The sequence below is a fragment of the Biomphalaria glabrata genome, chromosome 1 (genome assembly GCF_947242115.1).
Source record: "Biomphalaria glabrata chromosome 1, xgBioGlab47.1, whole genome shotgun sequence".
In the NCBI taxonomy this organism is placed as follows: domain Eukaryota; kingdom Metazoa; phylum Mollusca; class Gastropoda; family Planorbidae; genus Biomphalaria; species Biomphalaria glabrata.
The window spans coordinates 1,002,137-1,146,315 of NC_074711.1; the positions used below are offsets into that span (position 1 = coordinate 1,002,137).

At 36.9% G+C, this 144,179-nt stretch overlaps 4 protein-coding genes across 8 annotated transcripts; 2 read left to right on the top strand and 2 right to left on the bottom strand.

Moving 5' to 3' along the window:
• The first annotated feature begins 345 nt into the window (after positions 1 to 345).
• Positions 346 to 53,328, top strand: LOC106050763 (rho GTPase-activating protein 21-like). 2 transcript variants are annotated; one of them, XM_013205797.2, is made up of 24 exons: positions 346 to 391; positions 3,481 to 3,539; positions 34,794 to 34,937; positions 35,292 to 35,322; positions 36,000 to 36,186; positions 36,965 to 37,019; positions 37,107 to 37,189; positions 38,491 to 38,593; positions 39,995 to 40,909; positions 42,000 to 42,441; positions 43,908 to 44,147; positions 44,278 to 44,334; positions 44,688 to 44,826; positions 44,928 to 45,084; positions 45,650 to 45,760; positions 46,321 to 46,407; positions 47,391 to 47,594; positions 47,836 to 48,019; positions 48,632 to 48,798; positions 49,295 to 49,529; positions 49,914 to 50,077; positions 50,441 to 50,566; positions 50,667 to 50,775; positions 51,018 to 53,328. In XM_013205797.2, exons 2-24 carry the CDS (start codon positions 3,522 to 3,524, stop codon positions 52,886 to 52,888), a joined length of 5,829 nt encoding a protein of 1,942 aa, XP_013061251.2. In that variant the 5' UTR covers positions 346 to 391; positions 3,481 to 3,521; the 3' UTR covers positions 52,889 to 53,328. The 2 variants fall into 2 exon arrangements, with proteins under 2 accessions (XP_013061251.2, XP_013061267.2); XM_013205813.2 differs by having other exon boundaries at positions 356 to 391; positions 44,691 to 44,826.
• A 3,273-nt stretch (positions 53,329 to 56,601) lies between these two features.
• On the top strand, positions 56,602 to 82,171 carry LOC106050738 (sodium/nucleoside cotransporter 2-like). 4 transcript variants are annotated; one of them, XM_056041111.1, is made up of 13 exons: positions 56,602 to 57,278; positions 69,066 to 69,166; positions 69,742 to 69,935; positions 70,432 to 70,667; positions 71,336 to 71,477; positions 71,763 to 71,951; positions 73,617 to 73,778; positions 74,235 to 74,360; positions 76,611 to 76,741; positions 78,889 to 79,057; positions 79,425 to 79,604; positions 79,802 to 79,982; positions 81,306 to 82,171. In XM_056041111.1, exons 2-13 carry the CDS (start codon positions 69,073 to 69,075, stop codon positions 81,380 to 81,382), a joined length of 1,881 nt encoding a protein of 626 aa, XP_055897086.1. In that variant the 5' UTR covers positions 56,602 to 57,278; positions 69,066 to 69,072; the 3' UTR covers positions 81,383 to 82,171. The 4 variants fall into 4 exon arrangements, with proteins under 4 accessions (XP_055897086.1, XP_013061224.2, XP_013061233.2 ...); XM_013205770.2 differs by having other exon boundaries at positions 56,603 to 57,278; positions 69,063 to 69,166; XM_013205779.2 differs by lacking the exon at positions 56,602 to 57,278 and adding an exon at positions 68,097 to 68,391 and having other exon boundaries at positions 69,063 to 69,166.
• Positions 82,172 to 83,893: 1,722 nt separating this feature from the next.
• Positions 83,894 to 93,102, bottom strand: LOC106050752 (phosphorylated adapter RNA export protein-like). The gene is made up of 5 exons (XM_013205786.2): positions 92,972 to 93,102; positions 86,534 to 87,161; positions 85,796 to 85,887; positions 85,184 to 85,326; positions 83,894 to 84,594 (listed from the first exon to the last, which is right to left on the bottom strand). The coding sequence occupies exons 1-5, from the start codon at positions 93,086 to 93,088 to the stop codon at positions 84,264 to 84,266; spliced, it is 1,311 nt and encodes a 436-aa protein (XP_013061240.2). The 5' UTR covers positions 93,089 to 93,102; the 3' UTR covers positions 83,894 to 84,263.
• Positions 93,103 to 95,785: 2,683 nt separating this feature from the next.
• Positions 95,786 to 121,645, bottom strand: LOC106050949 (uncharacterized). Its single transcript, XM_013206044.2, has 5 exons — positions 121,448 to 121,645; positions 120,335 to 120,457; positions 112,089 to 113,531; positions 104,510 to 104,701; positions 95,786 to 100,966 (listed from the first exon to the last, which is right to left on the bottom strand). Exons 2-5 carry the CDS (start codon positions 120,359 to 120,361, stop codon positions 100,715 to 100,717), a joined length of 1,914 nt encoding a protein of 637 aa, XP_013061498.2. The 5' UTR covers positions 120,362 to 120,457; positions 121,448 to 121,645; the 3' UTR covers positions 95,786 to 100,714.
• Between the last annotated feature and the right edge of the window lie 22,534 nt (positions 121,646 to 144,179).

The window sequence follows — 144,179 nt, forward strand, 5'->3', positions numbered from 1 at the left end:
AAGGGACAGAAACAGTAAACAAAGTAACATACCTGATATAATAAAGTTATGTCCCTTTTAAACGAAGGGTGTGAATTTTTTTTTTTGTAAAGAAAAATGATAATCAGTAGACTTCTGTATAAATGGGTAATTACGTACAAATATATATCTTTTTATTTGATATTTTTTAACGTAGTAGAACCATTTGAATGCCAGACCATAGTGAAAAACAAATTCCATATTTAATATATCCAATGATGGCCTTTTTATCTTTGAATCCGTGACTTCATTATGAACCGGAAGTGCTAATCAATTTAATAAATCGTCAGTATCGGATTTGTTTATCTACAAAACAAATATAGACTCTACTAGACGTCTAGATCTAGACTGGATATCTATCTATATAGTCTAGGTATTACTAGAGTTACTAAAGTTAACTAGAGTCTTGATTACTCAGATCAAAATCTACATCTAGTTCTTAGCTCTGTATAATATCTTTCTTCACTATAAAAGTATAATTTTCTTCGTATTCGTAGGATTATAATTATTCATTTAATTCATCATACTAAAACTAACTAATCATAGTCAAGTCTTAGAATGATAGATGATTAGATTTAGATTATTAGAGTCCAGATCTAATCTAAACTAAAGTCTAAATAACCAGTAACTTGAGTAACCAGGTTTGAATTGTAAATTCACAAGTATAGAGGTAGAGTATAGAGATTATCATCTAGTAGTACTTGTAGTCATGGAGTACTCTCTCTACTATCCAGACTAACTTAACTAACTAATTGTATGCATAATGACAATGACTGTAACAATAACATACTTAGTGATGTTAGTCTATGACTGATAATGACTGATAGATCTAGATCTATTAACTTAGTCCGGCTTAGATCTAGAATCTAGATCTAGTTCATCTAGTAATATTAACTTGATATATATATTATTTTTTATTAGATCAAGATCTAAATAAATTATAAATATGTCACTTATACTTATGACTTAAAGTTAAATTTAAATGATTGATTATTATGATTAATGATGTGACTGTGACAATAATATTAACAAAGTAACATAACTACTCAAACCTCCTGCAGTGGCTGCAGCATGACAGCTAGGATGGCTGCTTGCAGGGTTCCTTCGACCATCATGATAACAGAATGGAGTGCTGCCTTTAGTTGTATGACTATAGTCTCAGATTTGACACTGCAAAGTACAATCTCTAAGATTTTAATTTGCAAATAACAAGTTTACAATAATATACAGTTAGATTTATATCATATAGTTAGGAATGTAAATTTATTGTATATTATATCTAGATTGGATTATCTAGTAGAAGCATTATATAGTATTATTACCAAGCCAACTCTAAATGCAATTTCTTTCTCCCTGTCTTTTTAAATGGTTCAACACTAGTTTCTAATCTTAAACTCTGTTTTATTAAGTCAATCTGGTCATGAAGCCAAAATCTACATCAGATTATAAAGTTATAAAGTTGTGATATAGACTTAGACATACATTTATTCTAGTCTAGCCCTAAGATATCTTCTAACATACATTTATTCTAGTCTAGCCCTAAGATATCTTAAAAGACTGATATCTACTAGTCCAAGAAAAGTTTGTGCCTTTAGGATTTCTAGTATCAGTATCAGGTACTACTGATCTTGATTGAATACTATGTGTGAACAAAATATATATGGATAGTAGCCTGGCGCTGCTGTATGTGTTTTGGATGACTACGACTCTCGTGACGCCCCTGAGCTCTGTTCACGTCGGCGATCCTTCCCGAACTCTCTTGTTGACACTCGTCTCGGCCGGTCGTCGTAACTCGTCACGGTTGACCGCTCGTCTAGCGCTGGCCTGGGGCGATTTGCGTCGGCTGACTACACACACACCACTACCCCCATCTGTGCCACCACCAGGTTTATAACAATATTTATATGTAAATTGATTTAAGCAGCACATTATCAACGAATATTACAGGATTTAATGTTGTCATATATTAGCTTCAAATTTTGTTATAACTGAACATAAATGAAGCATTTTTTATGCTAAGTAGGAGAGAGGGGTAATTAACATTTTTCTTTGTAGTCTGTATTGTTCTGCATCAGTGGCTTGGGGTCTCAAATGGAGTGCTTCTTTTCTCCACATAAAATATCACCTTTGTAAATATCTTTGATTTGTTTTTCATGGAGTATATTAGTATGTATTATTAATCTAAATTTTATTTAATAAGTCAATTGATAGACCAAACTAACAGTCTTCCTTCTGTTACTGAAAAATATAACCGAATAGGTGCAGTTTCTTGAGTACCACTATTTATAAGGCTAATACAACGAATACTTAGCCAAATTTCAATGCCATACTTTAAAAATAAATGTGTTTCTAAGTTAAGCACTAGTAAACATTAGGTAATCACAGTTTTTTTAAAGTATAATTTTGTTTGTCAAAACACATATTTTTTAATAGGTTTCAGTTACAAAGCTCTTGTAGATAAGATAGGGACATTTTCTTTTGTTATTTCCCTTGATTTCATTTTTTTTTTAAAATTTCTGAGATGATGTTTGTTACTGTTTTATTGTACTAAATGACAAACTGACTTAATTTTAGTGACATTTTTTTTGTAAACTGGCTTGATTTTGTTTTATTTAGCTTTTTTTTTGGCTGAATGTTTTTTTTTTCTTGTTTTTTTTTAAAATTATATAGCAGGCATATTTAGAATTTCTCCATTCAATCCAGTAGAAACAATACATTGATATTGTACTAATATAAATTACTAATAGGGCTGGTTTAGAATAATGCATAGCATCAGATAACTATAAAAAAATCAAACAGGGATTAGGGTTTATTAAAAGAAATTTCTATAAATCAAATAAGAACATAAAATTAAAATGTTATTTAACAATGGTTTGGCCAATAATGGAATATAATATGCATCCTCTGTTAGGGACCCCTCAACTCAAGAAAACATTAAGAAACTGGAACAGACACAAAATAAAGCAGTGAGATTCATAACAAACGAATATTCACATTTGACTAGAGTAACACCTTTAGTAAAATCACTAAATTTAGAAAGCCTTCAGGATAGAAAACTCAAAAGTAAAGTAGCAATTATACATAAAACACTGAACCATAACCTTCGAATAAAAAAACAAAATTTAATAAAATACTCAGAAAGACGCAAAGATAAAGGCACATTCCTCGTCCCATGTGCTAGGACAAATTTGTACAAATGCTCCTTCTTCCCTAGTGCTATTAGAGCATGGAATGAGTTGCCTGAGCTAGGCAGGAAAACCAGTGACTTAGCAGAATTTAGGTCATTGGTTAATATGCACGACGCGTAGAGGACGTAATCATATAATCATCTTCTTTTTTGAAGTAACGTCTGTATTATATAAGATAAGATAAATCTTCTAAGCTATTGATCATTTTTTAAATGTTTCTCCCAGTGTTACATTGCTAGCTAATGACATGTTTTTTTTTTCTTTTTTTGACTAGTCACATCACTATGACCTAACTAGTACTTTGAGTAACATGCCATGGAATCGAAGGTCAAGGTCAGTAGTTACTTTTATTCTGTTGAAAACACACAGACTAAATACCTAACATTCAATCAATGAGACTTTTAAAAATGTTTTGTTTGAAAACCACTGTTAGACTTTATATTTTCTGTCTTTGCTTTGTGAGATGTTGGGCAGACGAGTGAGCATATGTGGACAGCGATCATGTGTGGATCATATGTGGACAGCGGGAGTGATTCCCTTTCCACCATCCTATCAAACTATCAAACTTAGGTATATGTATTGCTGTAGAATTTAAAATATCTGCGAAGACATTTCAGGAGAAAAAAAAATCTTTTTGCATTCAGCACTCTTATTGTTGGGGTGCGGTGGCTGAGTGGTTAAATGCTTGACTTCTGAACCTGGGGTCCTGGGTTGAAATCTTGGTTTTGAATTTCATGATTTTTAGGTCACCCGTGAGTTCACCCAATTCTGATTACAGCTCCCGCCGATTTATTGGAGCTGTCATCTTTATGCAGTGGATGCACTTGCATTGTGGCGTTGGGGGCGATGAGGCGTCTGATGCTCTAGCACGAGATGGAGAGCTGGCAGTGTAAGACAGGGCATTGCCCTGTTGTAGCATATTTTGCCCATTTGCGGCCCAGTTTTGATGCCCGATGCCAACACTGTGGAGAGTCAGTAGAAACAGTGGCACACGTCTTGCAAGAGCTGCGGGGGAATGTGTCTGTAGAGTCACTTGGCCTGTATGTTAGCTATGAGGCACTACGCCCAACAGTAGAGTTTCTCGCCAAGGATCAGCCTTTGCTACCAATTGGAGTTCATCTCAGATGGGTACCTGACATTAGTTAGGGTTATACTAAAGCATTTGGTCATTGTGCTAGCCACATGACACCCTGCTTATTAACCGTTGGCCAAAGAAACAGATGACCTTAACATCATCATCATCACAAGGTCTGAAAGGGGGAACCTAACTTTACTTTTGTTGCGATTCATTCCAAAATGTGAACGATTCATTCTAAAATGTGAACGATTCATTCCAAAATGCGAACGATTCATTCCAAAATGTGAACGATTCATTCCAAAATGCGAACGATTCATTCCAAAATGTGAACGATTCATTCCAAAATGTGAACGAGTCTAAGACTGAGTCCAAGTAGACCGGTGCTTCCCAAACTTTGCTATGTGTATGTTTGTAGAGCTCACTCATTTCCTCTTCCGCTTTCATATAAAGTATGACGTTTTTGTGATCTGCGTTCTTTGGTGATGGTTAATCGCCTTGTATTGTATCACAAAATACCGACGGCCTCACGACCTCAAAGCAAGTATTTAGTGAGATCATATTCTCTGCATAGGAAGTCTAATTGGATTGCATGACGCTCAAGTCATCTAGTCCATGTCTATCAATGTTTTTTTTCTAATCGTATTCCACTTAACAAGGTAGGTTTATTTTTTATTGATAAGTCTCGAGCGCACGACGGAAGTGACGTGTTCGCACTCGATCTCGTGTGCTAGCGTCACAAGAGTCGAACGGAAATGGTTTCTTTGCGACAGTGCTTACTTCAGGGGTGAGATAGATGGCCAGCTGAGGTGGGGTCTCAAATTCAGTTCACCTAGGCCGAAGGTTCTATCACGGACGTGAGTTGTCTGTAACGCTATCACGAGACGAGGCCTAAGGATGATATGATGTCCCTTCAGCCGATCAGTGACTTCAACAGGACAAGACAATTTGACTTTATACCAATTGTGCCTGTCGGACTGTTGAAAAGGATTCAGGAAGGCTACACATACTTTACCCTGCGGACTGTTGGATTCAGGAAGGCTACACATACTTTACCCTGCGGACTGTTGGATTCAGGAAGGCTACACATACTTCACCCTGCGGACTGTGGGATTCAGGAAGGCTACACATACTTCACCCTACGGACTGTTGGATTCAGGAAGGCTACACATACTTCACCCTACGGACTGTTGGATTCAGGAAGGCTACACATACTTCACCCTACGGACTGTTGGATTCAGGAAGGCTACACATACTTCACCTTACGGACTGTTGGATTCAGGAAGGCTACACATACTTCACCCTACGGACTGTTGGATTCAGGAAGGCTACACATACTTCACCCTACGGACTGTTGGATTCAGGAAGGCTACACATACTTCAACATACGGACTGTTGGATTCAGGAAGGCTACACATACTTCACCCTACGGACTGTTGGATTCAGGAAGGCTACACATACTTCACCCTACGGACTGTTGGATTCAGGAAGGCTACACATACTTCACCCTACGGACTGTTGGATTCAGGAAGGCTACACATACTTCACCTTACGGACTGTTGGATTCAGGAAGGCTACACATACTTCACCCTACGGACTGTTGGATTCAGGAAGGCTACACATACTTCACCTTACGGACTGTTGGATTCAGGAAGGCTACACATACTTCACCCTACGGAAGTGTTGGATTCAGGAAGGCTACACATACTTCACCCTACGGACTGTTGGATTCAGGAAGGCTACACATACTTCACCCTACGGACTGTTGGATTCAGGAAGGCTACACATACTTCACCCTACGGACTGTTGGATTCAGGAAGGCTACACATACTTCACCCTACGGACTGTTGGATTCAGGAAGGCTACACATACTTCACCCTACGGACTGTTGGATTCAGGAAGGCTACACATACTTCACCCTGCGGACTGTTGGATTCAGGAAGGCTACACATACTTCACCCTACGGACTGTTGGATTCAGGAAGGCTACACATACTTCACCCTACGGACTGTTGGATTCAGGAAGGCTACACATACTTCACCCTACGGACTGTTGGATTCAGGAAGGCTACACATACTTCACCCTACGGACTGTTGGATTCAGGAAGGCTACACATACTTCACCCTACGGACTGTTGGATTCAGGAAGGCTACACATACTTCACCCTACGGACTGTTGGATTCAGGAAGGCTACACATACTTCACCCTACGGACTGTTGGATTCAGGAAGGCTACACATACTTCACCCTGCGGACTGTTGGATTCAGGAAGGCTACACATACTTCACCCTGCAGACTGTTGGATTCAGGAAGGCTACACATACTTCACCCTACGGACTGTTGGATTCAGGAAGGCTACACATACTTCACCCTGCGGACTGTCATCACGATGTTCCCGGGTTCGAACCCTGCCACCCCCTGACGTCCTTGAGGAGGTTTGGTGGTTTAGGACGTAATAATCTTCCTTTCTGGAGAAACGTCCGTAACACATAAAAAATAATCTGAACTATAAGATTCACCTGATTAAGGTTAAACCATTGATCAGTACAAGTGTTTCCTTATTTCGAATTTTCTGTTGTGCATAAACTTTCTGTTAGATGTCATGCTTAAATAATGTAATGACGTGCCCTGTCTCTCGATGCAGCACTTTACCCACTAGGATCACAGTACATGTGCATGCTTTCTTTTTGTAAAGGTTATTACATATCATAGATCATCTTAAATGAAATCAACTGCTAATTTCGTTTAAAAAAACATTATGTAAATATTTGAGAAGAGTCACTATTGTATGTGAACAATTTGCACTGAGCGACACTTACTAGTCAGAAGGCAATATGTCAACCGACAGCCATAGTGGTCTACTAACGTCTTGAACATGGCAGCGAAGATTGTTGTTTTTTTTTCACGTTATTTTTGGGAATGACCGGAAGTTGTTTTTCAATTATTGATCTAAACGTTATGACAAGACACCCTTTGGGAGATAAATCTTGCAGTATTGAGAGATGGCAGCAATTGTGCGTTTCATTAAATACAAAAAACCTTCTATAAGGGAAAGTATTTTTTTTTATATTTTGCTTGTTGTTTTTTTTTTAATCTGCAAATGTATGGGCTGAGTAGCACCCCTCCCCCCACATCAGTTATTAATAGGTTTGCCTGTTTAGAAGAGGTGTGATGTTTTTGAATAGTAACATGTTTTTCCTTATCAAATTCAGTATATTTATGTGATAGTTCATAAGAGATTGTATTTGTTCAATATGATAGCCTTTTTTTTTAATGTACAGGTTGCTATGAAATGTCTGGGTAAAAAAAATATTTTAATAAGTCTTTTTAAACGTGTATGTTAACTAATTAATAGTACAGGAATTCAGTTTATTCAAAAGGTTACTACAAACTCATACACATTTGAGATCATGGTGTAATAAAGGCAACCTAAAAAAGGGGGCGGAGTTTTCGAATCTAGATTTCATTTTCTCAATTCGGACGTTATTTCCTTTACAATTAAAATGAATTCAAAATACTTTGTTCTGTAATTAGAGGACACAATAAAATAGTTTTAAAAAATGCGAAAACAAAAGTGTCGCCTCATTGTGATGCACATTCCAGTTTGAAAGTAAGGACTAAGTACCCCCGCCGCCATATGTATTATCACCATACTCTTTATGGATCACGGCGGGAATGGTGCTGCGTGTGTGTGTTGAGGGGAGGGGGGGGCAGGTGTAATCGGTACAACACCTCCATTTTACATTTACATCTGAATCTTCAAATATTTTTGTCCACCCGCAGCAGACTTTTACATTGGTGAGACAGGACACACGATTTGGTTTAACTTAGAAATAAGCCGAATGTATATTTTACAATAAATAGTTATCACAAATTCTAACATTTCTCCACAAAAACACACCCGTTCACTTCTCCCCAGAACAGTTTGCCGGGCTATCGCCCATATCGCACCCCCCCGGGTATCCGCCTGTGCTCTACTCGAGTCTAAATGTCTTGATATAGTCAAAAGATTACAGAGGAATGATCTGGATGAATTTCTAAAGACCCAACCTTCCCGAGCAAGTGACTTCATGTGTTGATTCATTCGTCTCTGAAAGCGGCACGAAGGCGTTCAAATCCCTACATTGTATATTGACACCAACAATTTTATTTGGCTTCAACTTTTACTGCAGACGTCAGGTTTGGGTTATTTATAGATACACACACGGACCTAGAGAAATGTATACACCTCACAGCCTCGTCGCACGTGGGAGAAGAAAAAAAAAGTTCTTACAGTGTTGAGCCGTCCCACCTCTTCTATCAAACTACCTACACTATCACCCCCCAACAGCCAATTTCGGTTCCATCGTGCCCTCCGAAACTCAAGTAGAAGACAACGCGGTGCCAAGAGAGAAGGGAATCCTGGGATTGGATTTGAAAGGGGGGGAAGGGGTTGACGTGAATCACCTAACTGTGGACCAGCTGGTTATCAACTCTCTTACAAGTGCCTTAGTTGCTTGTTTTGATTTTGAATGTTTTGAAAAAAAAACTGGACGGGACAGAACACAAGTAGGTAAACGATTTTATTTTGATATTTAGTTGACAGAATTTTCACCGTTAGCTCTGCGTTGTTAAACATTGAATTAATAGAGTTGTTGCCCTTGAAACAATAATGAATTATGAGACGTTTGCCCTTCAATTTTCTTATCGGTACTCTGAATTGCACTGGCATTGCCCTTCAGTCTATTTATTAGTACATTGCCATTTCCAATACTTTGAATTAAAAACATATTTTACATTTCAGTCTTTTAATCGATAGTATATATGCAGGGTCGGATTTAGGAGTGCGGGGCAACATTTTTGTGGAAGCCCTACACTTTTTCGGATGCTTTAATAAAGATCCATTTATGAATGAAAAAACTTATTACATACATCTAAAAGATAGCTATATTTTAGAAGAAAGAAATAAAGAGTTTTTTTTTTTTTTTTGTAATTTAATCCCACTTTCCTTTTAAATAAAATATTTAATATGCATATTTTAGTTTTACAAAGTGTATATTTGTCAGTTTGTGGAAGGTAAGGCCCTTCGTAGACGCGCTGTCATAAATCCGAAGCTGTATTTCCATATTACGAGTATGCCACATGCGTAAACTTCTTAACCACAACCTTTTTTTTTTTTTGTCAGCCGTAAAAATGCGAAAATAAATGTAAAAAACAAACAAAACAAAAACCCACTAGAGTTTCTGTCCCGTCGAAATTCGGATATATTTTTTTAAAATCTCTTTTGTGGAGTCCCCGGGGCTGTAGCCCCACCTGCCCTCCCTTAAGTCCGGCCCTTTAAACATGTAAATTAAATTGCATTGATATTGCTTAATAGTTAGACGACATTTAGAATATATTGAAAATTGTCCTTCAGAATACTTGCATCTATTTCTTGATAATACATAGAATGATTATGCGCTCTGGACTGTCGTCTCCATGGTTCCTGGTTCGAACTTGCCCGCCTCTGTCCCCCGCCCTGCTGTGGGAGGCTTGGGGCTGGGTGTGTGTAATAGTATTCAAAGCTAAAGGGACATCCAAAATATGTTGTGTTACATTACAATGTGTAACACATAGAAGGCGTGGTCCTGGTTATGTTTTGTAGTAGATTGAATTACTTGAGCATTGCCACACGATGATCTCTTTGTAATGCGCCGAACGACACTGTTTTGTTTCAAATCTATTTCTCATACCCGTCTCAAGATTAAGCCGAAACCAGTGACTCTTTTGGGCGCATCCATTGCCTTTCGAGACAAAAGGAGCCATATATTTCTCATACTGGTAGAATGACAACTGAGTTGTTTCTTTATCGCGAATTCCGTGTGCTATACATTTAGGCGCTAGCCCACTGATGTTGTTGGCACAGAGAGTGTAGCCCTCATCACAAATATGTCGTCACCCTCCACCAGCATTTTGGATTTTCTTCTGTCTCATGTCGTCACCTGTCTTCTGTTGTAGTGAGACACTAGTGACATCAATTTTACCTTGTTTTCTGTTTTTTGCCTTTTTGGAATTTTTTGTCACTTTTTTTTCCCCTCCCATTTTCTTATTCTCGGATGAAATTGAAACTTTGCACATTATTCATTGTCAATGACAGCACATGAATCAATCAAAAAAATTAATCAATTATGTTAATTTATTAGCTTAGAAAAAGGGGCATACATCTTGCAGTATTGAGATATGAGTCAGCAATTTGAATAGTTATGCGAGCATTTTTTAAAAGGATTTTACTTTTTTTTTCTTTCTAAACTCTTCAGTTCTCTCATCTTTTCTTACAGTTCTATTAACTCGTTCAATATTTATAGGTCACACATTACAAGAGTTCGTCTGGTCTGAAATGTAAGATATTTGTCCAAAGGTGTGGTTGGAATCATTCAGCTAAATGTTGTTTGTTTACGATTGGTGAATGAGGTCCATGATGTTAATTTATTAGCTTAGAAAAAGGGGCATATATCTTGCAGTATTGAGATATGAGTCAGCAATTTGAATAGTTATACAAGCATTTTTTAAAAAAAGGCATTTTACTTTTTTTTCTTCTTCTAAGCTCTTCAGTTCTCCTCATCTTTATTAACTCGTTCAATATTTATAGGCCACATTTCATTACAAGAGTTCGTCTGGTCTGAAATGTAAGATATTTGTCCATAGGTGTGGTTGGAATCATTCAGCTGTAGCAATTTTGTTTTTTTTTTAAACTCAGGCTGCCAATTGGCACGTGTCGAGAGGTTTGACTTTTAAAAAATCGAGCATTACGTGACGTAATGATGTTGAACAAGGAAAAACGAGAACTCATTGCCACGCTTTAATTACATCATTAACTCTTTAGTTTAACTCATTGCCACGTTTGATTACATCATTAATTCTTTAGTTTAACTCATTGCCACGCTTTAATTACATCATTAACTCTTTAGTTTAACTCATTGCCACGCTTTAATTACATCATTAACTCTTTAGTTTAACTCATTGCCATGCTTTAATTACATCATTAACTCTTTAGTTTAACTCATTGCCACGCTTTAATTACATCTTTAACTCTTTAGTTTAACTCATTGCCATGCTTTAATTACATCATTAACTCTTTAGTTTAACTCATTGCCACACTTTAACTACATCATTAACTCTTTAGTTTAACTCATTGCCACGCTTTAATTACATCATTAACTCTTTAGTTTAACTCATTGCCATGCTTTAATTACATCATTAACTCTTTAGTTTAACTCATTGCCATGGTTTAATTACATCATTAACTCTTTAGTTTAACTCATTGCCACGCTTTAATTACATCAACTCTTTAGTTTAACTCATTGCCACGCTTTAATTACATCATTAACTCTTTAGTTTAACTCATTGCCACGCTTTAATTACATCATTAACTCTTTAGATTAACTCAATGCCACGCACCCAATGTACATTTAACCCTTTTATTAAAATCAAAGCCACGCACACTACGTACATTTAACCCTTTTATTAAAATCAAAGCCAGGCACACTATGTACATTTAACCCTATAATTTAACTCAATGCCACGCTCACCATGCATATTTAACCCTTTAGTTTAACTCAATGCCACGCACGCAATGTACATTTAACACTTTGGTTTAACTCCCTGCTAAGCACACGTTATGTACCATTACATTTAGACCATAAATCACGTTTATAAAACTGCTAAACTGTTATCTTTTAGTCAGTAAAGAAAAAGTGATTCAGTCATTTACCACGCAGCTGTGGCCACACATTTTGTCACATCTTACGTAAACAAATTTCCCCGCTCTGCGCATGTCTTCGGCGTTAGTTTTTCTTTCCGTGTCAAAGGTTTGTGCCGCGGTCTTTGCAAGAATCTCTCATCTATTTTGAGTACCATCATAAGTACCCTTCTCGAACGCGCAGTAAGCTACATCTGAAATTATGATGTCATAAAGTCTTTGAGTCTGACATGACTGAGTCTTGACATTGTCATTTACTAGACGAATGCCGAAGAGATTTAAAGAGGAGGGATGAATAAAACTGATCCTCCGTATAAATTTGAATGCGAGGGTTAACGTCTCATTCAGTAGTTGTGTCCTGTTATAGACAGATATACCAGCTCAATACAAAAGTGTATATCAGTACTAAAAGTTTATTCTAAACAAGTCTCATAGATCTTTATGATAGGATAAAAAAATATTGGTTATGAAAAACGAATAGTAATTTAACATTCCGTATGTGTCTTCAAGATAGCGTATAATGTGTCTTGAAGACAACGTATGATGTGTCTTGAAGACAACGTATAATGTGTCTTCAAGATAACTTATAATGTGTTTTCAGGGTAAGACTGACATGCGCCAAACAAGCATTAACTTCCCATCACAAATCTGTTGTGATGAATTAGGAAATGACTGTATGATTCAAATTGGTTGAAACCGCCATCTTTTGGTGTGTGTAAAGTTTCCATATGAAATATTGGATCGAGGTCAGCGCACTTACCAGCAGCAAACTTTTCATCGACTCATCTGTTGATGACAAAGAGTCACTGCTTCAAAAGCTGTACTGCTGAATGAATTATTGTCATGGCTAAATATAGATACCTCGATCTGGAAGAAAAGAACAAAGAGCTAACCCTAACTTGTTTTTATAATGTCAGGGCGTGTAAGGGAAAAAAAAACACTTTTTGTGTTGTGAAAAGATTTGGGATCTCCTACCGTTGATTGTCTTTCCCACTAAAAATGTGTAAGAATCCTTTATAAGCTGACTTAAGTTGTCACCACATGACAAACATGCCAGTTCACACAATAAGCAGCTGGACTTTATTATATCGCTCTGAGTTTCTATTCAAAGAAATCTTAGATTTGTTTACACAAGTGCAGTACAAGCTTGGTTAACCAGCCAGCATCTCATCTCTCTGGGGTCAACTAACTGTCCTGTTTTGACCAAATCTTCTCTACTTAGACTTGATCTACGACGTTTGTTTATGTAAAATGTTTCACATGTTTCGGATGTTCCTTCAGAGTTGAATATAGTTTACATCCAAGTCCATACCTCCCGCAGGACCACGGGGGATGGGAGCGGGCAGGATTTGAACTCTCGACCATCGATAAATCTGAACGACAGTCCAGCGCGCAAACCGCACGACCAGGCAGCCATCCTGTTGATTTGTATGGTGTATAAAGTAGTCGGGAACATACGATTTCTAATTGTTAGTGCATACAAATACAAAATTAAAAAAAAAATCAAAATTAAATTAGGACTAAATTAGGGCCTGGTGTTTAAGTCGTAGTTTATGCATTGAGTTCCAGTCTTTGCTGCTCGATAAAATTAGCGTCCCCAGAACCAGTTCAATATTTAGCGTGTACCAAAATATCAAAGTTTATGCCCGGATCTGTAGCTATCAACAGTTGAGTTCTTTTGACTTGGACACTTCAGACTGACTATATACACAAAGCAGTGATAGACAATAACATACAACAGCTATGTATAGACACATTTTATTTAGGGATAGACACTAACAAACAACTACTGTAGCTAGGTATAGACAATAACCAGACAACAGCTACTGTAGCTATGTATAGACACATTTTATGTAGGAATAGACAATATCAAACAGCTACTGTAGGTATGTATAGACACATTTTATTTAGGGATAGACACTAACAAACAACTACTGTAGCTAGGTATAGACAATAACCAGACAACAGCTACTGTAGCTATGTATACACACATTTTATGTAGGAATAGACACTATCAAACAGCTACTGTAGGTATGTATAGACACATTTTATGTAGGAATAGACAATATCAAACAGCTACTGTAGGTATGTATAGACACATTTTATGTAGGAATAGACAATATCAAACAGCTACTGTAGGTATGTATAGACACATTTTATGTAGGAATAGACAATATCAAACAGCTACTGTAGCTATGTATAGACACATTTTATGTACGAATAGACAATATCAAACAGCTATTGTAGCTATGTATAGACACATTTTATGTAGGAATAGACAATAACAAGCAGCTACTGTAGGTATGTATAGACACATTTTATGCAGAGATAGACAGTCCTAAATGATAACTTATTACAGACAATATCAAACAGCTACTGTAGGTATGTATAGACACATTTTATGCGGAGATAGACAGTCCAAAATGATAACTTATTACAGACAATATCAAACAGCTACTGTAGGTATGTATAGACACATTTTATGTAGGAATAGACAATAACAAACAGCTACTGTAGGTATGTATAGACACATTTTATGTGGAGATAGACAGTCCTAAATGATAACTTATTACAGACAATATCAAACAGCTACTGTAGGTATGTATAGACACATTTTGTGTAGGAATAGACAATAACAAACAGCTACTGTAGGTATGTATAGACACATTTTATGTGGAGATAGACAGTCCTAAATAACTTAGTACAGACAATATCAAACAGCTACTGTAGGTATGTATAGACACATTTTGTGTAGGAATAGACAATAACAAGCAGCTACTGTAGGTATGTATAGACACATTTTATGTGGAGATAGACAGTCCTAAATGATAACTTATTACAGACAATATCAAACAGCTACTGTAGGTATGTATAGACACATTTTGTGTAGGAATAGACAATAACAAACAGCTACTGTAGGTATGTATAGACACATTTTATGTGGAGATAGACAGTCCTAAATAACTTATTACAGACAATATCAAACAGCTACTGTAGGTATGTATAGACACATTTTGTGTAGGAATAGACAATAACAAGCAGCTACTGTAGGTATGTATAGACACATTTTATGTGGAGATAGACATTCCTAAATGATAACTTATTACAGACAATATCAAACAGCTACTGTAGGTATGTATAGACACATTTTGTGTAGGAATAGACAATAACAAACAGCTACTGTAGGTATGTATAGACACATTTTATGTGGAGATAGACAGTCCTAAATGATAACTTATTACAGACAATATCAAACAGCTACTGTAGGTATGTATAGACACATTTTGTGTAGGAATAGACAATAACAAACAGCTACTGTAGGTATGTATAGACACATTTTATGTGGAGATAGACAGTCCTGAATGATAACTTATTACAGATACTGCTGCTCTAGACAGCTGCGGTACAAGACAAAATCTCCCCCAGAAAAGTTCGAGACTGAGTAGACTAGGACTTGTAAAGGTTAAAAGGTGAACATTCCGTCTCCTGATGCTGTGATGTTTGGTCAGGCACGCTACACCATCTAGATATGCCGCTATCAGAACACAGGGGAGGGTCAGAAGGGGGTGGGGGCGCATATACAATTTCCATCTGTCTGCCATATTTGTGAGCATCAAGGTTTGAGTTGAACCCTGTGAGGTGTATAATGTAGAGAAGATGTCGTTAGGTATATAGACCATTTTGTTAGGTACATAGAACATTTTAATATGTTCATAGAACATTTTGTTAGGTATATAGAACATTTTTTTAGGTTCATAGAACATTTTGTTAGGTTCATAGAACATTTTGTTAGGTATATAGAACATAACATTTTGTTAGGTATATAGAACATTTTGTTAGGTTCATAGAACATTTTGTTAGGTTCATAGAACATTTTGTTAGGTACATAGAACATTTTGTTAGGTATATAGAACATTTTGTTAGGTTCATAGAACATTTTGTTAGGTTCATAGAACATTTTGTTAGGTTCATAGAACATGACATTTTGTTAGGTATATAGAACATTTTGTTAGGTATATAGAACATTTTGTTAGGTTCATAGAACATTTTGTAAGGTTCATAGAACATTTTGTAAGGTTCATAGAACATTTTGTTAGGTTCATAGAACATTTTGTTAGGTTCATAGAACATTTTGTTAGGTATATAGAACATTTTGTTAGGTTCATAGAACATTTTGTTAGGTTCATAGAACATTTTGTTAGGTTCATAGAACATGACATTTTGTTAGGTATATAGAACATTTTGTTAGGTATATAGAACATTTTGTTAGGTTCATAGAACATTTTGTTAGGTTCATAGAACATTTTGTAAGGTTCATAGAACATTTTGTTAGGTTCATAGAACATTTTGTTAGGTATATAGAACATTTTGTTAGGTTCATAGAACATTTTGTTAGGTTTATGCCAAGAAAACATTTTTCAGGTTCAACATATGTGGGATAATGCTCCACGCTGCTATACACAGATTGGTTCATTGACTTTCATTTCGTTTTGTATTTGAATCCCAACTCCAACTTTTTATTTTACTTCAGTGATTATATAAAATCGTTTTATTGGTCAACAAACGTGTGTCTTATGCTAAGAAAGCAGCAAACATTTCTGAAAAAAAAAAATGCGTGTACAGATAAAGGCGTATTCCACTGCTGCTCGTGGAACGTGATAAGCTGAGCAGTAAACTGGAACGTAGCTTATGATGTGCAGCACATTAGTGGAGTTGTCCTTCCTTGTACAAAGAAAAGTGAACCAAACGATAACATAAAAAAATGGGAAGCAAAATCGAGACAACAGAAGAATGGAAACTAAAAATAAAGTGAGCCGAAACGAAATAAACATCAAACGAGTCAAACAAATAAAAAATAATTGAGTCGAAACGAAATAAAAATAAAATGGCTCGGAACTAAATTTGAAAAAATCCATTTCTTGTTTGTTTGTTTTTAAAATCAGAAATATAAAAAAAGTGGATAGATACTAAACAAAAATGTGATGATAACAAAAATCAATGTAAAACTGATTGAATGGTATTGAAGTATATTAAAAACACAAAACGATAATGCGTGACTGCTTTTTTTTTTTTTTCAACCCTCTAATGGACCTCATTCACCAATCGTAAACAAACATTTAGTCATGTGATCTTATTGATAAAACAACGAAAAAAAACTGTCACGTGACAACCATCATGAATTAAACATTAGATCGTAAATTATATAGAAGAGATAGAGAACCACGTGGCTAAATGTTGTTTGTTTACGATTGGTGAATGAGGTCCATTGACAATTGATAGGTCATAGAGAGATTATGAATGACAAGTAGGCTGGACCTGGACAAATCCAGTTCTCACTTGTTCTGCTCTTGTTTTGTTTGTTTGACATGTTTCTGGATAATGTTTCAGACTTGAAGATTATTACATCCTAGCCCAAACTTCTCTTAGGACGGCGGGTGGGGATCGAACCCGGGGCTATCGAGACGACTATCCAGAGCTCATACCACACAACTTATGGCAGCCAGCCATGCTCTTTCTGTCTAAACAACATAAGGGCAACAATTCTTGGTAATCGTTTTTTTTTCTCTCTAAAGCATGATGCGCAATCTTTGGTTAAAAGGAAATGTTGTCAGCTAATTGAATGAATGTGAGAGAATGGTTGGTAAAGCTTAGATTAAGGCGACCTATGATTTGGTGTGGACCAACTTAGTGCACACTTCTTGGTTCGGGGATATGCCACGCATCATCTCAGCCTTCGGCGTGTCTGTGTATGTTTAGATCTATGTGTGTGTGTGTGCTAGATCAGCCTCATCAGCAGTAGAGAGTTTCGTCGGTCTAACTTTAGGGATCATCCGTTCATGACGTCCACACAATAACTTGGAAAGAAAGAGGCTTGGGATAAATACGATGGGTATGTGGCTGAGTGACGTAAACCGCTGGTTCTGTTAGAATATCTGATGTGGCTGAATGACTGGTTCTGTTAGAATATCTGATGTGGCTGAATGACTGGTTCTGTTAGAATATCTGATGTGGCTGAATGACTGGTTCTGTTAGAATATCTGATGTGGCTGAATGACTGGTTCTGTTAGAATATCTGATGTGGCTGAATGACTGGTTCTGTTAGAATATCTGATGTGGCTGAATGACTGGTTCTGTTAGAATATCTGATGTGGCTGAATGACTGGTTCTGTTAGAATATCTGATGTGGCTGAATGACTGGTTCTGTTAGAATATCTGATGTGGCTGAATGACTGGTTCTGTTAGAATATCTGATGTGGCTGAATGACTGGTTCTGTTAGAATATCTGATGTGGCTGAATGACTGGTTCTGTTAGAATATCTGATGTGGCTGAATGACTGGTTCTGTTAGAATATCTGATGTGGCTGAATGACTGGTTCTGTTAGAATATCTGATGTGGCTGAATGACTGGTTCTGTTAGAATATCTGATGTGGCTGAATGACTGGTTCTGTTAGAATATCAGATGTGGCTGAATGACTGGTTCTGTTAGAATATCAGATGTGGCTGAATGACTGGTTCTGTTAGAATATCTGATGTGGCTGAATGACTGGTTCTGTTAGAATATCTGATGTGGCTGAATGACTGGTTCTGTTAGAATATCTGATGTGGCTGAATGACTGGTTCTGTTAGAATATCTGATGTGGCTGAATGACTGGTTCTGTTAGAATATCTGATGTGGCTGAATGACTGGTTCTGTTAGAATATCTGATGTGGCTGAATGACTGGTTCTGTTAGAATATCAGATGTGGCTGAATGACTGGTTCTGTTAGAATATCAGATGTGGCTGAATGACTGGTTCTGTTAGAATATCTGATGTGGCTGAATGACTGGTTCTGTTAGAATATCTGATGTGGCTGAATGACTGGTTCTGTTAGAATATCTGATGTGGCTGAATGACTGGTTCTGTTAGAATATCTGATGTGGCTGAATGACTGGTTCTGTTAGAATATCTGATGTGGCTGAATGACTGGTTCTGTTAGAATATCTGATGTGGCTGAATGACTGGTTCTGTTAGAATATCTGATGTGGCTGAATGACTGGTTCTGTTAGAATATCTGATGTGGCTGAATGACTGGTTCTGTTAGAATATCTGATGTGGCTGAATGACTGGTTCTGTTAGAATATCTGATGTGGCTGAATGACTGGTTCTGTTAGAATATCTGATGTGGCTGAATGACTGGTTCTGTTAGAATATCAGATGTGGCTGAATGACTGGTTCTGTTAGAATATCAGATGTGGCTGAATGACTGGTTCTGTTAGAATATCTGATGTGGCTGAGTGACATACACCGCTGGTTATGTTAGAATATCTGATGTGGCTGAGTGACATAAACTGCTTGTTCTGTTAGAATATCTGATGTGGCTGAATGACATACACCGCTGGTTCTGTTAGAATATCTGATGTGGCTGAATGACATACACCGCTGGTTCTGTTAGAATATCTGATGTGGCTGAATGACATACACCGCTGGTTCTGTTAGAATATCTGATGTGGCTGAGTGACATAAACTGCTTGTTCTGTTAGAATATCTGATGTGGCTGAATGACTGGTTCTGTTAGAATATCTGATGTGGCTGAATGACATAAACTGCTGGTTCTGTTAGAATATCTAAAGTGGCTGAATGACGTAAACCGCTTGTTCTGTTAGAATATCTGATGTGGCTGAATGACATACACCGCTGGTTATGTTAGAATATCTGATGTGGCTGAGTGACATAAACTGCTTGTTCTGTTAGAATATCTGATGTGGCTGAATGACATACACCGCTGGTTCTGTTAGAATATCTGATGTGGCTGAATGACATACACCGCTGGTTCTGTTAGAATATCTGATGTGGCTGAATGACATACACCGCTGGTTCTGTTAGAATATCTGATGTGGCTGAGTGACATAAACTGCTTGTTCTGTTAGAATATCTGATGTGGCTGAATGACTGGTTCTGTTAGAATATCTGATGTGGCTGAATGACATAAACTGCTGGTTCTGTTAGAATATCTAAAGTGGCTGAATGACGTAAACCGCTTGTTCTGTTAGAATATCTGATGTGGCTGAATGACATAAACCGCTTGTTATGTTAGAATATCTGATGTGGCTGAGTGACATACACCGCTGGTTCTGTTAGAATATCTGATGTGGCTGAGTGACATACACCGCTTGTTTTGTTAGAATATCTGATGTGGTTGAGTGACATAAACTGCTGGTTCTGTTAGAATATCTAAAGTGGCTGAATGACGTAAACCGCTTGTTCTGTTAGAATATCTGATGTGGCTGAATGACATAAACCGCTTGTTATGTTAGAATATCTGATGTGGCTGAATGACATACACCGCTGGTTCTGTTAGAATATCTGATGTGGCTGAATGACATAAACAGCTTGTTCTGTTAGAATATCTGATGTGGCGGAGTGACATAAACAGCTTGTTCTGTTAGAATATCTGATGTGGCTGAATGAAGTAAACCACTGGTTCTGTTAGAATATCTGATGTGGTTGAGTGACATAAATCGCTGGTTCTGTTAGAATATCTGATGTGGCTGAATGACATACACCGCTGGTTCTGTTAGAATATCTGATGTGGCTGAATGACATACACCGCTGGTTCTGTTAGAATATCTGATGTGGCTGAGTGACATACACCGCTGGTTATGTTAGAATATCTGATGTGGCTGAGTGACATAAACTGCTTGTTCTGTTAGAATATCTGATGTGGCTGAATGACATACACCGCTGGTTCTGTTAGAATATCTGATGTGGCTGAGTGACATACACCGCTGGTTCTGTTAGAATATCTGATGTGGCTGAGTGACATACACCGCTGGTTATGTTAGAATATCTGATGTGGCTGAGTGACATAAACTGCTTGTTCTGTTAGAATATCTGATGTGGCTGAATGACATACACCGCTGGTTCTGTTAGAATATCTGATGTGGCTGAATGACATACACCGCTGGTTCTGTTAGAATATCTGATGTGGCTGAGTGACATACACCGCTGGTTCTGTTAGAATATCTGATGTGGCTGAATGACATACACCGCTGGTTATGTTAGAATATCTGATGTGGCTGAGTGACATAAACTGCTTGTTCTGTTAGAATATCTGATGTGGCTGAATGACATACACCGCTGGTTCTGTTAGAATATCTGATGTGGCTGAATGACATACACCGCTGGTTCTGTTAGAATATCTGATGTGGCTGAATGACATACACCGCTGGTTCTGTTAGAATATCTGATGTGGCTGAGTGACATAAACTGCTTGTTCTGTTAGAATATCTGATGTGGCTGAATGACTGGTTCTGTTAGAATATCTGATGTGGCTGAATGACATAAACTGCTGGTTCTGTTAGAATATCTAAAGTGGCTGAATGACGTAAACCGCTTGTTCTGTTAGAATATCTGATGTGGCTGAATGACATAAACCGCTTGTTATGTTAGAATATCTGATGTGGCTGAGTGACATACACCGCTGGTTCTGTTAGAATATCTGATGTGGCTGAGTGACATACACCGCTTGTTTTGTTAGAATATCTGATGTGGTTGAGTGACATAAACTGCTGGTTCTGTTAGAATATCTAAAGTGGCTGAATGACGTAAACCGCTTGTTCTGTTAGAATATCTGATGTGGCTGAATGACATAAACCGCTTGTTATGTTAGAATATCTGATGTGGCTGAATGACATACACCGCTGGTTCTGTTAGAATATCTGATGTGGCTGAATGACATAAACAGCTTGTTCTGTTAGAATATCTGATGTGGCGGAGTGACATAAACAGCTTGTTCTGTTAGAATATCTGATGTGGCTGAATGAAGTAAACCACTGGTTCTGTTAGAATATCTGATGTGGTTGAGTGACATAAATCGCTGGTTCTGTTAGAATATCTGATGTGGCTGAATGACATACACCGCTGGTTCTGTTAGAATATCTGATGTGGCTGAATGACATACACCGCTGGTTCTGTTAGAATATCTGATGTGGCTGAGTGACATACACCGCTGGTTATGTTAGAATATCTGATGTGGCTGAGTGACATAAACTGCTTGTTCTGTTAGAATATCTGATGTGGCTGAATGACATACACCGCTGGTTCTGTTAGAATATCTGATGTGGCTGAATGACATACACCGCTGGTTCTGTTAGAATATCTGATGTGGCTGAATGACATACACCGCTGGTTCTGTTAGAATATCTGATGTGGCTGAGTGACATAAACTGCTTGTTCTGTTAGAATATCTGATGTGGCTGAATGACTGGTTCTGTTAGAATATCTGATGTGGCTGAATGACATAAACTGCTGGTTCTGTTAGAATATCTAAAGTGGCTGAATGACATAAACCGCTTGTTCTGTTAGAATATCTGATGTGGCTGAATGACATAAACCGCTTGTTATGTTAGAATATCTGATGTGGCTGAGTGACATACACCGCTGGTTCTGTTAGAATATCTGATGTGGCTGAGTGACATACACCGCTTGTTTTGTTAGAATATCTGATGTGGTTGAGTGACATAAACTGCTGGTTCTGTTAGAATATCTAAAGTGGCTGAATGACGTAAACCGCTTGTTCTGTTAGAATATCTGATGTGGCTGAATGACATAAACCGCTTGTTATGTTAGAATATCTGATGTGGCTGAATGACATACACCGCTGGTTCTGTTAGAATATCTGATGTGGCTGAATGACATAAACAGCTTGTTCTGTTAGAATATCTGATGTGGCGGAGTGACATAAACAGCTTGTTCTGTTAGAATATCTGATGTGGCTGAATGAAGTAAACCACTGGTTCTGTTAGAATATCTGATGTGGTTGAGTGACATAAATCGCTGGTTCTGTTAGAATATCTGATGTGGCTGAATGACATACACCGCTGGTTCTGTTAGAATATCTGATGTGGCTGAATGACATACACCGCTGGTTCTGTTAGAATATCTGATGTGGCTGAGTGACATACACCGCTGGTTATGTTAGAATATCTGATGTGGCTGAGTGACATAAACTGCTTGTTCTGTTAGAATATCTGATGTGGCTGAATGACATACACCGCTGGTTCTGTTAGAATATCTGATGTGGCTGAATGACATACACCGCTGGTTCTGTTAGAATATCTGATGTGGCTGAATGACATACACCGCTGGTTCTGTTAGAATATCTGATGTGGCTGAGTGACATAAACTGCTTGTTCTGTTAGAATATCTGATGTGGCTGAATGACTGGTTCTGTTAGAATATCTGATGTGGCTGAATGACATAAACTGCTGGTTCTGTTAGAATATCTAAAGTGGCTGAATGACATAAACCGCTTGTTCTGTTAGAATATCTGATGTGGCTGAATGACATAAACCGCTTGTTATGTTAGAATATCTGATGTGGCTGAGTGACATACACCGCTGGTTCTGTTAGAATATCTGATGTGGCTGAGTGACATACACCGCTTGTTTTGTTAGAATATCTGATGTGGTTGAGTGACATAAACTGCTGGTTCTGTTAGAATATCTAAAGTGGCTGAATGACGTAAACCGCTTGTTCTGTTAGAATATCTGATGTGGCTGAATGACATAAACCGCTTGTTATGTTAGAATATCTGATGTGGCTGAATGACATACACCGCTGGTTCTGTTAGAATATCTGATGTGGCTGAATGACATAAACAGCTTGTTCTGTTAGAATATCTGATGTGGCGGAGTGACATAAACAGCTTGTTCTGTTAGAATATCTGATGTGGCTGAATGAAGTAAACCACTGGTTCTGTTAGAATATCTGATGTGGTTGAGTGACATAAATCGCTGGTTCTGTTAGAATATCTGATGTGGCTGAATGACATACACCGCTGGTTCTGTTAGAATATCTGATGTGGCTGAATGACATACACCGCTGGTTCTGTTAGAATATCTGATGTGGCTGAATGACATACACCGATGGTTCTGTTAGAATATCTGATGTGGCTGAATGACATAAACCGATGGTTCTGTTAGAATATCTGTTGTGGTTGAGTGACATAAATCGCTGGTTCTGTTAGAATATCTGATGTGGTTGACTGACATAAACCGCTGGTTCTGTTAGAATATCTGATGTGGTTGAGTGACATAAATCGCTGGTTCTGTTAGAATATCTGATGTGGCTGAATGACATACACCGATGGTTCTGTTAGAATATCTGATGTGGCTGAATGACATAAACCGCTGGTTCTGTTAGAATATCTGATGTGGCTGAATGACATAAACAGCTTGTTCTGTTAGAATATCTGATGTGGCGGAGTGACATAAACAGCTTGTTCTGTTAGAATATCTGATGTGGCTGAATGAAGTAAACCACTGGTTCTGTTAGAATATCTGATGTGGTTGAGTGACATAAATCGCTGGTTCTGTTAGAATATCTGATGTGGCTGAATGACATACACCGCTGGTTCTGTTAGAATATCTGATGTGGCTGAATGACATACACCGCTGGTTCTGTTAGAATATCTGATGTGGCTGAATGACATACACCGATGGTTCTGTTAGAATATCTGATGTGGCTGAATGACATAAACCGATGGTTCTGTTAGAATATCTGTTGTGGTTGAGTGACATAAATCGCTGGTTCTGTTAGAATATCTGATGTGGTTGACTGACATAAACCGCTGGTTCTGTTAGAATATCTGATGTGGTTGAGTGACATAAATCGCTGGTTCTGTTAGAATATCTGATGTGGCTGAATGACATACACCGATGGTTCTGTTAGAATATCTGATGTGGCTGAATGACATAAACCGATGGTTCTGTTAGAATATCTGATGTGGCTGAATGACATAAACCACTGGTTCTGTTAGAATATCTGATGTGGCTGAATGACATACACCGCTGGTTCTGTTAGAATATCTGATGTGGCTGAATGACATACACCGCTGGTTCTGTTAGAATATCTGATGTGGCTGAATGACATACACCGCTGGTTCTGTTAGAATATCTGATGTGGCTGAATGACATACACCGCTGGTTCTGTTAGAATATCTGATGTGGCTGAATGACATACACCGCTGGTTCTGTTAGAATATCTGATGTGGCTGAATGACATACACCGCTGGTTCTGTTAGAATATCTGATGTGGCTGAGTGACATACACCGCTGGTTCTGTTAGAATATCTGATGTGGCTGAATGACATACACCGCTGGTTCTGTTAGAATATCTGATGTGGCTGAATGACATACACCGCTGGTTCTGTTAGAATATCTGATGTGGCTGAGTGACATAAACTGCTGGTTCTGTTAGAATATCTGATGTGGCTGAATGACATACACCGCTTGTTATGTTAGAATATCTGATGTGGCTGAATGACGTAAGCCGCTGGTTCTGTTAGAATATCTGTTTGATATTGCGTCATTAGTTCATTTCAAAGTTCTGCATGAAGCACCTCGTTAAGTTTTTTTTTTTTTTTTTTATATGGTTTTATGTTACTAGTGTCTGATTACGTAACCAATTTATTTCTTGATAATTTTGTTGGTTTTAGATCTGATGCATGCAAACTTCATTTCATCTAAGAATTTCCCTTACGCCATTGGCGTGATAATCGTAATATATTTTCTCAGTTAAGTCTTTCTTAACTGCTAGTGTGGAGGTGGAGGTTTCGACTTTTGTGAATTGTAATCTCCTTTCAATGTCCTGGACCCCGAAATGAACACACTATTTAGACTTAATGTATGTTCCCGAAATGCCACCTACGCAACATCAATAGAGGTTTTGTTCCTTTGATCTAGCATTCCTGCATTTCCTACTTGCTATGAAGTAAAACTCTCACGCAATACAATTTTTTTTTTCAATATCAGAGATACGTCCTTGTGGGCCTTCTGTTTATATTATCTACAAACACATAAATCTCTTTTTTGAAGATTTGTAGCATTTGTAATCTCAACTTTTTTTTTTCTCTCTTTATAATGCACTGGTTGTAACCTTTATTATGTTTAGACACTTAGTGCAAAGGCTACCTACTTATTGGCCTTTATAAACATACATGTTAGTAGCATGTCTCTCCCTCCCTCCCTCCCTCCCTCTCTCTCTCTCTCTCTCTCTCTCTCTCTCTCAAACCTTGTTTGATTGAAGTTTGTTTTCAGGATCTCTATTACCGCCCCCTTGCCTCGTAACCCCCAGTGTTATCTTAATCTCTTGTGCTACACATTTCTCACACACTCTTGACACACGTATCAGCACATGACACGGCACATCATTCAGCTGGAGATGCATGATTTATAGGGAAACCATGTTTAGTCTTGGGAGCACGTAGGATCATTTCAGCGAAGGCAGAAACATATCAGACTAGGTACATTTTTGTTTTCAAAATACAAGATAGTTTGCGATACTGTGAGTTCACATTGAATTTTTTTTTACGGATACAGTTCTCTTTAAATAAGGATACATGCATGAATAGAAACCATGTTTAGTCTTGGGAGCCCGTAGGATCATTTCAGCGAAGGCAGAAACATATCAGACTAGGTACATTTTTTTCTTTTGAAAATACAAGATAGTTTGCGATACTGTGAGTTCACATTGGAATTTTTTTTTCAATGGATACAGTTCTCTTTAAATAAGGATACATGCATGAATAGAAACCATGTTTAGTCTTGGGAGCACGTAGGATCATTTCAGCGAAGGCAGAAACATATCAGACTAGGTACATTTTTTGTATTGAAAATACAAGATAGTTTGCGATACTGTGAGTTCACATTGAAATTTTTTTTAAGGATACAGTTCTCTTTAAATAAGGATACACGCATGAAGCGAGTTTCAGCAAGGATATTTTGGGATATAGCGATGACATATTTATACAATGGTATTGCTCGCTACGACTATAATGGTCGTTTCTCTTGTATATGATCAAAGGTCAAGTAGTTTATTTGTCTAACAGTTGGGTTGTGGTCGAAGGGTAAGCCACCTGGCCGCCAATCTATGTCGCGAGTTCGAATATGTCCGAGATGTTTGTTGAATTCATTCATCCTGGCTTAGACAGTGGCGTCGTTAGGAAGGATTCACCCGAATTCATTCAGTGGCGTCGTTAGGAAGGTTTCACCTGAATTCATTCAGTGGCGTCGTTAGAAAGGTTTCACCCGAATTCATTCAGTGGCGTCGTTAGAAAGGTTTCACCCGTACTGGAGAACGCATGATTAAAGGGGGTTGCACAAAAGAAAAAAATAACTTTTTAATATTAATTAAATAAAAAAAAGTTTGATGTTAGATAAGTAAGCTTCTGTGTGTTTCAAAATAAACATAAATTAACAAATTAAACAAAGCATTAGGGTTTATTTGTAAAAAAAAAAATGATACAAATCAAATAAGAAAAACTAAAAGACTTTAACCTTGGTTAGGCCAGTAATAGAATATGCATTCTCTGTTTGGGACCAGTAAACTCAAGAAAACATTAAGAAACTGGAAAAGACACAAAATAGAGCAGTGAGATTCATAACAAACGAATTGTCACATTTGATTAGAGTAACACCATTAGTAAAAATCATTAAATTTAGAAACCCTTAGACTTGTTGTAATGTAGCAATTATACATAAAACACTTTACTATAATCTTCAAATACAAAAACAAAACCTAATAAAATACTCAGAAAGGCACAAAGAGAAAGGCACATTCCTTGTTCCATATGCTAGGACAAATTTGTACAAATGCACCTTCTTCCCTATTGCTATTTGAGCATGGAATGGGTTGCCTGAGTCAGCCAGGAAAACCAATGACTAGACAGAATTTAAGCCAGTGATTAACATGACTAGATTGACCTAGGGACACGCGTAGGACGCAATCGTCCTCTTTTTTGAAGTAACGTCTGTATTTGATAAGATAAGATAGATCTAGGACCCGTATTGTAGACTTGAAATTCTTCTTCTTTTTCTTCATCGTTCTCATTGTTATGTTGGAGTGTTCATATGACTAGACCAATACATGAGATGAACTGCGCAGTGGTTTCCAAATCAGGCAGCTCTCCATATAGTTTTCTTTCTATTGGGGTGATTTGGGGCCAATGTCTTATACTGGCCTCTTGGTAGAGAGAGCAGTTTTGGAGGACGTGGTCGGCATTTTCTGGTGATACTCCACATGGGCAGATTTCACTGGTTCCAATTTTGAGCTTCCGGTACATGTGTTTAGACTTGAAATGATTCTGGCTTATAATGGGAACATTTAAGGAATGGGTGATAGGAGTGGGGTAGCCAATTGCACCGAGTGACAGCAATCCGAGCGACGCCTCTGGGATTATAGACGATTGTATTTGAATGTCACCCTTAGTTATCATTCTTTTTTCATTCTAATAACCCGTTTTCAAAAGAGAGTTTTATATGTGTGTGTGTGTGTGTTGACCTAAGCTGTTGAAATAACGACTGTTTTTATCTTTATGTCTTTCTGAGTATGTTTTATGTCATATTTAGAATGCGTGGTCAAGTGTGGATGTAGTATTGTTACTTTTATAATCTTCTGCACTGGAGCCTTGGGGATTAGTGCAAATACTGCGTTCTAGTTTGTGGGTTTCCCTTGTACTGTTAGTGTGGGCTAATGAGATGGGGAGAGAGACATTGTTACACTTGGATGCACTTCATAAGATCCGTGAATAGATTTGTCTACTTTTGTCAGCATTGAAATATCGGTAGCCTCTATTATAGTGAATGATGTGCTATGTGTTATAGCTATTTTGAAGAGTGTGTTATATTGGGAAAATATCTGCATTATTATGAAAGATGCCTGTGTTATAGTGGTAGATGCCTGCGCTAGAGCGGATGATGAGCTATTTTGAAGGGTGTGTTACATTGGAAATTGTCTGTGTTATAGTGTAAAGATGTTCTTGTTATAGTGGCAGATGTCTGTTATAGTGTAAAGATGTTCTTGTTATAGTGGCAGATGTATGTGTTAAAGTGTAAAGATGCTCTTGTTATACTGGCAGATGTCTGTGTTATAGTGTAAAGATGTTCTTGTTATAGTGGCAGATGTCTGTGTTATAGTGTAAAGATGTTCTTGCTATAGTGGGAGATGTCTGTGTTATAGTGTACAGATGTTCTTGTTATAGTGGGAGATGTCTGTGTTATAGTGTAAACATGTTCTTGTTATAGTGGCAGATGTCTGTTAAAGTGTAAAGATGCTCTTGTTATAGTGGCAGATGTCTGTGTTATAGTGTAAAGATGCTCTTGTTATAGTGGCAGATGTCTGTGTTATAGTGTAAAGATGTTCTTGTTATAGTGGCAGATGTCTGTGTTATAGTGTAAAGATGTTCTTGTTATAGTGGCAGATGTCTGTGTTATAGTGTAAAGATGTTCTTGTTAGAGTGGCAGATGTCTGTGTTATAGTGTAAAGATGTTCTTGTTATAGTGGCAGATGTCTGTGTTATAGTGTAAAGATGCTCTTGTTATAGTGGGAGATGTCTGTGTTGTTATTGTGGTAATTGTGAAACATGTCTGTGTTATGCTGGAATATGTTTGCGCTGTTTTGAAATATTTTTCTTTAGTGAAAGATATGTTATTTGCTCTGACGTTTTGGACTAGTATCCGGATTGAGCACACATTTTCCCAACGGTTCACACACAAGTATTTGTTACCGTTGCCGGACATCAAACCTACATAATATGCTTGACCGAGTGTGATATGGTCCGTACTGTTTCCGTTCTATGCGCGTGTATAGTTTTAAACTACATCGTTGACCCAGTTCAAACTTTTGTGTCTCTGGCAGAACTGAGCCGTAACATTGTTTACACCGGTGTTTCCCAAAGCTTTTACCTAATAACGGAACACTTTGCACATTCTGACTATTTAGCGTTTTTTTTTTGTTTTTTTTTTGTTTTTTTTTGAGATATAAATTCACGCGATGGCCTACTATTCCAGTAGTTCGTGGTAACACCCATTCAGGCATCGCCTAACACCAGGGTTCCGCGGAATACAGTTTGGGAAACATTGGTTTACACTATTGCTACATCACTGGGTGATCAATGAAAAAAAAAATTGATTCGAACATTTTCACCGCGTTGTGAGGGGCTGGAGAGGTTGTAATCATTATTTGTTTTACATATTCGCATTGCTGTTCGATTTAATTTCGCATGCACTTTTCCCACAATTGTTTAAAGTCATATTTATTGAAAACAGTAGTATAGCAGTACATCTTCTTTTTGGAAGTAACGTCTGTATCATATAAGATAAAGATAAGTAGTAGAAGTGTACCAGACGTAATAACAATAATAATTTCTGATGGAGCGCTGTTAACAAACAAAATGTAGGCTCAAGGTGCTGTGATAACATTACAAACATAAACACAAGAGCTAAAATGACAAAACTAATCTAAAAAAAAGTTTTAAACAGATAGGTCTTAACTCTTTCTTTCCGAAATGACGATGCCAGCGTTGATAGGACACCATTAAACTAAATTGATTTTTGGAGTTATAAACTTTAGTTTCAGTTATGTAATAGGAGCGCGCGCATTCCCTTTCAATTCGATACCAAATATTAGATTTTTAGCTAACAAACAAAAAAGTTATTGAGGTTTAATTCCAAAACAGGATAGTGAAATACAAGTGATTAAAGTGAATAATTCTATTGGAACAAAGAAAATAATTGCGGAGAGAAAGAGTTAATGTTCCTCTTGAATATAGTGTAGCATGTTGTCTGTCTGAGATCAATGAGGAGTGACTTCCAACGTACCAACAAGTTGAACCGAGATAAGGTTTTGTTTTTAATTCATCGTATTGGATGTTACTTTTGGCATTCCACTCTCCTTCAACTTTGTCTTGTAAAGTTGTTGGTCAGCAGGGTCTGCCTTAGGCCGGTTTAACCGATTGCTCCAAATCGCCCCCCCCCCCCCAATATACATTTAGCAGATCACTATCGGTCATGGCTTTTGTCTCAGGCTTTCAAAGATGTAGGATTTCAAGGGTTAACATATTTAGTGTTTCGTACGATTGACGTCACTTTCAGTAAGCCGCTGGCGCCTATTGCGTTTGAATCTCTTCTTATGCATGACGTAAAATAAATGTTGATATAATAATCTAATCAATTGTAATAGTTCTTATTTTAACGAAGTTTAGAAGAGGGGTCTTGCAAGCATCGTTTAAATTGGTTTCGCAATTCGTAAGGCCGGCCCTGTTGGTTAGGCCGGCCCTGTTGGTTAATATTTATAAACTATTTGTAAAAAAAATCCCTTCGTTAAGCGTTATGTTTGTAAACACCACTAGACTAACAATCGTTATCGCAATGCCTTAATAAAAACTAACGAGAACGCCTTGAAAGAATGACAGTTTTATCGAGTTGTGTACAAAGTTCGAGAAGTCATTCATGATTATCTCCCCATGTAAATCTCGTTCTCAAGGCAACACTAAAAAGGCTAACAAAAAAAAAAACAAAACGGGAAACCATTGTACTTTGTAATGTTTCTATGATGGCTAAGATAGACACCAGGCTTTTGTTCTGTCATCGATTACCAAGGAACAACCAAAGGTGTGTCACACATCGAGGGGGATGTGACCAACACGAGTGGATGTGCTGCGATCATGAATTGACAGTGGATGTGTTCAAAGATGGATGGATGCGTCACGTTCTTGGATGTGTCAGTCTACGGCAACACCATCACAGTTTTAAGTTAGTGTGTAGACAGATATATGTGTATAGACCTCAACTTGAGACAGAAACGTATGAGAGGCCCAAGTGACCTATGAGAGGCCCAAGTGACCTATGAGAGGCCCAAGTGACCTATGAGAGGCCCAAGTGACCTATGAGAGGCCCAAGTGACCTATGAGAGGCCCAAATGACCTATGAGAGGCCCAAATGACATGAGAGGCTCAAATGACCTATGAGAGGCCCAAATGACCTATGAGAGGCCCAAATGACCTTTAAGAGGCCCAAAATAACATAGGAGAGGCCCAAATCACATATGAGAGGCCCAAATGACCTATGAGAGGCCCAAATGGCCTTTAAGAGGCCCAAATGACCTTTAAGAGGCCCAAATGACCTATGATAGGCCCAGATGACCTTTAAGAGGCCCAAATCACCTATGAGAGGCCCAAATCACCTATGAGAGGCCCAAATGGCCTATGAGAGGCCCAAATCACCTATGAGCTGGCTCACCCGTGCATCCGAGAATAACGGAATGCCCGAAATATATCTATTAGACAATTAGTCCATAGTTTGCCAATAGTTCACTTCATAGTTGGACGCGAACGTTTTATACTTCGACGTCATAGCTATGATAAGATAATGTCTTCAGATATTTTCTTAGCATTTAAAGACATCATTTTTGTCTAAAACAGTATCCCAGTGTGTTCAGTCCAAGGATTACACTCCTCGGTTTTCTTGGCTAGTTTTAAAGGGACCCAGGGTAAAAAAAAAAAAAAGTTTTCTGTATGTGTTGATTCTAGCCTTGGAAGAGATTTAGGGGAGCTAACTCATTACAAAAAGAAGAAAAAACAACAACATTTAGACGTACTCTAAAGAGGTTTGTGATGCTGCCTTCTATATGATCTAAACTTTTCTCTGAGCCCCCGCGATGTGATCAGAAAGTTGGGTTATTTACGTAGACATTGAGGGCGTTCTCCATTTGCGTGCTCCCCCCCCCCACACACACACACCATGATGTGATCAGGGAGCCAGCAGTGTTGAAGAAGTTAGTACTAGTACTAGAGTAACAGGTAGCATGGGATATCACCTTGCTCCATCCCTGCACCCGGCTAGGCGCACGTACGTTTTTGTGACGTCATTAGCACGTGCATCAGCCTCCCCCCCCCTCCTTTTCAAATACTTGTCTTTCAGCTTGTGGAGAGAGATAAAAAGAAAATGGGTACGGTTCGGTTGGGCGTGAGGGGAGGGGGGGGGGGTCGAAAACTTTCATCTTTTTTTATTTGTGCTTTTGTTATTTGGTTGAATGTATGGCAAATGTACAAGCTGCTGGCACTAGCAATAAAACCAAAACTTTTTTTTGTTGGCTGTTTGAAAGAAGAACAAAAAAAAATGTCTTTATTGATGTGTAGAGGTTTGTCTGGTTACAGTGGTGTCACGACATAAGGGAAACAATGGAGGGGCATAGCTTCATTGTGGTGTAAGTCTGGTCTTAGATTTTCGTAATGTGATTTGATTTTAATAAAATACTCTGAAAGACACAAAGATAAAGGCACATTCCTCGTCCCATATGCTAGGACAAATTTGTACAAACACTCCTTCTTCCCTAGTGCTATTAGAGCATGGAATGGGTTGCCTGAGCTAGCCAGGAAAACCAGTGACTTGGCAGAATTTAAGTCATTGGTTACTATGCATGACTAAATGCATGACGCGTAGGACGTAATTATCTTCTTTTTTGAAGTAACGTCTGTATTATATAAGATAAGATAAGAAGATTATTTTACACTAGTTGTGTCTGACGTTAGCTATTATGTTTGTAGTGAAATGTTTTATGTGTGAGGAAACTTTTGAAAAAAAAAAAAAGGGGAAATTTGAATGGATATCTTCCCCCCCCCCTCAAGAAATGTCTATGAATGATAAAAATAGTATCATCATTTTTAAGACACAGCAATTTTTTTTCTTCTAATTTTCTTGTGTACACCACAGCTCAGTATTATGTCAAAATGGCTAAGTTTTGAGTGAAATCATTTCTGTCTACTACAAAAACTTAGTCTCTCATGTTCTATCAAGACTAAGTCTCTAATGTTCTATCAAGACTAAGTCTCTAATGTTCTATCAAGTAAAATACAAGACTTTTAAGTCTCTAATGTTCTATCAAGTAAAATACAAGACTTTTAAGTCTCTAATGTTCTATCAAGTAAAATACAAAACTTAGTCTCTAATGTTCTATCAAGTAAAATAAAAGACTTAGTCTCTAATGTTCTATCAAGTAAAATACAAGACTTTTAAGTCTCTAATGTTCTATCAAGACTAAGTCTCTAATGTTCTATCAAGTAAAATACAAGACTTTTAAGTCTCTAATGTTCTATCAAGTAAAATACAAGACTTTTAAGTCTCTAATGTTCTATCAAGTAAAATACAAGACTTTTAAGTCTCTAATGTTCTATCAAGTAAAATACAAAACTTAGTCTCTAATGTTCTATCAAGTAAAATAAAAGACTTAGTCTCTAATGTTCTATCAAGTAAAATACAAGACTTTTAAGTCTCTAATGTTCTATCAAGTAAAATACAAGACTTTTAAGTCTCTAATGTTCTATCAAGTAAAATACAAGACTTGTAAGTCTCTAATGTTCTATCAAGTAAAATACAAAACTTAGTCTCTAATGTTCTATCAAGTAAAATAAAAGACTTAGTCTCTAATGTTCTATCAAGTAAAATACAAGACTTTTAAGTCTCTAATGTTCTATCAAGTAAAATACAAGACTTTTAAGTCTCTAATGTTCTATCAAGTAAAATACAAGACTTGTAAGTCTCTAATGTTCTATCAAGTAAAATACAAAACTTAGTCTCTAATGTTCTATCAAGTAAAATAAAAGACTTAGTCTCTAATGTTCTATCAAGTAAAATAAAAGACTTAGTCTCTAATGTTCTATCAAGACTAAGTCTCTAATGTTCTATCAAGACTAAGTCTCTAATGTTCTATCAAGACTAAGTCTCTAATGTTCTATCAAGACTAAGTCTCTAATGTTCTATCAAGTAAAATACAAAACTTAGTCTCTAATGTTCTATCAAGTAAAATACAAAACTATGTCTCTAATGTTTGTCACATAATTTAGGAGACTCTTATCTTAGTACAAACACTGCCATCTTAACTCTCTCACAGACTGTTATTTGTCTAGTACTAGTACTATCTCTAGTGCATAGACTCCAATCATGTATTAACATCTCTTTCTCTGATATTTGTGTCTAGGAGTCCAGACTAAGTGGAAGTGATTCCTTGTTGGACTGGACTGGACCTCACACCATTTTTATACCTCGAGGAGCTGAAGGGGGATTTGGATTTACACTCAGACACTTTGTGGTTTACCCACCCCAGTCTGTCCTTGATAGTACAGTGAGTCATTTACTTTGACACTTTCTTTGTTTCCCATTCTGAACAATAGTTAATACAATGTAATAAAATATAGAATTGAAACTATCAGTTCAAATAACGTATAGGTCATGTATAGAAACTTAACTTGAGTTTTCTGATCCAATAGTTCCAAACAACTACAACAATTCTGTGTTGTGGTTGTTATTTTTTTTTGTATATTAAAAATTAAATTAATGAAACCAAATATTCATTTTTTACTTTCCCTGAAAAAGTTTTACCCTCAAAATGTTGTTATGTAAAATAAAATGTCGCACTTCATGGGATTGTTGTTGGTGTGAATGTACAAACTAATGCCTTGCATATTTTATTTCCCAGGATGAACAGAACACTAGCTCTAAAACTAAAGGTAGGTTTGCATAGTTCAATCTTGTTCCTGTTTTCATCTTGTAAAACTTTGAAATATAACCTTGTTGTTATTATTATTATAGCTTTTATATAGCGCTACTTTCATGCTTATAGCATGCTCAGAGCGCTTTTGGTCCAATCTCATTTGTGGACTGGTGGGGGGGGGGGGGGGTTATCTAGGAGTTGGTTTTCCATGCTGCCTTTAGGCGCTCAGTAAACACAACTCTGCCCGAGTCGGGTGTCGAACCTCGAGCCCCCTTCTAGGTAGCCAAGCCAAGCCAAGTTCAAGCGCACTTGGCCTCTCGACCACGCTTGACCTAGCTTGGTTGACACACATTCTATTTTAAGTTTTTAAAAATGTTATGGCCTAGAGGTCCTTTCAACATTAGCTAATATTAATAATAATAATAATAATCTTTATTATCCATAAGAAACTTTGTCTTACAATTTGTGCATTACATGAAACAAAACATTAGCATTAGCTTTTATTGATTGATAATGTAATCTATGAAAACCATGTAGCCAATACATGAATAGTAAGATTAATGTCAATACAGTGCAGGCCTTTGTAATATAACTATGTACTGTCATTTAGTAGGTAGAAATGTTAAAAGCTGGTTTGACTGAGAAGGACATTGAATGAAGGATATATATTTAAGTACTGTTTTGTATGCACAGGTCCCTATCCCCGACTTTGTAGAGAGTGGAGTCTAGAACCTCAGGACACAATATTCGTCAAGAGTGTGAAGGAAGCAAGTCCAGCTTACTATGCCGGTCTAAATACTGGTGACCGCATCATTGCTGTGAATGGTGATTCTATTTCTGGCAAATCTTACAGAGATGTCATAGCAGCCATCCATCACAGGTACAGTCACTGCATAAATATACATTATATCTACATTTTAGAGGGAGGAATTCTCAGACACAAGGCATGAAAAACATCCTAGGAAGTTTCTGATAGTATGCTGGAATGTTTTGACAGCCGTTTAGATCTAGGAATTTATCATTTATAAAAAAACAACATTCAAGCTTTTTTTAAAACTGGTATTTAATGTCAGTGTTTCATACTGTCTTGAATATTTAGCAAACTTTTACCCAACTTTATAGCTGGAGAACAATTTTTGAGGGAGATAACAAAGATATTTGCAAGATTTGATTGCTGTCCTTGATTTGATGCCACAACCATAAAATAATATAATGATCTCAAAGTGCTGAGTATTTAGCATTTGGAAATAAATAGCAACCGAAGTCAACATAAATTATTCATATAGTGTTTCTTTAAAATCAGAGGAATTTTTGTCTGGTGCACACATAATTCTAATCTACTAAATACATCTCAAAATGTTTTTTTTCTTCCAGCTTGGGATAGAAGGAAAGCTGAACTTAAAATAATAATCATACCATCACTATCATAACCATTATTAGCACTATCTTTACCATTCTTAGTGCCTTTTTAAAATTCTGAACTTCATATTGTTAGGTAAAGGGTTGTGGTATAAACTTAATTTTTACACACACAAGACATTCTTAAATGTTAAGCAACTTTTGATACCATGGAGATTGCAGTTATGTGCTAGTTTGTGTGTGGTCTGTTGTTGTCTGTTATGGTTCTACCTATATCTTTTTAATCAATCTATCTTTAGTGGCAGTACATTGAAGTTGCTTGTAGTCCCTAAAGATGAAGATATACTACAAATGGTAAGTACTCTTTTCTTGGTTTTACTTTGACCAAGTTCAGTCTAAGCCTAGTATCTAAGTGAAACTAACCATCTGATCCTATTGCAGGCCTACCAATCCCAAACTGGGGACTCAATGTACTCCAGCACTAGTTCACTTGCTGATAGCAGGCTGTCCAGTCATAGCCAAAAGTAAGTCTAACTTTTATCTACTAAGTATTAACTGGACACTCAGCTCTGTTCATGACCTGTGAAACTTCGATGTGACATATACAATCTGAATGTCATATAAATATGTTAGAAGCTTAAAATAAATATTTTCTACTTCTACTAACCCAGTGTCACTCAATGTTTGTGGGCTAACTGTATAGCAATCTTTTAATACACAATAAATGGTTCTGGGACAACTGGTCACCAAAATTTGGTTTACAAAATTTTCAACTCCTATGGTTTGTTGTGAAAGCTGATATTTGAGTTGAGAATCATTTTGTTATGAAAGCTTATATTTAAGTTGAGAATCATTTTGTTTTGAAAGCTGATATTTAAGTTGAGAATCATTTTGTTTTGAAAGCTGATATTTAAGTTGAGAATCATTTTGTTTTGAAAGCTGATATTTAGGTTAAGAATCATTTTGCTTTGAAAGCTGATAATTAAGTTGAGAATCATTTTGTTTTGAATGCTGATATTTAAGTTGAGAATTACTTTGTTTTGAAAACTGATATTTAGGTTGAGAATTACTTTGTTTTGAAAGCTGATATTTAAGTTGAGAATCATATTGTTTTGGTGTTTGATCTGAAGACTTGTCATACTTCATCTTTTGACTTCTATTTGGAGGCATAGCAGGGAGATGTAGCTAGATGAAGAGTGAGAACTCCTTGTTGCGTCGCCTAGCATCCATTACAATCTATCTTACAATCTATCTTACAATCTATCTTACAATCTAATTCTATCATTACACTTGTGTGATCTGGCCGACTACTGTTCTTTTAAGTTATAATAGCAATTTTTCTAGGCGCCCACATCAGACACAATCTGAATATTGGATAAAAATAAAATTCCTGCATGCAATGTGTTTTCAGTGCTTCTTTTAAAATGCTGCACATCTGTATTCCTTAGTTTATCTCACCATCTAATCTTCCACTCTTGGTAAAAAAAAATACTTTTAATTTAAATTCTTGACATGAGTTTAGTTATTGTTATTATGTGACGGATTGCTAGGTAGTAATGTAAAGCATGAGGAAGTTAAAAGGATTGGGAGTTTAATTATGATCTCAACTCATCTTTTATTTCAATAAATACACTTGAATTACATTGAACTTTTAGAGGCTATTGGGCATCACACAGTCTGTCAAACTCATTCAAGTTAGAATGTTTTATTGACTAAGCTTGAAAAACTCTTTCGCTACATCTTTGTCTAAAATTGTATTTCAGACTTCTTTTTAAGACTTTGAACAAAACATAATTTTGAACTCTTGTTTTGTTTTACAATTTAGTTTAAATGTGGCCTCATCTGTTGGCGACCTGAGGACTGATGGTCAAGCAGGTCATAACAAGGTCAAGGATTTTGTTTATCATCAAACAAGTGCCCAGTCCAAGGTATGAGTATTTTACATTTTTACATTGATTTGATTGGCATGCTGAGTACTATAAGCCTGTGTAGCTGAGTTTGTTTAGTATTTTAAATTGTCCATGATTTTAAAATGCACTAGAGATTTGTTTGGGAAAGAGAAATATGTTTGATCACCATCTGATGACAAAGCACCCTCATGATTCATTGTTCACTCAAGCAGGTGCTTTATGGGCCTCTAGGTTTGAAAGTATTTATGAGTTGTTTTCTTAGCATGTCCCATTGGTCATATAAAAACCTAAGATCACCTTACCTAGCCTTGGAAGTTGTTTTTGGTCAACTTCAGTCGTAGAACAACTATGGTTCCTTTTGTAGATGAACGAGATGAAAGCCTTGGAATTATTTTTGGTTGGAACTATGCTGCCTACACAGCACTCCATGCAGCTGATGTGTCCAAAGGAACAGCAAATATTCAATACAGTTTGGGATGAGTAGCATCATAGGTTCCTCCAGGTTTTAGTACTGTTTGCTGCAAGCTATCTAATGGTCACCAGCTCATGATTTTTTCTCAGTGTTGTCTCCCGAAGCTTTTCCTCATGTTTGATCTCATCTGCAAGGCAGTGGAAGTTTGGATTCAGAGTTTTCCTTCTCCCAACTGGGTAACTGACTAAGGCTAATGAGACCCTTCCTCCCTGGAGCTTACTGGTTTAGGCGCCAGTTACTCACCTTTGCCCTTCACCTGTCAGTGATAACAGTTCTGCTAGGCTCAATATCTGAGCTGCACATGAAGGTTAGGCGTTGGAGTGGTTGTCAGAGGCTATTTGAGATGCATGCCACTGAAACGTTTTATAGGTAGTGGAGCACTTAAATCCATTACCACTTCAAGCTATAACAACCTTGGAAATAAACATAACTTATCAACATCATTATTTGTTCTCAATCATCTGTCTATTCTGTAGTTTGCATATCAACTAAACTGTCAGATCCAAATCACTGCATATCAACTTAACTGTCAGATTCAAATCATTTGTCTATTCTTTTGTTCACATTTGTAAAAATCAGCAAATCTTTTATTTTTTTTAATAATATGTGATGTACAAACATTGAATTTAGTAATAAAAATAGATAACAGTATTCACATTACTCCAGACATTGAATCTATTTATGCTATAAAAAGATGGCTGCATCTTATATATCAATAAGCATTGCCTGGCAATCAACATTGCCTGGCAGTGTGCTTTGCTATTTGGTCTATCACCATGATGACCCCACATTCAAATCGTACTGGCTTTCATCCCTTGGCATCTCGGACATAATTTTCTTTATTTCTTAAGTAATGTCCAAACTTGAAAAACAAAAGCCTAACTTGACAGGATTCAGTTTAACTAGAGTCTAATAATCTATTTGAAATGTTTTGTATACTATTTCAGGAAACAAGTCCAGCCATGACCACTAATGTTACTTGCAGCATTCAAGGAAAATCAAAATACTCTTTTGGCCTTTACTTTCCCCCAAAATCTGGCGCAGCAATGAATGAGCCTGGCACCATGGGAGTGTCTGAGAGCAACTATGACGAAACATCTGCCAGTCATGGTGTCAGAAAGCCTGTGGTTAGTTACAGGAAAACTTCCCTGGATGAGAGTGCTGCTTTGTCAGCCTCAGCCAAATCCAGAGAGTACTTCATCAGGTATTCATCAGACAAGGCAGCTAGTGATCAGCGTCATCGCTACTCTCCTCGGCATTCTGCATATGAAAGATATTCTTGTGATAACACTAAACCTACCTATATAATATCTCGTTCCCAAACTGTGTCTGCCATTTCCCCCAGCCAGGACTCCAATAAACAATATACTTCGGAGAGTGGCAGCTCTGACAGTGTGGATCAAAGAGGTGTTGGAGTTAGTGTGTACAGTGGTGGCTCTCACCAGTCAGACTCTAATAGTGGATCTCAAACTATTGTTGTACATATACCTGTGGAGCAGCACAAAGTCACTAGAGTGTCAGAGCCCTTGCGGCCGAGTTATGGCACAACGTTTGCACTGACTCGATCTCCCAACACTACGCACATTGAGATACAAAAGTCTATTGTGAAGCCAATAGTGTCTCAGCGGAAGTTTCAGTTTGAAAGTGGCAGGAATGAAAACACTCCACCTGTGCTCCCTTCGGGGCACAACAGGTACAAAACAGAAATTGAAAAGATAAGAACTCAACCCAAATTTTCTAGCATTGCCATGAGAAAGGCAAGTTTTGAACAATCTCCTGACCGTGACCCGCCAGGTTATGAGGATGAAAATCCAGAAGATAGAACAGGGCCATCCGTGGAGACAGCCCAGCCAACTATTAAGGTAACTTTTATTCCTAATAGGTAATATTCTTATATTATTATAAACATCAAAAAAGATTTCTTTTGCCATCATTTAAAAAAAAGCATATATTCTATTTGATATTTCACAATTGTTGCATCTGAATCTTACAAATACAATTTAGATTTTCCAACAAATTATTGTTAAGTTATTGTAAGAATTTCCACATTTTTTCCCCAATTATTCTTAAAATCTTATTTTTTATTGTCTTTTTAGGGAAAAATGTTGTTGTTTTTTTGTCCTTACTGCATTTAAATCTTAAAACACTATTAAAAAATAGAATTTCAGTAACCTTTGTCCTATTCAAAATATCTAATCTTATATAATACAGACGTTACTTCAAAAAAGAAGATGATTACGTCCTTCGCGTCATGCATTTAGTCATGCATATTAACCAATGACTTAAATTCTGCCAAGTCACTGGTTTTCCTGGCTAGATCAGTTGTTGTTGCTATGTTGTTCTTTTGAAAGTGTACTCTTTTGTTTTAAAATTAAATATGCATATTGTATGTAGAAGCCATTTTTGAATAATGTAAAAAAAATAAATAGATGTTTGTGTTTTAACATTATTTAAGTACTAAAGGTACTATTAAAAGTTAAATTTTATTTCCTTATTTATTCTGCTTGAAATAAGTGTCAAGGTTCTTCATGACCTACTAAAACATGCTATTTAATGCAAAAAAAAAATTAAAAACCATTTTCAATGTAAGAAGTAATTAGTCATTTGTTTATGCTGAAAGCAAATCTAATTATTAAAGATGTTGAAAAAAATCCTCATTTTTCTTGTACAAAAACTGTTAATGATAACAATTTTCTATTGGTTACTTCATGGTCATTTTGGTGTAAGTATGTACGTGAAAGACACTATGTTGGTACAACTGACTCAGAGGGGCCACTTCCATGTTTTTGTGTAACTTTAATCATCTTTTTCTCAGTAGTTTGACTGGCATCTCTTGTAATGTTATTTTTTAGGTGATAGGTTTTTAAACCATAACTTTCGTGCATATCTAATTGTCTAATTTAGAAATAATTGCTGTAGCTTCTCAGCTTAATATTTTGTTTTCATTTAAAGGTCCGAAAGATGTCCTCTGAACCCTTTAATGTCAGTCCTCATCCAATAGACCGGTGTACTGTGCCCAGCAATATTCCAATTCGAATTTACATGACTCCAAGTGGTAGCAGTGTGGACATTTACACTCTGGACAATTCTAAAAATAGACTAAGTCAAGAGTTAAGTCACACTCTCAAGTCATCTCCTGAGGTCTTCCAGTACTCTCCATCAGCCAGCTTGTCTGGACCTACAGGGTGTGAGACTGGTACTAGCGGCTTGGCGGACTCTGGCGTCTGGGTCAAGAGCTACCACAGCAGTTCAGACATGGTGGATAGTGTGGACAGTTCTGGTGACCATGGCAACATGCCCGTGGTTACTGCAGCTGAGTCAGAGGTGAATCAAATATCTCGACCAGCAAGAAAAAGTTCCTACCTGTCAGCTGTGAATGCTCCTCGTAGTTCAAGTAAGATTTTGTTTTTTTAACTTTATCCATTGTGTGTCACTCAATGTGAAGTGGAGATTTGTGTGTGCATTATTTGAAATAGTTTAAATCCATAGAAAACAAAATTAACACTTTTAATAGAAAAAGTTGGGCAACTTACTCAGGTTTAGATTCTCCATGCCCTTTAGCCCATTAATGGCAAGCTGTTTTCTTAGAAATTGGTTTCCAGAAGTGTTTGCAGCCTCTTCCCAACTGGTGTCCACTGCCCTGAGATCCTCCATGTTATGTGGGAAGCGTGGTCGAGAGGCTAAGTGCGCTTGAACTTGGCTTGTCTTGGCTACCTAGAAGGGGACACCCGACTCGGGCAGAGTTGTGTTTACTGAGCGCCTAAAGGCAGCACGGAAAACCAACTCCTAGATACCCCCCCCCCCCCCCCCCCCACTGGTCCTCAAATGAGATTGGCTCAAAGCGCTCTGAGCGCTATAAGCATGAAGTAGCGCTATATAAAAGCTATAGTAATATGCAAGGACATCTCTGTTTGTGTTTTCTTTTCTCGCTTCTGCCTCCATGTTATTTCTATGATTTAATCTCTCAGACGATGTGTTAACTTTCTGTATTCACACGATTATCTAAGGATAAAATCAATGTTAAGTTGTAGTCACACTGACCCTTATAGTGTCTTCAGAACTATCGAGATGCAGATTTTGAATAGCTAGTAAAAATAAAGATTTTGTAGCATAACAGCAAAAGAAACATTGAAATTGATCCCCAATCCATGGCATTAAAGAGCCAATAACTAAAATAAAAAAAATTTTTGGTAGTTTCAAAATGATGCTAATACTCTCTGCTGATATTTCAAATAGGCTTTTAAATAAAAAAAATATAAAAATATAAAAGATTTATATTTATCTTTGTTGATTTTGACCATAAAAATATTTTGATGTAATCCAATATATCATCTTTTTATTTGTTTCCTGATCACATGGTCATGAAACCATTGCTTGTATTTAAGCTTGTTGTGTTTGTATTTATGTTTGTATAAAAGTACAGATGTAACTGAAATAGATTCATGCATTAAAATTAGAATTCACAATCTTCTAATTCAGAACTACCTCCCAAATGTGTAATGGTTTAAACCTTTTCAACAATAATTTAATTAAAATATAAAATATTTTGTTATTTAACAAGTGTACTTATTCATTGCAATTAAATCTTTCTTTATAGCCAAATATCTTAGTCTGGGGTGTGTGGGAAAAACTGCTTAGCCACCTATCAAGAGGGGCTTGAGTTTGAATCCCGAGTTTTTTTTGTTTGCTGAGCACCTAGAGGCAGCACGGAAACCTTCTCACAGATACCCCCTCCTCCCACTGGTCCATACAAAAGCAATTCAAAAAACAAATCTTTGGACTTCAAAGACTTATTATCTTGAATTTTAATTCTTATTGATTGGAAAAGAATGAATACTTTATTTAAAATGTTTCCTTCAGGTCCTAAATCTGAATCTCCCTCTGGTGTGGACAGTCGTACTAGTGTTGTGCAAGGACCTCCAAGTCATGTGGCGCAGTCTCAAACTTTAGCCACCCCTGAGAGCTCCGTGGTTAATGCCAACCCACCACGTATCTTTGTCCAGGCCAATTACATGACAGATAATCAATCCATGTCTTCTATGGGCTCTAGTCACAGTCTGAGTTCTTTGTCCAGTGGAAGTCTTCCAGTGGTATCTTCAGGTCAGTAGAGTAACATTGTTTTTGTAACTCATGTTGGAGTTAAAACATTGTATTTAGTCTGTATGTTAGATCACTAGGCTCTCACTTTTTATACTTTAAATTGTTAATAACTGTTAATCTCTTTTTTCAGTGATCTCCAGCAATGATGGAACAAATTTAAATGTACCAATGAGGAAAAAGTTACCAGGTAACTCACGGCTAAGTCTGTCCAGTGAATCACTCATTGTAATGTGTTTGTGTAGTGATTCGCTTGATGTTATGTGTGTTTAAATATGTGTCTCTCATAAATCATGTATTTGAATTAACGTAGTTTTATGTGTTATTTAATAATATTTCAATAAAATATGTGTTATCGAATAAATTTCCCAATGGAATATATATTAAGAAGGGAAACTCTCAATTGTGAAGCTCACTCAACAGGAAAAGACATTATGACTGGTAAACTTCTCATTTGCCAATCCCAGAAAACAGAACACCTAAATAGCTGCTAAGACTTATTAATATCTCACATTGAAATGTGAATGTGTGTGTTTACTCCAGCAGAATCCATTGAAGATCAAGCCAGCAAACTGCACAGAAGAACGTCTTACTTGATGGCTACAGCAAGGGACAGAACTAATGTTGTGCCAATAGAGAAAGCTTTTTCTCCCCCACAGTTGGTCACAGACCACCGAATTCAGTTAGTATATTTAGTAGACTTGAATTTATTAAGTTTTATTGTTTAAGTTGATTCAAATATAGTAAGATTTTGTTATACAATTTTTTTATTTTTTTTTCCAGACCTAGTGTGGGATCTTCAGCTGGAGTTTCTCCAGGTGGAGTCTCTTCCACTGGTGGCTCATTAACTGGGAGCTCTTCAAGTGGAAGTCCTGTTACTGGGGTCTCTGCCATCAAACATCAAAATTCTATTAAGTTAAATAAATTTTTTGGTGAAAATGTAAGTTTTTTTTGTCTTCATGTTTCTGTGTAATTGATTATGTTCTTGACGCTAATAGTGCATTCAATAACTATCAATGCCAAACTTAGTTAAAAAGACAACAGCAACAAAATGCTGTTTCAGAGATAAATTTTTTGTTTATTTCGATATACAAAAAGAACTTGCCAGGATAAAAATAATAAACAAAACGTTGTTAAGGCTTCCGCGCGGTGTTGATTCTTGGAAATATATCTAGTGTAGATCTGACTGGAAGTAATGCTGAACTCAACTACTTCAGTAACACCGGCGAAAGGCCGAAACAATCAAATATGTAGTCGATGCTGATGTTGTTCTACACATATATTTAATAATCAAGAAGGGAATCGTCCGATGTCAGCTATGTCCGTAAATCCTTATATCTATTGTACTGCTCTACAAGAAGCGTCTTCTTTTAGCGTCATTTAGATCGTTCTTCTTTTTTAACCAACTTTACGTCATCGTCGCTAAGTAAAACTTTACCCTATTCCCGAAACAAATAACTAATTCCTAATCATGTCATAACAACACTAATTGTTTTTTTTTTTAGATTCCCAGCATTGCTGAGAGTATGGAAGTAAAAGTTAGTGAGCAAGAAGAAGTTCCTGAAGTGATCCGTAAAGGTCCTCTTACCTGTAAAGTATCCGTCATTGAGGGCAAGGTGAGGACATATTTCTCTCACTGGTTATTTGTTGCACCGTTGTCTCATCACTGTACAAATGTTTCTTTGATGTTTTACAAGTTTCAGACGTTCCTTCAGAGTTGAAGATAAAATACTTCTTAGTCCAAACTTCCACCAGGATGGCGGGGGATGGCAGAGGGCAGGTATGAACCTGCGGGCTGAACAACAGTCTAGCATGCATACCACATGACCAGGCAGCCATCCAATCACTATTATATCACCCCAGTTAGTGTGTGGGTGATATTGAGCTGAGTTTCTCCACATAGAGGGTCATAGACTATGGACGGCCTTTGGTAGCCAAAGGGGGTTATTATAGTAGAAACTTGGACTATGACTGGGTGTGTGTGTCATAAGCTGAGATCTTGATATGACTGGGCAACATATAAGGGATGTAGTGCAGTAGAGACTCATCTATGATTGAGTGGATAAACAATAGAGGAGTATTACAGTAGAAAGAGACTATTGTTAAAGTTGAATATCAGTAGACCATTACTGTTCTCCCACTAACTTGCCTAAAATACAACTCTTGTTGTCTCCAGAAATGCAGTGACAGAAGCTGGAAGTCAGTGTATGCTATATTACGCCAGACTGAGATGCTTCTGATGAGAGAGAAAGAAGGCAACACTGTAAGTTAGGGAGCAATGCTTCTCAACCTTTTGTGGGTTGTTTTTTTTCTTCATTTACTTTTCATAGAATGTTTTAACCTTTTCACTTTCTTGAAACTGTTGTACTAGTGAGTCTCTTGGAATAAAGGTTAACAAATACCATCTTGGGGAGGCCAAAGAGATAAGCTACTGTCTCTCCGGGATACTAAGAAGATAAGCTATTGTCTGTTGGGGATACTAAAGAGATAAGCTACTGTCTCTTGGGGATGCCAACAAAAGGCTTTAATAAACAAACATAAGTAATAATATTGAAAAGTTGTCTAAGCATTAGCTCTATCTATTTTCTTACCCAACTTGCAATTCAACAACTGTTTATTACTTAATGCTATTAAGCTTTAGTTCATTTCGTTCAGTATGATATTAAGCTACACAATTGATTTGTATGTGTGGGAGGAAGGTTGAGGTTTCAAATAAATCATTTTCTAACATTAATTTTTATATATTCTGGAAAATGTGCATTGACCAGTTTCTGGAAAGCCTGATACTCACATTTGTGTTTTGTTTTGTTTTTGTTTGTGTCTGTCATCTCCTAAGAATTCTAAATGGAGTCTGAGAATATTCCATAATATTAAAGATTACTTAATTGAGGAGTCTTGAGTTTGAATCTTGATGTGGACAAAAATTATTTTTTGGGGGTTAGCTTGTGCTGAGTTGTGTTGCTAAGTGTCTAAAAGCAAGGAAATCTTTTCCCAGAAAGCCAGTCCCTCCCACCTATCCACAAAAAGAGATTGGACCAGATTCTACTAAGCGTGGAAGACACTCTACACAAAAGCAAAATTGATTAATAATACTGGTTAAAATATATGTTACATAACCTCATTGTGTGTATTTGGGTTGAATAGTAAAAGTAATAGTTATTTGAAAAATAAGCTACATGTTTTATCTATTTTTTCACATTTAGAAATATTGTGGTCAGTTATTTTAATTTATTTGATGTGATCTAGACCCTTCATGAAGACCATCATATCCCTCTGAAGTCTTGTATGGTGGAGTCAGCTAGAGACTATGCTAAAAAGAAAAAGAATGTTTTTCGACTGAGCACCTTCAATGAGTGTGAGTATTTATTTCAAACAGAGGATCGTGGAACAATGCTGTGCTGGATTCAAGCTATCAAGTCAATCAATGAACCAGAGAAAGCTGAAAAGATGGTAAGCGCTGTTGACAAACTGTTAGGCTTGGGGGTCCTAAATTCCATGCCATGTATGGTTATTGGATATTCTTTTTAATGGAAGTTTGGTAAACAGTAACCACATGTACAGTAAATCTTAAGCTTTTAACAGCCATGATCAAATCCTTTTCAGAACTATTTGACTACATAATATACAATATATGGTCAGTTCTATGGAGATATTGGCAAATGAAGTAATTAAAACTTTTTTTTTGTTTCAGGAAGAAATGATTGCTTCAGAAAGGGAGAAAACTCTCCAGACTAATATAGAAGCAGGTAGCAGCAAGATGTCTCCACAAATGGGTCAGAAAGTCAAGAAACTCTCAGCGCTGTCTTTCAAGTCTAAGCTGACCTCATCACCCAGTATGAGGCGAAAAAAATCCAATGCTTCAGAGAAAGATAAAGGTGAACTATACTTGGTTCTTGAATAAGACTACTGCGCCTTTGTCTATAAAATCTAAACTTGCTATATGTCTCTGTCAACTAAACTTCTTTATTGTTAAAGATGAGCACTATTTCATTTCCTATGAACCTGAAGTGAGTTCAATCTTTGCTTTGAAAAGCCAATCTGGGCATGGGTAGGTCTTTGCTTGCTTGTCTGCATTTGCTTTGATTATTTTTTTCATGTCAATTGTACTTAGCCTTTTGCCAACCTCTTGCCTGGTAGTCGGACACACCATCATTGATGATTACACACTGTCAGTGGATTAGTTTTTCCTAGTCATGGTAGCTGATTCAGCATTCCTTGACTGAGCTTTTCAGGACTGTTAAGGAAATTAACAGACATATGGAGATGTCCAGCCAATCATAGTTGTGACCTTTTTGCTATGTTAACTACTGTTAATTATCTTAAACACCAAATCCATAATGATTGCAAAGATTCTAGAATCGCCCATTTCTAGTTTAAAGGTCAAACTAGACTGTTTAAGGCTAAACATTTTATCAACACTTTGAAACTCACCCCTTCAGATGTAAGCTTCATGTGATATTTTTTTTTTTTAAATTGTCTCTTTAAAGATGAAAGTTTGAAAAAAGGCTGGAAAGGGAGGCTACCCATGATGAAAAGTTTAAAGAAACACAATGAGGAGCCTAGTTTGAGTTCTTTGACAGAACAGGAAGTAGACAATGATAAGATGCAGTTTGGTGTGCACCTAGAGGATTGTTTCCCTTCCCCTCATAATGAAGTAAGTGTCTAGACTGTTAATATATGGAATCTTTCTTCTTCTAAACTTAGTGACACTTCAGGACAGAAGAATAAAAAGTAAAGTAGCTAAAATACATAAAATACTAAACCATAATTTACAAATACAAAAACTACACCTGATGAAATACTCAGACACAATGATACATGCACATTTCTTATTCCATACGCTAGAACAAATTTGTACAAGTGCTCCTTCTTCCCTAGTGCCATTAAAGAATGAAATGGGTTGACTGAATCAGCCAGGAATTGACTTATCAGAGTTTAAGTCATTGATTAACATGCATGACTAAATTGACTTAGGAAATGCGTAGGACGTAATTATCTTCTTTTTTGAAGTAACGTCTGTAATGGATAAGATAAAATGTCCCATCAATAGGTTTCTAGTCATTTCATGTTCTTCAGTTAAAACTCTTTCTACTAATTTTATTTGCAACATGAGTCTGAGATTATTACATTCCTTGTTTATTTCCTCGCAGTTTGTGCCTCTGATTGTTGAATTATGTACCAGAATAGTTGAAGCTCGTGGATTAGAAGTTGTAGGAGTTTATCGAGTTCCTGGTAACTCTGCTGCAGTCAACGCCCTTACAGAGGAATTCAACAGAGGCATTGACACTGTCAACATTGACAATGAAAAACTATTGGACATCAATGTAATCAGCAGTCTTCTGAAATCATTTTTTAGGAAACTACCAGAGCCGCTGATACCAGCAGGTAAGTTGGCATCAACTTACTAGTAAATGAGCTAAAGTTTTATTGCACATTTAGTCAAGTATTGTTTTGTGTACATATTGATGTGAATACAATCCAATCTTGATGTAAAAGTAGCTAGAAAATTGATGGGAGTTGCCTTCTTAGGAAGATTATGTGGCTGATGAATTAAATAATAATGGTGAAAAAGATGCAGCTTATAAATTAGATTGTCTTTCTGATAAAATAGATGCAGCCTATAAATTATATGCCTTTCTGATAAAGTAGATACAGCCTATAAATTAGATTGTTTTCCTGATAAAATAGATGCAGCCTATAAATTAGATAAGGTGATTTCCTGAATGAAATGTATATGTTTGATTTCTTCTTCTATTCTCTATTCTTTAGATATGTATGATGCCTTCATTGAAGCTAACCGTTATCCAGATGAGGACAAGAGGAAATTAAAAATCAAGCGCCTCCTCCACTTACTTCCCCAACACAATAATGAAACATTTAAACATATGGCAGAACACTTAAATAAAGTAGCGTCTTATGGAAATATCAATAAAGTGAGTTGACAAACCTTTAAGTAGAGCTTCTTATGGACATAGAATAATTTTTAATCTTTTAATTTTATTATCTTGGATTATATTCACTCTGCAATATTGCATCTGTGAGACTAGGAAGCCTTGCCAAAACCTAATAACATTATTGGTGGGGAAATTTTAGTTTAAAAGTGATTCCATGTTGAAATTCCACTCAGCTGCATGCTTGTAGAATAAATGAGATAAAACATTCTTATCCATTGCTAAGAGAATGATAGTTAAACCAGACATAGACATTTTGATGGGAAAAAATTATATTGGTGTGATTACCACCCATGGTTAAATAAATATATTTATCTCAACAAAGTTATGTGCTTCTATCCACAGATGGACGCCAAAAATCTGGCCATTATGTTTGGACCAACACTTATTCGTAAGAAAGGGGATGACACAGTTTCATTGGTAACAGATATGTCAGATCAATGTCGCATTGTTGAAAGCATTATACTACATGTAAGTTGCGTGTCAATGCAGTGTTGAAACTCATTCAAGCCTTAATAGTTCTATTTCATCTTCTTCAGTTAAAACTCATTCCTGCTATTTTTATTTGTAGCATGAATGGTTCTTCAGTGCCTGGGATCAAGACAACTATATCCCAATGTTCACCACAGTAGAAACAGTGAATGTGGATGATGGTCAATCAGTACTCAAAGATGATGATGGTCAGTTCTCCAATTTTTTATTTTTAGATCTGTAATTCCCTTCCTTCGGTAGGATCTTTTAAACTGTGTTCTTGGAATCTGCTTCTCATAAAATATTTTTTTAAACTTCTGTCTTGAGTAAATTATTGGTAATTCTTTTTGTTCCTAGAGCTTCTAAAGATGAGCTGTCTTTGGTTATATATTCATTTTTTTATTACTATGTTATATTTCTATCAATCTATATTTTTATTCTCTTTCTACAGAAGAGGCGGACTCAGCAATCAGTGCTAAACAAATCATCTCTTCAATAGTTGGTGCCGCTAGCAGGAAACTCAGAAATCAACAAGCTCAAAGCAACGACTCCCTGGACATGGTGGACACTTGTAGCCTGGCCACTACCAGTTCCACAACCTTCAACTTGGACTCAACGTCTCGAACTAAATCCCTTTCTTCCATTGCTTCCTCACGCAGTGCCTCAGAAGAATATTTGGAACGCAAGTCTTCCAGTCGGCAAATGGATATCAGGAAAGCTGCTCCCATTGCCAACTCAGAGCCAGATTTAATGGAGTTTGAATACGCTGATGCTACAAGTCCAACCTCGTTAAATTTCTCCAGACATTTCTCAGATGATTCTTTAACAGATAAAAATGACGAGTTGGAAATTTCTCATGGTCTTCCTAGCAGCTTGAGTCGAGATGCTATCCATCAAACTTTAAAGAGAATTGGCAATGATGTCAGCACTCTCCTTCACACATTTGAACAGAAGCAGCTGAAAGACAGAGAGAGACGTCGCTGGCAACAAGAGATGATCGAGAGGGAACATCTCCGAACTCAGCTGGAACTTGAGCAGGAGGAGAATCATAGTGTGGAGGACTGGCTAGCCTGGAAAGGATCCCTCCCTGTATCTCGTATGCCAGATCTGGTGTCCAGCTCCTATCTTGGACCAACATACCCTTATGAGGAAACTAAATTTAAGTCTAGTGCTGAAAGTAAAATTGAGACCAAAAGAGTAGCTCCTCAGTCACTAAGTTTGGCTCCTCAACAAAATCAAATCACCAGAGTAGGCTCCCATGAAGACATTTTATCTCAAACTAAATTTCAGAAATATGATGCCGGTCACTCTGTGACCTTGAGAGGTCAGATCAAACATAAACCTCCAGAAAACGTGAACAAGTCATTTCAGACTTCGACTGGGATTGACAAAATCTCCAATCGTCCATCTTCTGTAAGAACTAGTTCTAACCGGCGCCATGGTTCACTGGACTCACTTATTGACATGATAGAGAAGCAAGAGAAACGAGCCTCCTGGGCTTCAACTGATTCTGAGGATGGTTCAGATTTACTGACTAGCATTACTACTACCTTTGACCAGAAACTGCAGATTCTACTGAACCCAAAGTACAAACTCACTGGACGTAAGACTGACCCATTCAACGCTGACCATCCCAAAGAGATCTCTGTTAATTCAAGTGACTCTCAGAAATCTAGAAACTCAAGTACAAGTTACTCATTTCTAGATTCCACTGAGAAATCTTTTCGAGATCCAAGCCTTCACCGTTCAGCTAAATCAGACCCTAAAATAGGAATTGCTTCTCGTTTTGAAAGAAATGACTCATCTCGAGTTTCACCTGTTTCAATGATTCTGTCTGAGACTTCGAATTTGACCCAGCCGAAGAAAAATCAGTTCCCAGATTTTAAATCTTTTCTAACCCAGTCTCATGGCACAGATCAACAAGTTCCTGTAGTGCTGACTCAGCCCAAAAAACTAGACACGAGCCCAAGGTCTACTGGGGTGAAAAAAATAGAGGTTAAATCTCAAACTTCCAGCTCACCTCGACAAGAAATAATTAACACTCTAACAAACAAAAACACTTATCACCTTGACAACAAGGAAAATAGGAAAAGTCACAAACGTCGACGCCACACTGTTGGTGGAATGGAAGATTTCGACCACATGGTGGCGTTGACTAGAGCTTGTGCAGACATTAGTCAGCAAAGGTTGTCTGCTTGGGAACAGCTGCGGCCTGCTGTCAAGGAGGATATGCCTCCAGGAGACATGCAGACTTGGATCCACAAGGAACGACTACGAGGCAGTACTCCAGATTTGTCATTGTCGTCAAGTACTGGCAATTGACATTGCTAGTGATGTTTTCAGATGTCAGCTGTTACTATTTCAGCACTGACTAAGGACACCCCTGTTTATTGCTTCATCCGATTTGCTTTTTCTTTCACATTGAGACAAATAATTGTGCATAGATACTTGGCTTGCCCAAACTGACCATTGTTGATTCAGCTGCTAGTCTTGCCTTGATGAGTTTGTTGCTAATATTCACTCACTGAGTTGTGTCTAGGCTTATCATAGTGGACTCTGTACATAAAACACTGACCTAAAGATGACTTTGTTATCCCAATGTTCAGCTTCTGTTGGTTGTAATTGTTTATGGTGTAGATAATGTTTCTGCTTTCTTCCTGTTTTTTTTGTAAAGTAATTATTTGAGAAAGATTTAGAGATTTGCATCTTCAACAAGATAATTCTATAATTATAATTTAAATAATAAAAAGCATGACTTTGAATCTAGATGGTTGTTGTGTGTTCCCCAAACATTTTCTTGAACTGAACATTTGCCAACATCTAGCAGAGAACTCTTTGCTTAGGTTTTTAGGTTTGATTATTTCCAATTGTTAAACTAAAAAAATTAAATTAAACCATGTATATTTAAAAAAAAAAATTCTTGTATATCACAAACTGTTATGCTTATAGCATGCTCAGTGCGCTGTGGTTCAAATCTCATTTGTGGACCAGTTTGGAGGGGGAGGTGATCAGCAAACACAACTCAGTTTGAATGATTTAAACTTTAGCACCCTTGATGTTTGTAAAATGTTTTACATGTTTCGGATGTTCCTTCAGAGTTGAAGATAATTACTTCCTAGTCCAAACCTCCCGCAGGACGACGGGGGATGGGAGCGGACAGGGTTTGAACCCGGGATCATTGATAAATCTGAACGATAGTCCAGCGCGCAAACCGCACGACCAGGCAGCCAAACAGTTTTTTCTACTAGGCCATCCCACCATATTCTAAATTTAGCATTAATTATTTATTTTTTTAAGTATGAAACTAAAATAGGAAAAAAAAAAATGATAAATGACTTCTTGATCTCAGGCACATTATGGTCATTCTATTTGTTGGTCATTCTATTTGTTGGTCATTCTATTTGTTGTGACCTCAAGCCTGCTTCTATACTCTGACTTTGTTGCAATGTTAAAAGAAAATCCTGCATCACCCAAATATAAACTGAAGTAAAATAAGGTTAGCTTGTTTTGAAATATGTAGTGCTGGTCAGACAAAGTAATCCAGAAATCGTTTAATGTTGCTCTTCATTTCAAATCACTCAGAATCTAGAGTAGTTCATAGTGAGGATGTTATAGAATTTTCATTTAAATCTTTTTTTTTTTAAATCGTACATGAAAGTTTTCTTACTACTTGAGATTTTCAAAGAAGGAATTATTCTTTTCTTTTTTATTCTGAGGGAATTGTGTGTCCTTGTCTTTTTTTTTTATTTTGAAGATAAGGTTAGGCATGATTACAACAATATCTATAGTGTTATCTATCTATAAGGTTAGGCATGATTACTATAGAACAATATCCCATAGGGTTATCTATCTATAAGGTTAGGCATGATTACAACAATATCTATAGGGTTATCTATTTATGAGGTTAGGCATGATTACAACAATATCTATAGGGTTATCTATCTATGAGGTTAGGCATGATTACAACAATATTTATAGGGTTATCTATCTATAAGGTTAGGCATGATTACAACAATATCTATAGGGTTATCTATCTATAAGGTTAGGCATGATTACAACAATATCTATAGGTTTATTTATCTATAAGGTTAGGCATGATTACAACAATATCTATAGGGTTATCTATCTATAAGGTTAGGCATGATTACTATAGAACAATATCTATAGGGTTATCTATCTATAAGGTTAGGCATGATTACAACAATATCTATAGGGTTATCTATCTATAAGGTTAGGCATGATTACTGTAGAACAATATCTATAGGGTTATCAATCTATAAGGTTAGGCATGATTACTATAGAACAATATCTTATCTTATATAATACAGACGTTACTTCAAAAAAGAAGATGATTATGTCCTACGCGTCATGCATTTAGTCATGCATATTAACCAATGACTTAAATTCTGCCAAGGGTTATCTTTCTATAAGGTTAGGCATGATTACAACATCTATAGGGTTATCTATCTATAAGGTTAGGCATGATTACAACATCTATAGGGTTATCTATCTATAAGGTTAGGCATGATTACAATATCTATAGGGTTATCTATCTATAAGGTTAGGCTACTATACAGCAATATCTATAGCAAACACATTCATTTAAATGCAACTTGACTTGTTTAAATGCAATTTGATTTTAAAATCGTTTTGATGAGCATAAAAGAGTATAAATTATCTATGCACCGAAACCTCGCAGCGAAGCCAAGTACACTAATAATGTGAGTGATGCTATAGTGACAAGATGTGAAGACAGAAATCTAGAATTTTGATAACTTGGAGCTGGATGATGGATTGGTGCAAACCCAGAGAGAAGCAGTTAGTTTCAAAGCCGAGACCTTTCCATTTTTTTTTAGGATGACATCTTATAAATCACTGACGCTCCTTAAAAAAAAAACCCAGCAAGAATCTAATTACCTCCTTGTAGTGCGTGTTAACAAGAGGCTTAAAATCTTTAAATGTTTTGGTTTTCTGACTGATGGTTCCATGTTCTAGCAGCACTTTAATATGTAACATTCTTTTTTAAAATTATCACCTCCTTCAGTCGTGAAGCAACTATGGATCATCTAATGGTAATGAAATGAATGCCTGGGCATTAGCTATGCTTCAGAACGATGCCGCCCACACAGCAGTTTCCCCCCTCTCTACGTAACTGATGTATCCAAATTAACGGCCAGTGGTGATGCAGTCCTTCTTTTCTTTTTAAAAAAAAAATCAGACCTGAGATTTAAGAGTGACAAGGGAAAAAAATGTGCAATCTCCATCTTGCAGAGTCAAGTTACGTCCTACGCGTAGCCTAGCAATGTGCTAACATTGACGTTCACGTTAATTGTGAGAAATGTCAATCTCCTCTTTAGTTCAAACTCGACCCATTACACAGAAAGTAAATGGCTTTTGAAGCTTAAAACTCAATTATCAATCTATAATATAGATCTGTATAACAGCGCGAGTCCCGAGATAAAGGAGTGCAGGTTTTACGTGACTACCCATAATGCAGTCCTGCCTGTGATCTGCTTAATTTACTTCAATTCAGCTCAGCTATAACACCGTTGACTGCTGTCAACGCCTGCCATCGACAGTGATTTAATTTTTGGTCTAATACTTGGGAGGGGGGGGGGGAGCAATTTTTTCACCAATTGGCAGATAGTCTATTCGTGTGAGGAAAAAAAATCGATCATTATAAAGTGAAAATTAATCTCGGTGTTTCAACGTAGATTTTAAAGATCTATTTTATAGTTAACTATGGTAGAACTTTTTGAAAATAGTCCTAATTATACAAAAGTGTGGGCCTTTAAAAAATATTAGGTTAACCTTTGATGGAACTCTAAATAGGGGCCTAAATAATTAAATAGGGGCCTACTAATAGGCTACATATTGATCTAATCAATATAGCTTTTTAATAAAAAGAATACCACTATCTAGATCAATATTTTTTTAAAAATGTGTTTATACTTTCACTTTCGGTTTCAATTATAAAGCGTTAGGCTAATTTTTGTTGAACGTATCATCAAGCATCATTTTATTTCTTGGTGTCCACTGGTAACGGGCCTAGCTATTTAACGTTATTGCTGTTCGGTATACATCGAAGAAAGGATTGCTAGGTGTAACCGTCGCTTCGTTTGCTTTTTATTTTAACTCGATATGGAGTTCAAAAGTAAACCCAGTATTTTATCTGTTCATTAAAACATAATTCAACAAGTGTCTCATAATTTAAAGACGAAATTTGTTGGGTTTTTTTAATCTTTGTTCGGAGGATAAAATACCTGGGCATTGACCACGTGATCTGAATATGAATGAAATAGGCATAATGGAAGTCCGTCAAATTTATTCTCAATAAGGCATAGATATATATAATATATATCCTCACCCTTTGTAACAACACATTCGCTAAACATAAACTAGGACCTGCTGTACTCAAATTAATGTATTAAATCTTATGTCAAACATAAAACAAAAAAAAAAACATAGGCCAAAAATTAGTTTCGTTTTTTTCGGGATGTAGACTCTAGTACCAAGAATCAGAAAATGTCTTTGAATGTAAACTCCGGGTTTTTAGTGTTAGCATTATCGATAACATTTGTATTTGCGTATGCCAGATACGTGAGTGTTCAGGGCCAAAAATATTGAATTGCCTGTTGTGTTTCTTGCTTTAATTGGGCATTGATTTGATCTGAGAAGAAAGAGGGACTATTAAAAGTGTGAAAATTAAAAGGTAAGTGAAATTGAAAGTAGTTAATATTAGCAGAGTTTTGCAGTGTGGAACTGTATAGGTATAGACAACTATAGGCTTCGGCGCTAAGAATATTTCTTAATTATAATATATAATAATTCTCAAACCTTCTGTACCGAGACAGTTCAACAACAATTTTAAACTTTGTACCGATCTATTTAGGCCTATAGGCAACGTGTATTTTGAAATCTAAATCTTAAAATGCTCAGCCAAAAGATAAACTTCTTTCATTTTTTTTTTAATTTAACATTCTTACATTTCTATAATTATTTATATTAAAAAAATATGAGACAGTTACTATAACTCTTAATTGAAAGAAGATACATTCTTTCTTTTGAAATGAGTTTTTGGATAGACACTATTTGAATGTCATTGGTTAATATGCATGACTAAATGCATGACGCGTAGGACGTAATCATCTTCTTTTTTGAAGTAACGTCTGTATTATATAAGATAAGATAAGATAATGTGAACAAAACTGAAGTTTCAAAAGTTGTTAACCTTGTCAGACAGTAAGTGAAGTTTATGGCGCGGGGCCCTATGACAAGTAGAGGCCCGCGGGGGCCTTTACAAGAAAACGAATATAATCTTTAACTGCTTAGTTGAAATGTATCATATCTACTATCTATATCATCTATTATAATTCTAGTTTAGTACTCAATGCGTTGGTGAGAAGAAAGGTAAAAGTCAATGGTGACCAAGTTTTTTTTCGAATTGGATGCTATTTCATTTTCGGACACACATAATAAATCATAATCTATGTCACGGGAGCAGCAATCCAACCCCACCAAAAAATAAAAAAAAAAAAAATAAAAAAAAAATTTTTAGCGCAACAGAACTAATCCTCTGCACTTTCAATATGTATTGTTGGCAGATTTTTTAGAGTTGCCGGATAGCACGACGCCACGAGCTCGAGGGCAGTATTTGTCTCGAATGTTCCGTTAGATTCTGAATATAATCACACCCTAACACGAACCTCCCGCAGGACGACGGGGGATGGTAGCGGGCAGGGTTTGAACTCGGGTCCTTCGTGACCACCAAAAGTCAGTCCAGATGCATACAACACGACCATCTGAGATTGTCTTGTAGTGTTGTGCGTCACACATGGAACACTAAGGCCAGCAAAAGCGAACAAAAGCTCCCTTTCATCAGCCTGAATTGGACAGCGAGTTCCTCCTTCCTGCTATCCTGTCAGACGGGGGGTGAGATTCTAAGACTAAGACTAAGACTAAGACTGCTTTATTGATCCTTACGGAAATTTGTTGTGATTACAAGGACTCGTTTCTCATATAAAGACAACACAACAGAAACATACACATAAATACAACAGACAACATGAAGAGTTCATTCAGCGACTACACACAGGTATCTTGGTGCATTTCATGTTCCCTGATCAATGAGTGGCGGTGATAGAGTCTGACCGAGTGAGGTACGAACGAGTTTTTGTACCGCTCCGTTCTTGTATTGATTGACAGCAGTCGCCCACTTCGCGACGACCTGGCGTAGTTCTGATGGAGCGCGTGGCCGTTGTCTTCCATGATTTTTTCGATTTTTCTTAGGCACGTTTGTTCAAAAAGTTCCTTTAAATGTGGTAATGTTGTGAGTGTAATTTTTGATGCTTTTTTAATGATGTTTTCTAGACGTTGCAACAGTTTAGATGAGGCGTTGCCTTGCCAACAACTTATTCCGTATGTTAGCAGATTTTGTACAGTCGCGCCGTAAAATGTCTCAAGGATCTTCTTGTTTAATTTAAAACTGTTGAGTTTGTATAGAAAAAAGAGTCGCTGGGCTGTTTTCTTTGTCAGAGTTCCAAGGTGGTCTTCCCATGAAAGCTTGTTGTTGATGATAACGCCTAGATATTTATATGCCTTTACTTGTTCTATAGATGTAGTGTTTATTTGCAGTTCACGTAGAGTTGTTTTTTCTTTCTAAAATCTATTATAAGTTCTTTAGTTTTTGTTACATTCAGTTCTAGAAAGTTGTCGGTGCACCAGTTTGTAAACTCTTCTATCGAGCTTCGATACTGAGTTTCGTCTCCTGAAATAAGACCGACTATGGCAGTATCATCAGCGAATTTAATGAGTTTAACTGAGTCATAGATGCTTCTTATGTCATTAGTGTAAAGAGTGTATAGCACAGGAGAAAGTACACAACCTTGTGGAGCACCCGTACATAGTACTCGAGTTGACGATTTGGTGTTGTTGACTTTAACATACTGGGGCCGTTGGGTTAAAAAGTTTAGAACCCATGCTTGTAAGTAAGGGCTTACATTTAAGTTACTCAGTTTGTTTATCATTAGATGTGGCTGTATGGTATTGAAAGCCGAGGAGAAATCTACGAAGAGGACTCGTGCGTAGGTTTTGGGTATATCGAGATGCTTATAAAGATGGTCCAAAAGCAATAGAATGGCATCCTCAGTTCCTCTAGCTGCTTTGTATGCAAATTGGTGAGGGTCTAGGCTGTTATTGACTTTTGCTACAAGTTGTTTAAGCATATATTTTTCAAAACATTTCATAACAATAGGTGTTAGTGCTACTGGGCGGAAATCATTTAAGCAATCTATTTTTGGTTTCTTAGGCACTGGTATGATTTCTGAAGTTTTCCAGATGTTTGGAATTACGCACGTTTGCAATGACTGGTTAAAGATATGACAGAAGATAGAAGAAATTTGCTCCGCACATAGCTTGATCAGCTTGCCACTAATTTTGTCTGGTCCAGAAGCTTTTGTTACGTCTACTCTTTTAAATAACAAGGTCACTTCATCCTCAGTTACAAAATTGACGTAGGGCTCTTGTTTTCCTTTGGACAGAGTGTTGAAAAGTTCTTTGTGTAGATCAACAAAATCTTCTTTGTCAAAACGAGAATAAAAATAATTTAGTTCGTTGGCGAATTTCTCATCATCAGCCACTAAAATTTGTTCTCGTTTTGAGGCGCAGCCTGTTATTTTCTTTAATCCCTCCCAGCATTGTTTTGAGTTGTTCTTGGCAAAGAAATTCTCAATTTTTTCTTTGTATGTTTTTTTCCCTTCAATTATTGCTTTTCTCAGTTTATTTTTAGCATTTATAAACTCTTCGTTGCTAGCCTTATACTTTGTTTTCTTTTCAGTAATAAGGTGTTTGATTTTTTTGGTCATCCAGGGCTTATTGTTTCCATAGACTTGTATTGTTTTTGTTGGAATCGTTAACTCCTCGCAGAATGATAGATATGAGGTAACAGTTTCTGTTAGTTCGTTTATGTCTGGACAGTTCTCAATAAGGATTTCCCAGTTAGTTTTCTAAATGCATCCTCGTAGTTTTTCTACAGCCTCTTCAGACCACATCTTGACCGTTTTTATAACTCTCTTTGTAGTTTTAAGAGTAGGTTTGTAATTTGGTATAAGATGGAGTAACACGTGGTCAGATTCTCCAAGTGGGAACAAACTTTTACATTTGTAAGTCTGCTTAATGTTTACGTAGCATTTGTCGAGCGTTCTGCCCTGCCTTGTGGGGAGGGAGACATACTGGCAATAGTTTGACAGTGTGTTGTCAATATTTAGGTTGTTGAAATCTCCAGTTACGATACAAACAGAGTCCGGGTGTTTTGATTGTACATTGTGAAGCACATCAAAAATTATTTCCGACGCAGTCGCTGTGTCAGCCGTCGGTGGTATGTACACAACAACAACACACATCTAGGCAAGTAGTAAGACCTAAGTGTGACACACATAAGTTCAATGTTAGGGTCACAAATTTTATTCCTGATGTTCACATTATTGGCGTTGCAGTATTCCTTGTTTATATAGAGTGCGAGTCCTCCTCCTTTTGACTTTACACTATTAATTGTTCTGTCTGCTCTATAAACGTAAAATTTATCGAGATCAACAGAAGAGTCAGGTATCGTATCATTGAGCCAGGTTTCAGTGAAACACATTAAGGAACACTCTCTAAATTGATACAGATGTTCACAGCAACCTGTTAATTCTTCCATCTTATTTTGTAAAGACCTAACATTGCCTGTTACGATGGGTGGAAGGAAGCCTCTTTGTCCTCTTCTTCTACACTTAACTCGTATTCCTCCTCTACGTCCTCTCTTCTTACGTTTTGTGCTAGGGATTTGTTCGGTTAAAGCCTTAGACTTAGGCTCGTTATTAGGTTCCAAGATGGCGGGTGTGTTGTCCATACTGTCAAGCGTCTTACCACAAAACTCCACTGAAATACACGTTTCCACACAAATTAAAATCCATACCAACATTAGAATCCAAAAGACACAGTGCACATCCATTGAAACATTTGAGTAGTAACAAATTACATGAAATATTAACAGAAAAAAAATAGAAAAAAAGAGTCCAGTATAATCAGGTCGCCTGCTGTGCAGCGCCCCGGAAGTTAAAAAGTTTTGCTATTCGGGGTTAAACTTAGAGTTTGATTTTGCGTTCACTTCCAATGGACACGGGCTCTCCGGACTCGCGGACTAGAGACGCGGCCTTCGGCCGCACCACTGGGACCCCATCGTATTCGTATACTATACCAGGCTAACCGTGCGGGACACGCCATTTATGTAGCGGCCCCTTGACGTTGACAGATCGCTGCGGGAGCTTTTTTACATCCCCGCACAGTGCAATATGGAGATACTCTCGCACCCCCCTTAGGCACGCCCGCGGGAACCTTGTTTCGCTACCCTTTGGCCTAGTCGTCCCCTCTCATGACCGTTTCCACCCGGGCGCCACGATGGGGCACCACACGAACAGGCAGTAGTTCGGTACCCCTGTTAAAAGCTATGTCCACAACAACAAGTGATAGAGTGCGTTGAAGTAGGCTACACCCCGTAACCTAAACAGGCAGTAGTTCGGCACCCCTGTTAAAAGCTATGTCCACAACAACAAGTGATAGAGTGCGTTGAAGTAGGCTACACCCCGTAACCTAAACAGGCAGTAGTTCGGCACCCCTGTTAAAAGCTATGTCCACAACAACAAGTGATAGAGTGCGTTGAAGTAGGCCACACCCCGTAACCTAAACAGGCAGTAGTTCGGCACCCCTGTTAAAAGCTATGTCCACAACAACAAGTGATAGAGTGCGTTGAAGTAGGCTACACCCCGTAACCTAAACAGGCAGTAGTTCGGCACCCCTGTTAAAAGCTATGTCCACAACAACAAGTGATAGAGTGCGTTGAAGTAGGCTACACCCCGTAACCTAAACAGGCAGTAGTTCGGCACCCCTGTTAAAAGCTATGTCCACAACAACAAGTGATAGAGTGCGTTGAAGTAGGCTACACCCCGTAACCTAAACAGGCAGTAGTTCGGCACCCCTGTTAAAAGCTATGTCCACAACAACAAGTGATAGAGTGCGTTGAAGTAGGCTACACACCGTAACCTAAACAGACAGTAGTTCGGCATCCCTGTTAAAAGCTATGTCCACAACAACAAGTGATAGAGTGCGTTGAAGTAGGCTACACCCCGTAACCTAAACAGGCAGTAGTTCGGCACCCCTGTGAAAAGCTATGTCCACAACAACAAGTGATAGAGTGCGTTGAAGTAGGCTACACACCGTAACCTAAACAGACAGTAGTTCGGCATCCCTGTTAAAAGCTATGCCCACAAGTGATACAATTTAGCGGTACGTGACGTTTTGGCGCCGCCGTTTTGGCGCCGCCGTTTTGGCCCCGCCGTTTTGGCGACGGGACGTTTTGGCGCGAGCCGTTTTGGCGACGGGACGTTTTGGTGCGAGATATCATTTGACGTTATTTTAATTAGCACGTAGCTTTTTTTTAATGAACCCTTGAATTCCAGCGACTTAGGCAAATAACCATGGTGTCTATGTATACTTAACTTAGTATTTTGAGAAACATGGTACATGTATTATATTTTTACTTATTATTAGCAAGTGTTTGGTATGTATAGCTGGAGATACCATACAGTCATTAAATAAACCAATGTTAATGTAAACAAATAATTGCATCAATTTTTAGTCTATCATCGTTTCATTTTGTTTTTAATTTTAAAGTAGCCTAATATCTTAAAAAACTTTTTTTGAAAATAAAAGTGTGCCTCTTAATAAACACACATACACAAGCCAAAATGTTTATTAAAGAAAATGATGTGAAAAACAAACACACATTTACATTTAGTACGTGAAAAATATGTCTTAACGCAAACACTCATGCAAAACATAGATATGAATAATTCTTTTAAAAGAAATAATACAATAAACGTACATAACGTATTTCGCGCCAAAACGTCCCGTCGCCAAAACGGCTCGCGCCAAAACGACCTTCGCGCCAAAACGGCGGCGCCAAAACGGCGGCGCCAAAACGTCCTGCTTCGACAATTTAGTGCGTTGAAGTACACCCCGTTACCTAAACAGACAGTTACAGAATCTGTTCTTATTTAATGAAGCGGCGAAAGATATTCCATCTAATAGAATACGTAATATGACCCTGTTCTCCTGAGATTTGGTCTTCATTGAAATCGTATATTAGGCCTATAAATAGTTCAATTGAGGAACAAAAAATATATTTTACCAAATGTTTTTTTACTAGAACAAGGAAATGTTTTGTAAGTTTTAAGTTCCAGCATGGGACAAGTGAAGCAACGTCTGTATTATATAAGATAAGATATAAGTTGCCACTGGTTGCTAGAATCGTCCAGGAAAACCTAGTAGGTTACAGTTTCAATTTCTTATTTACTTGAATGACTAAGCCTACACCTTGTTCACATATCTACGCAGACCACTATCTAAACTAATTTTTATTTTAAAATGGTGTCTGTGCATGTACCAGATACGTGAATATTCAGGACCAAAAATGTTGAATTGCCTGTTGCTTTGGGCTTTGACACAAGAGCGACTATTAACAGTATAAAAAGAAAATATAAAAAAATACTTTTGAAAACAACACAAAAAAAAACAAAAAAAAACACAAACCTCATATTCAGTGTAGTTGTACCAATTAGTTTGGATTAATCGTGTAATTAAAAATTTGGAAGAAAAAAGGGGTATATTACGCGATCGCTTTTTAAATGCATTTATAAAAAAAAAGTTGAAAAACCTCAAATTGAGCTCGATGGAAGCAAACACACTAATCACTGTGACAGCGAAGTGCTTGTAAAATTAGAAGATTTTATAGTTGTCTATTGTTAGTTTCAAATTTTAAAGCGGCGACCTATTTCTCTCTATAAAGTACGAATGGGACTAATTCAACTATATCACCACAGTCAAGTACATTTTTTTCCCTTGTTCTATACCAAAAAATAAATAGATAATTTACCAATAGTTAACTACTTGGTTATTTTTTTAAAATTGATTCTTGTTTTGTCCGGTAAAATAAATAATCGTGCCAAATTTCAGCTTGATCCGAGATTGGTTGTGGGAGAAATAACGTGTACAAACATTTTAACAGAGTGAAAGTAGGCAAAAGACAGAGAGGAATGAAGAAAGACGGTCAACATATCTTGCGTAGTGCCCCGACGGTTCCAACAGATCAAGGTGAAGGTGAGGTGCAGGCCTCTGTGTATTTAAATAATAGTTTACATATTTAATTTTGAAAACAAAAGAGTTTGCCTTCAGAGTATCACAGAAGCTGCAAATATTTTAGTTTTTAAGATCTAAATATGAAAGACAGATCAGACGTCTGATAAAATGGGGTAGGCCTACATGTCCTCCTTTTTGGAGTAGTAGGCCTATCCTCCGTCAGGTAGGAACTGGCCTTAAGTCTGACTATGCCCAGCTTTCACGCTGTTGAAAATTATCATTTTATAAAAATTATCATCAATCGAATTCATTCTTTCTTATCTTTTGCTTTCAAAACATGATAATAATAAGGTTTGTCTTCGAGTCCGAAGATTAATGCGGAATGCAGTATTTCCCCTATAAACCCATTCATAACTAGCAGAATTTATTTTTTTTATAACCTCGTTTATGATTAGGCCTACTTGTTACTTGGGATCCATAAGGCACATGATGTAAAGGTCATCTCCTCAATTCATCTGACATGCGGATTCGGAGGTGCCGTTAGTCTATAGACTTAACACTTCTAAGAAACAAATGCCACAGTGTATACATTTTCGAGTTTAATTTCTTTAAACTCACACTTGAAACAATAAATATAAATACATTATGCATGATACTATAATATTAATGACGATTAAATCAATAAAACTAACCAACTTTATAATATTATTACTTTTAAACTAGCGACTTCTGCTCTCACTCTCTGGGTCCTAACTCTAACTGCCCCTGACTGTCTACAACTGACTATAAAAACTATATTCCTTATAATCTCGTCCCCAAAACTTCTATAGTCTTCTTCTCACGTTCACGCTATCTCCAGCCTTCACCTTTAATTTTTTTTTTTTTACTGCCTTTTTGTCGCAAACTAAACCAAACTCATGCATGTGAATCTGCACTCAGGATCAACCAATTATTTGACCTTTTTTTTAATTTTTTACTGCCTTTTTTGTCACAAGCTAAACCAAACTCATGCATATGGATCTTGAAACTGTTAGGTAGAGCTATCGGCTCTTGGAACTCTAGGCCAGCAAAAGTGAACAAGAGCTCCCTCTCACCGGCCTGAATGAGAACAGTGTACACTGTTCTGTCTGGCGGGTGGGTCAGACTCACGGCAAGAGACCGCGTACACTAAGACCCACGCCATTTTCCTTTTCTATACCAGGATAACCGTGCGGGACACGCCATTTATGTAACGGCCCCTTGAGGAACAGCGCCTGGATTGTGACAAGGTTGTGGGAGCTTTTTTACAACTCCGCGCAGTGCAATGAGGATGCTCTCGCATTACCTTAGGCACCCCCACGGGACTCTTGTTTTGCTACCCTTTAGCCTAATCATTTTCTCCTACGATCGTTTCCACCCGGGCGCCACTATGAGGCAGGGTAGCATGCCCAGGTGCATATGGATCTGCACTTAGGATCATCCGATCATTTGACGTCACATTCTCGCGACTAGCCAAAACTCCTGCCTACAAGCTTTAAGCGTGAACAGTAGGCCTATGCTAATAATAATGGCAATCATTTCGATTCTGAAGATTAAGGATGATAATGGCAATGACTTCGATTCTGAAGATTAAGGATGATAATGGCAACGACTTCGATTCTGAAGATTAAGGATGATAATGGCAACGACTTCGATTCTGAAGATTAAGTATGATAATGGCAATGACTTCGATTCTGAAGATTAAGGATGATAATGGCAATGGCTTCGATTCTGAAGATTAAGGATGATAATGGCAATGACTTCGATTCTGAAGATTAAGGATGATAATGGCAATGACTTCGATTCTGAAGATTAAGGATGATAATGGCAATGACTTCGATTCTGAAGATTAAGGATGATAATGGCAATGACTTCGATTCTGAAGATTAAGGATGATAATGGCAACGACTTCGATTCTGAAGATTAAGGATGATAATGGCAATGACTTCGATTCTGAAGATTAAGGATGATAATGGCAATGACTTCGATTCTGAAGATTAAGGATGATAATGGCAATGACTTCGATTCTGAAGATTAAGGATGATAATGGCAATGGCTTCGATTCTGAAGATTAAGGATGATAATGACAATGACTTCGATTCTGAAGATTAAGGATGATAATGGCAACGACTTCGATTCTGAAGATTAAGGATGATAATGGCAATGACTTCGATTCTGAAGATTAAGGATGATAATGGCAATGGCTTCGATTCTGAAGATTAAGGATGATAATGGCAATGACTTCGATTCTGAAGATTAAGGATGATAATGGCAATGACTTCGATTCTGAAGATTAAGGATGATAATGGCAATGACTTCGATTCTGAAGATTAAGGATGATAATGGCAATGACTTCGATTCTGAAGATTAAGGATGATAATGGCAATGACTTCGATTCTGAAGATTAAGGATGATAATGGCAATGACTTCGATTCTGAAGATTAAGGATGATAATGGCAATGACTTCGATTCTGAAGATTAAGGATGAGTGCAGTTGCGATCTGCATATTTTTCCTCACCTCGTGCAGATTAAGCCGTTAATAGTTACTTTGACCTTATTTTAACATGCAATCTTCTTACTACGAGAAAAGAGCAATATAGATGGCAGGAGAAACAATTTTTCAGAAAGTGCCACAATTTGTTCATAATAAATTCTGGTTCAGATTAGGATTCGTAGGCCCTTAGCTCTATATTATATACTCAGCTAACGATAACCTGTCTTTTTTTTTCCTTTAGTAAAACCTTATTTAGTCCTATAATAATAATAATAATCTTTATTATCCGTAAGGAAATTTGTCTTACAATTTGTGCATTACACCAAACAAAAAACATTATAACTATAAGAAACCAAAGTGTACATTCACACCAGACTCACTCATAATTTACATGTGACAAAGTTTATACCAGATTGTTCTTATTTAATGATTTGATTGCCAGGGGAACAAAAGAGTGTTTGTGTCTGTTTGTCTTTGCTATCGGTGTCTTGTATCTCTTTTGTGATGGTAAAATCACAAAATCCTGACACAAAGGGTGATTCTTTATTTCGAGGATCTTGTTAGCTTTTTTATAGATGTTTGTCTCAAACAACTTCCCAAATGGAGTTCGTTTTTTGCCAATGATTTTACCAGCAGCATTTAGGATTCTATAAAGTTTATTTTTATTTTTAGGCCTAATGCTCAGATTGCCATACCAGGCAGTGATATTGAAACTTAAAATATTGCAGATGTGAGCGTGATAAAAAAACATAGGTCAAACCTTAAGTGGTACAATTGACTGCATTCCTGGCACTGCTAATTGAACATGTTCTCTTTGTAAGTCTGCTCTCTGAAGCTAACCACTGGCCTAATTACTGGGGCCAAGCCAATCTTGTTCTTTACGTGACGTCATATCTATAGTATAGGTTTAAGGCGACGAAGCTTCTAATATTCATTCGCTTGTAGACCAATTACTCACAGTTGAAACCTAGTGTAGGTCGAATATATGTCAACATATTATATATAGGCTGATCTTGTAACATTACATGTTTATTGAGAGATTAAAAGTTCGTAAAACTTTATGTTCTGAGATATTTCTGGTTTTGTGAATTTTACGAAAAGGCACAGAGGCATATAGCCATAGATAGATCTACTTGCTAGGTGAGGTCTTTTTCTATTCTTATCTTATGAAATACAGGCGTTACTTCAAAAAAGATCCTACGCGTGTTGCTACGTCAATCTAGTCATGCATGTTAATCAATGACTTAAATTTTGACAAGTCATTGGTTTTCCTGTCTGACTCATGCAACATATTCCATGCTCTAATAGCACTAGGGAAGAAGTTGCATTTGTACAAATTTGTCCTAGCATATGGAATGAGAAAAGTGCCTTTATCTTTGTGTCTTTCTGAGTATTTTATTGTGTTTCGCTTTAAATTGTATTTGAAAATTGTATGGTTCAGTGTTTTATGTATAGCCTACTTGCTACTGTTAATTACTTTACTTTTAAGTCTTCTAAATTTAGTGATTTTACTAAATGTACCCGGTAATTGCCCGTTAGAATCTTTATATGCTATATAAAAGTTTGATACTGAACCACAGCTATCACTTAACTGATAGTGACAATTTTCTTGCTCTGAAAAGATTTAATGACATTGAAATGTCACATTTAAATGACTTGATTGTGACATCCTTGGGATGCTGTTAATGCATCACTTTTGTTGTCTTTTTCACACGTCCAGGCTACTTGTGAAATTATTATTTTTCCACTTCATGATGACATATTTCATTTTAACATGTTTTTTTTTGTTGTTGTCACATGTTGTCTACTAGAAGTCATAGAATGAGTGATCATCACAATGGACAAGTCAGTCAAAGGGAGGCTCTGGAAATCAAACAACTAAGCAGTGTAGATGAGATGGTGACCATTGAGTCTGGTGAGTAAAAGAACAGGTCAATAGAAACTCATTGAAGTTGAAATGAATATTCATATTTGACTAGCGTATCAGTACAAATTATCATAAGAAAAATTACTAAACCAAGAGACTAAATATTAAATAGTGATAATAAATTTAAAAAAATTAACCAAAATACAACTTAGTAAAATACTCAGAAAAAACACAAAGATAAAATACATGTCTTATTCCATATGCCAGAATATATTCATATCAGTGAAAATGTTTGTAAAATGTTTTACTTATTTCGGATGTTCCTTCAGAGTTGAAGATAATTACTTCCTAGTCCAAACCTCCCGCAGGACGGCGGGGGATGGGAGCGGGCAGGGTTTGAACCCGGGACCATCGATAAGTCCGAACGACAGTCCAGCGTGCAAACCGCACGACCAGGCAGCCATCCAGTGCTCCTTTTTCACTAGTGCCATTAGAGCATTTTTCATTATACAAATTCCAAGTAAGGGAAGAGTAGGCCTACATGTAATGAGAAACTTACTCTTTATTAGGGATTGTGTCAAATTCACAGTCTTGTTGCTAACAAATATTTTTTTTTATCATAGATCTAGTTACAGATGTTATGATATGTAATGGTGCTACATCTAATGGGGAGATTAAAACATCCAAGAATATATCAACAGAAGATGTTGCTGGTGATGAAATTGCTGATCACATGACGCCCTTAGATGAGGAAAATGAATCACCACTTTCCTTGGCTGAATTTTTTTTGGAGAGGTTCGGATCAAAGCTGACAAAGGTCAGTTGTCTGAAAGTTTTCCGGCCTAACCATTACTTATTATTTATGACCATATTTGCTTTGGTATGGCCCTTGTAAATGTTAGCAAATATATTTGCAAGTGATTTGGAAGTCATTGGGTTATTTTGGACCTTCAACAGAAGTAGTGGCTACTACCACTAATCTATTGCCCAATTTAATCTTATCTTAAATATCAAGTTAATTGCTAAGTGGCTGTTTATAGAAATTATCTTTATGTTTAAAGTTTGCTCTTTATAGAAATCCATGCCACTTGATCAACTTTGTATACTTTGAAATGTTGAGACTATGTTAGAGCACTCTGCCACTACCTGGGAAGCTCTAAAATAATTAAAAAAAACGTTTTCATTTGAGTTATATTGCCTTTATTTGAGCTTTGAAAATGATCATGGGAAATGTTGTATATTTGTGCTAATATTTCATTAAGCATCGATCATCTATATTACAAGTTTTCAAACTGATCTAACTTCTATTCCAGGCTTTTACTGTTGCTTTACTGATCCTGTATTTCACCTACTTTATTGGTGCCATCTTGTTTAGCACTCTGGGATCATGCTATCAGGAACAGGATATAATGGACTTGGTGCAACTAACTGTAGTGGTCAGTGTCCTTGTGGTCAGTTTTTACTCAAAGGAGAAGCTCATTGGTTGGATACAAAAAGTCCTCATTCCTGTTCAAAATTTTGTTGAAAAAAATTCAACTATTTTCAAAAGGTTTAATTTTTTAAATAGATATTTAAATTAGTGCTAAACAAGAGTTTAAACTACCAGTATTTTACAAAATTATAAAAGGTTTATACTTTAATCCTTTAAACTTGTTTATTTAGTTTATAATTATTAGTTTATAAATAGGGTTTGTCAATTTAGACTGAATTCTGCTTAACAAAATGAAGTAAATTACAAATTTTGTATTAAACTCAGACAGAAAACCATTTTGTCCCCATGTGTATGGTTCTTTCATACTGGATCCTGTAATCATCTTCTTTTTTGAAGTAAAGTCTGTTTTATATAAGAAGATAAGATAGAAAGTTACCTTAAACTGTCTTAAATGTGTACACTAACTCCCTTATCTTATATAATACAGACGTTACTTCAAAAAAGAAGATGATTACGTCCTACGCATCATGCATTTAGTCATGCATATTAACCAATGACTTAAATTCTGCCAAGTCACTGGTTTTCCTGGCTAGCTCAGGCAACCCATTCCATGCTCTAATAGTACTAGGAAAGAAGGAGTATTTGTACAAATTTGTCCTAGCATTCCAGATAATTCTATATCCTTGGAAGTATTTCATGTAACAGTTGTTAGATTGTTGCTTTTTTAAAGATTGTTTTATTATTCACTAGCCTACCCTCATTAAATGTTGTTCTTCTATTAACAGGTTAATTGTTTTTGGTTTAGTCGGTACAACAGTGGTCATAATAATAATTTCAGCAGTGAATAGACCAAGCAATCTCATCTCTATAATTGGATGGGGTATTCTTCTCACCACCTTAATCATTTGTTCACGGGCTCCAAGAAAGGTAACAATTATAAACAGGATCTAAGTTCAAAACATCTTTATATCATTAGTCTTCTCCCCTGTGGGACATTATCATTTTCTTTTTAAAGTAACATCTGTATTTTAAAAGATAAGAAGATAAGATTGTTTCAACTACCTATAAAAATAGTTTGATTTCATCTACTTATATATATATATATGTATATATAGGCCTATTCCAGTTATATATATATATATATATATATATATATATATCTCCAGTTATATATATAGCTTAATAATGAAATTATTTCTTTTTAATCAACAGATTAAATGGAGACCTGTTGTTGGTGGATTTTTTCTTCAATTTTTTATGGCTACACTTGTGTTGAAGTGGGAGCTGGGTTTTAAATTTCTTGAAATGTTAGGATCTCTCTTTACCAAGTTCATGAATTATAGTTTGCATGGTGCAGTATTTGTATTTGGCTCAACCACACAGCATTTCTTTGCTTTCCAAGTGAGTATGTAGTCATAAATTGTTTTGAAAATAGTGTTGCTCACACTATCAACTCTCTTTTTTGTCCCTTAAAGTATTGTAACACTTACAGGTTCAGAGCTGAAAATATAGAAACAGAAAGAAGAAACACAGTGCAGGATATAATATTTCTTGAGTTTAAAACTCAATTTAATAAAACAATTATTCCATCAATCACATAAATCACTTGTATCAATGAGTAGTGGAATAGGTTGACTAACACAAAATATTAATGTTAAAATGAAGCCCAATAAATAATTGCTGAATAAGATACCATTGACTAATAACTAATGATCAGTAAACCTCATAGCTAGCTTTGCTTTCCTTTTACGGTCTTCTAAAGAGACTTTTCTGGATTGTCACATAATTCTTGACTTTTTTTGAAGCTTCTCTCTTTCTGTCTTCACTTGCTTGTTTACCAAAACATTCCTTGAAGGATTTCAGAAAAAAAAATGGTAATCTACACATATTTGTAAAATGTTTTGTTTTACATGTTCCTTCAGAGTTGAAGATCTACTTTCTAGCCCAAACCTCCCTGAGAATGATAGGAAATGGCAACGGGCAGAGAATAAACTCGGGACAATTGATACAACGGATAACTGTCCAGCATGTATACTGGACAACCTGGCAGCCATGAAACTTGACCCACATTTCAGATCAGGTGACCTTTTAACCTGACCAGGTCCCATATATATAGCCAGAAGTGCAGTCCAGTGTGACATTATACATTCTAATTTTTATTTCTGTAATTTGATAGCATACTCACTGTGTTGTCTGTTGCAATGTTTGGACTTTCACACTTATGTGGTAGCTGGGGAAGCTTCCTTGGTGAAGTTTTGTGTCTAAGAAATATAACTTGGTTTAATTTTAAATTAAAATTAGACTCCTTCAGAAATTGAATTAAAAACTATCAGTTTGGCAGTCCATGGAATTATATCACTAAGCCTATGGCAACATTTAATATAAATCTTGAATCAAACTTATATTTTTCATAAATGGAGCTCAAAACTTGAAGTTTAATTGGCATTCTTTAGGTTTATACCTCTAAGACTCTGGCAAAACAGAATAATAGACTTAGCTGCCTGGTCAAGCGGTTTGTACCTTGGACAGTCATTTTGATGGTCCAAGGTTCATACCCTGCCTGTGTGAAGTTGGGACTAGGAAGTAGAGATAATCTTCAACCCTGAGGAACATCCAAAACATGTAAAACATTTGACAAACAGACATGGAAAAATAAAGCCAGTTCTTATTCACACTGCAATGTTCAATTATAAATCAAAGGACTTACAATTTGCATGACACTATTGCATACAATTCTTATTCACTTCTATTTAAACAAAAAATAGAAGCATGGGAAGCATGGTCGAGAGGCCAAGTGCACTTGAACTTGGCTTGGCTTGGCTATCTAGAATGGGGCTCGAGGTTGGACACTCGACTTGGGCAGAGTTGTGTTTACTGAGTGCCTAAAGACAGCACGGAAAACCAACTCCTAGATACCCCCTCCTCCCCCCCCCCCCCCCCCCCCACTGGTCCACAAATGAGATTGGACCAAAAGCGCCCTGAGCATGCTATAAGCATGAAAGTAGCGCTATATAAAAAGCTATAATAAAAAAAATGAGGATCAATGTCTTTCCATTGTACGTTTAGGTTCTTCCAGTCATTGTCTTCTTCAGTACTATCATCACTCTCTTGTATTATTTGGGCATTATGCAAGTTATCATCGAGAAGATTGCTTGGTTCATGAAGTTTACTGTGGGGACCACTGGGGCTGAATCTTTGTGTGCTGCTGGGAATATTTTTGTTGGTGCTGTAAGTAAATGTAATGTTTATTTTTAGTTAGTCAAAAAAAGTATTGTTTTTTTTTTTCATTGATTTTAAAGTCATTGACTTCAAATTTCTTACAAAACGCACTTTTTGATCTTATATACATTACAGTTGCTCCACTAAAAAAGGACTAGAGCATCTGAAACATTATACAAGTAATAGTCTAGTATCATCTTTGGTTAGATATTGTCTTACATAAGGATTAGAGAAATCTCCAGTTTATTTGTTAGCACATATTTGAAAAATGCCAATCTAATGCTATTGGTGGTTCTGTAATAATAATAATAATAAGGCTTGTCTTCAAGTACTAAGATTAAGAAGGAGTGCAGTCCTATAGATCAATGCAAAAAAAATACTTTTAAAATTAAACAAATTAAAGTCATTCTTGATAGTCACTCTAATACTATTTTCTTTTTAACTTTTACTTTACATCAAATAAAGACTGAAGCTCCCATTATGATTCGACCATTCCTGGCAGACATGACCAATTCAGAACTTCATGCTGTTATGGTGGGTGGTTTTGCCACTATTGCTGGTGGAGTTATGGCTGCTTACATAATGAATGGGGTAAGTCAACCAATTTTGCAATTATTTTTTTTTACACAGTTTTGTCATTATCCACCCCTTTTTCATTGCCTTTTGAAAAAAGAATATAAACATGTGAAATGGCAAAGATTTTACCAATTATGTTCATTAAAAAGATGCCTCTATCTTTTATTCTTAAATATATTGACTATTTTTATTTCCCATGTTTTACACCTAACCTTTATCCCAACAAATATCATGGTTAATTGACATTAAACAAGAGGTTTGGCTGATGGACAGTAGGCTATGTCTGCATGCTAGTAGACCATACTTGCCTAACATCTTATGACGAACCTCCTTTGAGATTCTTGCTCTTTAGACAAGGAGCCCTAACCCTTCTATTATCATAAGGAGGCATTGTAGGCTACTTAATTGTAAAAATGTTATGTATGAACAAGAGAGACTTCTGTTCAAAGTATATGCTAACCAGCACTTAATGCAGTGGTTCTCAACCTCTCTAGCTCCTCAACCCCCTAATACAATTTTCCACTAGGCGGCGACCCCCAACTATATTTTTCTTTCTTTCATTGGCTTAGGTTAAATGTGATTAACCACATGATTAGATCTCTATCAAAATGTTTATCACGCAATGACGTTACGACACATTTGATTGACAGTAATTTCAGTTGTTGAAAATGCATCGAAGATGTGGTCCGCAAAAATATTTTCGAATAACAATTATATTAAAAAAGAAAGAAGTAAATACCAATAAAAATCACGAATACGGTCAATGATGATACATTCACTTAAAGTGTCATTCGTGTTCCATGGCTATATGTCAGTGTTCTTAGATCTATCTTGTTATCCCCACTTTTTATTTTATTGATACTTGACGATCGTTTCATTATTTGTTTAACAATAAAATAATCTGAATAATTTTCCGATCCTACGCATTTAAGATACAAATGTATATCGACTATAGTACAAATATGCTTGTTACAATGCGTTAGAGACACACACAAATACATTTTTTTTAAAATTTCAAATGAAAAATAGCAAAAAAAAAAAAAAAAAAATTCCGATGGTCTTAGGCGACCCCTCGCAAATAGTCATTCGACCCCCAAAGGGGTCATGACCCACAGGTTGAGAACCCCTGACTTAATGCAGCATGCAGTCATTGAAAGATTAGAGATTTTTATCAGCTGAACAGCTAAATAAGCTTTATACTAGAATATTAATTGACAGCATCAAGAATGAAAAGATCTGGGTAGTAAGGAGACATGTTTTCTACAAAAGTAAGTCATTTAACATTTCTATGATGCCATTATCACCTAAAGAGTAGCACACAGCTATACTCTCTGAGAAAATAATAAATCTGAGGGGGAAACAAAGTATGACAAGAATTACACTAAAGAAACAGATTGAAGTAGATTGTCATTAAGGCCATTAAGTAAGTTAAGAGAAAATAATATACTCTCTGAGAAAATAATAAATCTGAGGGGAAAAAAAAGTATGGCAAAAAATTACACTACAGAAACAGGTAGGAGTAGATTATCATTAAGGCCATTATGTAAGTTAAGAGAAAATAATTCTGTCAGAAATAGACAACAAAAGGAAGGGGAAAAAATTAAGTGGAGTGGGATTAGGGTAAATAATAATAATATCTCTAGTGGAATATGGTATGCAAGTTTAAAAGATTATATAGTGACAACCCCATACTGAATGAGAAATGTGAACAGAAAAATCTAGAAGTTTATACCTTGAAAAGATAGGAGAGATTAGTATCCCCAGCCTTTAGGAGAGAGGCCATCATAGCTTAATATATATGTCTACTTTATAAAAGTGTACTGAAAGAAAAGGAAAGAGCTGAGAAGAATTTAATAATCTGGTTTGAGGGACACAAGAGACAAATAGTGAATGTCTATGTTTGATAGTGTAGTAATGGTCACTATACTTGATGTGTATTGAAAGTTCTACCATTGTTTGTTAAATTACATAACTTTTAAATAACTTGGTTTTATGAATGCAATCATTCAGTGGAAATACTTTCATGATTTTCTGGCTGCTTGGTCATAATGTATGCACTCTGGACTGTCGTCTCCATGTTTCAAACCTGCCCACTGCCATTTCCTGCCTTTCTGCAAGACATTTGGGTTAAGATGTAATAAACTTCAATTCTGAAGGAACATCTAGAACATGCAAAACAAACAATTTATTTTTGCAACTTCACATAATCTAGTGTTGCTTTGAGATTGTATTAAGTTTTTGATTGATATGATTTTCTCTGTGTAGGTCCCAGCAGCATATTTAATTACAGCTTCAGTTATGAATGCTCCTGCATCATTAGCAGTTTCCAAAGTTATTCACCCTGAACTAAGCAAAAGCAAAATAGCCAGTATTACATCAATCATGCAGGAAAAGCAGTAAGTTGAACCAGTAAGTCTCTTAACTATGGCTCTGACAGTGTATCACTCAATCTACAATAGTTTTTTTTTTCCACTTTAAGAAGTAGCTTTCAACTTAAGCTGTTAACATTTCATTGAATAGTTAACTTGAACTAGAGTGAATATCCTCTATTTGGCTATATCAACATTTCTAGTTAAAACATCATGAATGATTTATTTACTTATGTATGCTATGAAAAAAATTATTGGTCAAAATCTAGATCTAATATTGATAGAAAGCAGAACTCTAAAGATTTTGGCATTTATGTTGTAGATTTGATTAGTATAGCCATTGTCTTCATATCTTGAGATCTAGGCTGACTGCAGTATTTCATGTAATTATGCAGACCCATTCATGATCTGCATATTTTGCCATATCTAATGCAGACAAATCTATTGTCCACCAGGGGTCTATTAGTTCTCTTTTTGTTGTCTGCACCTGTCTTTGGTAAGAACTTATTTGTGTCTCAAATGTGATCATTGTAGGATTTCTCTTGCTGTTTCTTTCAGAAGTTATTTGTTGCTAGCTAGCTGTTTTCATCTATGCTATTGAGTGCAAGCTGATGTGTGAGTTGGTTTTATCTTATGAAATACAGATGTTACATCAAATAAGAAGATGATTACGTCCTAAGCATCTTATGGGGGGCATCTCTGTTAAAACAAATTAATTCCACTTATCTTATTCATGGTAAACCAGTAACACAGACTAAAAACACAAAATACCTAGGTGTTATAATAAATTAAAAAAAACTGTCATGGAATCCCCATATTGATGAAACTATCAAAAAATCAAACAAAGCATTTGGGTTTATTAAAAGAAATTTCTATAAATCAAATAAGAACATAAAACTAAAATGTTATTTAACCTTGGTTAGGCCAATAATAGAATATGCATCCTCTGTTTGGGACCCCTCAACTCAAGAAAACATTAAGAAACTGGAACAGACACAAAATAGAGTAGTGAGATTCATAACAAACGAATATTCACATTTGACTAGAGTAACACCTTTAGTGAAATCACTAAAGCCTTCAGGACAGAAGACTCAAAAGTAAAGTAGCAATTATACATAAAACATTGAACCATAATCTTCAAATGCAAAAACAAAATTTAATAAAATACTCAGAAAGACACAAAGATAAAGGCACATTCCTCATCCCATATGCTAGGACAAATTTGTACAAATGCTCCTTCTTCCCTAGCGCTATTAAAGCATGGAATGGGTTGCCTGAGCTAGCCAGGAAAACTAGTGACTTGGCAGAATTTAAGTCATTGGTTAATATGCATGACTGAATGTATGACGCGTAGGACGTAATCATCTTCTTTATTGAACTAAGCGAACTTAACATTTTTTTTTTGACATTCTGATGGTCTAGGGGTTAAGTTCGCTTAGTGCATTATCACTAGGCTGTGTTGTCGTTAACAGGGTCACTGGTTCGAGCCTTGGTCAGCGCAATCCCTTTTTTTTTTGTCGCATTTAATTCACTACTTTCTCTCATTTAAAAACTTGGTCCCTGGTGCTGCTGTTCATTTATGTTTAATATATGTATGTGTCATCATTTAGACTAAACAAACATGATACTGTAAGCAAATTTGTTGACAGTGAGTGGAAGTTTATTTTCAGTGTAAGCAAGTAGGGTGCAATCATCTGCCTTGAGAAGCTCTTGGATGATATCTGTTAGTGTTAGTATAAGACAATATGCACCATAGGTTGCTGTCTTCATGGAACCTGACATAGATGCCTTTATGTAATTGCCACGTCATTTTACACAGCATTATTCAAGGTGATAGTGAGTGGGAGCAAGTATACATCCTTCTTTATGCTATTCTCTAAGGGGATGTCAGCAGGTTACCATTGTGCCTCATTAACTTGGACTAAAACCTCCACAAACCTTGGTGACTCATTTTATCAAGATAGAAAAATTCAGCATATAGGTTCAAGTCTGTTCTCTGATAATTTGGTTCAAACTATATATATCTTTTACTTTATCAAAAATCAGTTTTTTTTTAAATTTATTTTCAGGCCCTAGAACAATCTTCTTCATACATGTCTGTTCCCTCATAATATGGTTGTATATATAGCTTTTACTTTATATCAAAAACTAGTTATTGTTTTTTTTCTTTTCAGGCCCTACAACAATCTTCTACATGCAGCTGCTTCTGGAGCATCTGCTGCTATCTCATTGGTAGCTAACATTGCTGCCAACCTTATTGCTTTTGTCTCTCTTCTTTATATAGCCAATGCAGTGGTGTCTTGGTTTGGGAGCTTTGTTTGTCTTCCTGAGCTGAACTTTGAGGTAATAGAATCATTTGTCCTTGATCATGTTATTGATTTCCAATACAATATTGCCTAAGTTTTCTATCACTAAGTTATGTTATATTGATATAAGATGCAAAATGGAAGCCTGAGGCTTTTTCTATTTGTGCCTTCAGCGTTAGACCCCCTCAATTTATGATTCTCTGCACTATGCTGTTATTAAGGGAATCTTTCTAACCATTCAGCATAGTTAATGGGAAAGAATTATTCTAATTTTATGAAAATTGTCATTTTTACACACAGCAAATGAAATAATAAAAAGAAAAACTATACTAAAAGTATCAGTAAATTTATTGAATTTCATGTTTTTTGAAAAGTTATTAATTGTCTAATTTCTTTATATCTAGATGATCTGTGGTTATGTCCTTCGTCCACTAGTATTTACTATGGGTGTTGAATGGCAGGATACTGGTCACGTAGCTGAGCTGATTGGGATCAAAACATTTATTAATGAATTTGTAGCTTACAGCAAATTGGCTGACATGATCAAATCAAGACAACAATGCCTACAAGGAGAAGTTTTATCTGTAAGTCTTGTTTCAGCATTATGTTGTTTAATAAAGCAAATAAACATTCAACATAAAGGCTAATAGTCAGACTTCCTCTGGCAAATGACATGATTGAATAAAGAAAAACATTGCTCAATTTATTCCGGTATTATCATCAGAGCAGTAAGATGATCGTTAGCTTTTTAAATTAACTTTTATTTTAATGTTTTTTTTAGGTGAGATCTGAAATAATTGCCACGTTTGCACTCTGTGGATTTGCAAACTTTGGGTGTATCGGTGTTCAGTTGGGAGGCCTGGGGCCTATGGCACCCTCCAGATTGGTGGACATGACGAAATTGGCTATATCAGCCATGTTTGGTGGCCTAGTTACAAACCTGATGTCTGCATGTCTTGCAGGTAAATTAAAATTACTCAGAGAGTGCACATCAGTGTGTGAAGAAGCAATACATGAAGAAAACTCTAAAGACTTTAGATTCTCTTTCATCAAATAGTTTCATTTAGTTTTATTAAACTCTGATAACACTTACAATTCAAAATCATATTTGGTAGCTAAATTTCAGATACTATACTATGCAAAAAGCTGAATGTCTTCCACCTCTGATGCCTAAGGCGGATCTTTAAAATAAGGTGGCAAGATAAGATAACCAATGAGGAAGTGCTACATAGAGCAGGATGCCAGGACATCCGCTCTGTTATCAGCAGCAGACGCCTTGGCTGGCTTGGCCACGCTCGTAGAATGCCAGTAGGTCGACTTCCACAGGACATCCTGTATGGCGATCTAATAGAAGGCAGGAGAGCCGCTGGTCGCCCACTTTTACGTTATACGGATGTATGCAAACGCGACATGAAGCTCTTCGAAATCGACACTGGCAACTGGGAAGAGGTGGCACTGGACAGATCCACATGGAGAGAGAGCATAAAGGAAGGGTCACAGATTGCAGATGTCATACACAACAGAAGCAGAAAGAAGGGTGAAAATGCAACGGCGCCTGGTGATTATATATGCCCAACCTGCGATCGCAGCTGTGTATCAAGGATTGGCCTCTTTAGTCACACAAGAAGTTGCAAAGGGAAAAGATTGTCTCTCGAGACGTAAAATGCCACAGACTATGCATAATTAGCAATAAAATTTTATAACATCAACATGTTCATATGTTAATCACCAATACTTAAAAACTAATGGGAATAAAGACATTAGGTTTATGTGACCAAAATGTACATGTACATTTGCCTAAGAACCAGATACAACAGTATGAGACAGTACTTGTTCCCAAAGCAAAAAATTAGGACTTTTAAAATTTGCCATTGTGGAGCATCACCAGAGAATGCTATGCCCTTCAAGAGGCCTGAACAAGACACTGGTCCCAAAATTTCCCATATAGAAGAAAAACTATATAAAGGGATGCCTTATCTGGAAACCACTGCACTAGTTAACTGAACCCTCCAACATAAAAATGAGAACAAAAAAAAAGAAGTACTCGATATATTGAAACATAACCAACATGGTCTGATGTCTTGATTGTATAGTAAAGAAAAAAATAAGTAAAGTTCCTTTTTCAGACCTTGCAATCTATCGATCTGTCTCATATCTTATTTTATCTTGTCTTAGCTTTTGTCTTATCTCTTGTTAGCTCATCTTGTTTTTTTTTATTTCTTGTCTTATCTCATTATCTTTTGTCTTTGCTCTTGTATTTAATCTTGTAATGTTTTCTCCTCCAGGTCTTCTCATTGATGACATGTTCAGTAACACCACATCTTGTAATCTGACCACGACATTGACCAACACCACATTTTGAGATGGACATTCTTCTAACATAAATATCAAATGAAACTATATTAGTGATCACTACATTATTATTATAATTGCTTTGTTCATCTGCCACATACTAAAAGACTATTAGTATGAAGTATTGCAGAGAATGTAAACTTTACTGATTATTATTATTTCTATTATCATTAGGATTTGTTGGCTGGCAGCAATGTATTTCTAAGATAGATTTTTGTGGCATTATTTTAAACAATATGCTAGATACAAATACTGGATTTGGAGATCTGATCATCACTACATGTATTGCGAGTGGAGGTTGTCTTCTAAATATACTCATTGGGTAACTTCTTTAAGTGTTAAGTAGAAAATCGGTTTAACAAAAGTTGTCGTCATTGGATAGCAAACATTGTCAACTAAAAGCTAATGTTTCTTTTAAGCCCGGAAAGTCTTCAACAATTAATACTTAAAAATCTCATTCGCTTTTCGACTCATTTGTTTTATCTTTGCATTCCTATTTTTGTATAATGGTAAAGTGTTGTCAAAGCTTCTATGAAGCTTGAAAGGCTAGTGAATCTTTCATGGACAGAACCAAAAGTCATGAAGAGGGGAAAAAATTTAATAAGAGGTGGATTTTATTTTGTATTTATTCAACTATGTTGTATTGAAATGTCAAAGTCTAATAAGAATCAAAACTCTTAAGCTTCCTTTACAAAGTGTTAACTTATTATTATTCATTATGATATGCTGATAGCACGTAAATATGGAATTATTTTGTTAAAGGTCAAATACACTTTCATGTTTTTAATACCTAATGTTATGTGGAGTTGAATGCTTTGATTCTTTTGCTGTTGTTAGGCCTATGTAGTCAACAAATCTTATTGTAAGAAAATATAGCAACAGAGTTTTCATACAGAATTCCAAAATTTCACATGAAATAGGCACCAAAACATGAATTGGGACACACCTATATTTGTCAAACTGAAATTGTAATCCTACAATAATGTGGCATATGCTAGCTACATGCAGTGAATAGTCCAACACTTGCATTCAAATAGATTTTTCAAATTTCACAAGAGGTGGAGCACACCCTAATTGTAACTAATATAGTGTTGAGTTAAAACTACCCTGTCACTGCCTAAAAATTTATATTGCTAATAAATGTTTAGATGATTCAGCTAGTATTGACTTACTTGACTTGATCCTCTTGACTCCCAGTGGAACATTGGGCAGCTACCGGGTACTGTACTTTGCCATCTGACTCTGTTCTTGGTAATCCCCTTCAGTTTTGTGCCCATCTTGTCATCCTTGCTTCTTGGTCTACAGATCTCAGATTTTGCTTTATTCTCCAAGCTTTTCTATTCCCCTGTAACCTAGAGCCTGACTTGCAATGCTGTTTGCTATATTCTTCACATAGTATGCCCAATCCATCTCCCTTTGCAGTGTTTGAATTCTTGTTTTATAGCTGTTTGCCATAGGCTGTAGTTTGGGATCTAGTTTGGCCATCTGACACCAAGCCTGTGACACAAGCATTATTTTGTTGATGAATGCCAGGAATGTGTCGGTATTGTTATTTCTTTCTTTCTATACCAGTATCTTTGCTACAAAAGAAATGCTTTCAAATTATTGTGGAAGATTCAGATTCTATTGTGTATGGACAGTGCTTTTGACCAACAGATTGGTTGTAGAAGATTAAATTCAAACAAGGGTTTTCTCTTTTATGGCTAACTAGGTTGTGATTTTTTCTTCTCCAAGCTAAATAAACTTTTCAAAATCATGTTTTCTAAATGTACTTAATATGTACACAATAATTTTTCTTTCTACCCACCCATGAAGAGAGTGCAAGCTAATAGTAAAAATTAAAACCAGAAAGATTGAAATATTACACAGAAATGTAGTTCCTTCTTCAGAAAATCTTTCAATTCAACATCCCAAACTGGTTTCCAAATTTGTTGTCATTTAAAAAAACAACATGAATATGAATAGTAGACTACCTATTCATTTTTTTTTACTATTAAAGCTAACAAAATGGCCTATAAAACAAATGAAGTCGACAGACATGAAATAAGAATGATCTGGAAACATAAAAAAATGACAGTGTGGTTCAGGTTTAATACAAAAAAAAAATATTTATATTTATGCTTTAGGATTCATAGCTTAATTTAATCAGCAAAGGCTTCTAAAGGCTCTATAATACTTCCGATAACTGCTTCCCCCTAACCTGCAATAATTAAAGATAAGTTGTGATGAGAGGTAGGATACTGTGTTTAACAACGTAGTTTGTCGAGGATAGAGTAATATCTAAGAATAGAAATACGAATTCCAAAAGATCTCACCAGTTAGAGAATCTTGCCTAAATGGTTAAGTTATTCAGAGTTTCTTATTAATAAAAATATCAGTATACCTAAACTGGCTTTTTATCTAGTATTGTCTACCTTTGAAACCACACACTAGTAGCTATAACACTACCTAAAACTGCTTTCCCCTGACCTGCAAAGACTAACTCTGTATTATTCAAATCAAAATATAAGCAACACAAATATAAATTGTAACACATTTATTGTCAATGTGAAAAACAAAAGTATTGAACATTCAATGACTTCACCGATAGGTTTCAATGACTTGACCAATAGGTTTTAAAGTACCGGGTAAGATCATCAAGTAGAAAAAATTGGAAAGCAATGAATGAAATTTGATCAACGTTGCATACATTCTCATTCAAGCAATCATTCTCGTGTACTCCTGATGTGTTCACAAATTATTGACAAATATTATAAACAACAATAATGTCCAAAACATTGTTTTAAAATAAAGAATAAAAATACAAAAATGTAACAACAGAACTCATATACACAAAAAAATTCAAGAAACTTTGATATAGAAATATTATTGAAGAAATCTCACAACATCTGTCAGTCCTTCATGTCCTGCTCTATGCTAACACACTTTAATTGGGTCTCCATCTGTTCTTGGGATAACTTTGCCTGCTTCCTCATGATGGCTTCTTTAGCCTTTTGAATGGCTGTAGCAATATCTTCCTCCTCCTCCTCATCTACCTCATCTGAGGAATCATCCTTTGGTTCCGGTGTAGATGGACGTTCAATGACATCCGACACATCACATTCAGTATTGCTGTCTATAGAGTTGAGAGCTTCCAGCTCCTCTCCTGGGCTGTCTGCTCGCTCCACTTTCATCAATTTCTTCTTTTGCTGTTTTTTCCAACGATTCCTTGCTGCCTTTTTACTGTGGATTATAAATCAAATACTTCTATAAACTTAGGCAGTTGAAGAAATAAAGGTTATTTAGAAACCAAAGCATTCAACCAATTATTCATATATCTCCTTTCAGAGAAATTCTGCTCAATTTATAGACAAGCTTTTATACCATCTAGATGTTGAATAGGCAAAAGATGTAAAGTTCACTTCTTGATGACTAAGGGAGGATGTCATGGGACCAGAAAACCAACAACAAATGTCGAGTATCCATTAGAGATATGTGGATTCTATGATGTCATAAATTTCTAATTGAAATTCCAAGCCTCCCTTAAAATCTGAGCCCAAAGGCAGTTTGTTTTCAACTCGCAGTAATTAGGCTTGTCCTGCAATAATTTGTTTCAAAAAGAGTTCAAAAGTAGAATTGTTTACAAAAATATTTTTTTTTAAAAATATTTTTAAAAATGGATTTTGTTTCTCGTTTTTCTTTTACAACTTGAATCAGTTTTACTCCTTCACCTGACGGCCACCAAATAAGTTTTTTAAAGTTTTCTGAAAAAGAGAATACGATAAAAAACACTGAAATTGAACTGTACCAAACAAAGATGCATGTGACCTACATTTTTCTTTTTTCACGTAAAATTTGTTTCCATTCCAGTTCATCTTTCTCAAATATTGGTTTCACCTTTTCTTCAGGGATGGAAGCATCAGATTTCAGTAGCTGGATAAACACACCTCCTGGTGTTCGACGACGAAAGCCATCCTGTTGTAATTGGTCAAAAGTGAAGATTAACAAAAAGTAATATTACAAGTTAAATGATAAATATTGGGATGCGTGATGGAGAGCCTTGAACTTGGCTTAGCTACCTATGAAGGGGGCTCGAGGTTCGACACACGACTCGAGCAGAGTTGTGTTGACTGAGCGCCTAAAGGCAGCACTGAAAAACCTTCTCAAAGATACCCCCTCCCCCAACTGGTCCACAAATAAGATTGGACCAAAGTGCTCTGAGCATGCTATAAGCATGAAAGTAGTACTATATAAAAGCTATTATTTATTTATTCAATACCCCCAAATTAAAAAATAATATTTGTAAAACAACAAAAATTAAATGAGAAATCCTGCTTTTAAGTAAATTAATAGTGAGATACAAGTGAGATGCCAGTGAGAAAGTGTGATGCAAGTGAGATGCCAGTGAGAAAGTGAGATGGATATCAACCAATAAATTATTTACATTAGTGAACATGCCACCTTCTTCTTCCACATCTACAGTCAAGTTGTAGAGTCGTAGGGCTTCTCCACATCCAATAGTTTCAACTATTCTTGCTGAAAGAAAAAGAGGACGATGGATCATGACATGGACATATGTAAGACATATTCATACATTTTAAAGAAAGACATACATTTTTATTTGATAACAGATTTTCCACTTTTTGAAATTGAAATGATAAATAATTACTTTTGTATGAATGGAGCCCAAGACTTGGAAAATACTTAATTTATTTTTTTATGTCTACTTAAAGGAATAAATGTAGTTTCTATTGGTCAATTTACAGAAAACGTGATAGTCTGTACCTTAAAAAATGTACTTAAATCATGCTTACCAAAAATACATAACAATATATAATATGTATGCGAAAAAAAATCTATGAAATTCTGATATAAATACAATATAAAATTTAAATAAATCTATACTGTTTAGATACTAGTATGATATGTATATCATGTTAATCTATACAATTCTAGCACCAGCGCCCAATGTGTTTATGTCCCTCAAAAGGCCTGAACAAAACACTGGCCCCAAGTGTTTAATATTTAAAGTAATCTACAATGATCAACAGATTCTGATATATATATATTTATATAGCTAAGATTTTACAGACTGTTTTAGTACTTGCTAAAATAGGATGTGTGTATGCATTTGGTGCATGACAAGATATTCAAAAGTAAGACAAGCTGTGTGGCTACTTACTAAATAAATCCAGCTTAGGTTCAGACAAGTTGGACGTGATGGAGCTAACAAGTTCTTGAATACTGACACCAGCTGTCTCCTCCAACTTCACTAACTTATTCAGTTTGACTGTTTTCTTTTTGTAAAAGTGATTTTTCCTTTTTCTAGATCCATATTCAGACCTCAGAGTATCCTCCTTCTCTACTTCCACATCAGCAAATATATCATCTTTAACATCATCTGGCATTGGCTCAACAATAGGTCGCAGATCTTCTTTAGCTTTGGTGTAATCATAAGTCTCGACATTGCGGTCACTTTTATACACACTGAACGTCTTCAGATCTTGCGACAAAACTTGTTCTGTGATCACTGAACCCCATACGTTATTTTTTCTCCGTTTGTAGTTACAAGGTTTAAAATCAGAAGAGTCATTTGACAGCAACGGGTTAATAAATGGAACTTCTTTTACATTAGAATCGGAGGCATGATTTTCAGTATGAAAACTTCTAGACCTTTTTAAGTCAGAAAAATCGTCCTCATCACTGCTACTGTTGTCTGAGTTGATCTTTATCTGGGGTATTTGTGGACGATAGCCTGGTTTGTTACTGTATAAATTAACAGGTGCTGGACTAGGTTCCTGGTGGAATATCTGGCAAGAATAAGTAAAATGAAAAATGTGTGAATTATATAATTATGACACAAATACATATTAAATATGCAATCATGGAACATTTTAATTATAATATCTGATTCTAAAAGTAAAATATTTTAGATATTTCAAATTCAAATACTACCAATGCTTTCTTCACAAATGTGTGTGTGTATTACCTGGATTTCTTATCTTATTGTTACGATCTCTCTTCCTACTCAGGCCTTCTGTAAACACTGCTAAAACTCAACACAATACATCAACACATCAAGAACCTGACAACAAGAGCTCCACAATATCGGGTACTTTAATAATGAGTGATTAAGTAGATAACAGCCAATACTAGACAATTGGCATCAAACATCAACAACTAAAATGTCACTCTGTACATCACCGTACAAAACTCTACTGTCTCTCTTTCTGGACTTGTACATCAACACATGAGGACTCGACCAGGACCGACTTCATAGCCGACTAACAGTCCCGGTCTCGACGCTCTCCGGTCTTGAACTGCCGCTTTCCTACACAGTGTCACTCGTACACGCAGGCTTTCGATCACATGACCATAACATTGGTCATATTTGCGTGTAATCGTGTAATCGTAGTACTGTCCCTTGTCCATGGCCCCGCTGACCTGAGTGATTCACGTGTGTGTCAGCTGAGCCTATAGTTAACCCTTTTTCGACGCCAATAGGGTTATAACACTGCCCCCTTCTCAGATTTGTCCGTCCCGGACAAAATCTATCACACGACATAGGCAGTGGAGTTGAATCAATGCAGGAGGAGGTCTATCGGTGGGGGCGACAATGGGCTTATAGTGCCATCTCGATGGAGCCATCTGTGCTGTAGTCTTCATATGTCCCTTTCTCCTACTCCAGGTGACCTTCACCTGGCTGCACTGACGTCGTGGTTGCATCGCCGTGCACTTTGGACTCAGCAAACGTCGCCTTCTTCGATCGCTCACTTCTGAGGGCAGCCACTTAACACACGGGGAGGGATAGGATGTCAGGACTGGGGTCACCAAGATCGTTGGCCTATCAGGTTGTTTCATAGGGCTTTCAAGAGACGGGTTTTGGGAATGGGTATCAGGTCCACAGGAGGGGAAATAGTGGCACACATCATCTTCAGGCTTGTCCGGAGGGCAAACTAGTGGAGCAAGTTGGCAGCACTCCACTTGTGAAGCACCCTCATCTTCAGCATCAAGCTCCAGTTCACTTACTTGACCATCATCAGGGCTTCTCACTATGGTCTCGTCAGCAGGACAAACGTCTGTTGGGTGCAGACCTTGCCGATGGGTTCCTTGGAGTTGGCGTTCTCCCTGCAAAGCTCGACACACAAAGTTCTTGCCAAACATCTGGGTGCAGCCATCAGGATTCGAGTTCCTCTCATCAGCATTGACAGATTGACAGATGTCTTTAATGTCCTCAGCTACAGGCTTGAGGTAAGACACGACGTTGTCTTGTTCTATCTGGCTGATGGAGGCACTCACGTCAGGTACGTCTGCAGCAAAAGCGTTGGTTAAATAATGGTCTCTTCTCTTGTTTCTTCATCTGTCTCTTTCTGCAAGTCACCCTTAATCACATTCTGAAAGCCAGCCAAAATCTGTTTTTGAAATGTGATCAAGAGCTCTACCACATCAGGTTCGAGTTCAAAGAGGAACGTGTTCGGATCTTCCTCTTCATCCACCAGGGCTTGCCGGAGACGTTCTTTAAGAGTTTCGTTGCTCCTTTCGTAGTACTTCAGTCCTCGCCATTTCAGCTCTTGTTTCAGTTCTTTCAGATTCAGTTCATCTAGCAGTTTTACAGAAGCCATAGGAAATCCCACTTCAAGACACCAGTGTTACGTTCTCTCCCTTAATCATCAGGCCTTCCGTAAACACTGCTAAAACTCAACACAATACATCAACACATCAAGAACCTGACAACAAGAGCTCCACAATATCGGGTACTTTAATAATGAGTGATTAAGTAGATAACAGCCAATACTAGACAATTGGCATCAAACATCAACAACTAAAATGTCACTCTGTACATCACCGTACAAAACTCTACTGTCTCTCTTTCTGGACTTGTACATCAACACATGAGGACTCGACCAGGACCGACTTCATAGCCGACTAACAGTCCCGGTCTCGACGCTCTCCGGTCTTGAACTGCCGCTTTCCTACACAGTGTCACTCGTACACGCAGGCTTTCGATCACATGACCATAACATTGGTCATATTTGCGTGTAATCGTAGTACTGTCCCTTGTCCATGGCCCCGCTGACCTGAGTGATTCACGTGTGTGTCAGCTGAGCCTATAGTTAACCCTTTTTCAACGCCAATAGGGTTATAACATTATAATATAATACAGACTTTATCGGGTACTTCAAAAAAGATGATTACGTCCTAAGCACCATGCTTTTAGTCATGCATGTTAACCAATGACTTAAATTCTGCTAAGTCACTGGTTTTTGCTTGCTGGCTCAGGCAACCCTTTCTATGCTCGAATAGCACTTTAGAAGGAAGAAGGAGCATTTGTACAAATTTGTCCAAGCATATGGAATGAGTAATGTGCCTTTATCTTTATCCTCTTTCTGAGTATTTTATTAGATTTTGTTTTTGTATACATATGAAGATTATGGTTCAGTGTTTTATGTACAATTGCTACTTTACTTTTGAGTCTTCTATCCTGAAGGCTTTCTAAAGGTGTTACTCAAGTAAAATGTGAATATTTGTTTAATAATAATTTTATTTACTAAGCGCTGTTAACAAACAAAATGTAGGCTCAAGGCGCTGTGATAACATTACAAACACAAACACGAGAGCTAAAATAACAAACTAATCTATAAAAGTTTTAAACAGATAGGTCTTAATGTTCTTCTTGTAAGAAGTGTAGCATGTTGTCTGTCTGAAATCAATGGGGAGTAAGTTCCAAACCTTTGGTCCGTGCACTGAAAAAGCCTGCAGACCGTAGCTTTTGAGCGAGAAATATGTTTGTTATGAATCTCACTGCTGCACAGCTCTATTTTGTGTCTGTTTCAGTTTCTTAATGTTTTCTTGAGTTGAGGGGTCCCAAACAGAGGATACATATTAAATATGTATATATCTATTTTTGGATTGAGATCTAGAGTACTCTAATTCTAGTCTTAGTCTCTGGAGACTAGAACAAGAGTGTCTAGAGAGTAGACTCAGACACTCAGTAGAGTCTATTCTAGATCTAGATCTTTGTCTAGACTAGAGAGCAGGAGATCTAGAAGAGACAGTTGAGTTACTTAGAGTCTTAATCAACTTAGATCTAGTAAGAGTAGCCTAGTAGCTAAGTCTTCTAGAGACTAAATTTAAATCTAGAGTCTAGATCTAGTAGAGTATAGAATTAGACTTATATTCTTATTTATTATGACTTAACTTTAAAAAACATAAATATGATAATTACATCCTACACCTTTCAAGTGTCAATCTATCGTTGTGTCTTTCAGAGTATTTAATTTTTATAACACATTAATATGATAATTACATCCTACACATTTCATGTGTCAATCTATAGTTTTGTGTCTTTCAGAGTATTTAATTTTTATAAGGTTTTGTTTTTCTGATTAAGCTGAAATAGTCTCTTCTTTCAGCCATCTAAATATATATATATGTTACTTGGACATGTTCCTTTAATCATCCTTTTAATTCACTTGAGGTATAAAATTGTCATTTAATATGTCACATATAACATAAGCTAATGCATTGTTATTGGAGGGATTGTGTCTCATATCAGGACGTTTTTGAAACTGGCCAACATGCAAAGCATCTGTGCTCTTCTGACACAGAGAAAACTACACTGGCTTGGATAGACTAAGACTAAGACTGAGACTAAGACTAAGACTAAGATTGCTTTATTGATCCTTACGGAAATTTGTTGTGATTACAAGGACTCGTTTCTCATATAAAGACAACACAACAGAAAAATACACATAAATACAACAGACAACATAAAGAGTTCATTCAGCGACTACACACAGGTATCTTGGTGCATTTCATGTTCCCTGATCAATGAGTGGCGGTGATAGAGTCTGACCGAGTGAGGTACGAACGAGTTTTTGTACCGCTCCGTTCTTGTTTTGATTGACAGCAGTCGCCCACTTCGCGACGACCTGGCGTAGTTCTGATGGAGCGGGTGGCCGTTGTCTTCCAAGATTTTTTCGATTTTTCTTAGGCACGTTTGTTCAAAAAGTTCCTTTAAATGTGGTAATGTTGTGAGTGTAATTTTTGATGCTTTTTTAATGATGTTTTCTAGACGTTGCAACAGTTTAGATGAGGCATTGCCTTGCCAACAACTTATTCCGTATGTTAGCAGATTTTGTACAGTCGCGCCGTAAAATGTCTCAAGGATCTTCTTATTTAATTTAAAACTGTTGAGTTTGTATAGAAAAAAGAGTCGCTGGGCTGTTTTCTTTGTCAGAGTTCCAAGGTGGTCTTCCCATGAAAGCTTGTTGTTGATGATAATGCCTAGATATTTATATGATATATGATATATATGATATGTCATCCCTATTCCAGATAGAAGAATCCCTAAAGACATGCCATATATGCTTAAATTGCGGAGGAAGTCAGACACAAGGGGCCACCTAAGACTAACCTACAGAGATGTCTGCAAGCAAAACATGAGAACCACAGGCATCAACGAAAGTATGTGGGAGGAGATGGTCCAAGACAGGACAGCTTGGAGACAGATTATGCATGCTGGTACGAGCAAAAGAAACAAAGCGCCCTTAGTCAAAAGAAAGAAAAAGAAAGCTGCCCTATCAGCTAACCCTAAAACAGATGCATACACATGTACACGAACTGTGGCAAAATCTGCCAGATCGATTAGTCAATAAAGAAGAATGAGCACTTGTACAAATATGAATTTGTTCTAACGTATATAATGGAATACAAAATTTGCCCCTATCTTTGTGTGTTTCTGAGTAAATCATTAGGTGTAAAAATTGTTTTTCTATTTGTAAGTTATGTAGATCTACTCTAGTTATATTCTACTAGTTATGGTTTATGTGTGTATTAATTATAATTATTTAAAAGCTACTTTACTTTTTATTCTTCTGTTCTGGTGTCTCTTCTAAGTTTAGCGATTTTACTAGATCTAATTATTTGGTATTACTCTAATCACTAATCAAATTGAAATATGAAATATTCGTTTGTTATAATTTAAATATTAGTATTATTAGCCTATTATTTTTTCTAGTACTTTACTAGTAGATGACTAGCTGACTAGATCTATATTCTACATCTAGATCTAAAAAGACTATGATGATCTATTATCATATTATGATCTATTATAAATCTCACTCTATTTTTACTCTAGTCCTAGATCTAGTACTCTAGATTCATTGACCATTTGACGACATTGACTAGAGCTGCTCAGCTGGATATCTAGTGAAATCTAGTGTTATAGACTAGATCTAGACCTCTAGTTAGAGCTATACATTTTCCGGTAAAACTTTACATCGAAGGCCCCTAGTTTATTTATTCTAGACCTAGATTAGATCTATTTTCATTTTGACTTTGTATAAAATTTGTTGACTTGAGTCTTGATAGATCTAGACTATTCTAGTATAAATATTTCTAGACTTAACAACTTGATTCGAATGAGACGAGTCGAATGACTAGGACTCGAGACTTGTGAAGTTCTGAACTTCTAGTTTCTAGATCTAGATGATAGATCCCTAGTCTATGCTAGATTTTTAATTTTATTCATCGAGATTTACTAATGCAGATTATAATATTGCATTTAAAATTGCAGTTTTAATACAAATAATAATAATAGTAAAGACAAAAAATTAACCCCATCACTATCTGAATCAGTACACTCTCCATCTTCTATGTCGTTATCCATCTTTGTTTTAGAAATCTTTTGTGTGGAAGGAAACAATAATCTGCAGGCTGCCGACAGAACCAGCATAACTTCCGCGGTAACTGGAAAAAATATTTTTTTTTTAACATGTAAACGTTGTTGGATTAAATAAATTGGATTATATAGATCTATGGCTGAATACTTAAACTAGATATATTGAGTTTGATCTATTACTATAGCTCTCTCTGCGCCAAACATCTTCACATATTGTTTTTATTTCTCAACAAAATCTTTTTTTTTAATTTCATTTTCTTATCTTATATTTTACAGACGTTACTTCAAAAGAAGATAATTTATCTTTACCTTTCCCGCTTTTCCATAGTCTGTTGGACCGTTGAGGCACCACACATGATCGTCTTTCTACAATTCCTCTCTCTCTCTCTCTCTCTTGCGTTGACTAGAATGACTTTCAATGACAGGGGCGGACTGGGTGTCAAAATAGGTCCAGGTATTTCTATACAATCCGTCTGAGAAATTGTATATCATAAGGCCCTCAAAATGTTTTATGGTGCAACGATAACAGTACAAATACATAAAGTGAACACTATATCTTTATAAAAGATAAATGTTGCTTTTTAATCGCTAAGTGTGTAGACCCTAATAGGATGAAGCCTACTAGAATCACTGTCTACCGATGTTAGCTATTACATTGTTTCGGAAAATGTGTTATTTAACAATGAATTTCAAAGGAGGTCAGATTATGATGTTGAATACATCCTAATCAGAACCAGAGGTCCAGACATTCGTGTCATGCTGCAATGACTCTTGAAAAGAAGAGTAGGCCTATGTGACTTTGTCCTTGCGGAGGGAATAAGATAGGAGCCTTTATCTTAGTGAATATTTTATGAGTTATTTAAAGTTATGGCACAATGCTTTATGTATTATCGTTACATATAATTCTAAATTCAGTGATTTCACCAATGATGTCACTCTAATTAAATGTGAGTATTAATTTGTGATAAAACTCGTGGTTCTATTTTGTGTGTATTGCCTTGAATGTGTGTGTGTTGGGGTTGAATTCTGTAGCAGACTTTCTTTTACAACGTGGCATGGAAATATCTTCCTGTAATGGACATTTTGCTTATAACCGATCCATCTTTTATTTGGTAATCCTATTGGGGCAAGAAATTTGGGATTCTTCTCCAGTTGTCTTGCCTCTTGGGGCAAGAAGTTTGGGATTCTTCTCCAGTTGTCTTGCCTCTTGGGGCAAGAAGTTTGGGATTCTTCTCCAGCTGGCTTGCCTCTTGGGGCAAAAGTTTGGGATTCTTCTCCAGTTGGTTTGCCTCTTGGGGAAAGAAGTTTGGGATTCTTCTCTAGTTGGCTTGCCTCTTGGGGCAAAAGTTTGGGATTCTTCTCCAGTTGGTTTGCCTCTTGGGGCAAGAAGTTTGGGATTCTTCTCTAGTTGGCTTGCCTCTTGGGGCAAGAAGTTTGGGACTCTTCTCTAGTTGGCTTCACTATTGGGGCAAGAAGTTTGGGACTCTTCTCTAGTTGGCTTCACTATTGGGGCAAGAAGTTTGTGATTCTTTTCCAGTTGGCTTGACTATTGAGGCAAAAGTTTGGGATTCTTCTCTATTTGGCTTGCCTCTTGGGGCAAGAAGTTTGGGATTCTTCTCTAGTTGGCTTGCCTCTTGGGGCAAGAAGTTTGGGATTCTTCTCTAGTTGGCTTGCCTCTTGGGGCAAGAAGTTTGGGACTCTTCTCTAGTTGGCTTGACTCTTGGGGCAAGAAGTTTGTGATTCTTTTCCAGTTGGCTTGCCTCTTGGGGCAAGAAGTTTGGGACTCTTCTCTAGTTGGCTTCACTATTGGGGCAAGAAGTTTGGGACTCTTCTCTAGTTGGCTTCACTATTGGGGCAAGAAGTTTGTGATTCTTTTCCAGTTGGCTTGACTATTGAGGCAAAAGTTTGGGATTCTTCTCTATTTGGCTTGCCTCTTGGGGCAAGAAGTTTGGGATTCTTCTCTAGTTGGCTTGCCTCTTGGGGCAAGAAGTTTGGGATTCTTCTCTAGTTGGCTTGCCTCTTGGGGCAAGAAGTTTGGGACTCTTCTCTAGTTGGCTTGACTCTTGGGGCAAGAAGTTTGTGATTCTTTTCCAGTTGGCTTGCCTCTTGGGGCAAAAGTTTGGGATTCTTTTTTCAGTTGGCTTGCCTCTTGGGGAGTACAACAAATTACCTTGCACTTAATTCTTATATCTACATTTTTCTAATACAACACAAAGAAACTAAGGTATGATGAAATCTCTGAAGATATTTCTTAAACATGACGATTGTTTTCATTTAAAATATTTACTGAATAGTTAGCAGAGAAATGTAAGCGTATCCTTAGTAAACACTATAAACAAAGTTGAGGTTTAATTTAAAAAAAGTACAATGAGATTTGAACTCATAGCTATACATTAGTAACCAAAAGCGCTATTGACTGAGCTACGGTCTTGCAAGTTTTTTCTTGTTGTTTTTTTTTTCATCTAAAATTCAATCCTACAAGGTGGTCAAGGCATTAACCCTATCACTCCTTCGCATATATGCATACTACTAATGTACGCACGAATTATAGAATCGTGTTGTGTGAATAAAGCCACAATTCATTTAAAACTATAACCATTTCCCTCTATAATTATTAATTAGTGCCATTATATTTTCCTTCATAATGACGGGTTTTAGAAACTACGAGTTTTATTTATATTCTCCATTCAGTAAGACAAAAACCATAAAGCTTCTATTTTATTAACATTTTATTATAGTAGTACAAATATATATAAATAAGAAAAAAACAAAACAAAAACATTGGATTGTGCTTACCGCCCTTTAGATATAAGTTTAGAAGAAAGAGAAGGCAGAAAAATTGTGCTTTGGAATCACAGTGAATGCTTACAAAGCGCACATCATGAAATGTTATCTCAGAAATGTTCTTTATGATACTATGTAGGTTAATGCACTGAACCATGAAACTAGTTCAGTCATGACTGAACGATGCGAAATGCATACAATGACGTAATCAAACTATGCAGACGACATAAGGGAGCATACATTATGTAAGAAAAAATCGTTGGCTTTGTTAGTTATGTCTGGCATTGTGTCTGATGAAAGACTTGACATATCATAGTAGGGGCTCACATTTGTTACACCTATTAATTTTGTGTTGCCTTTATACTTTACTTAAAATAAGAATCACAGTTGTGTTTCTATCCTAGCAAAAATAAATAAAAATTATTAGAACTTTTTTTTAAAATTTAAAACTTGATTTAATTTACACATTACAAACGTAAAGGCATTAAAAGATCTTAGAAACTTAATTATAAACTGTTGTACTGTTTCATTACTTTCATATGTTTTTATGAATTTCTACCCACTATGTTTATACTGATTTTAAAGTCTACTTTATAAATGTCACTTTGGGTAGATATAGTATTAAAATGTTTGTTTCTGGCATTCAGTCGACCTAAAACGAAATGACGCTATCCAACTAATCCCAGTTTTGTGCTCAAGTTTGGTTTGTGCCAGCACAAAGTAGGCCTAATGTGTGAATTACAAATACTTTTCTGTGTTTAATTGTTGCAATGAAAATAAAAAAACAATATAATAATAATTGAATTCATAACAATAAAAGTGAATCGATAAAAAAAAATGTTTGCTTTCCAGACAAGAAACTAATTCGTGGCGGTATTTCAACAAAAAATCTCATAGGCCTACTTGGCAATCATCAATATGCCAGACAAGTCAAGAAATACACGTGGACTGATAATAAGTCATCAAATATCTGTCAACAGTACTAAAGAAATCATACAGGTTAAAAATACAACAAATAAGTATATAAGTCAACAATCATTACTTTATAGGGTTCAATAATAATGGCAATGTCTTCGATTCCGAAGATTTGGGATGAGTGCAGTGTTTCACAAGGACTATTCAAGTCAAAAACACATAAGTCAATAGGTCACTCAAGTCAAAAGATCACTCTCACGTCAAAAGGTCACTCAAGTCAAAAGTCAATAAATAGTTTTAATCATCCAATCTCAGAAGATATCCAGGTGAATGACACATCGTATCCAAACAGGTCAATAACACATCGTTTCCAATAGGTCAATAAGTCATACAAAACCATTAAGTATAACAAAACCAATTAGTCATCGAGGTCAATAAGTCATAGATAGTCTATAATTTATGCTATAATTATATGTAAAGTCAGTAAGTCACCAAAGTTAATAAGTAAACAAAATAAAAAAAGTCCTCCTAGTCCATTAAGTTACTCAGTCACAGCACTGAATAGTGTTCAGTCAATTAACCGGTTGAACAGGTTGAAAGATGTTTAATGGAAAGTTAAAACAACGCAAGACATCATTTCAACGCACCAAGTAAGACAAGTTGTTAAGATAGATAGTATCACAGTGTGTTAAGACATGTGCCTTGCATCTCAGATGATAAGATTATTGGGCCAAAATAAATCTAATTCAATCAATGTCTTTTATCTGAGACAGATAATGCTGAGTGCCAACACAAATATACTCCCTCCCCTCTTCCTAAAGGTTGTGTGGGGGTAGGTAGAGCACCTATATTTACTTTTAAAAATGCATACTATATGGGCCCTTTTAAGACATATTGCTAATAGTGCTTCTATCTATAAATATTTCAGATAAATATTATTTAGGAAAAGTTCATTAGAATTAATACTATACGTTTGTTGCGGTATGCACTTTTCTGTGGTTCGATAAGTCTCCATAGCTCCGGGTTCATACCCTGCCCAGTGCCATCCCCTGCGAGCCTGGGTTTGGGTTAAGCACATTAAGTTCAACTCTGAAGGAACATGTAACATCTAAAACACTGTAGACCTACAAAAGAAGATGACAACACTAGGCTTTTATTTTGTATAGGCCAGTGACTTCTCTCTCCTCGGGACATATCCAGGCCTTCCAAACTTCTACAGGCAGTGCACAATGAAAGCGCAGGGGATTGGTTACAATTGACTTATTGCGGCCTGGGTGTCGGAAATGTAGTCCTACACATCTCGATTGTCATTTCCCCTCGGAGTGTCGGACCACACAATGATCCATCTTACACCCACGTACAAACCGGTTTTAAAAACAACAAAACCCGAAGTACCCTAAGTACAGTCCATCCTGGCACGGTCTGATGACGCTTTTTTACAGCTACAAAGTTGTCTGGAGCAGATTGGGACATGTTTGTAAACAACTGCCCAGACAGATGAACTTAACGCAACTGTTAATTCGTACATCCAGTTCTGTGAAAACATAATTATATCAAAGAAGAAAATTAAAAACATTCAGTAATAATAGACCCTGGATGACAAACATTAAAAATTAACATTCTGTCATCATCGAAAAGTACACAGAAGTCTATTTATAAGAGATAATTATGTGTTTTTATCGTGTGTGAATGTTGTTCGTATGTGCATGTATATCGTGCATCTATTTTGTTATTGTACAGTAGTTACGCTGAGGTTGTCAATTGTAGTCAAACTGAATTTCCATTTGTTTGGTTTAATAAAGTTATCTTATCTTATCTTACATTTTAGCTTTGGTTGAAAAGGTTTGGAGATGGAGCGGGTGGCTGTTGCCTTCCAAAATTTTTCCAATTTTGCTGAGACATTTTTGTTCAAAAAGTTCTTTAATTATGGTAATTTTGTGCGTGTGGTTTTTGATGCCATTTTTATTCAGTTGACTAAGCTGCGCAACAGCTAAGATGAAACGACGCCTTTCCAACAAGTTATTCCACATGTTAGCAAATTATGCATTATCGCACATTAGTTCTTGTTGTAACTTCGCTATAACCGTATAAACGTTTATGAAATATTTGTTACATACATTAAAACAATTCCCGTCTTGTAACATAGGGAATGTTCGTGTAATTGTATCAGACGGTTATTAGGATCAAAACGATCCGGTCTTGATGTGCTGCGATTAACCAGATTCGACTGTATATGCACGCTATATTTCTTATCTTATACAGACGTTACTTAAAAAAAAAAATGATTACGCCCTACGCGTGTCCCTGTGTCAATCTAGTCATGCATGCTAGTCAATGACTTAAATTCTACCACGTCATTGTTTTTCCTGGCTGACTCAGGAAACCCATTCCATGCTCTTGTAAAAAAAAAAAAAAAATGTTTTATACATATTTCGGATGTTCCTTCAGAGTTGAAGATAGTTTACTTCCTAATCAAAAACCTCCCGCAGGACGACGGGGGATGGGAGCGGGCAGGGTTTGAACCCGGGACCATCGATAAATCAAAACGACAGTCCAGCGCGCACACCGCACGACCAGTCAGCCATCTAATGGGGTGAAGGAGCATTTGTACAAATGTGTCCTAGCCTAATATATTTCTGTACCTGAAGTCCTCTGGGTTTCTGAATGATAGGAAAGAGGAGAAAGAGAGAGGGTACTAACTTGATCGAAAAATCACCAAACAAAGGGGGAGACAATGTAAGACTTATATATTGACTCTTGAAAGCTTTAGTGAAAGGATCAATGTACAATGAGGTAATGAGGTAGGCTGAGATAAAGGCTAAGATAAGATTGTGTTCTGAGCAAATGTTCAGATTTGTGCGCTCTTCAATGACAAAAGTGAAACAAAATATTGGTGCGAAGAAAGGGTAGGATCACAGACCTATATAAATTATATTTCTATTATATTATATATAGGTCTGTGGTTTAGATAACAACGGGATAAAGAGTCCATAGTTTGAACAGTGATGACGGTCCATGGAGAACGACTGCTTGATAGAGCGCTGCAAGGATTCAAGCTCTTCATTTGCTGACCAGTGGTTACCGTGACATAAATCATAACTATGTTTTTAAATAAATCACTGTAATAGAAGATCTTTGGTTTCAAAATATAAAACCTTATATTCTCAAAATATAAAGAGAAGTTAAGGCTTACATTTATAAATATTTTCCAAATACTTTTTTTCTTTTTATGATATCATTGTTTAAAGTAGGCCTAATATTGCAAGGGTGAATAAAGAGAGAGAGAGAGAGAGAGAGAGAGAGAGAACAAAAAAAAAATAGAGTAAGAAAATCAAGTAGGTATATGGCGAAAGAGCTTAGTCTGCAAAATTGAATATTTCAGTCCCGAACGAGTTATTTAGGTTTAGCGGAAGGCTATCCATTAAACGCTTTATTTAAGTGAAGGAAATGACTTATTTAAAGTGTAGCGAAAGGTTTGTTAAACGGTATCCCAATTAGCCTAATTCTTATCGTGTTCACACTCTATAAAGCGTAATCATTATCTAACTAGAATAAAATACGGTCAGGCTGATGAATTAGAATCCTGACTACTTATTTACGTCGTCAACTTTAACTTCTCCCTGGCCATAATTATTGTTGCTACGCAACAGACTACAAACCAAAATGGGCACCTTCGCATAATGTTTCCCCTCATGCTTGCCAGATATTTGTAGACAGACGATTGGCCAAAAGTCATTTGCGTATTTCTTTTTTAACAATTCAACATTTCATGACAAAGTCACAAAGCATAAACTCTCATTCAGATGTGCAAATATATGTAGATTACTTCTGGGTTTTCGCCACCGTATAAACTGCGCCGATTTCCTGTAAATTTTTGGATAAAAAAACAAACATAATTACAAAATAAATCGGTTGGCATATCGAAATATACAATAGTGAGTCCTCCAGATCGACAGCCCAACGGCGTGTTCTCCTCTGACGTCAGAACAAAATTCGTGAAAAGCTACTGCCAGGCTCTTGAGTTTGTTCACTGGTCAAGGAAGAGTTCCCCGCTGCAGGGGCCCCAAAGTGTATGGCTAAAGCGATGGCGACCACAATACCAATTATAACAGTCACAACGATTACAGAGATTTTGATCTTCCGACACCGGCTGGTTCTCTTGGTCCAAGCCTCCACGCTGCCGTCCTCGGAGTTACCGCACGACTTTTTCTTTCGCCGCCTTCTCCGGTAATACTGCAAGAGACGAAGACAATGTTTTAGTACTTGATTATTTTTATTCTTTGTTTTACAGATAGTACAGAACTGAGATATTCTAGCAGGGGCGTACCTAAACATTATTTTATGGAGGAATTCTAGCAGGGGCGTAACCAAACATTATTTTATGGAGGAATTCTAACAGGGGCGTAACTAAACATTATTTTATGGAGGAATTCTAGCAGGGGCGTAACCAAACATTATTTTATGGAGGAATTCTAGCAGGAGCGTAACTAAACATTTTTTTTATGGAGGAATTCTAGCAGGAGTGTAACCAAACATTATGTTATGGAGGAATTCTAGTAAACATTTTTTTATGGAGGAATTCTAGCAGGGGTGTAACCAAACATTATTTTATGGAGGAATTCTAACAGGGGCGTAACTAAACATTTTTTTATGGAGGAATTCTAGCAGGGGCGTAACTAAACATTATTTTATGGAGGAATTCTAGCAGGGGGCGTAACTAAACTTCTAGTAGGGCCGAAGGGGCTTGACTTAACATTATGTTATGGAGGACTTCAAATATTCAGGGGAGGTATTTAGAAAATACTTCTGTAAATGAGCAAATAAATCTGGTAATCAAAAGTTGTATCATCTGATTTCGTTTGCATAATTAGAAAAGGAGAGACCGATTACTTTCTAGGTTAATGTTTGGTTCTATCTTTGGTTAAATGAGGGTATCGCTTTGATGCTAGAACCCCCCTCGATACGATATGTTTTTTTTTATTCTATTCACTTTCTGCTTTCTCCTGCATACGGGCGAGAAGGCATAGAATATCCTAATCAACATTGAAGTTTTACAACTGACATTTAGGGGATCAACATTTTCTTTCATAATAAGTTTTTGAGAAAAGTTATGCAATGGAACTCTACCACAGAAGACAACATCCAGAATTATCTCCCTTTATTCTTCAAAAGGTATGAGTGTTTAAGCGTGATTTAAAATACTTAGACTTCCTAGAAATAATTGATGCTGTTTTGATGATGTTTTGAAGATGTTTTGATGGGATTGAAAAGTGATCATCTACAATGTATAGTTCGTCATTACTTTCATAAAAGTCGTCTGGCCTGTTGGGAATTTTCAAACTAAAAAGTTAATCAGAGTAATCTGCCCTTTCTTTACACTTTCATTCTGAGGACCTGTTTACGATCATTCAGCAATAACAATCAGAAAGAGGAAAAAAAGAAGAGTAATCGATATACATAAATGTGGTGTCGATGTATAAAACCTAATAACAAAATGTAAGATAATGAAAAAAGAGGAAGATTTAGAGAGATTTGAAAATAAACTGGCAAAAAAACAACAACAAAAAAACAACTCAAGAACGCTGTGATCGTAAATATGTTTGTTTTGAGTGACTAGCAGTGCTATTGAGTGTGATTGTGTATCGACAAACTAGTTGACCTTTAGTGTTACTATTTGGTTGAGTGAACTGCTAAAAAAAAGTGTTGGTTGAGGGAACTGCTAAAAAAAAGTGTTGGTTGAGGGAACTGCTAAAAAAAAGTGTTGGTTGAGGGAACTGCTAAAAAAAAGTGTTGGTTGAGGGAACTGCTAAAAAAAAAGTGTTGGTTGAGGGAACTGCTAAAAAAAAGTGTTGGTTGAGGGAACTGCTAAAAAAAAGTGTTGGTTGAGGGAACTGCTAAAAAAAAGTGTTGGTTGAGGGAACTGCTAAAAAAAAGTGTTGGTTGAGGGAACTGCTAAAAAAAAGTGTTGGTTGAGGGAACTGCTAAAAAAAAGTGTTGGTTGAGGGAACTGCTAAAAAAAAGTGTTGGTTGAGGGAACTGCTAAAAAAAAAGTGTGCTATATATGACTGTGTAGAATGGGGTCAGTGATCAGTAACGAATGGGACAGAATGGGCTGATAGAGACCGATATCAAAATGAATAAAGTTAACTAGTCGACCCACGGCGTAGCATAACGCCGCTTTTTTGCAGGGCCGGCCTTAGGCTACTGCAACCTATGCGACCGCAGTGGGCCACGCACTTTCATAGGACCCGCGCTAATTCTAGGTGTAAATTATTAAATTCTTTTATAACTTATAACAGATTTCCCGCGGCCGCCTGATTTACCAGGAGCTTCTGGAAATCTCCTGAAATTGCAAAATATACGAAAAAGTCCTGGAAATCTTGGCTATCATTCTATATGGAAAACGCCAATCTTACGCGCGATAAAAAAAACGGCATTATGCAATACCCGTAATTGTGGAATCTGGTGAAAGAAGCTTCTCGCGCCTCAAACTAATGAAGAATTACTTGAGGTCAACAATTCTCGTACGTAGATTGAAAGATTTGGTAATTCTTGCTATTGAGCGTGATCTATGTAGGGAATAGAATTTTTATGAGATATTCTAGCAGGGGCGTAAAGTAATTTTGTACGTAGTAAAGAATGAACAAAATGCAGAGACGAATTTATTTTCTAATACAAACTCTTAATTTTCACTTATTATCCGTATCCCTACCCAAACTTGGTCCCGCGAAATCCGTTTCGCATAGGGGCCCCACAACGGTTGAGTCAGGCCCTGTTATTTAGTGACGGGTGAAAACAGAGAAGATTACTTGCTTCCCCCCCCCCCTCTTTTTTTTTTGCCGCTAAAGTTACGTGGGGTCGAAATAAATAAAAGAATGATCTATCCATGACTTCTTGGTCACAATGGCTAAGTCCGGCCCTGCTATTTAGTGACAGCTGAATACTACTTGTTCTCCCGACTCCCTCTTTTTTTTTCGTGGGGTAACTCTAGTCCGACTTGTAGAAATAAAAGAGTGATCCTTTCTCAACTTCTCGGTGTTAAACTGTTGAGCCAAGAAGAGAATTATATATAGAGATAGTTTATAGTCAGAAAGTCTAAAAAAAAAAAAAAAGCGTGCCTCCAACTATGAAAATCTCCACTATCTAGTCAAGGGACTCGGATACAAAAATATACAGCGTGGCCAAGTAATCTTAACAAAATTTTTGTGATTATCAACCAGCATCGTTAAGGCTCAATTTTAAGTCTTTAGGATTAGTCAGGTGTGGGGCTTTGTGGCTGACTGGTAACTTGCTTAGCTTCTGAATTTATTGATTTTAATTTCGGAATTTTTAGGACGCCCCTGAGTCCATCCAATGGTAACGGGTACCTGACTTAAGTTGGGGAAAGTAAAGACGGTTGGTCGTTGTGCTGGCCACTTGATACCATGTCAACCGTCGGCTATAGAAACAGATGACCTTTACATCCTCTGCACTATCGATCGCAAGGGGTACTTTGCTTTTTTTTTTTTTTTACAAGTAGTCAGGTACTTAACAGCGTCACCCAGTCATGGCTTATTAAAATAAAATAAAATGTAATTAATTAGAATACATAACTGGTTATCATGGGAGTTTAAACGTAGATGTTTGTGTCACGTGACTCTCTTTGTTTTTTTTCCCTAGACTATAGCTCCACACATACACATTTATATAGGCTGTGTTTCTGTTTAAACGTTAGTTTTAAAAGTTCGAAATTTTAATCATGTGCCAACAAAAAGACGAGACAAAATGTCTTCCTACCTCAAAGTCCTCCTCCGTAGCCTCACCAATCGTATCAAAGGCGGGATCGTCGGTGGTGATGCCTCCAATGGCCTCAATGCTGACAGGGGCGGCCCGCTTTTCCTCACTAGGTGTACCTTCTGGAGTTTTCGTTTCTTGGTGAAACCCCATCAGATAGGCGTGCAGGTAGGCAGGTGCATTTAAACTTGATACCTTTAGAGGAAAATGAAAAATTAATGATGCGCTTTCATTATGCTGAACAGTATAACAGTCAAGGTACTTGTTTTGTCTGGCCAGTAATTCTATCGTAATGTACTTGACACTGAGTGATCTATGTTGTTGACATGTCGAATTAACGAACTGATGGGCGAGGCTATTCATTAAAGTAAGTTCCTCTTTCAGACCTTGCGATCTGTAGGGCAAATGATGTAAAGGTGATCTGTTTCTGTGGCCCACGGTTAACGAGGGCTAGATGTGGCTAGCACAACGACAAACCGCCTTTACTTTCCCCAAACTAATGTCAGGTACTAATTACAGCTGGGTGGACTCAGAGGCGCCCAAATATCCCGAAGTTAAAAATCCCAGTCTTCACCAGGATTCGAACCGGGGATCTCGGTTCGAAAGTTAAGCGCTTTACCGCTCAGGCACCGCGCCTCCCGAGGCTAGTCAAGTGACAAGAACTGATGGAGATGCTGAGTGGATATAAAAGATCAAAAGAAAAATAAAGTTAGAAGTAAAACAAGAAAAATAAAAAGGAAATTCTTATTATCTTCTTATCTTATATAATACAGACGTTACTTCAAAAAAGAAGATGATTACGTCCTACGCGTCATGCATTTAGTCATGCATATTAACCAATGACTTAAATTCTGCCAAGTCACTGGTTTTCCTGGCTAGCTCAGGCAACCCATTCCATGCTCTAATAGCACTAGGGAAGTAATTGTATTAATATAAAGGTTATCTCTTGAACTAGAGTTGGTCTCTAAACCTAAGACTGGTTACCAATATAAAACATTGTTTTTTAGTATTCGGCTCTAATATGTCTGGCCGGGACTGTCGTCACGATAGACCCGATATTTAACTTCCTGCTAACCGTCATCCCTTGCGGTCTTGCCCGAGGCTTGGTCTAGGTCAAGGACGTAATTATTTTTGTTGCCTTAGTGAACGTCCAAAACTTGTAAAACCTAACAAAAATAAACCCAGACATTTAGACGTAACAAAAACATGTGGTCTGTACCACCTTGTAGCCATGAACGAAACTAGAAACAATGTTCCTTAACATTCAGTAAAATAAGCCCAGTGTTTTAGTCAGAGGATACTTAGGTTTAACCTCGTTTCAAAGATATGAACTTTTTCATTTTGTTTCGTAGATTTCTTTTTTGTTCCCCAAAGTAAACAAATTAATGACACAATGTCTCATAAAATGTCAGCACAAATTTTAGCCACCCTCTTCTAATGTCATCTAATGTCAAATGTCAAGAAATTAAATTATTAAACGAAGTGACGTTGTTTCGTTTCTAAGTAGAACTTTTGTTAGCCTACTATTTTCGCGTCTGCAAACTTTTAAAAATGTTCTATTCTAAACGTCTTCGCTAATGTCATTCTCTAGTCTCTACCTGTTATTCTTCGGTAACCCCACAAAATAGTGCAATAGGCCTACTAAATAACGCGGACTAATATATCACGTGTATAAAAGTACCGAATTTTAGTAAGATATCTAAAGTGTTTCTTTCAAAAAATGACTGGAAAATAATGATAACATAAAAAAATAAAAAATATATTGCCTCATATTTTACGATATATGAAGTATTTCTTGCAAAATGACTGAAAAATATTGTTACGAATCTCACTATCCAGGCTCTCTGCAAACCTGCACCATACACCACCAACTTAAAGAACTTGACAACTCAGGGCTCCAAAGTAACGTAACACTTTAATAGTTGAATAAATATTAGCCAATACTGTACAATTGGCAGCACGTACACTGTACAAATATCTTTCCTGTTAATAGCCGTACCGCCGTATCAACTCTTGCACTGGCCTCTCCGTCTCGTTCCGGGCTTGCACTGGGTTCAATAGTTCAGGACTGACTTCACACACTAGGCTCGTTGTGTCGGACTCGATCGCAGACCAAGATCAAGACGCCAGCCGTCTCAACTGTACTTGACAGTACTCCGCACTGAACCGTCGTAATGCTCCGTACAGAACCACACCGCTGAACTGTGCTGTAGTCGACCGGACTGTAGTGAACCGGGCTCTGAACCCCTGCCGTGAACCTTCTGTCGTGAACCTTGCTGTATTGAGCCCCTTTTCTCGACCGTCTTGACTGCGACACCTCCGCTCTTATATAGGGTCCCTACTGGCCTTCTCGAACAGGACAGAACGCCGCTCGACGTTTCTAGGTGGTCAGATGACTACAACTCTCGTGACGCTCCTGAGCTCTGTTCACGACGGCGATCCTTCCCGAACCATCCTGTTGACACACGACTCGGCTGACCGTCGTAACTCGTCACGGTTGACCGCTCGTCTAGCGCTGGCCTGGGGCGATTTGCGTCGTCTGACTACACTCACACCACTACCACCATCTGTGCCACCACCAGGTTTATAACAATATTTTTGTTGGCGCTATTTTGTCAGGAAACAGTTATCCTTCTTATGTCAGACTTTCTAGTTCTCCTGTACTCCATAAATGTAAAGTCACGACCTTAAAGGGAATCTCTCAATTCTTAATACTGGGGCATCCATTCCACAGTTACTTTGAACATGGCTTGAAAAGGCCTGAGATTAATTATCTAGCTCTAAGGACTAAAGCTAATTCATTTAGATCATATATTTAATATTTAGCTGATGAGATAATAGGTTGCACATTAACGCATTAAAGATTACAGAATAAATCTAAGCTAACAATAAGTCGATCAAAGTGAAAATTATTGGAAGCGTGGTCTAGAGGCTAAGGCTAAGGACGCGTTCGACACCCGACTCGAGCAGAGTTGTGTTAACTGAGCGCCCAAAGGCTGTACGGATACCCCCTCCCCCCACTGGTCCACAGATGAGATTCGACCATAGCGCTCTGAGCATGCTATAAACATGAATTAAAGTAGCGCTAAATATAAGCCATAATAATAATAATAATTATTATTATTAAAGACTAGATTTATGCGCTTTAGATTGTCATCTCGATGGTCCTGAGTTCTAACTCTGCCCGCAGCTATCCCAGCAGTCCTGCGGCTGCGTCGGGCAAGATGACATAATCTTACATCCGAAACATGTAAAGCAGTAAAACAACAACAACAACAAAACATTTATTTTTAGCTTTACATTTGATGTAGGGATTCCCAATTAAACTTTTAGACTCTAGAAGCTCTAGGGTAGCCAGGGGCAGACTGGCTATATGGGCATTCAGGCAATGCCCACGGTACCCAAATGGGCCGGTAGGACCATAGTAATCATCTTTTTTTGAAGTTACGTCTGTATTTTATAAGATAAGGACGCATGGATGTCAGTAAGGCGCATATTAAATTGTTAAAGCCTTTATTATAGGCCTAGTATTCTTACTCACTAATCTTCGCACTCGAAGACAAGCCTTATTATTATTATTTTTTCTATTTTCTTACAAAAGGGTCCCTCTGAGCGACGTATTTAGGGCCTATATTCACTGTATCACAGATATCCATACATTATCAAATTTAACATAATGATTTTGAGGATAGGTAGACCTAGAATTGGATGTCCATCATGTAATATACAATTTATGGTCCGGATGAAATAGAAATGCGTATTACCATTAAAAACCAATCCATAACTATAGTTATTGTGGATTTGAATTAAAGGTCTTAGTGCAGATGGCAGCAGTGCCGGCCTTAGGCATAGGCAAATTAGGCAGCCGCCTTGGTCCTCCGAATGCTGATGGCCTCGCACGGGGCTCGCAATATTTTTAGAGCAAAAAAAAGCTTACCTGGTGCTCAATGTTATTGTTGCAGTACACTAGGCTTTAAATAAACTGAATTTTAATTTTTTTCGATGTTTATTTTCCTATTTTATTTGGGGCCACCAAATTCACTTCGCCTAGGGCCTCCAATTATCTATGGCCGGCCCTGATGGCAGAATACAGATTTTAGTGGTGTGAGGATGGCCATTGGAGCATTCCAATATTACCATCGTATTAATTTTTGGTATAAATCAAAGAATGAAGTGATGCTACCTATTATAGGCATAAACTTGATTGTCACACCATTAGGTGGATGCTTGTGGCCTAATCATATGTCGCTTATGGGACTGCGTTGAACTTAAGGACATCGCGTTAGTTATGCCCCTACAATTGTCAGCTACAGGATTAGAACGGGCAGAGTTTTAAGAGAATAATATTTTTATTTTTTAATTATTTTTTGTTTTAATGTGTGGATCTATTTTGACAAATTTCAGACATCAACAAGCAAAATATTTTTTTTTTCAATCCTTCAAAAAAACAACAACAAAGTTTACCAATGGGAGAGAACTCCGAACTTACAAGTATATCTATATGATATTCGATATCAAACAAAATAATGAATACCAATAAATATTGGACTAATTGTTTAATTTGTAATTGGTTTATATACAATAATTTTTTTTTAAAGTTTCAACTTAATCTGAGGAATAGATATGGGAGAAATAACGTGTTAAATTATATAAGGGGATGAAACTCTACATATTTAGCCGTATATGTGAATACTAAAGAATTAATTTCCCTTGTGGTGTCAAACAAAATAATTAAGACTAAGACTAAGACTGCTTTATTGATCCTTATGGAAATTTGTGATTACAAGGATTCTTTTCTCATCTAAAGACAACACAACAGCAATTAATTGACTAATTGGTTATTTGTTTTATTGATTCATGCCTGGTCTATACCTATGAATGATTGTGAAATGTTTCATCTGATCCGAGAATGGGTGCAGGAGAAATAATACCTACAAACTTTTACCACACAGAGTGGATATAAGCTTTGTAAAAATTTGACATTGATCTACACAGCCCAGAAAACACAAACATTCATACACACTCATATGCATATGCCTAATGACCAATATTATAACCAAAACCCCAATAATAATAAGGCATTGTCTTTCGGCTTGGAAGGTTGATAAATCTCTCAGTGTTAAAGCAACACAATGCTACATGTATCATACAGCAACTATTACATTTATCCAAATATCGACCACTCGCTAACATGTAAGTCTTCGCCTCAACTCTAACGATTCCTCGTTTCCTAGCAACCAAAAACTTTGTGTGGTATGACGCGCAAGAGAAGAAATTGTTTTAAAACACTGCGTCGCTTTTATCGCCTAATAAGCGACCAATCAGAGTAGACGACACATCACGTTAAGACAATGGAGTATGCCGAAATGTGCTGTGTGCCTATTGGTTAGAAAAAGGGTGGGGGGTGACTACACGTTACATGCATTAAAAATCTATAGATACCAAACAGTGGCGTAAATGACTTTTTATTACAAGGGGGTGGGCTCCGATATAGATCTAGGAGTGTCATCATTTCTACCATTTATTTATTACAAAAAGAAAGTAAAGTTCCCCTTTCAGACATTTTAGTCCGTCTATACTCCATAGGACTTGGAACAAAATGTCCTGACCCATTAGGACTAGGAACGTGTTGTTCGGGACTAACGTCAGTATCCAGAACACCTGGCTGAGTAGTCTGCTAAATGAAAAGAAGGTCTTGAGTTCGAGTCTCGATAAAATTGTCCTAAGCCTAACGTCCTCGACAAATAAAAAAAGAGAGTAGGGTATATAAAAAGTAAAGGGTCACCCAGCTTTTAAGATAAGATAAGATAAGATAATTTTATTGATCCAATCAAATGGAAATTCAGTTTGACTACAAATGCTGATTATGTCACAATGTAATCAGGCCACCTGCCGAGCGGCGCCCCCGGAAATACTTTTTCTATAAAGTATTCTCCGGGGGAATTTATTTATCTAATTTTACAATATTTTATCGCTGTATTTAAAATAAGCAAAATAAAAAAAATGCTTTCGTTAAAAAAGAAGCTTTTATATAGGAAGGTTCAGCAAAATCACTTATATCTCTCAATACTGCAAGGTTTATCTCTCATGTTTCTATATAAAACACAATTAATGAATTACCTCTAACTGATTAATTACGTGTTTAATGTTTTGATTGATTCATGTATTGTCTTCGACAATAAATAAAACGTGCAAAAGAATCCACCCAGACAGACAGACAGACAGACACAGTGAGCTGTTATAAGATTTGTAAAATTGTATCTATTCATTCAACACATCACCTGAATTCAATTAAACTATTTCATTTTAAACTTCAAAATATGCTTCCACGATAAGGACCCACATCACGCTATAGGAAACTCTTTGTAAGGGATGACGTGGCCTTGCTATTGCAAATTACATTTTTGATAGTACTCAAAAGTGATCTAGGTGTTTAAATGGCTTAACAAACTTAGAGGGCAAAATGACATATGCAACTACTGGCGTCGACAACTGTGTCAGGCACATTAATTACACAATTTAGTTTAAACAAAAGTGAAACAGCTTTTCCTGGCTTGAAAACAACAAAATAAAAAAATCTTTTACAAGTGTTTAAGTACAAAGAAGATTACAGACAACTTGTCCAGCAAAAGTCTATGTAAGTGAGTCAAAGTAATAAGAAGAATACAGGCAACTTGTACAGCAAAAGTCCATGTAAGTGAGTTAAAGTGCCAAAAAGACTACAAACAACTTGTGCAGTAAAAGTCTATATAAATAAGTTAAAGTACCAAGAAGACTACAAACAACTTGTACATCAAAAGTCTATGTAAGTGAGTTAAAGTACCAAGAAGACTACAAACAACTTGTACATCAAAAGTCTATGTAAGTGAGTTAAAGTACAAAGAAGATTACAAACAACTTGTACATCAAAAGTCTATCTAAGTGAGTTAAAGTACAAAGAAGATTACAAACAACTTGTACATCAAAAGTCTATGTAAGTGAGTTAAAGTATCAAGAAGACTACAAACAACTTGTACAGCAAAAGTCTATCTAAGTGAGTTAAAGTACAAAGAAGACTACAAACAACTTGTACAGAAACAGTCTAAGTAAAAAGTACAAAGAAGACTACAAACAATTTGTACAGCAAAAGTCTATATAAGTGAGTTAAAGTATCAAGAAGACTACAAACAACTTGTACAGAAACAGTCTATGTAAGTGAGTTAAAGTACAAAGAAGACTACAAACAACTTGTACAGTAAAAGTCTATATAAGTGAGTTAAAGTATCAAGAAGACTACAAACAACTTGTACAGAAACAGTCTATATAAGTGAGTTAAAGTACAAAGAAAACTACAAACAACTTGCAAAGAAACAGTCGATATAAGTGAGTTAAAGTACAAAGAAGACTACAAACAACTGTCTGTCTTGTACAGCAAAAGTCTATGTAAGTGAGTTAAAGTACAAAGAAGTCTACAAACAACTTGTACAGAAACAGTCTAAGTAAAAAGTACAAAGAAGACTACAAACAACTTGTACAGCAAAAGTCTATGTAAGGGAGTTAAAGTACAAAAAAGACTACACAAACAGTTGATATATTTACTTACCGAAAGCACTATAGATCCTTGAGAATTTAATTTATTGCTAGAGTTTTTGTCTTTCAGCTGTAAGGCCTTCTCGTCGTCCGTAAGAAAGCCGTTATTGTCATAGCCAGCCTCTTTATCGTCAAGATGTAACTGAAAGGCTGACCGAGTAATACACTCCTTCACGTACGTCACTCGGTTGTCTTCGTTAAAGATCGTATCGTCCGAGAACGTCACGAACTTCCCTTCGGCATGCCCCAAGGCGTGCAAAGCCAAGAGTTTCTTCTGCGACCCTTTCGCAGGCTGGAGGCAAGGCGATGACGCGTCATTCAAGTTAACTTGATTTTTCAGAAGCTGTCCAGCGTCTAGGGTCTGGAGATTGTCCTCCATGGATCCGTTCTGGAGTCCGTCCCGTTTTTCTCGAAAAAGTTTCTGCAGAGCTGCGCGACCACATTCACATTTAAGGGTTGGGCGCCCATTACATTGGCAGTGTATTTTGTTGGCGAGCTTAGACTCGAGGTTCTTGTAGTCTGAATCTATGGAGCTCGAGCTGGAAAGGGAGAAGACCGCTCTTAAGCTGAGGGTGTCACACAGGATGAAATCTTCGGGACGCAGCGTGTTCGGGTTTCTGGAGAACTCCTCGACATAATTTTCGTTCCTGAGTACTTCCGCTCGAAGCCTGCTCATGCGCAGTGATTCTGCGTTGTAATGTTGTAACATTTGATCAGGCATTGACATCTCATTATTATTCATTAAGTCAAGGGAATGAACCGTTGGCTGGCCTAAAGTTTCAGAAATGTAGAAAGCGTTGTTATTGTTGTTATATATGTGTTCAGTCTGACTTTGACCATAACTGGACAACCCGCTATCCTCTTCGTCGCATACTGCTTGTGTGGACTGATCAGCGGCTGTACTGTCAGCTGAGACAGTTCTCTCTGAGAGGGTACTTAAATAATACCTTTGACTGAATGGTCTGTTACCACGTGACCAGCCAGTGTCCTTGTTTGACCTTTCTGAAGAGTAAAAAGACGATGAAGGGGAGGAGTTGCTTGAACTCGGAAGTGAAGAGTCCGCCAGTTCAATCACATCCGGGTCATCAGAGGACGCTTCGTATCTTCTCTGACGAGAGAGCTGTTTCTTCTGCTTCCTCGAGCCTCTATTCTTTAAGCTGTTCTCGGTTTCTGACTTGTGTCTGGTATTGTTGCCATTTTTGACTGGGTCGGAGTGGTCAGGCAGCACTCCTGTGGACCGGGTTTGGCCGATGACCACGACTGGTGCTGACAGAGTGTGGCGGACGGATCTATGGCGGGGTAAACTTTCGTACATTTCGATTTGAATTTCCCCCACGGGAACGCCGCCCTCGGACTGCGTGTCGCATGCATCTCGAGATCCTTCATTTTCTTGGAATATGGGATTAACCTTGACCCCACGCAGACGTCGGCCAGAAATATGACCACCGTATAAAGCCTGAGGAGTAAAAGCACATGACGTTAATCTGTGTTTTTAGTGACATTTCACGATGTAATCTGAGCTAGTGTATTTTTTGTTAGCAATCTTCTTATCTAGTTTTTAAAGTTAATATAATGCTCTTTTATTATTGATATTCATAGACGACATACGAGGTATAAGAGTCGATATAAATAGCTTGTTCGAAATAGCTTGTAAATAATACGGCTATGTTTATATTATTAATCTTGTCTATTAGCTAGTATTATGCTCTGAATGTCTTCCACCTCCGATGCCTAAGGCGGATCTTTAAAATAAGGTGGCAAGATAAGATAACCAATGAGGAAGTGCTACATAGAGCAGGATGCCAGAACATCCGCTCTGTTATCAGCAGCAGACGCCTTGGCTGGCTTGGCCACGTTCGTAGAATGCCAGTAGGTCGACTTTCACAGGACATCCTGTATGGCGATCTAATAGAAGGCAGGAGAGCCGCTGGTCGCCCACTTTTACGTTATACGGATGTATGCAAACGCGACATGAAGCTCTTCAAAATCGACACTGGCAACTGGGAAGAGGTGGCACTGGACAGATCCACATGGAGAGAGAGCATAAAGGAAGGGTCACAGATTGCAGATGTCATTCACAACAGAAGCAGAAAGAAGGGTGAAAATGCAACGGCGCCTGGTGATTATATATGCCCAACCTGCGATCGCAGCTGTGTATCAAGGATTGGCCTCTTTAGTCACACAAGAAGTTGCAAAGGGAAAAGATCGTCTCTCGAGACGTAAAATGCCACAGAATGCTCTTAAGCTGTGTTTTTTTTTAGCATTCAGTGATACGGGAAAATAGCAAATATATTTTTCTTCTGCTCAACACTGTTGATCAGAGACCCATATACATATATGTAGACTGGAAATCGGAAACAAATTCTTGACCCGATTGATCGATTCACAGACCTATATATATATATTGTTGTAAACCTGGTGGTGACACAGATGGGGGGTAGTGCCGTGTGTTTTTAGCCTACCCAAATCGCCACAGTCCAGCGCAGGACGAGCGGTCAACCGAGACCAGTGACAGTACACGCCAGTTCGGCAAGGACCAGTGTCGTAACTATTACGCACGCAAGTCACGGCGAAAGTGATCAACTGGAGTGGTCAAGAAGGTTCGAGGCCAGTAGAGACACTATATAAGAGGGAGTGTGTTAGAAAGACTTGACTTCACGTTAGCTCGCTATGTGACCAGTACGAGGCGAGAACCAGCACGGTGTGTGAAGTCAGTGCGGAGCAGAGACTAGGTTTTTTGTAAAGACAGTGTTAATGTTGTTGCCAATTGCGATGTATTTGAAATTAAACTGACTGATACTTTGGAGCCCTGAGTTGTGAGGTTCTTTAAGTTCGTTGTGTCGTGCGGTGCATGGTGATGCAACCACGACGAGACCAACATACGATTGGTCCGCTGCTGAAACTAGTCGGCCGAAGCCGGATGCGCAGCCTGATGCCGAAGAAGAGGGACCTTTGCATGTGGAGAGTTACCAACCTGCCCCACAAGCATGCCCTCCATACAAGTCTGAAGATGTCTTGCTACGCCTGACTTCACACACCGTGCTGGTTCTCGCCTCGTACTGGTCACATTGTGTCACCACCAGGTTTACAATATATATATATATATATATATATATAGATAGATTTTTATGTACGTAACTCTTATCTTATCTTATATGATACAGACGTTACTTCAAAAAAGAAGATGATTACGTCCTACGCGTCATGCATTTAGTCATGCATGTTAACCAATGACTTAAATTCAGCCAAGTCACTGTTTTCCTAGCTAGCTTTTTCAAGATGTAAGGGAAGTCGCCCCGAATCTAGGAAAATCAATCTGTCTTAGAAAAGTAATGATCTTTAGTTTTCAAAGTTTAAAAATAATGCAAAAACATTTCTCGGAATTTCTTTAGAATGGGCTTTTAATCACAGAACTATATATTCACGCAAATATATGAAATAAAGCCATTCAATGTTAGTTTCCATTAAGATCATAATGTTTCAAAAAATTTTAGATCGAAATAATTTATGTATGTTGATTTTAATCATCTTATGTACATTTAAATAGATTGATTACCTAGATCTTTCTAGATTATGTATCTACAAATTTCAAAATAATAATTATGAGACCAGAGTACTCTTATTTTTTGGATGTTTAATTACTAGATCTAGATCTAAAAATTAATTTATATGTTACATAGGTCAGGCTTGAAAAAATTACTGCTCGTCTAGACAGCATTGCAGAGGAATAAACCAAAAAAAAAACCCCGTCTTGTTTCAACTTTAAAATAAAATTCACGATATTTGTTGTAGTGTTAAAAGATCTCCATGTCCAGTCTAGATATAATATATATGTCTATGCTGTTGATTCTGTCTGAGGTGTAGTAGTGTGTGATACGGAACAAAAATTGCTGTCATCATAAAAATAGGAGCCTCTTTTTTTTGTAAAAAAAATTCAGCCCTCGCTAGGCTCTCTAATAAGTTCATTTTTTTTTACGTCAGTGGCATCGAGTAAGCGCCCTTAGTGTAACAAATTTACTCTCGAAAGTATAATGATAAAAAATAAAAACAAGAAAAACATAAAAATACTTTTTAAAAAAACCCCAAAAAACCTTATATTAAGTGTTTTCAATAAGTTTGGATCCATAGAGTTAGAACTGACCTAGACATAATAAATCTGTGCGATGAGAAATATTTTTTACCAATTGTTTTTGTTTAGCCAGCACAATCCCCTTTTTACTTTCCCCAACTAAAGTCAGGTACACATTAAAGTTGGGTGGACTCAGCGGTGCATTAAAAATCCCGAAATTCAAAATATCAGTTTTTACCAAGATTCGAACCCAGGACTTCAGGTTCGGAAGCCAAGCTCTTATCCACTCAGCCACCGCGCTCCCTTAAGATCGCCCCTAAAGATCGCAAGGTCTAAGATGGGAAACCTTTTTTACTTTTTTTTTTTTTTTTTTACTGTGCGGGCAGCATGCTAACTTAAAAAGTGCTGCTTTTGGCCCGCGGTTCTTATACTTGATATGTCTGCTTTGAACACCGCATCGACCTTATCGTTGCTAGGCGACGGTTTGAATGTCGGTCTTTGCAAAGCCTTCCAGCAAACTTAAACTTTTTAAATTGAAGAAAGCCAATCACTTTGAAATGTATTTTTTGTAGATCTGAAAGATAAACAGGTCTGTGATAATCTGCTAAAAAAAAGGCCTGTGATGATTTGCTATAAACAAGGTCTGTGATGACTTTCTGAATGTGTGTCTGAGATATTCTAGGCGCAATTTCCAGGACCAAAATAGAAAAACTGTTCGGTTATTTCAGTCTTACTTTTCTGTTCTATCTGCACGTTCCCTGGATAGTCAATTATAGGTGATTACTTTTGAGCAAAAGTTTAGGTCGTAGGTACTAGGTCGTAGGTCGACAATCGATGCCAATGAACATCAAAAGAACATTTTTAATAGACACCAATGTGTTACTATCCAGAGGCGTAGTTAGATACTCGTGGGTTTAAGAATATGAAGGTGCCTCTACCCACCAAATCCTTTAAGAAAAAGGTTGAATGGGACACAATGACACTCCCATGTATGAAGTGTGTGTGTGTGTGTGTGTTTCTATGGTGACGGTGAGTAGAGGTTTGCGATTGGTTCTGAATGATGCAAGTTAAGTGGTATTGTCGTCAGCGGTCTTAGGACAGACGACTCCAGAACGTGAGAATGAAAAGAAGTGTTATTGTTGTGAATTAGATTTTGTCCGAAATACAATTTTCTATTATAACTAAAGTTTACTACATTGATTTCTTGTTATTTCAACTTGATTTTGTCTATATTATAATAAGAGTTATATTTAGTATTTTTTCACAAGGAAGTTATTGAAGTTATTTCAGGTTTTATTAGTTAAGATATATTACGCCAACAGCGGTTTAGTTGTCTACCAGCAGTATGGTGCTACAAGTCAACGACCGTCGACAACAGTATGTACTGTTAGTGATTCTGTTTTTTCTGACTGTGCCATTAAACTCAATTCAGCAACGACTTCTTACAAATTATAGCCATGACACTCATTGTTTGTATGTCTTTTTAAAACTTATAAGCGACTATGTTTCTTCTATGGCCTCTGTGGGCCCTCATTAGTCATGGGAGCAATGAACCCCTTTGTGCCAAGGCTGCTACGCTATCAGGGCCGGCCTTAGGTTATTGGAAGCCCTAGGCGAACGGAAATTAAAAATGAACAACGAAAAAATAAAATCACACAACTGTATCTATATCGAAATCAATGACATTGTTTAGGCACGTTCTTTTTTGAAGATGGCAATAAGCCTAGATCTTTCCAATCGAAGCCGATATGCTGACTTTCATCTGTATCGGTTTGAGCCTGAATCTTCTGTGACCATGTTCATGACTTTTTTCCAGCTAATCAGCCGATTCGTTGACCACTTTTTCTAAAGCCATTCGCTTTTGGTTTGCCTTGATTCGACATTTTCACCAAAAGGTCTTCTTAAATATTGGTAGTCTAACAAGTAAATCTAAATTAAAAAAAAACAAAACTTGAGTCGTGTTTAAAAACTTAGAGTTAATCTAACAGACATAGAGCAATGGAGCTTTGTTATTGAAATTTGATGCAAGTTTCGATGCTTTTACTCTAAAACTTTTGTTTAGTCCTATGCGAGCCCCCCCCCCCCCCAAACCAATTGGAGGGCCTAGGCGGCTGCTTACTTTGCCTGTGCATATGGCTGGTCCTGCTTCTATCAAACTTACTGTTCTTATATATAAACAGAAGTCCGTAACGTTAAACGCCAAAATAGGAATGGAAGATATAACCTTCATTCATGTTTGATATTGCTCTCTAAAAGTTAGTCTTTAATCGTGTTATACTTATCTGTTAATCTCAACTTTGTATCTAAATGTTCCACGTTGTAAAAAAGTATTCACATTTTTAGGCTAACTGCAAGATCTAGTGATATTCTAGCTGGGAAATTGTGTCCAGAAAATCGCTTACGTGATGTTGGCTCATTCAACTGAGTGACTCTGCGATATTCTCTGACAGCAACAAGTGTACATGTTGAACTCAATATTTGTATTATCTCCCCTTTTTTTTATTTCTCGTCTGCTCACACTGCTGCTTTTTTTATTTTCGTAAACGTTGCTATCCCGTGGTACATCAGTTTAAATGTCAAGGCCAGAGGCGTTATCGCGACAACATGGCAGTATCGATCTTATGTAGTACATACTTGCTGAGCTAGCTGATATCTACGCCCTGGGTAGAATCGATACTAAGCGCCTTTGCTAGTCAGAGATTTAGAAAGTTTGCATTTAATTGCATGTAATAATCTATTTCCTTCTTTCTTCAGTTCTTATGAGAGAATCCTCAAACTGTACTGCCCAAAAGGCAAATCGTGATTTAATCGTGAATTATCTGGTCAGTGAAGCCCGTATTAAACAGAAGACGATATCTACTAACCACAGGAAGGTTCCCTTTTTTGGTCATCATTCCCATGGGCCAGTTCTAATTGTTTAAAAACCAAAAGTATTTTTTTTTGACAAGGGCATCAACTCTGCATGAGAAAATTAAAAAAAAACAAGCTTCAAGACAAGTGATAGTGAAATCCAAAGACACAAAAAGACCACAAAAGAATATTGTTCTATCTTTGACTGTATGCTGACGATGTACTAAAGAAAAATTGATCTTGTTTGAACTATAGCCTGATATTTGTTGTTTTGCTTTAATTGTTGAGAACCATAGCCTGATATAGTTCAATCTTGGAGCTTTTCACCTGCACCAACTATCCCTTACTCTGTTGGACCGTTGGGGCACCACACAAGATTTGTCAACCGTCTTTCTCCATGTCTTTTTTTCCTTGGATAGAACCTCTTTCAATGGCAGGCATTGCAATTCTTTTATGTTGTCTTCCCTTCGCTTTGTATGTCAGCCTCTTCTTCTTTTTCCTGGAACCGTTCCCTGAAGGAAGGTCTTTGCAAGCCCCGAAGACCTTGTAATATGATCGTAGAGTTTTAGTTTTAGTTTTTTTTACAATAGTTAGCAGGTCATCGTGGGGTCCAATGGCTGCAGTAACCCTGTCTCTAATCTCTTGGTTTGTGATGCGGTCTTTAAATGTGATAACTAGGATACTTCTGAAAAAAAAAATGGTTTATCGATACAATACAACATACGAACCTTGCGCGAACAGGTATTCCCAGTATTCCCAAGATCTTTACAGACCTCAGACAACGCAGTCTGCGTTCGCCGGAGGAGGACAATTGCATCCCAAAAGTCATTCTCTACAGGCAACTCGCGTCTGGCTAAAAAAAACAACAACTGGTCGCCCCCCCACCTCCGTTACGTGGATGTAATAAAACGGAACCTCAAATCAGTGAACCTTGGTACTGACCATTGTGATGATATACACCTACATCTCACTAGATGGAGAGAGAGACTGTAACCAAGATGGCTATGTACAGTGAAAGAACATGGACCTCAGGTCTGGAAGAAAAGTGTGCCTTACGAAAAATGGCCAGCTCCTCTACCACCAAAGCGAAAGCCACCTTGACCTGCAATTTATGTGGGCGGTAGTGTCTCTCCAAACTAGGGCTCCATAGTCACACGAAAAAGTGTTCGAGATGAACCATAGTCGTTATACGACTGAAGGGAGGCCAAGAACATACGCGTGATTTCTAATTCTGCCTTCAAAGAACATTAAGACCTACCTGTCCACAACTTTTCTAGATTAGTTTGTCATTTTAACTCTCGTTAATTAACTGCAATAGTTATTTTTTAAAGACAACTGACCTCCGTATTGGGTCTAACGAAGTCCATCCAAGAACTTATATGATCGTGGCATTGTCTTGTAGTTATACAAAGCTGTTCAGCTGTTCTTTTAGCAATGCAGGTAACGTGTCACGGGACAAAACCCTGTGGAATGGAATTGTCAAATTAACACAGATTTTAAAATAAAATAAATCCAGAATGTGGCAACAGAAAATTTTAATATTAAAACTGAAGACCGTTGAAGATGAACATATATATAAAATGTACAGAAGGTAAAAACACTTAAGAAATGAATAATAATTAACACAGAAGATACTCACAGACTCCAACCGTGTAGTTAAAAATGAACACACTAATAAACAAGCCAAATAAAAAAAAAATACTTTAAAGACTGTCAAAACTCATATTTTGTTTACCAATTAGGTTGGATCAGTAATGTAATTAAAGTTGTAATAAGCCTTAGACGATAATCAATAAAGAGGACTAATTCAGCTTAATACCACCCCCTTCAGTCAAGTACTATTTCTTTCCCTTGTTTAAGATACCAAACAAAATAATTTATTACCAATAGTTAATTAACAAAATTAGTGATTTTTTAATTATTGATTCTTGTGTTGTCTGGTATAAGTAATAATGGTGCTTGATTCGAGATTGGGTGTCCGAGAAATAACGTGTACAAAAGTTTGGCCAGACAGACAGACAGACAGACAGACAGAGTGAGTTGATAGAAGCTTTGTAAATATCTAAGGAAGCACATTGACAAGAATGTCATTAAGCTCATAATATACAGCTCTCAACCAGATTTATTACAAAGCTTAAATCATTTGAGACATTTAATATTATGAGGCGACACTGGTCACTGACTTATATGTACTTCTAATAGTCATTAATTCCTACTAAAACTATACCTAATGTGACCTCTGACCCAAAACTGAAGTTCGTTTAATTGTAATTAGCATGTGTTTATTTATAATTAGACCAATTAATGCTAATTCTAATTTATTCATAATATCAAAAACAAAAAAAAAAGGTACAATTCATTGAACGGAAAAAATTGTTAATAACATACTCTTTGGAAAATGTCATTGAATGTTTAAAAATGTTTTAATTACTGACATATCAATAAAAGCTTACCTCACAACTGTGTGGGACAGGTGAAATACAGAAACTTGGTATTGTATTGTTCTCCTCGGCAGACGTCTCACCCAAATCTCGCGAGAAGTGACTTGAAAGTACCAAGGTGTGCTCACACAAGCGTCACACCAGCAGTGTGGAGGCGGGGCAGGTGGGTAGTGTTGTCACAGAGTCTGTCGATGCGTCGCATGAGCACTGCTGTCAGCGGCGTAATCGTGGCTCAGTGAGAGGATTGTAGTCAACCTTTGATCGAAGACCATTTATCTCTGAATGTTGGGGTTTTTACAGGACACTCTGTTGCTTTGTGTACATGTGTTTGACACTGACAGAGTGTTGCGCACTTTCTCTTGGTTATAAATACTGTCATAAACAATGTACAGAGGCCCCTATGTGTCATTATAATAAAAAAGTAAAGTTCCCCTTTCAGACCTTGCTATCTATGGGGCAGATGATGTTAAGGTCATCTGTTTCTGTGGCCCAAGATTAACGCGGGTGTCGCTTTTAAGACTAAGACTAAGAAATTTACGGAAATTTGTTGTGATTACAAGGACTCGTTTCTCATATAAAGACAACACAACAGAAAAATACACATAAATAAACATAAACATTTTACTTTTGATTATTATTATTATAGCTTTTATATAGCGCTACTTTCATGCTTATAGTATGCTCAGAGCGCTTTTGGTCCAATCTCATTTGTGGACCAGTTGGGGGGGGGGGTATCTAGGAGTTTATTTTCCGTGCTGCCTTTAACTCTGCCCGAGTCGGGTGTCGAACCTCGAGCCCCCCTTCTAGGTAGCCAAGCCAAGCCAAGTTCAAGCGCACTTGGCCTCTCGACCACGCTTCCCACGATTAGAGCTGGGTGAACTCAGAGGCGCCCAAATATCCCGAAATTAAAAATCCCAGTCTTCACCAGGATTCGAAACCGGGACCCCCGGTTCGGAAGCCGAGCTCTTTATCGCTCATCCACCCTCGCCTCCTAATATATCAGTACTTAGTCATTAAATACTGTAGGATTTATGTATGGCTGCCTGTTCGTGTGGTTTTCGCTCTGGACTGTCGTCTCTAAGGTCCAGGGTTCGAATCCTGCCCGTTGCTATTCCTCGCCGTCCTGAGGGAGTTTTGAGCTAGGATTTAATAATCTTCAAATCTGAAGGAATATCCGAAACATGCAAAACAAACAAACAAACACATACTACGAAATACATCATTTTCTAGTTTCTTCCTTAATTTCATCGTAGGCTTTGATTTGTCTCAAAGACACTCGTTTAGTGAATTCACCAAAGGTGATATTATTGGTTAAGTTATTCTACTAGAGATAAAGAATCAGTAAAGTTCCTTTTTCAGACCTTGTGGTCTATAGGGCAGATGATGATGATGTCATGTGGCCAGCACGACGACCAACCGCCTTTACTTTCCCCCAACTAATGTCAGGTACCCATTAAAGCTCAGAAGACTCAGAGGCGCCCAAAGATCCCCAAAATTAAACATTTTAACCAGGATTCGAACCCGGGACCCACGGTTAGGAATCCAAGCGTTTACGCTCAGCCACCGTGCCTCCTCTTAAAAGATCAGTAGTAAAGTTCCCCTTTCAGACCTTGCGATCTATAGGGCTGATGATGTTAAGGTCAATTCTTTCTTTGGCCAACGGTTAACGAGCAGGGTGTTATGTGGCCATCACAACGATCTACCGTCCCCCCCAAAAAAGTCAGGTACCAATTAGAGTTGGTTAGACTCTGGGGCATCCTAAAAAATCCCGAAATTCAAAATCCCAGTCTTCATCCAGATTCGATGAGATAATGTTTAAACTAGAGAACGATAAGTCTGATCAGTCATTCGAGTAAGATAATGCTAGGACTAATTATTAACAGACTCAAGAGAAAGCCGAGGTGATCTTTTCAGAAGAACAGGAAGGCTTCAGAGCAGGAAGAAGCACTGTTGAACAAATATTGAACATCAGGCTTAAATGAAAAATGCCTTTGAAACCTGAAGAATCTGGCACGCGGCTTTAATATATTTATAATGTGATTGAAGATCTAGAACTAAATATTGGAAAAATTCAAATGTAGTGGTTTTGAATTCCTGACATTGTTATTTGATGATAAGAATTATTTCCTTAAATTCTTAAATCAGTATGTGATAATTTTGTCTGTATAGAAAAGTTGTTTTTTTTTTAATTCAAGGGAGATTATGCTTTATTACAAGTAATAAACTGTAACACTAACATATAGTTATCTACCTTGTTTTACCTAGCTTTCTAGAGTTAATTTATTTGTAAAATTTCAGTTCTTTAAAAAAAAAAAAAAAACACATGAAATAAATATTTTTTTTTAGTTCAAATATAGCATATGATGTTCTTGGACATGGTTCAAACTCAGGACTATCATGTCGAAAGTCTGAGAGTATCATTTGGCCAAGCCACCCATTTGGCATTTCAATTCTCTCTACAATTTGTGGCATGAGCAGTTGTTCGCAATCACACTCTCATTGGATGTATTTAGAGACTTACTCAATAATGTTATAGAATATTCCCATCGGGAGACGCGGTGGCTGAGTGGTTAAGAGCATGGCTTCTGAACAGGAGGTCCCGGGCGCGAATCCTGGTGAAGACTGGGAGTTTTAATTTCGGGATCTTTAGGGCGCCACTAATGGGTACCTGACATTATCTGACGAAAAGTGAAGGCGGTTTGTTGTTATGTTGGTCACATGACACCCTCGTTAACCGTGGGCCACAGAAACAGGATGGTCTTTACATTACCTGCCCTATAGATCGCAAGGTTTGAAAGGGGAACTTTATATTCATTTCGAACTACCTCCCCTAAGCCATGTAGATAAAGTTAAGATTCCTCTTTTTAAAATCTAATTTCTTAAATAACTTTTCATGTTCAAGGATGAACCGAAACTTAAAAAAAAAATAATAAAATACTTTTGAAAACAACAAAGCCTAAAGGAAAGAACCGCTGGTAAATGTCATTTATTTCAAAGGGTTTAGCACCCTTTGTTCTTTATAAAACAAAATTAATTTATTACTGATTGATTAACTAATTAGTTAATTTTTTGGATTGATTTTTGGATTGATTAGTGTGTATTGACATCGAATATGAATAATTATGCAAATTTTAATTTGCTCCGCTCCGAGAATGTGAAGTGGGAGAAAGGTACGTGGCACAAGGTGTTATGAGGAATAAATCCATAGATACATCCGCAATTCTCATTAGGTAGAATTTATTTCCCTTATTTCAGTATAAAACAAAAAAATTAATTACCAATACTTAAAATTTCAGTTGATTCTTGTAATGTCAGACAGACAGACAGACAGACAGAGTGGGTTGATATAAGCTTTTGCAAATAATTTTAAGTTTAAAATTGTGATGTGGGGAATTTTCGTGAAATGGAGGCAAAACAGCTAGTAAAGAAGTATTGATAAACTATACAATTTTAACACCATCAGGAAATATTTTTCCACTTTTTTTTAGTACTGTTAAATGAAATTAGAAATTAAAATCTAAACATAGGGAAGTTTACAGTAAATTAAATTTATTATGAAAATCTCCAACGGTAGGTGAAAATGTTTATAAAATGTTTTACATGTTTCGGATGTTCCTTCAGAGTTGAAGATAATTACTTCCTAGTCCAAACCTCCCGCAGGACGACGGGGGATGGGCGCGATCAGGGTTTGAACCCGGGACCATCGATAAATCTGAACGACAGTCCAGCGCGCAAACCGCACGACCAGGCAGCCATCCTAGGTTCTATGATGATCTACATTGTTAAGTAGGCTAATTCCTTTTGAAAATAAAGCTGTCTTAATTCCATTGCTCAGCGCCAAAGGAAATATGTTTTTGAAATATATAGCTTCATACGATTATCTTAGCAATAGAGGTTCCGTTTGTTTTTTCTCTTATTGCTAATAATTTAATTTTGATTTTATACCATAGGTGCCAACCTGTAACCAAAGAATACTGTTTGTAAAATGTTTTACATATTTCGAATGTTACTTCAGAGTTGAAGATAATCACTTCTTAGTCCAAAACTCCCGCAGGACGACGGGGGATGGGAGCGGGCAGGGTTTGAACCCGGGACTATCGATAAGTCCGAACGACAGTCCAGCGTGCAAACCGCTTAGACAGTTACTGTTACTCTAAATTTCTTGATAGGCCACCGTCTGTCAACTGGAGTGAATTTTTCTTGACTCAATGCTATCTTATCAGCCATAAATCTGTAACATTGAAATATTGGAATTAGCCGCATGGTGGTATGGTAAGCACCCAATACATTCGTCACGCTGGTCCGAGGTTCATGATCACCAAGAACATGAACTCTCGCCAACTCCTTCATGTGGATTTTTATTTGTTATCTCTCTTTGTGAGTTTTAAAAGTTGTTTTTTTTTCTGAGCGAGATTCGTATGTAAAAAGCCTCATAGTCATGTGAAGTTCGTCTGTACGTCACGATTAGATCTAAAAGCGGTAGTTAAAAAATCCAATTTCACCATAGCCTGTATCGTGTTCGAAGTCGATAGGCCTACTACTACTTTTGACATTAACTATAACCCTTACTAAATGCCAGAACATAATAAACCACAGACGGGGGGCCACATTCGGCCGATATAACTTGATGTTGTGTCGGATTATTTATTTAGCACAAAAGCCGAAAAGGTCATCCGAGAAGTAGATAAGATCCCAATTCATCAAGCGCAGGTAGTGTGTGAGTGTATTTTATGTTGTTGTTTGTGTTTTATGTTGTTTGTGTTTTATGTTGTTTGTGTTTGTGTTTTATGTTGTTTGTGTTTTATGTTGTTTGTGTTTGTGTTTTATGTTGTTTGTGTTTTATGTTGTTTGTGTTTTATGTTGTTTGTGTTTGTGTTTTATGTTGTTTGTGTTTTATGTTGTTTGTGTTTTATGTTGTTTGTGTTTTATGTTGTTTGTGTTTTATGTTGTTTGTGTTTGTGTTTTATGTTGTTTGTGTTTTATGTTGTTTGTGTTTTATGTTGTTTGTGTTTTATGTTGTTTGTGTTTTATGTTGTTTGTGTTTTATGTTGTTTGTGTTTTATGTTGTTTATGTTTTATGTTGTTTGTGTTTGTTTTATGTTGTTTATGTTTTATGTTGTTTGTGTTTTATGTTGTTTGTGTTTTATGTTGTTTGTGTTTGTGTTTTATGTTGTTTGTGTTTTATGTTGTTTATGTTTTATGTTGTTTGTGTTTTATGTTGTTTATGTTTTATGTTGTTTATGTTTTATGTTGTTTGTGTTTTATGTTGTTTGTGTTTTATGTTGTTTGTGTTTGTGTTTTATGTTGTTTATGTTTTATGTTGTTTGTGTTTTATGTTGTTTGTGTTTTATGTTGTTTGTGTTTTATGTTGTTTGTGTTTTATGTTGTTTGTGTTTTATGTTGTTTATGTTTTATGTTGTTTGTGTTTGTTTTATGTTGTTTATGTTTTATGTTGTTTGTGTTTGTTTTATGTTGTTTATGTTTTATGTTGTTTGTGTTTTATGTTGTTTATGTTTTATGTTGTTTATGTTTTATGTTGTTTTTGTTTTATGTTGTTCTTGTTTTATGTTGTTTGTGTTTGTGTTTTATGTTGTTTATGTTGTTTGTGTTTTATGTTGTTTGTGTTTTATGTTGTTTGTGTTTTATGTTGTTTGTGTTTTATGTTGTTTGTGTTTTATGTTGTTCTTGTTTTATGTTGTTTTTGTTTTATGTTGTTTGTGTTTGTGTTTTATGTTGTTTGTGTTTTATGTTGTTTGTGTTTTATGTTGTTTGTGTTTTATGTTGTTTGTGTTTTATGTTGTTTGTGTTTTATGTTGTTTGTGTTTTATGTTGTTTGTGTTTTATGTTGTTTGTGTTTGGGTTTTATGTTGTTTGTGTTTATGTTGTTTGGGTTTTATGTTGTTTGTGTTTTATGTTGTTTGTGTTTTATGTTGTTTTTGTTTTATGTTGTTTGTGTTTTATGTTGTTTGTGTTTTATGTTGTTTGTGTTTTATGTTGTTTGTGTTTTTATGTTGTTTGTGTTTGTTTTATGTTGTTTATGTTTTATGTTGTTTGTGTTTGTTTTATGTTGTTTATGTTTTATGTTGTTTGTGTTTGTTTTATGTTGTTTATGTTTTATGTTGTTTGTGTTTTATGTTGTTTGTGTTTTATGTTGTTTGTGTTTGTGTTTTATGTTGTTTGTGTTTTATGTTGTTTGTGTTTTTATGTTGTTTGTGTTTGTTTTATGTTGTTTATGTTTTATGTTGTTTGTGTTTGTTTTATGTTGTTTATGTTTTATGTTGTTTGTGTTTGTTTTATGTTGTTTATGTTTTATGTTGTTTGTGTTTTATGTTGTTTGTGTTTTATGTTGTTTGTGTTTGTGTTTTATGTTGTTTATGTTTTATGTTGTTTGTGTTTTATGTTGTTTGTGTTTTATGTTGTTTGTGTTTTATGTTGTTTGTGTTTTATGTTGTTTGTGTTTTATGTTGTTTGTGTTTTATGTTGTTTGTGTTTTTATGTTGTTTGTGTTTGTTTTATGTTGTTTATGTTTTATGTTGTTTGTGTTTTATGTTGTTTATGTTTTATGTTGTTTATGTTTTATGTTGTTTTTGTTTTATGTTGTTTGTGTTTTATGTTGTTTGTGTTTGTGTTTTATGTTGTTTATGTTTTATGTTGTTTGTGTTTTATGTTGTTTGTGTTTTATGTTGTTTGTGTTTTATGTTGTTTGTGTTTTATGTTGTTTGTGTTTTATGTTGTTTTTGTTTTATGTTGTTTTTGTTTTATGTTGTTTGTGTTTGTGTTTTATGTTGTTTGTGTTTTATGTTGTTTGTGTTTTATGTTGTTTGTGTTTTATGTTGTTTGTGTTTTATGTTGTTTGTGTTTTATGTTGTTTGTGTTTTATGTTGTTTGTGTTTGGGTTTTATGTTGTTTGTGTTTATGTTGTTTGGGTTTTATGTTGTTTGTGTTTTATGTTGTTTGTGTTTTATGTTGTTTTTGTTTTATGTTGTCTGTGTTTTATGTTGTCTGTGTTTGCAGCTATATCATTATTGTTACAGTAGTAATGTTTCAATGGAATTGAGATGCTACAGAAGGATCCTAGCAATCACATTTATAGACCACGTCACAAACGAGGAGATGTGAGACACGGTCACGACTGGACCCCACGATGACCTGCTAACTATTGTTAATAATCGCAAACTAAAACTCTATGGCCGTATTACAAAGTCTTGCAAAGACCTTTCTTCAGGGAACAGTACCGGGAAAAAGAAGAAGAGGTGTATACAGAGAAATCAATGGGAATAAAAGAATGGACCGGCCTGCCATTGAAAGAGTTTCTATCCAAGGCACAAGACAGAGAGGAATGGAGAAAGATGGTCGACCAATCTTGTGCGGTGCCCCAACGGTCCAACACTGTCCAACAGACTAAGGGATAGATGTAGATGAATTTGAAGTATAGGCTGGGCACGATTGCTATAGACCAAATAAAGCATAAATCTTTGATTACTCTGGATTTTTAAAAATTGGTTTACTTTTAAAAGTTAAGGTCAGTGATGCCCAAAATACGGCCCGCGGGCCAGATCCGGCCCGCGACATGGTTTCATCCGGCCCGCCAAAACGTCGGTGTATAAAATTAAGTGGTTGAAAAATGTATTTTTACCTACTTTAATGCTCTAATTTTTATCTAATGGGTTTGTACCATGACCTTTAACATTTGTGCGTTTATGAGATGGGACTCTGAATGTAGAATCTACAATGAAAAGTGAGAGGTCCTACCGTCCTTTACTTGTTTGCGAAACATTATACAAAGCCAACAAGTAATTGTTCCTTTAAAGTGTGGCTGAAAAGCATTTAAACTGCATTCATGATTTGTGCAGCGACTAAACTAGTGTTCAACTACGGGCACTAGCTGGGCACGTTTCTACTTTCTAATAGTTTCAGGTGAATTACATTTCATTTCTGTATCTTGCTGTATCTTTTTGTTGATGTGGCCCGCGACACCAATGTTGGAAATTAAAATGGCCCGCAGGATGAGTAATGTTGGGCATCACTGGTTTAGGTAATAAAATACAGTAAGGGGGAAGACGAAGAGAAAGCGATATTAAGAAATGTGGTGGCGATATATTGTAACCTAAAAAAAATAAGAATATGAAAGGATGAAAATTGGGAGACATTTGAAATGAATATTATTTAAAATAAAATAAAGCAATGTCATAGAAGCTTTAAATAACAAACAAATATAATTGGTACATAGTGTTATAAACCTGGTGGTGGCACAGATGGGGGTAGTGGTGTGAGTGTAGTCAGCCGACGCAAATCGCCCCAGGCCAGCGCTAGACGAGCGGTCAACCGTGACGAGTTACGATGGTCATCCGAGTCGAGTGTCAACACGGCGGTTCGGGAAGGATCGACGGCGGTTCGTGAACAGAGCTCAGGAGCGTCACGAGAGTTGTAGTCATCTGACCACCTGGAAACGTCGAGCGGCGTTCTGTCCGGTTCGAGAAGGCCAGCAGGGACCCTATATAAGAGAGGAGGTGTCGCAGTCAAGACGGTCGAGAAAAGGGGCTCATTACAGCAAGGTTCACGAGAGACGGTTCACGGCAGGGGTTCAGAGCCCGGTTCATTACAGTCCGGTCGACTACAGCACAGTTCAGCGGTGTGGTTCTGTACGGAGCATTACGACGGTTCAGTGCGGAGTACTGTCAAGTACAGTTGAGACGGCTGGCGTCTTGATCTTGGTCTGTGATCGAGTCCGACACAACGAGCCTAGTGTGTGAAGTGAGTCCTAAACTGTTGAACCCAGTGCAAGCCCGGAACGAGACGTTGAGGCCAGTGCAAGAGTTGATACAGCGGTACAGTGTTATCGGAGAGATATTTGTACAGTGTACGTGTTGCCAATTGTACAGTATTGGCTGTTATTTATTTAACTATTAAAGTGTTACGTTACTTTGGAGCCCTGAGTTGTCAAGTTCTTTAGGTTGGTGGTGTATGGTGCAGTTTGCAGAGAGCCTGGATAGTGAGATTCGTAACAATATAAATAAAAAAAAATAATTATCAAATTTGCGATGTAAGTACTCCGGCTACTTATGGTCTCCATAAACACATGTACCAGTACTTTGGCACTTTAATCAAAAAAACAAAACTAGTATGCCTATTGTGTGTACATACAAAAAGACCAGATTTAAAAAGCAATATGTGTTAATCCGCAACTGTTTATTATTAAGGCGTGTCCTAATATTAACGTGCCAGTTTGCCCTTCCTGGCATATAGGAAAGTAACTGGCAGCAGATGATCTCTGAAAGAGACGGCTGGAGAGCTCTCACGAAGGACGCGAGGCACACATTTGAGACCTCGAAAAAAAAAAAAGCCCTTCCTGAAGACAGGCACAGAAGACGAAAAGAAGACTTTAATAGACCCTCGGCGGACAACGGCTTTGACTGCATCAGATGTGGCAAAATATGCCAATCGTAACTAGGTTCGTGTGGTTAGGGAACACTGCACTCATTCTTAATCTTCGAAATCGAAAACATTGTCATGATATTGTCATCCATTACTGTAGATTATTATTGTGTGTTTTTCTTCCGCAGGTAAAGAACAAAAAAAAAGCATGGTAGTCTATGATATAAAGCAGAAAGTAAGCGAATGTATGTATGTATGCAGGGCCGGACGTAGCAATTGCGGGGCCCTATGCGAAACGGATTGCGCGGGGCCTAGTCTGGGTATAGGGATAAGCATAATGTCAAAATTAAGATTATTTTAGTTAGAAAATACTTTCGTCTTTGCAATAAATTTTTATTAAATGAAAGCTCACAATGCTGTTTTTTGTTTATTGCCACAAAAAATTGACAAGGTTGTCCATTTTTAATGAGATTTTAATAATTTCAGGAGATTTTTAGGACTTTTTCGTACATTTGGCCTTTTTAGGAGATTCCTTAAAATCAGGAGGCCGTGGAAACCCTGTTATTATATATAAGTTATAATGGTTTAATTTAATAATTTACACTTACAATTAGCGCGGGGCCTATGAAGGCGCGGGGCCCACTGCGACCGCATAGGTTGCAGTGCCTTAGGACCGGCCCTGTATGTATGTATGTATGTATGTATGTCACGAACAAAGTCAAAACCTTTTGACCTATCGTGATAAAACTTAGATTGAATGTTCCTTATATCGTGGCGGAGACCGTGGTGTGCTTCAATGTCCCTCCACAATTAGAAATTAATGCGCATTAAAAATAAGTGCCTAATTGTATCTCTATTAACGAACGAAACTTTAAAACAAATCGGGTAAACACGTTTATGCATTATTTAATATTGGAACTGAATATATTTGCTGACGGTTACATCCATTTTTCATACTTTACTTTTATTTTCCTGGCAAAGTAAATAATGTGAAGTAACTCACTGATCCGTCACTCATTGAATAGGGAACATGAAATGCACCAAGATACCTGTGTGTAGTCGCTGAATGAACTCTTTATGTTGTCTGTTGTATTTATGTGTATTTTTCTGTTGTGTCGTCTTTAGATGAGAAACGAGTCCTTGTAATCACAACAAATTTCGAAAGGATCAATAAAGCAGTCTTAGTCTTAAACATTATCCAAATTCGACATAGATCTAAATACAATCCTGTAGCTTTGTGATATCCAAACTAAGGCCCGCAGGCCTCGGGTCATATCTGACTAGTTATCTTATAAATTAAAGATGCCCCTTCAATAAAAGTACGTCAATATGGCGTCCACCAAGGATAAGAGAGTGTAGATCTGCATACTGTCACTAGTTCCGTTGTCCACAAACCAATGAAATTAGAGTCGTAAATAAAATATTTCGAATAATCTAGATGCCTTTTCTTCATCTTCTTCTTCATCGTTCTCATTGTTATGTTGGAGCGTTCAGATGACTAGACCAATACATGAGATGAACTGCGCAGTGGTTTCCAAATCAGGGAGCTCTCCATATAGTTTTCTTTCTTTAATGTCAAGGTCTTGTCCAATTGAGGTCAACATTTGAACTCGCAAAGTAAATCTTCCTTGCATAAAATTGGTGAGCTGACAACAACGCTGTTTAGGAATGGCGAGAAATGTCTTGGGGGGAATGTTAGTGTGTGTGTCACATTTCTTATTAAATACGTTAGAACAAATTCGTACAAATGCTCCTTCTTCCTTAGTGCCATTTGAGAATGGTATGGGTTGCCTGAATCAGCCAGGAAAACTAATGACTTAGCAGAGTTTAAGTCATTGATTAACATGCATGACTAGAATGACACGTGAAATGGCGTAGGACGTAATTATATTCTTTTTTGAAGTTACGTCTGCAATATATGAGTGGATGACTGAATGGTCGTGCGGTTTGCGCGCTGGACTGTCGTTAGGATTTATCGACGGTCGAGGGTTCAAACCCTGCCCGCTCCCATCCCCCGTCGTCCTGCGGGAGGTTTGGACTAGGAAGTAAACTATCTGTCAACTCTGAAGGAACATCCGAAATATGTAAAACAAACAAATAAGTATGTGTTTTGGGGGGGAGGGGAGGGGGGGTGTAGGAAATTGTACTTTTTATTCTGCACAATAATAACCCACATAAAAAGTCATTGGTTTAGTGCTTTGAAAGTCGCTGGTCAACAGGGTAAAGTGAGAGACGGACCTTTGGAACGTAACTCTCTCCCCCAAGAGTCAGAAAGCTGAAAAGCCCCTGGATTTAGCACTATGTTAAACTTGCAATAAATGTTTTCCTTGGCTTGATTTAACAGTTCGTGTCACAAATAAAATGTGGACTTATTTAGTATGAAGACAAAAAAGAATAAACATTGAAAAGGGGAAGTCACTCATCAGCTGTAATATTTCTACACCTGATTATCCCCCTTTCTCTCCTTTTTTTTTGGGGGGGGGGGGGGGGGGGGAGAGCTTGCCTGATTTAATGATGAGTTTTTCGAAGACTGTGCGGATGGATTGTGTGGGGGGGCTCCCACATTGTTGCGCGTGACTGGGTGTGTGCGAGGTGTGGGATGGAGCCACGTGACACCAATGGAAACATTCTATCAAGCCTGTGCATTAATTTGGCCTGATCGTTTGACTCACCAACAGAAGGTCGGAGAGGGGACTGCCGGGGTCAGAGGTCAGGTGTGTAGCTCGTCACACCTGGACACAAAGACATGGTTCAGTGACCTTTGGAGTGCTCAATGTCTCCATCTCGTGTGCTAGTCTTTATTGTGTTTGTCTGACTATTGCATTGAAATGTGTCTAATTTAGAATCTATTCTTTTTTTCTGTTAAAATGTAGGGCCTTATCATCGATATTATATTCATTTGATCTGTATGTAGTATTCATAAAGAATTTATCTTCTGAGAACAAATGATTATTCAGATTTGACTACAGTAATTCTATTAGTATAGTAAATTCTATCATCACAAGGTCCTCAGGGCTCGCAAAGACATTCCTTCAGGGAATAATACCAGGCTGAAGAAGAAGAGGCAGACATAAAAAGCGACGGGAAGACAACATAAACAAATGCACAGTCCTGTCATTGAAAGGAATTCTATCCACGACAAAAGACAGAGAGGAATGGAGAGGAATGGAGAAAGATGGTCAACGTATCTTGTGTGGTGCCCCAACGGTTCAACAGACTTAGGAAAAGGTGATCGTGACCGACAATATATATATATATATATATATATATATATATATATATATTTATATATATATATATATATATATATATATATATATATATATATATATATATATATATATAATATATATATATATAGGCCTATATATAACCGTAACAGATATAGAAGCACATCCTTATAAAATGATAAGAAAGACACAAAAGTTGATGACCAATTTCTTATCCCAAAAGCTTGGATAAATAAGTTTGTGCTCTTTCTTCCATAGTGTCATTAGAGCATGGAACGGGTTGCCTGAATCAGCCAGAAAAACAAAAGCTTATCAGAATATAATTCTCTAATTAACATGCAAGAATAGGTCATTGATTAGATCAATACATGTATACGCGTGGGACGTAAATATCTTATTAGAAGGAGCGTCTGTAATTTATAAGATAAGAATTTATGTTAGGAACGTCTTTAATTTATAAGATTGGAAGATATGAGTTTTTGTTGTATTTATTTACATTTTTGCTTAACATAATTTTTTTTTTCGGCATGACTTGATGGTCCAGGTCCAAGTCTTTGACTCTAAACTGCGGGCCAAGAGGTCGAATCCCTGAGGAGGCTGGGGATCTCTTTACGTGTATACGTCTATCAAGTTTTAGAAAGTACTTTCTAGTACTCAAGTACTTGACTAGTGTTGACCTTTCTTGGCCACTCTGTATATCATTGTGCTAGTCAAATATTGTGTTGTTTTTTTTCCGGTCACACTTTCCTTATTCTTAGTAGGAACAATGACCTTCTGACTTATAGGTATTACCTAGCAAGTGGTAGAAAGCTAACATAAAGTAACCTTTCTCTTTCAATACAGCAGTGTTTCCCAAACTGTGCTCTGTGGAACACTAGTGTTCCGCGGTGGGCCTGAATAGGTGTTCCGCGAGCTACTGAAATAATGAAACTAGTCCACGTCAGTTAATCTCTCTAATAAAAAATTAAGCAAAGTGTTCCGCTAAATACTCAGAATTTGCGAAGTTTTCCGATATGGAAAAAGTTTGAGAAACACTGCATTACAGTCTTGTCACCTTCACAAAACGAAAGACAGAAATATTTTGGTTTGATATAGAGCAGCGGTTCTTAACCTTTTAAGCTCGGCGACCCCATTTTAGAATCCCCCACTCTGCTGCGACCCCCCCCCCCCATGCACACACACAGCATTAGGAGAATAGACAAAAACAATCCATATTTTAGATGGTCTTAGGCGACCCCTGGCAAATCGTCAATCGACCCCCAAGGGGGTCGTGACCCACAGGATGAGAACCCCTGATATAGAGTAATTCTGAATAAAAGATATATTACAAGATGAGATAACTTCTTCTTCACCAAAAGTGTTCTCAATGGACCACATTCACCAATCGCAAACAAACAACATTTAGCCACGTGATTCTCTATCTCTTCTATACAAATTACGATCTAATTTTAATACACAATGGCTATCACGTGACAGTTTTTTTTTCCCGTTGTCTTATCAATATTATCACGTGACTAAATGTTGTTTGTTTACGATTGGTGAATGAGGCCCGTTGACTCGTGTGTTCTGTCCTGTTTTTGATATTCACTTTCTGGTGGATGTTTTCTGCTTTAAAGTTGACCACAAAAATAGATGACAGCTTGTTAGACTCTAAGTAGGTCACACAGAAAAGCGTCCTTGGTCGTGTGACACGCGCCCCCAACTGAGGTCACGATAGTTCTGAGTTCGAACACTGCCTGCTGCAATCCTATACCTCCTTGTAGGATGTTTTGATTTGATTTGATTTTGATTTTAGGCACATCGGCACAATTTAGGCCATGTCGTGCCTGCAGTCCCTTAAGTAAACATCTACAGTAACGTCGAAGAGTCTAAATAAAAACAAAACATATCTTATATAATACAGACGTTACTTCAAAAAAGAAGATTACGTCCTACGCGTCATGCGTTCAGTCATGCATGTTAACCAATGACTTAAATTCTGCCAAGTCACTGGTTTTCCTGGCTAGCTCAGGCAACCCATTCCATGCTCTAATAAAATGTTTGTAAAATGTTTTACATGTTTTGGATGTTCCTTCAGAGTTGAAGATAGTTTACTTCCTAGTCCAAACCTCCAGCAGGACGACGGGGGATGGGAGCGGGCAGGATTTGAACCCTCGACCATCGATAAATCCGAACGACAGTCCAGCGCGCAAACCGCACGACCAGGCAGCACTAGGGAAGAAGGAGTATTTGTACAACTTTGTCCTAGCATATGGGACGAGGAATGTGTATCTTGAAAAAAACAAATTGAATGAACGTCCGATAGATAGCACTGTCTGAAAGGGAGTTCTGGGGTGTGTGCGTGTGTGTGTTTCTATGGTGACAGTGAAAAAAGCTAGCGATTGGTTGGTGGCTATGAAGTGTGAATGCTGCAATTGAATTTGTCTATATTGCAATAAAAGTTTTATTTAAGTTTTGTTTACAAAAGAAGTTTTTTAATTTATTTCAAGTTGTATAGGTTAAGATATAATACGCCAACAGCGATTTAGTTGTCTACCAGCAGTTTGGTGCTACAAGTCAACGAGCGTCAACATCAAAGGGGTTCTTCACTGTTTCATTTTTTCTTTCAGTGCCCTCTGACCTCTGACCCAATCTTTTTTGTGGACGTGGGGGGGGGGAGGTATCTGGGAGAATCAGTTCTGCCCAGGGGCGAACAGTGTGTCAAAATCGGCTCGGACATTTCTATAATATCTATAATATCCAGGGTGAAGCCTGCAAGTAGCACTTTTCTACGTAAGTAGGGTATTACATTTATTACATTTGTATGAGTGTATTAGCGCGGGTCCTATGAAAGTGCTGGCCCACTGCGGTCGCATAGGTTGCAGTGGCCTAAGGCCGGCCCTGCAAAATATGCGTATGCTACGCTGCCGGTAGACTAGTCAGTAATAATCCTTTTTATAGAAATGCTAGACTACTTAAAGAAATATTGGTACACATCACAATTACTTGATAATAGCTCAATAACTTTCTTAACTCTTTCTCTCCGTAATTATTTACCACATTCTGGGGGAATCAACGCTGGTATCGTCACTTAGGAGAGAAAGAGTTAAGTGACTACATTCAATGACTGCCTCTTACTGACTGTTCTTACTGACTGTTCTTACTGACTGCTATCAAGTCACTGGTTAGCTCAAGTTTAAAAGTGTTCACCTTCCTAAACATTATCTATGAATTACGTTCACAATGTCAAAATAGGCTATTTTACAATATAGCACCAACTTTGAGGTGGTGACACCACTAATGATGGAAAGGGGATGGGGCTGTATTGACGAGTAGTCTTTTCTTCAATTATCTTATATAATACAGACGTTACTTCAAAAAAGAAGATGATTACGTCCTACGCGTCATGCATTTAGTCATGCAAATTAATCAATGATTTAAATTCTGCCAAGTCACTTGTTTTCCTGGCTAGCTCAGGCAACCCATTCCATGCTCTAATAGCGCTAGGGAAGAAGGAGTATTTGTACAAATTTGTCCTAGCATATGGGACGAGGAATGTGCCTTCATCTTTGTGTCTTTCAGAGTATTTTATTAAATTTTGTTTTTGTATTTGAAGATTATGGTTCAGTGTTTTATGTATAATTGCTACTTTACTTTTGAGATGCAGGACGAATTGCGTTTAACTGAAAACTGAATATAATGCCAGCTTGCTAATGCAACTTCCGGGATAACCTATTAACTAATTAATCATTTACATAAATATAAAAGAAATTAGTATGGGCAGGTGGGGAATTTTTTTTTTCTTCAAAAGAAAAGATGATTACGACATGGGCGTATCCATGACAACATGAGCATCATGGCGTCGCGCTGTGAAAACTGTCGCACGAATTGCAGAAGACAAAAGAACAGCGCTGGCAGAAGAAAAGCGCTAGAGAAGAAAAAAAAAGCAAAGCCAATGACACTAGCTCCAGCTGGAATAACCTGCCCAGTATGCAACCGAACATTCACATAGGTCTCACCAGCCACATGAGGAGGCACAAAACCCCAGTGCAAAGCCCTCAGCCCCTAAAAATGGTCATTATCGAACTACGATGGACGAACAATATAGATCTATATAGATTGTTTAATTTTTCTAATTAATAATTTTCCTGAACTAGTTCTTCCCGGATGTTTCGTATTAAAAATAAAAACTTAAAACAATTAAAGAAACGAAACAAACAAAACTAATAGAGGAACGGAGATAGCTAAATAGGGCCAGGGAGTTAGCAAACACACACATAGCTCACTTTTGAAAAGACCAAACAAAATTAATCGATAAAATAAAATCAATTGATTGAATAAAGAATGTTCAGGCGTAAAATGATCAGACTGCAATCACGTGATAACCGTTAAGACTTTTTTTTTCTTTCACATATTGATCCCCGAAATTCTATTTTTTAGATCTAGTCCTGGGATGGGTGACATCGTCAATTTAGGACGGTTACCTGGTCATGTGGTTTGCGCTCTAGACTCTCGTCTCAATGGTCCCGGGTTCGAATCCTGCCCACTGCCAAATATGCCATACCCCGTCGTCCTGCGAGATGTTTGTGATATTTAATAATCTTCAAATGTGAAGAAATATCCGACACATGCTGACTGGCTGGTCATACGGTTCGCGCGCTGGACTGTCGTTTGGATTTATCGATGGTCCCGGGTTCAAACCCTGCCCGCTCCCATCCCCCGTCGTCCTGCGGGAGGTTTGGACTAGGAAGCAAACTATCTTTAACTCTGAAGGAACATCCGAAACATGTAAAACATGTCCCTTTATCAGTTTCCACTGGGGAATTTTCTGGAGATGTGGCAGGTCTGCAGCAGGATTGCCCCCTGAAATGCAACAGGAATCTTCTTAAGAATATTAAGGGCCTTGAAGGTATCTCTAACTCAGTTGTTTTCCCTTCTGTTGATATAACAACGGGGTATATTATCATTTTAGATAACTTCCATACACGCTTAATCTCCAAGCTTTGGTTCCCATATTTTCTTTGTTTTATTATTATTATTAAACGAGGATTTCAAATGGCCAAATCTAAAGCAGACCTACTCTTAACGCGTGCACACAATTGGCCTAATTTTGTACGTTTTGTCGATTCAAACGGCAGTCGAAGTTGAATGTTGCTTTCAGTGTCGTGTTTTCTATTTTGAACGTAAACAACTGATGTACCTGGCTAAATTGTTCTCTGCTGCTAGGTCACGACACGAACACATACACGCGCGCGCACGGTGGAGTTTGCCAAGAAAACGTTTTTTTTTTTTAAGACCAAATCAATATTTTTTTACGACTGGATGTCATCATGTGAGGCTTTAGGAATAAATAGCGAAAAGGAGGGGGTAATAAATGAAAGGGGAGGTGAGTGAAAGATTACTTTGAGTAATTGCCCTTAGGGAATCAACACGGACGTACACGTGGATCAGAACAAAATAGGCCGAGAAGAAAAAAAAAATGGAGGAGGAGGGGGGGGGGGATAAAACAAATTACTTTCAAAAAGCGAGAGCTAACAGGGGAAATAATTTAAACAAAGGGAGGAAAAAAAAAAGGTGAGTTTAAAAAAAAATAACAGTGAATGTATTAGACTGTTGTTAATAATGAAACTAATATTACTTTTTTTTTTCCCCCCCCGCTAATAAAGGGACAGTATAAATTACAGAACAAATTTGATAGGAACAAGGGAGAGAATTACTTTGTTTTAAGTTCGAGCGTGCTGGTCAACTTAGCAGACGACTAATCTAGATCTATATATTCCCATGATATTAGGGGACGACGGGAAATGTTATCCTGATTTTCAGCGATGACTTTATCTGATTTATGATTGTTGCTTTTTTTTTTTCTCATCTCTCACACTTTCACACTTTTTATCACACATTCTCTCACACATTCTCTCAAAACACTCGATTAGTTGTTTTTTTTTCTCTTCCAGGCCCGCTCTCTACTCACAGTGACTTAAGGACTGTCTCACTTGGACAATCTATCTATCTATCTATCTATCTATCTATCTATCTATCTATCTATCTCTCTATCTATCTATCTATCTGTATATCTATCTGTCTATCTATCTATCTATCATCTGTGTGTCCTTCTTTCCGTCTGTCTGTCTGTCTGCTATTATTCTTTTCCCTTTGATTTCTCCTTCAGTAACGTTTCTTTCCTTTATTCTAAAGTTTCTTTCTTTTATTGTAAAGTTTCTTTCTTTTTCTTCTTCTTCTTCTCTCTCTCTTTTATTCGTTTGCATTTGTCTCTGTCTCGTCTTCCTTTTCTTAAGACATACACAAAGTCTATTCGAGTATTTACGTAAAACATGTCTTTTTCCCTTTGTCTCTCTCTCTTTCCCTTTATCTCTCTCTCTCTTTCCCTTTATCTCTCTCTTTCCCTTTATCTGTCTCCTTTTCCCTTTATCTCTCTTTTTTCCTTTATCTCTCTCTCTTTCCCTTTATCTCTCTCTTTTTCCCTTTATCTCTCTCTCTCTCTTTCCCTTTATCTCTCTCTCTTTCCCTTTATCTCTCTTTTTTCCTTTATCTCTCTCTCTCTCTCTCTTTCCCTTTATCTCTCTCTTTTTTCCTTTATCCCTCTCTCTTTTTCCCTTTATCTCTCTCTTTTTCCCTTTATCTCTCTCTTTCCCTTTATCTCTCTCTCTCTTTCCCTTTATCTCTAAATTACTCTAAATTTCAAACGTTCAATCCTTTAATCTCATTTACTCTCACAAACACACTCTCAATCATTTATACTCTCAATCATTTATACTCTCAATCATTCAACTTCAATTATTTATACTCTCAATCAGTCCACTTCAGTTATGCACACTCTCAATTACTCTATCAATCACTCTTGAAATCATTCACTTCAATCATTCAAACTCGCAATCACTCACATTTAAGCATTCAAAGTCTTAATCAAGCTCTCAATCACTATTTCATTCACACTCAGACTTCCAAACATTCTCTTGATCACTCTCAATCACTTAACTCTCAATCAGAAACTCAAATCTTCACACTCTCACTCCATAACTTTCAATACTTACTCTCTCAATCATTCTTTCAATCACTCTCAATCTTAATCACTCCCTCAATCACTCTTTCAATCTTACTCTCTCAATCATTAAATCCCAGTGCAATTTCGTCCTTTAAATCCCCTCTTTCACTCTTTTCTTTCTGCCCTAGGTTTCAAGACACATGACTCACTCCTTACCTGGTTGGATCAATCAATACTTTCTCCCTGTGTCCTGTCAGGGAGCACCACAAGATGTCTTCCACTCCTTGTTAGGGGGGGGGGGGGAGGGGAGGTGTGCAAAGAAGGTAGAGGTTCAGGTTCCGGTCAAATGGGATGCTAGAGAATAAATTTTAGAACGCACACACACTCACGCACAGCTAAATGCCTGTCAAAGTTAGACGCCAGCAGAGGAAGTGGTTTGCGGGGCCTGCATATTACTTGTGTTGCCTAGCAACTACAACAAATGTTAAGTCTAATGAAGGTCGGAAAATGAGGACAGAGCCGAGAAATTTGATCGAGCAGATAAAATGTAAAACACATACACAGTTTATTTTTTAAAGCTCTGAAACAAAAAAATAATAATAAAAAATCTTCGAACCAAGAGCCGTTGCTTATCGCCCTTGGAGACAGCCATTGTTAATGGAGATCAAGGCAGACCTGACCAGGACGCTACCTTTTTTTTTAAAGTGAAGTTTGAAACAAAGAGAGAAAGAATATCATTGCTTTAGAAATAAAATGGCATTTAATACCGTAGTTTATGACGCGCTTAGGTTTAAAAAGTAAAACTTTAAATTGTTTCGTTAAAAGCGGCGGCAAGATTTTATTTCCCGACATTCAACAATCTCGGATGTTCACATCCTTCGCAGACATGAAATATTCAAGAAACTTTGGGCTTAGAGAAGACCGGATTTAAAATCCACAATGGCGGCTTTGATAATATTTTTCCTTTTCTTAAATAAAAACTAGCCGACATATTTTTAATGTTCCAATGTTTATAGCTTGAGAATGAGTGGAGGGGTGAGCATGGGTTGTCCTATTTACGTTTTTTTTTAAAAGAGAGGGAATCTACGTTGTAGCTTATCATTAAAACAAGATTCTGCTTCAAGTGTTAGAGATTTTCATAGATGGCGGGAAAACTATAAATAGCTATCTTTTTGGTGTATCCGGCGCATAATAGAAAGGATTTTATGTTGATAAGAAATGTTTTTTAAAAGGAAGGCCTATATTAAAAAGGAAGGCCTATATTAAAAAAGAAGGCCTATATTAAAAAAGAAGGCCTATATTAAAAAGGAAGGCCTATATTAAAAAAGAAGGCCTATATTAAAAAGGAAGGATTTTATGTTGATAAGAAATGTTTTTTAAAAGGAAGGCCTATATTAAAAAGGAAGGCCTATATTAAAAAAGAAGGCCTATATTAAAAAGGAAGGCCTATATTAAAAAAGAAGGCCTATATTAAAAAGGAAGGCCTATATTAAAAAGGAAGGCCTATATTAAAAAGGAAGGCCTATAATAAAAAAGAAGGCCTATATTAAAAAGGATGGCCTATATTAAAAAGGAAGGCCTATATTAAAAAGAAGGCCTATATTAAAAAGGAAGGCCTATATTAAAAAAAGAAGGCCTATATTAAAAAGGAAGGCCTATATTAAAAAAGAAGGCTTATGTTAAAAAGGAAGGCCTATATTAAAAAAGACGGCCTATATTAAAAAGGAAGGCCTATATTAAAAAGGAAGGCCTATAATAAAAAAGAAGGCCTATATTAAAAAGGATGGCCTATATTAAAAAGGAAGGCCTATATTAAAAAGAAGGCCTATATTAAAAAGGAAGGCCTATATTAAAAAAAGAAGGCCTATATTAAAAAGGAAGGCCTATATTAAAAAAGAAGGCTTATGTTAAAAAGGAAGGCCTATATTAAAAAGGAAGGCCTATATTAAAAAGGAAGGCCTATATTAAAAAGGAAGGCCTATATTATAGTTTTTGCGCACACTTTAGCACTACAGAAACAAATTTTATAAGTTCTTCTAACATAGGCCTAGATCTTTCTAGATTGTGTAGCTAAAAATTGCAAAATAATAATTAAGAGTAGAGAGTGCTCCTATTTCGATGTTCAGATACTATATATATATATGTCTGTGATCTAGCTCTAAACATTAAATTATACGATACATAGGTTAGGGTTGAAAAAAACAACTTTACTTCTTATAACTACTTTACAAAACAACGACCTGTTTCAGCTCTTTTTTTTTCACGACACTTTTTGTGTAGTGTTAGAGATTTCCATGTCCAGTCTAGGTAAACTATATGTCTGTGAAATATGAAACAGACATACATGAGAATTTGGCGCATCATCTTATCCATAAGTTCTGGTCCAGGTGCCCTTTTGAGATCATTAGATGCACTCAATAATTAGTTGAAGAAATGATAGACCACCGTCAGCTTCATAAATTCCTAATTGATTTTAACACAGCGACGTAGCTAGGAATTTTCTATCATTTGGGGGCACGGATGGGGGGGGGGGTGGGCTTGGCATCTTTGGAGGCCCCTGCATTTTGTAAAAGTAAATGTAAAAAAAAACCACTCATTTATGGGCCCCCTCAAGTGGGGGCCGGCCTCAAGTTTGGAAATCTCCGAACAAAAAAAGAAAGAAGCCTTAATTTACAAAGCTTATATCAACTTACTTAGTCCGTCTGGTACAAATCTTATACACGTTATTTCTGCCAATTCCCATTCTCCGATCAAGTAGAAACTTTGCACAATTATTCGTTGGCCCTAACGAAATACGAATCAATAAACAAAATTTTAAAAAATTAGCTTATTAACAAGTGATAGTTGATTTTGTTTTTATATGAAAAGGGTAGATAAATCTTGCATCATTGATATACGTGACCGTAATTGTGCGGTTCTTCCCCTTATAAAGCTCTTTTTTTTTTTTTTTTTTTTTTTTTTTAAGTATTTTTTCAAAAAATTTGGCTTGCTTCCTATTCTTAATCTACATTCTTCCCGCCTTAATGTTCTTCTTGAATGGAGTGAAACCTGTTAGTATATTGTCTCTATAGCCCATATATACCCTACCATGTGCCCCAGTCTACTAAACATTACTACAATGGTCAATGGGGCCTAACAACATTCCACACTTAATTTA

Coding starts and splice junctions, on each gene's coding strand:
- LOC106050763 (XM_013205797.2), top strand. Junction 38,594..39,994: donor AAACAAGTGCCCAGTCCAAG/GTATGAGTATTT, acceptor ATACTATTTCAG/GAAACAAGTCCAGCCATGAC. Junction 47,595..47,835: donor CAGAGAAAGCTGAAAAGATG/GTAAGCGCTGTT, acceptor TTTTTGTTTCAG/GAAGAAATGATTGCTTCAGA.
- LOC106050738 (XM_056041111.1), top strand. CDS start 69,073: ATGAGTGATCATCACAATGGACAAGTCAGTCAAAGGGAGGCTCTGGAA. Junction 69,167..69,741: donor GATGGTGACCATTGAGTCTG/GTGAGTAAAAGA, acceptor TTTTTATCATAG/ATCTAGTTACAGATGTTATG. Junction 79,058..79,424: donor TTCCTGAGCTGAACTTTGAG/GTAATAGAATCA, acceptor CTTTATATCTAG/ATGATCTGTGGTTATGTCCT.
- LOC106050949 (XM_013206044.2), bottom strand. CDS start 120,361: ATGGACTTCGTTAGACCCAATACGGAG. Junction 104,702..112,088: donor AAGGATCTATAGTGCTTTCG/GTAAGTAAATAT, acceptor TTTCCTCTAAAG/GTATCAAGTTTAAATGCACC. Junction 100,967..104,509: donor CTACGGAGGAGGACTTTGAG/GTAGGAAGACAT, acceptor CGTCTCTTGCAG/TATTACCGGAGAAGGCGGCG.
- LOC106050752 (XM_013205786.2), bottom strand. CDS start 93,088: ATGCTGGTTCTGTCGGCAGCCTGCAGATTATTGTTTCCTTCCACACAA. Junction 85,888..86,533: donor ACCTAAGCTGGATTTATTTA/GTAAGTAGCCAC, acceptor TTTTTCTTTCAG/CAAGAATAGTTGAAACTATT. Junction 85,327..85,795: donor AAGGTGGCATGTTCACTAAT/GTAAATAATTTA, acceptor CAATTACAACAG/GATGGCTTTCGTCGTCGAAC.